The 144179-nt window shown below is 31.5% G+C and overlaps 3 protein-coding genes and 5 pseudogenes across 5 annotated transcripts; all 8 read right to left on the reverse strand.

The window, feature by feature from the left end:
- Positions 1–3918: 3918 nt before the first annotated feature.
- Positions 3919–7381, reverse strand: LOC149510745 (putative disease resistance protein At1g61300 pseudogene; annotated as a pseudogene).
- Positions 7382–19894: 12513 nt separating this feature from the next.
- LOC111280628 (uncharacterized) lies at positions 19895–40825 on the reverse strand (annotated as a pseudogene).
- Positions 40826–42932: 2107 nt separating this feature from the next.
- Positions 42933–43404, reverse strand: LOC149510746 (uncharacterized). The gene has a single exon (XM_089756777.1). It carries the CDS (start codon positions 43344–43346, stop codon positions 43116–43118), a length of 231 nt encoding a protein of 76 aa, XP_089612903.1. The 5' UTR covers positions 43347–43404; the 3' UTR covers positions 42933–43115.
- Positions 43405–55651: 12247 nt separating this feature from the next.
- LOC149510747 (MAPK kinase substrate protein At1g80180-like) lies at positions 55652–56642 on the reverse strand (annotated as a pseudogene).
- Positions 56643–76467: 19825 nt separating this feature from the next.
- Positions 76468–77484, reverse strand: LOC149510748 (putative disease resistance protein At1g51480). Its single transcript, XM_089757079.1, has one exon. It carries the CDS (start codon positions 77482–77484, stop codon positions 76468–76470), a length of 1017 nt encoding a protein of 338 aa, XP_089613205.1.
- Positions 77485–80129: 2645 nt separating this feature from the next.
- Positions 80130–85720, reverse strand: LOC111281139 (putative disease resistance protein At1g61300 pseudogene; annotated as a pseudogene). Its single transcript, XR_016335056.1, has 2 exons — positions 82481–85720; positions 80130–80686 (listed from the first exon to the last, which is right to left on the reverse strand). The product of XR_016335056.1 is annotated as a putative disease resistance protein At1g61300 pseudogene (transcript).
- Positions 85721–104941: 19221 nt separating this feature from the next.
- On the reverse strand, positions 104942–109623 carry LOC149510749 (uncharacterized; annotated as a pseudogene). Its single transcript, XR_016335057.1, has 7 exons — positions 109507–109623; positions 107174–107225; positions 106725–106769; positions 105859–106129; positions 105728–105790; positions 105361–105429; positions 104942–105115 (listed from the first exon to the last, which is right to left on the reverse strand). The product of XR_016335057.1 is annotated as an uncharacterized LOC149510749 (transcript).
- Positions 109624–131863: 22240 nt separating this feature from the next.
- On the reverse strand, positions 131864–132304 carry LOC149510750 (uncharacterized). The gene has a single exon (XM_089757516.1). It carries the CDS (start codon positions 132256–132258, stop codon positions 132043–132045), a length of 216 nt encoding a protein of 71 aa, XP_089613642.1. The 5' UTR covers positions 132259–132304; the 3' UTR covers positions 131864–132042.
- Between the last annotated feature and the right edge of the window lie 11875 nt (positions 132305–144179).

A 144179-nucleotide genomic window follows, 5' to 3' on the forward strand; every position in this document is an offset into this window, starting at 1 on the left:
AGATGAAAGTTTTTTATTTGTTTCCGCCATGAACCAGGTTCAATCCCTAATAATAAAAAAAATTATCAATGATTAATAATTAAATTATTATTTATTTACTATTATGTTATTAATCATTTATTACTAAGCTACCAATAATTTACTACTAAATTATCAATAATTTATTACATATTTATAAATGATTTATCCTTAAATTATGAATTATTTATCGCTAAGTTATTGATAATTTATTATAAAGTTATAACTTATTTATTATTAATTTATGAATGATTTATTATAAAATTATCAATGATTAACTAATTTACTGCTATATTGTTACTCATTTGTAGTTAAGTTATTAATAATTTATTATTGCTTTATTGACGATTTACTACTAAATTATCAATGATTTATTATTATATTATTATATATTTACTATTATGTCATAATTGATTTACAATTTAATTTTCGATTATATACTACAAATTATTATTAATTTAGTATTAAATTATCCATGATTCATTACCAAGTTATCATTAATTTATATTACATTATCCAAATTTACTATTAATTTATCATTGATTAACAATTAAGTTATTGATGATTTACTATTAAATTATATTGATTTACTTTTAACGTAATGAGTAACTATTAAATTATCAATTATTTAATATTAAGTTATTATTCACAATATAAAAAAAGTTATTTATAATTCACTTCTATTAATTAATTACTATTAAAATAAAATTGATTTATTATTAAATTATCACTAATTTACTATTAAGTTATTATTAATTTATTATTAAGTTATCAATGGTTAACTATTAAGTTGTCACTTATTTTTCATTAAATTATTCTTGATTTACTACTCTCTTGTTATTCATTTACAATTATATTACAATTAATTTATTACTAAATTATTATGCATTTACTATTATATTATTATTGATTTATTACTAAGTTATCAATTATTGACTATTAAATTATTATTCATATATTGATTTATGCATGATTTACTATTAAGTTATTACTGGTTAATTATTAAGTTATCAATAATTACTATTAAGTTATACTGATTACTTTTAGCTTTCATTGATTAATTACTAAATTAGCAATCATATACTATTATGTTGTCATTAATTTGCATATATTCAAAAAGAAAGCAACCGCAATGAATGCTAAATGATGTAATTTATAAGATAGAGAAAGAAGTAAGAAAATGTTTAAACGTAGATGACTTGAAAAACAAAAAGTAAATGCTCTTAATTTGCTATTTGTAGTTTAGCATATAATAATAAGTTAAAATCCTAACTTTTTATACTAATGTAAGTATCAAAGAAAAGTTAAATTAATGTATAATATATATTAAGTTAATATTTTTAAAATATTCTTTAAATTTTTTAATTCATTGTAAAATAGTACATATTAAGATAAGTTTTGTTAATAATTTGATTGAATGATTTGTTATATATTTTTATACTTGTTAGCGAAGTACAATTTCTTATAAAAGATTGAAAAAATTGAAGTATTATGCCAACAATGAAAATAATAAACTTTACCTTATGTTTCCATCTTTAAGTATATAATTTTAGGTAAAATTTAATTATGCAAAAGCAATGAGAAAAAATTTACTAAATAAAATTTATAAAAAATAAATAGACAATAATTTTTAAAAAATTAAGTTTATAATAATTACTTTAACATTCTCTTTCAAAAATTTCTTTTATTAAATGAAAAGATAGTATATTTCTAATTGTTATTTCATTGTTATTACTATCATTCAAAATGCATTTTTTTTTTATATATTTTGATGTGAACCAACTTTTTCATTTGAAAAGAATAAAGATTATAAGGGGTCATAACGACCCAAATAATATATAACTGTATGTTATCTTCCTAAATAAGTTTGAACTATAATATCTACTTCAAATGAAATGTTTAAGTTGTTTCCTTCAATCTATATCACAGCAACTTGATTAGCAAGACTTGGGCATAAGAATTTCAAAATCCTTAAAAGAAGATATATCATTTAAGCTTTGCACAATTTGGGTGTATGAATTTTCTTCTAGAATTATCATTAATATTTCCATAACTTTTGCACTTAAATTTTTTTTTTCATTCTATTTTGAAATTTAATACCAATGTCATAAAAGTATAATTAAAAATAATATGAATTAATTAACTCAAACTTGAAATAATTCAAGGCTCATATTGAGTATACATAAAATTTTTACGCTTTTTGAATTTTACTATAATTAAAAATAATATAATACACATAATTATAAAAATAAACAAATTTCACTTGATTGAATTGATTTTAAACAATCAAAACCTTAGTGGTTTTTTAAAATATGAAATCACTGAACCCAAATTTTGAATTGACATAGCAATACAATCAAAATCCAACATTTTTATTTTATTTGAATTTAAGATGATTTTAAATCCGGCTTTTTAAAGAATGAAAAGTTTGCATCAATTATTATGTCAAATTTATTCAAGTGATAAGTGAATAATTAAGTATACAATAAATAGAAGCAAATAAAACTTAACTCAACCTAATTGATATTGATTCTAAAATTAAAACCCAACTTGAAATTATGAGTAGTCAAAATTCAAAATAATTGAAATACTAGATACATAATTAAATAAAAATTTATCAAAAGAATTTTCTTCATTAATGCTTTTAAATCACATTTAAGTTTAGTTAAATTATAATGTATAATAATATTTTTATATTAAATATAATAGTGATAATTAATTTGATGAATTTCAATACTTTTGAATAAATATTACCCAACATAGTAACCTTAAAAATTTTTATATAATCATGAACATTCTTTAACTTATATAATGAAAAGAAAAATGAAAGCTATACAATGTTTTTCCTAAAAAAAGAATTTTATATTGATCCTAAAAGAATTTGAAATCATTAAAATTATATATTTTTCATTGAAATATCATATAGCACTAACCTTATTGATATGAATAAGATAGAACTATGTATAATCAGTCAAATTTTTCTCTCATTTTTTTGCTTTGGAAAATCTTTTATTGGTGCTTCCATCAATTAAATGTAATTCTACATTCTACCAATTAAAAACATAAAATTTCTTTTATTTAAAAATTTTATTATACATAAATTTTGACTATATAAAAATATCACAATACATAATTTTAAAAATTACAATGAAATAAAAAATATTTAATTAATTTCTTTTTTGAATTATTTCAAGCGACTAAAAAGATTTGATTATATAAATTATCAACTCATAAAATATACAAATAATAAAATTATTAACATACATATATAGCTAGTAAATCAATTAAAATAAAAACCTGAAAGGAAAAAAAATAGAAATAAAACAAATATGCTCTAATGATTTGGGAGTCTAATAATGAAAAAAACTTCATTTAAATTAAAATTTATAAAAAACTTATTATGGTACTTTAATCAATCATTTTTAACATTGTAGGAATTAAAAATTTAATAAGGATATTTTAATCAATCACTTTTAATACTTTTTTAGCGTAATTATAAAAAATTTAATAATAAAAAAGAAAATTAATTTAAATTAAAAGTTATAAAAAATTTACTAAGAATATTTTAGTGAATCATTTTTAATCCTTTTGGAATTAAAATTTCATAATTTTAAGCAGTTTAATTTCACAAAAAATCTATTTTTAATTTTAGTTGATTTAAATTAAATTTAAATAAATTAATAAAAATTATATATTTAAAAATAAATTTGTTAATTTAAAGATTTATAAAAGTATTTAAGTCAATCATTTTTAACACTATTAAAATTTTAGACTATTAAAATCATTTATAAAAGATAATAATTTATAATTAAAAAAAGACGAGAAGAATATAAATAGTTACTGCACGTGTTTAAATCAAGAAAAAGTTGATAGCATAACATGTTAGCTGACCATAAATAAAATCACACAAATTGAGATATTTAGGTTGAAGCTAAAATTATTTACTCAGCATTAAAATGCAGCCTATATTTAAATCCATATAACCAAAAGATTCACCAATAACTTAGTCAATTTAATGAACATGATACAAATCAGAAAATCATCCACGATTTTAGAACACACCGCTACAGCTTCAAACACAACAATTATAACTGAGGCAAAAGGTAAAAGTAACATGGTTACTCTGCAATTTCAGTCATCAGACGTAAAGCAGGGAAGAAAATCGTTTAGAGCACATTCATCCTCCCATTGAAGCTCTTTCCACCATTCTTTCTCTCCCCTAATGCTGATTTTGTTTTCCTTTGCACTGTTGGAGTTGAGTGGAAGTCTTTTCAGCTTTGGGCACCGATGAACATAAATTTCTTTCAAACATGAGAAGGGAAGTGTATCCCAGTAAAGCAGGGAAGAAAATCGTTTAGAGCACATTCATCCTCCCATTGAAGCTCTTTCCACCATTCTTTCTCTCCCCTAATGCTGATTTTGTTTTCCTTTGCACTGTTGGAGTTGAGTGGAAGTCTTTTCAGCTTTGGGCACCGATGAACATAAATTTCTTTCAAACATGAGAAGGGAAGTGTATCCCAGTAAAGCAGGGAAGAAAATCGTTTAGAGCACATTCATCCTCCCATTGAAGCTCTTTCCACCATTCTTTCTCTCCCCTAATGCTGATTTTGTTTTCCTTTGCACTGTTGGAGTTGAGTGGAAGTCTTTTCAGCTTTGGGCACCGATGAACATAAATTTCTTTCAAACATGAGATGGGAAGTGTATCCCAGTAAATGCTCTTCAACTCTGGCAAATACTGTAAGAAAAGAGACTCGAGTTTTCCAAATAGGGTTAAAGTTTCTACTAGCTCAGCCACTTGACTCAGTTTTCTCTTATTGATTATTTCTTCCATATTGTTGCAGTCCACTACATTAAACTGCCTCAGGTTTGGAGCGAGAATTAGCCATGTTATGTCCTTCAATTTTGAACATTCGTATATAAATACTTCGCGAAGGCTTTGGAAGCAATGTTTGCTTGCAATCACAGAGGTTTCAATGTGGCTCTGTGCTTTTATCATTCTGCCCACCCCTCCCCACTCCATCTCCACTTCTTCCAAACTTTCAGACTTCCCAAGGTCTAGAAATTCTAGACTCTTCATATTCGCTAAAGATAAAATATTCAATCGCTTCGAGTCCTTTACCAGTAGAAGCTGAATAGCTAAAGTGCAGCTGCATAACCTTTCAGTACGCAAAAGGCTATCGAGACCCAAAGCACTTGTTGTATTGACAGTCAACACATTCAAATGGTTCAAGCACTTCAATTCTTCCACCAAACATTCACTATTATCTTCCACTTCCTGGCCCAAAGAATAACAGCGAAACATTCTCAATACTTGCAACTTTGAAAAAGTAGATATCAACTGTCTTGGAATTCTTATGGTAGACTCAGAGTATTCCAAGTTCAGGCATTTAAGCTTTTCTAAAGCCTTCAATTCAATTGGTAGCTGTCTTATCCCTGTATAGGAGAGATCGAGACATTCCAGAGACACCATTTTCGAAATTCCCACTGGCAATTCTTCTATACCTCTATTGCCTGACAAGTTTAGAACTTTTAAGCCACACATAAATTGGAAGAAGTCATTATTGATCACCTTCAACTGATTACCGTTAAGAAACAGAGTTTGGAGATCACGACAGTTAGGTGCTTCTACTAGATTTTCAATCCTGTTCTTCATCAATGACATCCTGCGTATACTTCCCCAATTCTGAACTTCTGGTAACTTAGTTAATTGATAACCTGCCTGCACAAAAAACCTCCACTTTTCTTCTTCACATTCACATGCTATCCACAAACTCATGTCACGAATCACATCATGCATCTTTATGCGAAATTCATTTATTTCTTCCAATAAACATGCATGAAGAAGAGAACCAATCATTTGGTGGCCTTGGTTTCGAGCTAGACTTGTATTCCCGTGTCCATCCAAAAACCCCTCTCCTATCCAGAAATCTATAAGCTTTTCTTTATCAATTGGGTAGTCCTCTGAGAACAAACTACAGTACAAGAGGCAAGTTCGAAACATGTCATTGGGAAGAGAATCAAAACTGAATTTTAGAAGTGGATATACCTCTTCACCCATGTCTGGAAAAACAGAGGCAGATGATCTCCGACACACTTCAATTGCATCGTTCCATTCTTCAACTTTGTTCTTACAAGCCATGGCACGAGCAATGGTGACAAGTGCGAGAGGTAGGCCTCCACATTCTTTGGCCAATTCATGAGCCAACTCACAAATACATGGATTACTATCAAGTGTTTCTTCACCAACTTTTTCTTGAAATAATTCCCAAGCTTTTTCTTCAGGCAAACACCGCACTTCAATCTTCTTTTGAGCTTCCATTTGGCCACAAACCTTGATAGAACGAGTTGTAAAAACTAGTTTGGAACCATTTTTTTGAGTTGGGAGAGGTATCCCAACCTTAGATAGATCAACTCGCTCCCATATATCATCTAACAATAAGACAAATTTCTTTTCCTTTAAAACCCTAAAGATGTTTAGAGCTTTTTCCTCTGGAGTTTTGTCCTGCCATGTTCCATCAGCTATTCCCACCCTTTTAGCAATGTCATCTTGGATCTTTCCGATCCAAAACCCTTTAGATACTACAATCCAAATAACTACATGAAATCGATTTGGGGGTTCACAGAACTTGTTGTTGATTTTGTTCAGGAGGGTTGTCTTGCCAACCCCTCCCATGCCATACAGGCCAACAATTCCCACTTGTTCAGCTTCAAGGATACTCCAAGCCTTATCGAATGTGGATTCCAAACCAACAGTATGCTCAGTAGGTCGTTCAGTTACTAGAGGCGTTGGTTCCTCCTCAGCCACCTTGTCAAAAACTCCTTTGCTCTTATGATCTACAACATCTCGAAGCATTTTGGTAATTTGCTTCCCAAACTTCAGGTTGGACTTGGGACTCATAGAAAAACAACCTCCTACACATAATTTCTTAATTTCCTGAGGACTTTGCTCAATCAACAAATGAGCTCCATTAATCAAAGTTTCTGCCCTCGAAAGCCAGCCTTGAACTTGGTCTAGCCGCTTCAGCTGTTGTTGATCTTCAGCTATTTTCACTCTTCTGATCACATCATTCCTTAGATCCGTCAATTCTGCTAATGCAATTTTTAAAGCTTCTACGTTTTCTTCCAGCTTGCATACAAACTGTGCTTGTCCGGCAACACAATCACAGCAGCGGGTAATGACAGTGTCGCATGAAGCTGAGATCGAGAAGATGTTACCCATAGTTAGGCTTTGGTTTTAAAGGGGGAGTTGAACAATTTCTGGAAAGGAGAAAAATGAACGAAATCAAAGATGCTTTTTGGAATATCAAGCCAAAGGGTGAAAAAATGAAAGAAAGATATGCAGAAGTGCACAGAAGGCAGAGAATATCTCATGGAAGTTTTTTTTTGTTTGCTAATTCTAACTTAACCAAGGGTGTTGGGAGTAGTTGCTGTGGGATTACTACTATTTGCCACTTTCTACTTGTTTACTCCATTAAAAATATTCTGTTTGCTAACCGATTTAACTGGTAATTATACCACAACCTACAGAGAAAAACACATCAGACAATTTACATGTAATGATATGATTTTTTTTTTTTTAATTTTGGTAGGATCAAATAATAATTATGTTAAATTGGTTCTTGTAACAATCATGCGTGTAGGTTTTCCGAGCAAAAGATGGCCTTGGGGCCGGGGTGGCTTTTGGCATCTACCATTCGGCAGAGGCGGTCAAGAGGAAGTTGCACATCAAAACAATGCATTATACTTAGTGACAAATTAGTCAATAATGACTTTTAAAAATTAATTTAGCGGGGTGGGTTTTCTGTTGTGTGGAATATGCACAAACTTGGTCCAATTTGGCGTGCACATCGGCGACTAAATAAACCAAATCACTTTCCTTTAAGAACATTGGTTAAAATTTTTAACTTTTTCACTGGACCTAAAGAAGAATAATTAGACATAATTGAAATATCATATGTGGAAAAATAGTCAGTCATTTCGAAGAAGAAAAATAGAAAGAATGACTTTTTAAAATCTTAAAGTTTCAAATTTAAGTTTTATTGTATTTGAATTTAGTTTATTTTATGTTAATTTATTTATTTAATAATTTTCTTATAAACGAATGAAATATGTGATTTTTGAAATTATTTGATTATAATTGAAAATTTTAATTGTAATTACATTCAATAAAAAAAGATGGTTCCTCCGAATACTAAATTTATCAACCTTGGTTATGGAAACTTTGTTTTGATAATTGAAGCATGGTAAGGGTATTTTGATCCATGTCCACATAATTAATCTCTCATAGAGAGATAAAATTGGCCCAATAATTCTTTGATTTGGGAAAAAAATTTAACAGATTCTACGTTTTTTGTACGAAGGAAAGGAATTCAGTATGAGAAGAGGTTTCGGGGTCTTTGTCCAGAATTGGATGTTGAGGCTGCCATTGAAGCATCACTGAAAACCTTCATTTTGTAGTTTCAAAACATACATTATTTGTGTAAAAGGTGCGAATTAAATTGAATTTTCCATGTTAGAAAATTCATGGAATTCAATTTCGAAGGCAGCTAAGCACCTGTACTGATTGAAATAGGGTGAGAAGAGGAGGTGTTTTGATTGGAGCTGGGAGCTGTCTATCCTTGACAAAAGCAAAAATTGGACGCATAGCATATGCTTGTTAGGCAAAGGACTTTTAAAGGGGAAAAAACAACTTATGAGAAAAGGCCATGTAGCTCCAAGATTTATAAGACTCTTGAAATTTTCTTTGCTGTTTACTATAAAGCCAAAAATTTTCAATAAGATAAAAAAAAGAAGGAATTTCATTAAATTTTTTATAATATCAATAAAATTGTTTGTATATTTTTGGAGTTACCAATATTTTACATTGCATACGCGGAATTGTTGTTTATAAGTTTAAATTGTGAATAAATTCAATATATTCAACTTAAAAAAAAAAAAAAGAAGAAGCTATTTGACATGTTCTTTCTTCTTTTCCTCCATTTTTCTTGATAATTAATTCCTAAAGCTTCATTGACATATTCACCCTTTTAGATAGCAATTGTGTGTTCCATTAAGCGGTTGGGTTGTATTCTATATAAGATTTTTATTTTTTGTCAAATGTGCGTTCTACAGATATTAAAATCAAATAGGGGTCCAGTGGAGATTTTTTTGTATGAAAATTATGCCAAACGTATCATGTATGCATTTGGTAAACAATATTAGTGCAACTGGAGTTGAGTTTCAACGCGTTATATCCCCTTTTTTTTTCGCTGCCCATGAAAAATTCTCCTCCCCACCACAACATCCTTTTCTATGATGCCCGTACTTTCTTTTCTTTTTATCTTTTTTACCCGTTAAACAATAGTGAAGGAACAAAAATGTCCCTTAGCTTTAAGTTTTGTTTTTTTATTATTTTTATTATTTGTTATTTTATACAAAAATAATAAATAAAAAATAGTTTTTAAATATATAATAATAAATTATTATTTAATATAAAAATAATTTTAATATTTTTCAATTTATTAATAAAATATTATTTGATATAAAATCATTTTAATAATTTTTAATTATTTATTAATATCACAAATATCAAATATATTTACAAATTTTATTATATGTAAATTTTAATTTAATGTCTTTAATAATTATTTTATCTTTTTATTATAATTTACCTCATTACTATCGTTGTGTTTGCATTTAAATATATATTCCATTACTAACTTTAATCTTACTGTTATAGTAATCAATTTTATTATTATAGTAACAAATCTTATCTCCACCACTATTTTTATTCTCATCGAAGCCAATCTTATCATTTATCTAAATGGACTCTAAGAATGAGCTTTTAAAATCATTAAGTTTCAAATTTAAGTCTTATTACAGGTGAATTTAATTTAATTTTGTGTTGATTTATTTAATTAATTTCTTTTTTTTAATAAATGTATGTGTGTAATATGTGATATATGAAATTATTTCATTGCGATAAATTTTTAATTGTAATTACAATCAATAAAAATGATAATTCTAACAAATTCATTAACTACATGAAAATTTTGTTTTCATCAAGTTATTTATTTTTCTAAAATATAAAAGATAATAAAAACAAAACCAATGAATTTAAATAGAGTATATCTATATCGTATTTTTATCAAGTCAAACATATGTAAAACATAAAAAATTGTAGCATCAAATTTGTGTAGCGCCCAATAGAAAAAGTTTTTTTTTTTATCAAATCCATATATAATTTTTACTAAAATTTTAAATTATTTTGCTTTTATATTTTTTTCATATTATTTTTATTTCGCATTTAAAATTATCAAATCTAAATTTAAGCTTAGCAACAATATTTTGATTGGTTTGCACATGACTAAGCTCTTATAGAGAAATGCCATAAAAAAACATAATAGTCAAGCATATAAACATTTTTATTTTCTAAATCTGAGAATTAACCCAAATGATTCGCTCTCCTTAAACAAGATAAGATCATAAGGTAAAAATATTAATGATATTATATCATGATTAAATAAAACTTTAGACAAAAAGAAAAGGTTATTCTCATGAATTATGAAAGAAATAAAACCAAATCTAAATTATCTAAAGGTTCGGGAACATGAAGCAATAGTAAAAGTTTTCAAAACCAGGAAATTAAAGATGTATTAAGTACACTGGTTATGCATAATTACATACAATAAAGTATGTAGATTCATGTCAAATTGAAAGAATATATATTCAAGGTAATTCATCAAGTTACTAAAAAAAAAAATTCATATGAACTTGAAACAGAATCTTCTAAGTCAAAGAATATAAAGACCTAGTATATTTTACAATATATAGTTAAAAAAGTAAAATTATGCTTTAAGTTTTTTATTAAAATAATAAGAATCATATGACTCGTATTTCTTAATGATACTTGTTTTAAGAACAAGTTGCATATAAACCTATATAACAAGGTTTGTTATGAAATCCAATTTTAATGCTTTGTGGAAACAAATGAAATTCAAGGAATAGCATTCTTGAAAGAAATTATAAATGATTAATTGTTTTACAATTATGGTTAATAATATATATATGTGTGTGTGTGTGTGTTAACGGCTTAACTTTTTTGTTGCAAACCAATAAATTACAAAAGAAACTTAATAGAAAATAAAAATTGATATAATTTTGGACAAACACTGAAGCCAAGTATTGTTTAGAGAATTTACATAAATATAAAATGATTATCTTGATATATTTACACCATAAAAAATATTAATTACTACAAAAAAAATTTTATAGCATTGATGTTAATTCACCAAAGGAAATGAAATTCACATGTTTATAAAATGATGAATTAGACAAAAGGATGTGTATGGAATAACCTTTTTCAAGAGAAGATTATAAAAGCATGTAAATTAATTAAGTTCTTAATTAAACTTAATAAACTCCTAAAAAAATTAAAATTTGATGAGAATTTTGACTTATAATATCATGTAATGAATTATACAATTAAATATATTTATAATAAGTTCAAAAAATTATCATCATTTGACTATATAAAAGATTATATGTTTAGTATGGATCAAGCATAAGTTAAAAATATAAAATTCTTGTGAAGCTGAAGGGTACTTACGAATCTGAACCTTTGATTTTCTAACTCAAATTATGAATATTTGAGTTTCCATTACAAATTTCATCAAATCTGATCTATGACTCTTCTAGACGTGATTGTCAATGAGTGTTTTGTTAGGAAAATGGGGTCCAGCCCCATGTAAGTGGTTTTGGACCAAGTAAAGGCCATAGGCCTTGATCTTTCATTTTACACAGAGCCCTAACTATTTAATAAAAAAGAGGTGGGGTTGTTTTAAGAGAGTGTCGAAAACCAAGTAGAAAAAGAAGAAAAGCCAGAAAAAGCAGAAAGATAAAGGAGAAGGGAGAGTTAGTTGAACGAAAGTCAATTCGTGGTCCGATTGAGTTGAAACCTTGTCAGGAGGCTTATGATTAAGAGTTCTACATTTTGAACAGTGAAGATTGGGTTTGAAGCTCTCTAGGAACAAATCCATAGTGTATTTGTTGAGTCACTTATTTGGTGAGATTTTTTCAATTGTTTTCTAGTTGTTGTTTAGCTCTAGTTTTAGCTAGAAAAGAACTTTGTATACCTATTATTTGATAGTGAAGATTTTTCTGGTGGTTCGTGATTTTTTTCCTCTACACTAGAGGGTTTTCCACGTAAATCTTGGTGTACTTTATTTTTTTGCATTTTTTTATTATTGATTGTTGTCTATTGCTTCTGTATTGTTGTGATTATTGCTTCAGGAGCAACAAGTAGTATCAGAGTGAGGGTTATTTTGAGACATCGATACAGAAGCAACCCAGGATATAAGTAAATTCTGTTTAAGATCATAAAGGGTGATACAAGTTCCATGATAAAATTGACAATATTGAATTATTCAATTTGAAAGCCTATGATGAAGGATCATTTATACTATAAAGATTTGTATGAGCCAGTGTTGGGTGATTCGGCTAAACCAATAGATATGAAAGATGAAAGCTAAAATAAGCTAGGTAGAAAAACGCTAGCTATAATTAAAAAATGGGTTGATATCAACGTGTTCCATCATATAGCGCAGGAGTCAGATGCTCACATTGTTTGAGAAAAATTAGCAGCATTGTATTAGAGAAAAACATGTATGAATAAAGTTATGCTTGTTAAAAAGCTTGTAACTTTACAGTACAGGGATGGACGATCTGTTACAGAGCACTTGAGTGATTTTCAAGATATATTTAATCGGATGACTACTATGAAGCTTAAGATGGATGATGAAATGAAGACGTTATCTTTTTTTGGGTTCATTGCTAGACAACTGGAATACTCTAGTTGTGACTGTTCTTAATTCAGCTCCTGATTATAAGGTGACATTGGAGATGATAAAAGACAGTATGCTTAATGAAAAAGCAAGGTGAAAAGATGTAAACCTTAGGAATCAAGCTTTGATCACAGAGAATAGGGGTAGAAACATCGACAGAGGTCAGGATTCAAAAGGTTTTGGTAAGTCTAAACATAGATCCAAGTCTAGAGGCATAGTGAAGTGTTTCTGTTGTGGTAAGATAGGTTATATAAAACGAAACTGTAAAATCTTAAAGCAAGAGCGAAAAGATGAGAAAGACAAGAGTTCAGATAATGGCAATGCTGCAACAGTGAATTTAAATAGTTATTCAGTTACTTTGATTTGCACACATGGTGATTGTAATCATGTTAGCGATCCCAGCATTGAGTGGATAGTTAACATAAGAGCGACATATCATTGTGTTCTTAAGAGAAAGTTATTTATAACTTACAAAGCAGGAGATTTTGGTTGTACCAAGATGGGAAACAAAAGTGTGTCGTAGACTGTTGGGATTGGTGATATTATTATATAAACTAGTACAGGCTGCATGTTGACTTTGAAGGATGTCAGACACATTTCAGATATGAAAATAAACTTACTTACTATTAATGTCCTTGATAAGGAAGGATATGAAAGTCGACAAAAGAATGAACAGTGAAAGCTTCTCAAAAGATCTATGATAGTTTCAAGGGAAAAACTATGTTGTACAATGTATAAGACATTGATGCAATTAAACGGTAACTACGTAAATGCCATTAAAAATGATGTTTCAGCAAACTTATGGCACAAGAGGCTAACACACATGAGTGAAAAAGGGTTACAGGTTTTGGCAAGGCAGTCTCTTATTCCCTTGACCAAAGGTATGTTTCTCGATTCATGAGATTATTGTTTGTTTGGTAAGCATCATAGAGTTTTTTTTCGTAAAAATTCTTAGAGAAAAGAAAATAGATTGGAATTAATTTATTCTGACGTATGTGGTTCTATTGAGGTTGAGTCATTAGGTGGTAGTAGATATTTTATTACTTTTATTGATGATGCTTCACGTAAGACTTGTTTGTATATATTGAAATACAAAAGTCAGGTACTGTAATATTTTTAAAAATTTTATGCCATGGTTGAAAGGATGACAAGGTTACCCTTGAAGTGTATTCAAACTGATAATGGTGGAGAATACACTTCTAAAGGCTTTAAAGAGTATTGTTCAAAGCATGAGATCAGGCATGAGGTGATAGAACTTGAAACACCGCAGCATAATGGTATAGTTGAAAGAATGAATTGCACTATTATGGAAAAAGTTAGATGTATGTTGCGGATGGCAAAATTACCAAAGCCATTCTAAGGTGAAGTAGTTAACATAAATTGTTACTTACTTAACAGGTCACCATCAGTTCCTTTGGGCTTTGACATTCCAGAAAGAGTGTGGACAGAAAAAGATACTTCATACTCCCACTTGAAAGTTTTTGGGTGTAAAGCATTCATGCATGTGCCGAAAAAGCAGAGATCAAAGCTTGACAGTAAAGCTATACAGTGTGTATTTGTAAGATATGATGATGAAGAATTTGGTTACAGGGTATGGGATCCAGTAAAGAAAAAGACAATCAGAAGCAGAGATGTGGTCTTTCATGAAAAAAAAACTATAGCAGACCTTGAGAAAAATGAGAAGACTACACGAGTTACTATTGAGTGTAATGTTTCAACACTGACAGAGATTTCACAGGAAAGAGCCACAAATGGTGAAAATGAATAAGAAACAGAACTTGGGGATATGAATGAGCCAACCACAGTTAGTGATGAGCCAAATGCAATTAGTTTTGAGCAGGGGGAGCAATCCTCTCTACTTGAGAGTGTTGAGCAGGGGGAGCTACTTTCGACATCAAGTGATGTAGAGTCTCAGTTTAAGAGATCTACTAGAGAGCGTAGGTCATTTACTAGGTATCCAAGTTCAAATTTTATTTTAGTTACCAGTGAAAGAGAGCCAAAAAGCTTTCAAGATGTGCAGGCTACTTCGGATAGAGAGCACTAGTTAAAAGCAATGAAAGAAGAGATGGAGTCATTATGAAAGAATGGTACTTATGATTTTGTTAAACTTTCAAAAGGGAAGAGGCCATTAAAGAATAAATGGGTGTTCAAGTTGAAAAAAAATGGTGACAAACTAGTGAGGTACAAAGCTCGATTGATAGTCAAAGGTTTTGCTCAGAAACCAGGCATCGATTTTGATGAGATCTTTGCTCTAGTTATAAAGATGAGTTCTATTCAGTGGTACTAGGATTAGCAGCTAGTTTTAATCTTGAGCTTGAGCAACTTGATGTTAAAACTGCATTTTTGCATGGTGATTTACAGAAAGACATTTATATGAATCAACTTGAGGGTTTTGAAGTGAAAAAAAAATAGCACTTAGTTTGCAAATTGAAGAAAAGCTTGTATGGCTTGAAACAAGCTTCGCGACAGTGGTATAAAAAATTTGATTCTTTTATGGTGAGTCATAGCTATAAAAGAATAGCAGTGGATTCTTGTGTGTATATTAAACAATTCTTTAATGGTAACTTCATTATTCTATAATTATATGTTGATGATATGTTGATTGTAGGACAAGATGCTAGTATGGTTTGCAGGTTGAAAGAACAATTGTCTAAGTTCTTTGATATGAAAGATTTAAGTCCAGCAAAACAGATTTTTGGTATGGACATTATCCGGGATAAGAGAGCTGAAAAACTATGGTTATCACAGGAAAAGTATGTTGAACGAGTGCTTGGTAGATTCAACATGCAACAGGCTAAATCAGTTAACAGTCCATTTATCAACCATTTTCATCTAAGTAAGAAATTTTGTCCTATGTCTAAGGAAGAGCAACTAACTATGTCTAGTATTCTTTATTTTTTTACAGTCGGTTCTTTAATGCTTATCGTTTGTACAAGGCCTGACATTGCTCATGCAGTTAGTGTAGTGAGCAGATTTTTTTCTAATCCGGAGAAGATTCACTGGGAAACAGTGAAATGGATTTTTAGATATTTGAGGGATACCTAAAAAATGTGCTTGACTTATGGAGTTTCACAACTACTTCTAGAAGGGTTTACTAATACTAACATGACAGGCAATCTTGATGGTAGAAAATCTACTTCAGGGTATTTATTCACTTTTACAGAAGGAGCTGTGTCTTGGCAATCTAAGTTACAGAAGTGTGTTGCTTTGTCAACTACAGAGGTTAAGTATATTGCAGCAACTGAAGCATGTAAAGAAATGCTTTGGATGAAATGTTTTCTTTTTGAATTGGGGTTGAATCAAAAAGAGTATGTGATATTTTATGATAGCCAGAGTGCTTTAGATTTGAGTAAGAATGCCATGTACCATGCTAGAACAAAGCACATTGATGTTAGATATCATTGGTTAGTTAAGTGATTGAAGAACATCAGATGCTATTGAAAAAAATCCATACTGATAAGAATGTAATAGATATGTTGACTAAGATACTTCCCAAGGAAAAGCTTGAGCTCTGCAGTAACTTAACCAGAATGAGTTCCCCGGCCAAGGTAAGTTTTAAATGAAACTACTATGATGATGTCTCTCCTCCTAATGGGGCTAGAGGGGAGATTGTTAGGAAAATAGGGTCCAGCCCCATATAAGTGATTTTGGACCAAGTAAAGGCCATGGGCTTTGATATTTCATTTTACACAGAGCCTTAGCTATTTACTAAAAAAGAGGTGGGGTTGTTTTAAGGAAGTGTCAAAAACCAAGTAGAAAAAAAAGAAAAGCCAGAAAAAGCAGAGAGAAAAAGGAGAAGGGAGTGTTAGTTGAACAAAAGTCAATTTGTGGTCTGATTGAGTTGGAACCTTGTTAGTAGGTTTATGATTTAGAGTTCTATATTCTGAACAATGAAAATTGGGTTTGAAACTCTTTAAGAACAAATCCAGGGTGTATTTGTTGAGTAACTTATTTGGTGAGATTTTTTCAATTGTTTTCTAGTTGTTGTTTAGCTCTAGTTTTAGCTAGAGAAGAACTTTGTATACCTATTATTTGATAATGAAGATTTTTCTAGTGGTCTGTAGTTTTTTTCCTCTACATTGAAGGGTTTTCCACGTAAATCTTTGTGAGCTTTATTTTTCTTGCATTTTTTTATTATTGATTGTTGTATATTGCTTCTATATTGTTGTGATTATTGCTTCAAGAGCAACACGTTTTACTTTTTAAAGTTGTGGTGCCTCTATTTAGAGAAACATTTTATTTTTCAAAGTTATGGTGCCTCTATTTAGAAGAGTATTTATTTTTCTCAAAGTCGTTGAACCTTTGTTTAGAGGAACTTTGTTTAATTAAAAAAAAAACAAGAAAAGTGTCAAGTTGAGTCTTGATTGGGTGTCTACGTCTTTGTACAATTCCTATTTCATAGAAAATGCCCAAAGAGGGGTAGCTATAGACACCTTAATTTGTTTAAGGTTCTACTTAGGTTAATTTTGTTAATAAAAAAAAATGAAAAAAAAAAAAACAAGTAGTTGAGTTTGTGTGAAATTGTTGGAATTGGTTTGTAAAGTTGGAGTTGGGTTTAAGGTTGAATTCAAAGAAAATTGGGATTTCTTTCTGGATTGGAGTCATCAGAGTAAGAACTCTATAAATACATGTCTACATAAATTATACAAACACACACAAAAAAAAAATTAGGGATAAAGGCAGAAATCAAAGAAAGCAGTCAAGAAAATTTTTTGAAGATATTTTGGGGTTTAAAGAATTTTTTTTTGAAAAAAAAATTTTAAAATTCTCAGATTTTGACGATTTTTTTTCTATTCTTATCTCAAGCTATGCCGCTTTTTAAGCTATTTCGGCTTTTCTTCCTGCAGTCAAGCCTAGCTTTCTAGCCGCTGAATCAAACCATTTTCCTATTTGGTATTTTTTAATAATTTTTTAATAATTTATTTTATTTTTTTCATAGTATTTTTTTCATGATTAAATTTAGGAAAAATAAAAAATGTAAAACTTAATAAAATAAAATTTGAGAATAAATAATAATTATCCAATGATGGAATTTATAGAAATTTCAAATGATAAATTTCTATAAAATTTTTAGATGAGAAATTTTATCTAAATTTGTGCCAAATAGTGAAATAATTTAGATAAAGTTTGAATGACAATAATTAACATTTATTTTCAATCCAAAAAAAATAAAAAATAAAAAATTTTGGTTGAAAATATTTGACAATTATCTAAGGATGAGATTTTTAGAAATTTCAAATGATAAATTTTCTAAGAAATCTCTAGGTGAGAAATTTCTTTAAATTTGTCCCAAATTATGGAAGAATTTAAATGAAATTTCAAGAAAAATAATTGTCATATTATTTTCTCTCCAAAATAAAAGGGAAAAAGAAATAAAAAGAATTTCTAAATAAACCCAAATGGTAGAAATTTTAAAAATTTTAAAAAAAAAATTTCTAATTTGACCCAAATAGTGAAATAATTGGATGTATTTTCAACAAAAAAATAAATAATTAAATATTTTTTCGATAATAGAGCCTATTTAAGAAATCAAACGGGATTCTTGAATACTCTTGAGGTAACGAAATATTTTTAAAAATTCTACCAAATTGATGAAAGAATCTTAAGAATTATTTCTAATATTTTAACATAAAAATTTGAAATCATTAGACTCAAAATCCTATGATAAATATAAAATAAAATGTTACCATCTTTTGGATGGGCATGTGAGGGTGCTATAACTTTCTCCATATATAACTGAACTTCCAAACCCTTTTTTAGTTTATAGATCTGAACTTATTCTTTTAGGGATTTTTAGTCAAACTTAGGAGTTCTTTAAAATGATAGATTTCTTAGGTGGCCAATCACACATAGTAAAAAAAGATTTGTAGTGACTCCTTTTATTAACTCTAGCTATAGATTTTTAGATCTATATGTTATGACACTTATAATATCATATAATGAATTATACAATTAAATATATTTATAATAAGTTTAAAAAATTATCATCATTTGACTATATAAAAATTATATGTTTAGTATGGATCAAGAATAAGTTAAAAATATAAAATTCTTGTTTAATAATTTTTTATTATGAAAAATAAAATATTGTAAAAGTAATTCTAAAAAAAAAAGTTTATATAAAAATGACAAGTGAAAATTTTCAATTTTACTTTATTAGAAAAATTCTAAAAAAAATTATAATTATACAATGATACAACATTATCTGATAAAAAAATATTGATTGCACAATCAAATATGCAACAGCAAATGAATGTGTGATGTATATTAAGACATATATAAAATGAAACATTACTTTTGTGATAAATAAAAGTTAGTAGATATACGAAACAAAATAAATTGTGTTCAGATATATTATACACAACTAGTAATTGTACTCGTAAAAAAATACATTAAACAATCACATGTAATCACAACATTATGTTTTCTTTAAAAAAAAAAATTATAGGATCAAATAATAATCAAGCCAAAGTTGGTTTTTTGTCACAATCATACACGAAATTTTGTGGGCAAAAGATTCCTTCGGGGCTGGGGACCTTTCGGCATTTTATGTTGGCCCTAGGCAGTAAAGAGGAAGGTGCTCAATAAAGCAATGCATTAACTTTCACGGACACATTTTGGGCATTAATTGGTCAATATTTAATTTTGTGGGGTCGGCTTTTCTGTTGTGTGGAAGAAGCACAAGCTTGATCCAATTTGGCCTGCACTTCTACAGCTAGTTAAACCAAGTCACTTCTTACAACAACATTGTTTAAATCTTATTTTTTAAGAACACTAATTAGACGTCAATCGCTATATTTTATGTAAAAAAATGTTCATTTTCTAGCCGATCAAATCTTATCTTAGTACTAAAGAATGAGCTTTTAAAATCTTCAAGTCTCAAATTTTAGGCTTGTTGAATGTGAATTATTTATTTAATTAATATTTATTAATTTTTTTCATAAATAATTGTATGTAACATGTGATGCATAAAATTATTCGATTATAATAATAATTTTAATTATAATTATAACCAATAAAAAAATAATTTTTATAACTATTAAATTCATCGATCACATAAAAATTTTATTTTGATCGAGCTATTTATTTATTTATTTTTAAATAAGTCCTCCTGTACCACTGGAGGAATGCTAGAGCTAGCTAGAGGCTTGTGGTATTGATTCTATTAAAAGCTTACATCTGTGACAAACTATTAAGCACCATGATGGGATAGCAATCAAATTAACTAAATCATCTACTGGAGCTTCTTTATCCCGGAGAAGAAGGGAGAAGTGCAAAAAGAGCATCACCATATCCAACGGGATCTGTCATGTAAGCATAACATGTAAGAATAGATGACGAGGAGAGACTAAAATGCACTGAAAAGTGACAACACGTTCGACTGGTTAAAGAATGATCAGAATTAGAAACAAAACCCAGATTCATTGATCATATAAACATAAGCACGCATGAAAAGTAAGTAGCAAGACACGTAGGGTGAAATCAACCCCTCATTTCCATCAGTCAACATACAAAAGTAAACACATGGTAATTCCCATCCAGTCAAGATTTAAACCTCGGTTGGAATTTCACCACCTAGTTGTTCAATGTAGCAAAGCACCTGGCCCTTCTTCACTATTTGCCCCTGTTGCAGAAAAAAACTCAGAATTTCTCAATAGAACCTCTAACATATGGAAACGAAAGCAACACTTTAGAGTACAAGCGAACCAATGATGGCTTCCAAATCAATGGTTTCATTTATGTTTTGTCTCTTGAAGACAACACGTTGGAAAATAAAAGGAAGAAAAACAGCAAAACCATTTTGAATGCTATGGCCAAATGAGAAAAAACATTATCTCTTTCTGCTAATGTGATCAAAGCAATCTATTGTTTGGGCCCCTAAAATAAACAAATACTCTTACCAAAATCCATTGAAGTATTACCTCTTTACACGATGGTGGAGCACGCTTCCCTTTATGGTTCGTGATCTCCTGAAGAAACCTACCTGCACAATTTATCATCTTACTTCTATGAGTTCAAAGCAAGTGAAGAATTTAAATTTCATATTCTCACCTTCGGAGACTGAAGTATCACCAAGGCTTCATCTGCAGCTTTATCAAGTAAGGATTGGATTCTCCCTGAAGAAGATAGGGGTTTGGTGACAGCTAAAGAAGGTGAAGAAAAGCCCCGTTTGAGTCAGGTGGTTCAACAGTTCTATTGGTGCTGACGCTGACAGGAGGAGGATTTGGGATCGCAGGTGGATGTTCACTTTTTCCCGCCAAGTCCCTCACTATGTATAGCCGAAATCCACCAAGCTAACAAATGGAGACAGAACAGAAAGCCACTCAAAACCACAATATCTGTAATTGTTTTGGATGCGAAACAGAAACAATTCAAGTAGAAAAGCCATTAACATTATCAAGCTATTTGCGGCACAAGAAATTAAAACCTGCTTACTTTTAGTTCAAACTCTGCAATTGAAGTTGTATTTCATATATCTCTGACCAGAGATTCCACCTGCAGTTAGAAATTCTAAACTGCAAACTTCTAAAATATAAGCTAAAGGTAAGATTTTTCATTCATTTTTGAAAGAAGTCCCTAAGCAGGCAATATTCACATATTTATTCCCAATTTCTAACGTTTGAGTACATTAAAAAAAAAAAAAGAGAAATCAATTACTTCATTTTCTCCAAATCCCACATATTGTTTCTTCACAGCGGCTTAAAACAGAGTTGAAACTTGAAACAGCTAAGCATAGTTCACTAATTACCCAGTAAACTTAAACGGTCTACTAGATAAAATATTTTTAATTTAAAGGTGAAAAAAAGAATGGCAATAATGATGTGGCATAACATACATGCTTGCATTAATGATTTACAAAAAAACAATTATGAACTCACCCCAGAAGAATTTGGAATAAGCTGGCTGGTCAAACCAGACATTTTAGTCTCTTCAGAATCATCTGCTAAATTTGTAGTAGCTGCAAGTCAGCAACCAAAATGATGCAGACATTACAACAAATCATGTAGTTTAGAAAACTTAAAAACCAAAAAACAGAGATGATGGCAAAACTTCAAAATATTCAAATTTACACACTTTAATCAGTGAGGTACTTCATTTCTATTTTGACAGTGGTTAATCTGAGATAAGACGGTCAAAAAAGTGACAAATGACCAGAAACAATCGGGTACAAGATTTTTTTTCCCAATGAGTAGCATGTACATCAACCTTAAATGCAATAGGATTGAGCAGTTGAGACACAAATATCTGGATATTTCACGAACAAGATATTTCATGAAATTATTACAGATCCAAACAAGCTTCAATAGTTACAGCAGTTCTTTTCTTTTCCTCCTTACCTCACCCTGTATTTTTTTTTTCGTTCTTTTTTCTCTGAAAGCCTTACAGCATACTGACAGATTTGAGATTTTTGTAACCTGTATAATGAAGTGAGAATGACTTTAAATTGCAGAAACATTATAGACTATCCCTATTTCGACAAATTTGAGTGGACAGTAGAACCAGAAAGAGAGATGAATTGAATATTATCAACTTGCACCATAGGCACTGTCATTGAATCACATTACTCACCTCCAAAATAAATAAACTAAAAACTACTTCTCTATTCATTTGTTATACACGTGCACAACTACTGTGCATAAATAGACGTATACAGGAGTTATGTGCCAAAAACTTACCAAAGACTTTAAGGAAAGATTAGTCTGTAAAGCAATTCAAGGGTAAAATTTTACTAAATCTGAAACAAGCAGAAGAACATAGAATATATGTCTTCATGAGACTGCTACAATGTGAAATGTATTTCTTCAAGAATCAGAACTATTATTGAGAGCACAAAAGTTCATTGTGTCAACTCTTTATATGGACACACCTTACAGCACAATTTTATTTTTTAATACACTAATTTAATAAAAATACTTCATTTATATATAATTAAAATGTTATTTATATTTAAAAATGATATTTTTATAAAAATTATACCAAATTAAAATTATTAAATTAATTTCGGTCAAGTCAAGTTAAATGCACACTGAATGCATATAGTTAGGATCGAAGTTGAGTATAAAAAAAAATCTGATGTCAAGTTAGAGAAAAATTAGATAGAATTATTAAAGAGTCAGGTTGATCAAAGGATGAATTTTAACTCATCCCAACTATATCCGTTATCATATTTAAATGGAGGTGTTTATGTGACACCTCAATTTGGCTTTCTTTTATTTTTCATTTTTGCCCTTTCATTTTTTTTTTAGATTTTATTTATTTCTAGATAAATTTTATCAAGAAAGGGTCACTAGTTATATGAATGACAAAATAATCAGTATCTAACAAATTCTAACTCGACTTCATCCAATGGGGGAGATTTTTTCTTTTCAAAATTGGGATCAAGTTGGGCTAGGATGGTTTTCTATTTTTTAAATTAGGATCAAATCAGAGGCAAGTTCAAGGTGCTTCATGACGATCTCTTCAAGATATATAAAAAATACATATTCTATTATTTATTTAATTTTATATTTGTATATGTATTATATTAATATAATTATTATTTAATAACTTAATTAAATAAAAATACTACGTTTCTATATAATCTAAATACAATTTATATTAAAAATAATATTTTAATAGAGATTGTACTAAATTAAACTTATTGAATTTATCTCTGATTAAATTAAATCAGATGTGATTATACATATATGTGCTTAGTTGAGATTTGATATAAAAATAGTAACTCGATGTCGGGTCTAAATTGGATTCAGATTGAATAATTAAAAAGTTGGGTCAGAGCCAATGCTAGAAAATCTGCCTTAACCCGACTTCTTGTCATCCTAAGTGAATGTATCCACATTACATCTCAATTTAGTTCTCTTTTCCTTTTTTTTTTTTCTTAGGCCATTTTCTTTTATTTTGTTTTTTAAATTGTCTATTTTATTTTTTTTCTTAATTATGTTTGAAAAGATAAATTTAAAAAAATGAATTTTGATTTTATTTGTTACATAAGATGTCAAAATAAAATGCACATATTATGCATAAATTAATTGATAAATTTTTGCTAATCATTACATTTATTAAAAATATTATAAATGAAACTATACTCATTGATTTATTAAATTTATCTTGAACATTGTTTATTACAAATAAAAAAAAATTGAACCAACGATAAAGTGCAAGACTATTTCTAGTTCATGTTAAAGAAACAAAAGTTCATTTATTTACCCTGAGATCATGCCCTATTGCTATGGACCATTATTGCAAGCATTAAACAAGAAAATTAGTGAGAAAGATTCAAACAGAATAAAAATTTCATACACTTAGTATATATTGTCGCCCTGAAGTTTGGTTTGCCTGATCCCTCATTATAAATCTTTTCGTAGTTTTTCACTCCCTTATCATAATTTTTGGTTCTTTTTAACTATTTAAGTGGAAGTTTTACCACAGTGAAAATAAAATTAAATTAGCCTAACAAAAATAAGAGAAGTTGAGAAAGCTATATTTCCTCATAACAGCTTCCAAAGTGTATTTGCCACAAAAATTAATAGATTGTATCAATATATATTAACTTAATATAAACTATTGACTTCTGAAATATGTGAAGGAAGCCATTAAATTTCAACAATTTCAGAATCTAACTATTAAAAAATCATAGAAAAAAATTATTTCCCTTACCTTTTCTTCTTCTTTGTTCTTTTGTTTTAATTCCCTTCAAAATCGATCGGTGAGATAGCTTACCTCCATCATCCAGCTCGGGTGAGTGGAGTTCAATTTGGTGACAGTCAAATGACTTTTCCCTTTCTCGTCTCTCCTTCCTCTTTCATTTTCCAATTCTTTCTCTAAAGGAAAGGCCATGGCTTGACCTCCCTTCCAACTTTCTCTTTTTTTTTTCCTTTGTTTTCCCCCTTCAGCTCCCTCCAGAAAATCTCTTTTAGCTTTATCTTCATTGTTTCTCGTCTCATCCAAGAGCTTTTCAAGCTTCTCTCTTCCTTTGGGGCTTTCTAAATACACCACAAAATTTTTTTTATACACCCTCAAAATTTTCTTTCAAAAATACCCATATAACAAGTACAAATTTTAACCTTTAATAAATAATAAAAATAACCTCAATGACTTATACATCCCAAAATCAACTTTGTACATCTTGGAAATCCATTCCGAGAATTATATTACTTTCTCAAAAATGGATTTTTGAGAATCTTGTATTCTTATAAATCCATTTCCAAAAATGCATAATTTTTTGTTTAAATATATATTTAATTATAAACTCTTGATAACATTTAATTTTAATTTAAATAAAATAAATACATTTAATCTTAAAATAAATAATATTAAAATAAATCAATCTCTTTATCAATGTCTGACATGAAAAATCAGATGTGTTGGAATCTCTAAACGTCTCTAATGATTTCTCTGAGGCATGACTCAATTCTAGCAATAAAGACCTCTAATCTTTAGGCCACTGACAATGTCTTCAGCACATTGACAAATCCAGCAATAAAAACTGGTGGTTGAAAGAGTAGAGTTCTTTACTGCCATATTTATCGGTCTGCTGATGACATGGTCAATGTTCTATAGGGTGTTCAATCTCGAACTAGCATGCATGCACACACATGAGTCATTGATGTGCCCATTCTTATGTGATCATATGTATTAATAGAAGAGACATGTTAGTTCTTAAGCATGCATAGGCATAAAAGTGTTGTTGTCTTGAGACCAAAAAACCAAGAACACCCTTTGGCCCATGCAAAATCAGAAAACTAGAAAATGGTTTTCTTGATTTTCTAGAGTATCAAGAGAAAGAACAAGTTTATGCCATGTATGTTGAGTATATCGATTTTAGTTTCAATCATACATAAGTAAATGGGTTTTGTCATAACGTCTAGATCCGAGGATCTATCGCTAGACATTGACTTATAGGGAGTCGCCACCAATCTTTTTTATCTAGGTGCGATTGGCCACCTAGAGAATCTGTCATTTTAGGGAACACCTAAGTTTAAGGGTCCCTAAAAGAATAGGTTTGGCTCTGCTAACCAGAACAGAGTTCGGGAGTTCGGTTACGTGTGAGGAAGGTTATAGCACCCTCACAACGCCCATCAAAAGATGGTACCAGCTTAAATTTGTGTCATCTAATTAGCCTTAAAATTTTACCAAGTAATTAATTATTGGAAATTGTTCTCAATAAACTCTAATACTTTTAGCAGAAAATTGAGAAAATTCCCTCACCTCAAGAGTATGCAAGAAAACTACTGTTTCACTTGCAGAGGCTCCGTCGTCGGATTATTTAAAAAAAATCAAAATTAAAATCAAAATAAAAAGGAAGGAAAGAATAATCGTTTTTGTGTAGGAAAAATTGATACTTTCAACTTTTCCCCAAAAATGTTTTTTGTTTGAAAACTTTGATTTTCAAGGAAAATTGATACTTTCAACTTTTCCTCAAAAATCCTTTTTTTGAAAATTTATTTTTAAGGAAAATTGATACTTTCAACTTTTCCCCAAAAATATTTTTTTAAAATTTATTTTTTTTAAGGAAAATTGATAATTTCAACTTTTCCTCAAAAATATATTTTTTTATTTTTATTTAAAGAAAATAGAACAAAATAAAAGTGAAAATAAATAAAGATAAAAAAAAAAAAAGTAAAACAAAAATAAAAATAAGATAAAGATAAAAAATATTAAATAAATCTAATCTAATAAATAAATAAATAAATAAAACAAATAAATAAAAAAATTCCAAAAAAAAAAAACCTGGAGCGACTCGGCTATCGGCTTGGCTCGGCTCAAGGAAGAGAAACAGCTCGGGGGATGGCTTGGGAAGCTTGGCTCGGCTCGGCTTGGTTCGGAGGGGGCAGGCACGCGCGGGTCAGGAAGCGGGTCGACGCTCCGGTCGGGTCTCGGCAAAACGCGCGGATCCACTGGGTCGCTTAAGGCCAAAACGACGTCGTTTTGGGAGGGTATAAAAGGCAGTTCCCTTCATTTTTTGATAGAAACCTTCTCCCTTCTCTCTCTCTTCTTCCCTTTTTCTCTCCCTTTTCTCTAAAAGCTGAAGAACTCCGATTGAATGTTCATCGGATTCTGGAAAATGTCACCGAAATCTGGAAAATTTCATCAAAAATTCACCGGAAGTTGGCCGAAAGATCACCGGTTTCTGGGATTCTTTGTCGAAAACTGGGCTGATCACCGGAAACTTCAAGGTTGGTAGGAATTTTCGTCGAAAAATTCAAACTTCGTCGAAAAATTCATCGAAATCTGGAATTTTCAGAAATTCCCAGAAAAAAAATTGCCAAAAAACTTTAAAAAATTTCTCCTAATTTCCCGAACACTCCTAAACCTTTTCTTAGCTCTCTATACGCCCCTATTCTCTCAATCAGTAGCTTTTGCTTACTGTTTTCTGTCTGTCCAGCATCTGTTCTAAGAGGTCCCTTTTATAGGGGTTGATCAGGAGTTCTTGATCAATCCCAATTCCTCCTTGGACGGGGATTCAATCTTTGAATCCAATCTGGACTCTCTTGATTGAATTCCCCTTCACAGTGGGATTCTTCAACTTTCAATCACAGCCATCAAAAAAGGAAAAAAATAATAATAATAATAATCGGATAATAAAAAAAAATGAGATAAATGAATAAAATAAAATTGACAGATAATTAAAAATAAAATAAAATAAAATAAGATAAATCCAAAAATATTACAAAATAATAATAATATAATAATAAATATATAACTATATAAATAAAATACATATAAATATTAACAAACAAAAAAAATAAATAAATAAACATATATATTAATACATAATAATAATAATAATAAATAATAAAATACATAAAATACAAAAAAATAATAATAATAAAAATAATACCATATAGAAATTGAATTGGGTTTACCCATTTGGGCCAGGCCCAATTGATCCGGGCTTGGACCAAATTGGGTGTCTACAGCTGCCCCTCTTTGCACATTTTCTGTGAAACAGAAATTGTGCAAAAACGTAGACACCCAATCAAGACTCAACTCAACATTGTCATTTTTTGTTTTTTTTGTTTTTTTTTTGTGTTTTTTGTGTTTTTTTTTTTGCTTTTTGTTTTTTGTTTTTTTTTACCAAAGCTCCTCTAAACAGAGGCTCAACAACTTTGAGAAACATAAATTGCTCCTTTAAACAGAGGCACCACGACTTTTGAAAATAAATTGCTCCTCTAAACAGAGGCACCACGACTTTGAAAAGTAAATTGCTCCTCTAAACAGAGGCACCACGACTTTGGAAAGTAAATTGCTCCTCTAAACAGAGGCAACGGAACTTTGGAAAATAAATTGCTCCTTGACAATCATGTCCAAAGGAGTTGAAAGTTGTGTTTGTAGGAATTTTCGGAGATTATGCCCAAAGGTCTTATAAATCAACCCTGATACCAGAAGACATCCTATTTCAAGGATTAGGGACTTACCTGACAAGCTTTTTCTTTTTCAATTCTGCAAAATAACTTCATATCTGTCTTCTCCATGTGGGATGTTGGAACACCCTTGCTTCTTGAATTTATACACTATACTTTCCTGAAAGTAGTGTATGCTATGCAAATGCATATGAATTTCAATGCATGTTGTGCAAATGTTGGCCAATTAATTCCTGTTCAAAGTATGGTACTCAAGTTTCTCAAGCTTTTTCTTAGGCATCAAGCCTTTTGATTCTTCAGAGATCCAATTACACTGCTCTTCTAAGATCAAGCCTGTGTAGCTCTCAATTGTCTTTTCCACTTACATTTTTCCTTGTTCAGTTTCTCAATACTTTGGAATAAGCTTCATCAATCGATCATCACTTGACCATCATCCAATGAATTTCTCAGCACTGATAAATTTCAAAACAAGTTTCATCCACCATCACTGGGTCATTACTCATAGGTATCTCAACATTATCCATTCCAAAATGAACTTTGTCCACTGATTGTTTTCATCATTCAATCATAACTTGCAAGTCATATCGACTAATTCATCTTTGTACTCATCACTTAGTTATACCACCTTTCAAGATTTGCCCCATCACATTCTCCATTTGGTCACATCATATATCCTTTTAAATCATCTCTTCTATAATTTCTTCATTTTGTCACCATCATCATCTTAGATTTCTTTTCAAATGAATGCAAGACTCTTTTAAACACATATTCATTCATTCATTATCATTTCAATTTTTGACAAATACAATGCAATCAAGCATTTTCTCAATTCATTCTAGGGGTGAAACAATAAGAAAACGCAAGGTGAATTATGGTAAAGATAATCAATGAAGATTTGTTTTGGTACAAAGCAAATGGGAAAGGAAATAAATTGGATACATGTCTTTGGGATGGATGGTATGTCCAAATGATGAATATTCAAACAATTCTCAACATTAATCTAAGATTTTTTTTCAAAAACTCATTCCATTTACAATTGAAGTCATATGGAGTTTGGCGAACTTTGCCCCAGTCTTTGAGGGATCTTCAGATGTCTTTGATCTTCCATTCATGTGAGCCATTTGACTTGGATCTTTCTCTACCAAAATCACCCTTTCAGGTTTTCAATTTGAATCTTTTTTCTCATTTTCTCATTTCTTTCTTCTTTCTTTCTTTTTTTTTTCATCATTTTTTTTCTTTTTTTTTCATTTTTCATCCATTGTTGATATCTTTCATACATCCAACTCTAGAGCAATGTAGCATGATTCCATTGCTTTATCATGAGCATACCTTCGCTCAACATATGATCATTCAAGTTGAGTATTCGCACTTGATCTAAATGGACTTTTCAAGGTTGTAATGTAGGCCAAGGTGAAGGGTCATAAAAAAATGGACATAATAGGCTCAAAACATGTATTAAAAAGGTTTAAAACCAAAGGATCATTTCATACAACTTGGCATTTTGCCCCCACATCATTTCACTATTTTTTTTTACACACAAAGGATTCTCAATACTTTGCCCCAAGTCATGTGTGGCATTTATTTTTTTTTATTTTTTATTTTTGAGACCTTGTGTGATTTTTTTCAAAAATTGCCCCCCAGTGTAAAGGGTGATCCTTGGTTGGGGCTCCTCCAAAAAAGAAATCATAATAGGCTTAAAGGGGTAGCAAAGAAAAATGGCCATTTTTCATCTCAATTGTGAACACTTTTTCTGAACATCATCCATTGAACAAAGCTCATGATCCTGTATAAAAGATTACATATCTTCAAAACATATCTCTTTCACTTCTGGTAATGGCTTGCCTTCTTTTTTTTTCTTTTTTTTTTTGCTCAAATTATCTCCTCATATTAATGTGGATGAGTTCTCAAAATTAAATCTCAGAATTATTGTTATCATTGTCTAAATATTCATCATCTGAAATTTAAGAATGGGAGTATAAAGTCATGAAAGGTAACAGAACATGGAGTAATGGTCAAGTGAAAAAGAAAAATGTAATAAAATGCATTAACTTGCCTTTATTAAGATGATAACAAGTGAAGTCATATTGCAAAAAGAAATCCAACAATCACTCGAAAAGAAATCCTAACATGACAAAAGAAATCTTCAACCAACCTTATCTCCATTCTTTAAAATTGTTCCCCTATGCGATCAGGTGAAGAATCTCTATTGACATCTTGCCCCTCAATTCATTGTGACTCTTCAGACCGTTTCTGTTCTTGACTTTCACTCAGAATGCTAACATTAGGTGTTGTTGCTTTCCCTTGATCAAAACTTACCATTCCATCATTGATCAACCGTTGCACCTTATGCTTTAAAACAGTGTAATTTTCAGTAGAATGGCTAGTAATTCCATAGTGGTAGTCGCAGTGGGCTGTAGGATCATACCACTTTGGGAGGGTGGTTTAAGCGGCTCCACATGGCTGGGGGCAATCAAATGGCTATTAAAGAGTTCTCGATATAACTCTGTATAAGTCATAGGGATTGGATCAAATACAGGTTTTTCTCAAGTAGTTCGTTGTTCTCATGAACCACTTGTTAGGTAAATAGGACGAATTTGGGTTCTTGCAGGAGCTTGAATGTTAAGGCTATATGTAAGATCTTGGGGGTTAAAAATTGATTGGTGTGTGGATGAATAAAGTGGTTGTGAAGCTAGCTGGTATGGGTAAGATGAGGCATTATTCATAGTAGGATAATATGAAGAGTAACCTTGGGATGGATAGGGTTGATAACCCCTGAATTGTTGTCTATCAAAGCTCACAGCTTGAGCTTGAGCTTCTTTCTTTTCTGATGTCTTCTTGGTTTCTCTTCCTTTTAACTTACTATTTTTTATGGCACTTTCAATAATTTCTCCAGAGATCACCATATCAGCAAAATTCTTTGTTGCATTCCCTATCATCTTTTTATAATAGGGAGGTTTCAAAGTGTTAACAAACAGCACTGTGGTCTTTTTCTCTGTTAGTGGAGGTTGTACCTGTGAAGCTATATCTCTCCATCTCTGGGCGTATTCTTTAAAAGACTCGTTTGCTTTTTTCTTCAGATTCTGTAAAGACAAATGATCAGGGGCCAAATCGATAATGTGTCGATATTGACTGATGAAGTCATGAGCCATATCACTCCAAGAGTGAATGTGGGTCCTATCCAACTGAACATACCACCTGGCAGCAGAGCCAGTAAGGCTTTCTTGGAAAACATGCATCAAAAGTTTTTCATCATGAGCATGAGCTGCCATCTTCCTACAATACATGGTGATGTGGGTTTTGAGGCATTTTGTACCATCATATTTTTTAAATTTTGGTACCTTGAACTTATGAGGAATGACCACATCAGGGACTAAACAAAGCCTAGTAGCATCAACTGACCCATAAAAACTAAATCCTTCCACAGCCCGTAGCCTCTGCTCTAGCATGGTAATCTTGGAGCTTTTCTAAACTTCCGCTCTTATCTTTTTTTTCTCCTTCTCTTTTAAATCATCTAGATCAGGAATTGGTTCTGCTGCCTTTTCAGTGAAGATAGGATTTATATAGCTATTATACTACCCCGGATTGAAAGCTGATGGCATTCCAGGATATGTTGGATATGCGAGGTATTGTGGCGGGACCTCTTGAGCAGAATGGGCTTGAGGTGGGCCAAAACCTGGAGGGTATAAAGGGTCAGCCACTTCTTGTGATGGGGAAATTTGCTGGCTTGTATCTTCTTCAACTCTTTTTCCTTTATTCATGTTATTAAGAGCCTCCAGGATCTTGCTTAGCTCACTTTCAATCTTCTCTTGTGCTTTTTCTATTTTTTCAAATCTATGGGAACTTTCCTCTTCCATTTGCCTTGCTCTGGATCTTGTGTTGTATGGATGAGCAGGGTTTTCGCTAGATGGAGCTATCCTAGAACCTTGAGTACCATACTTATGATTAGAAATGTTATGCTATGCTTTATGTATGATGCTTTGATGCACGAATGAAATGCACATTTTCCTAAATGAAATATAGTATGAAATGGATGCAAATGATTATGTTAAAACATGATCATGAAAATAATACAGATGCATACAATTAGACAAACAACATAGTTAGTTCCATGGATGAAATAAAAGTGATGCTGATGCATAATGTTACATATGATAATGAAAATGATACACAAAGTTAAACAATCAAAATGATTAGATAAACACCCTTTTGTGTCTTAATTTCAGGGTATATCTATCATTGGGTAGAAAGGGCTCTATCCTAGGTTTAGGCACTCTTAAGGTTCACTATATGCGGTTTTAGGGTCAAAGTCTAAAGGTCCTCAAATTTTTCCTTACATCCTTGTCCATCACAAACTAGTAAGGCACCCTAATCCTCACCCATTACAGGCTACAAGCGGAAAAGGTTCAATTTGAGTGGGAGTATTTTGCTAGCCACTGCGGAGGTATTAGATCTCACGAAAGCAATAGGTACTTTACTCCCTCTTAGAGGGACAGAGCTCCGGTGTAGAGCTCATGTTATGCACATGCATATGAATGACATAATTAACAAGGCAAATAAACATGAATGAATAATAACACATATATACAAACAGGTTCAACTTTATTAGGCTTTTGGATAACACAAATTATTTTCTGGCCTGACTCTCAAAGTCCCCAGTGGAGTCGCCAAGCTGTCATAACGTCTAGATCCGGGGATCTATCGCTAGACATTGACTTATAGGGAGTCGCCACCAATCTTTTTTATCTAGGTGCGATTGGCCACCTAAAGAATCTGTCCTTTTAGGGAACACCTAAGTTTAAGGGTCCCTAAAAGAATAGGTTCGGGTCTGCTAACCAGAACAGAGTTCGAGAGTTTGGTTACGTGTGAGGAAGGTTATAGCACCCTCACAACGCCCATCAAAAGATGGTACCAGCTTAAATTTGTGTCATCCAATTAGCCTTAAAATTTTACCAAGTAATTAATTATTGGAAATTATTCTCAATTAACTCTAATACTTTTAGCAAAAAATTGAGAAAATTCTCTCACCTCAAGAGTATGCAAGAAAACTACTGTTTCACTTACAGAGGCTCCGTCGTCGAATTATTTAAAAAAAATCAAAATTAAAATCAAAATACAAAGGAAGGAAAGAATAATCGTTTTTGTGTAGGGAAAATTGATACTTTTAACTTTTCCCCAAAAATGTTTTTTGTTTGGAAACTTTGATTTTCAAGGAAAATTGATACTTTCAACTTTTCCCTAAAAATATTTTTTCGAAAATTTTGATTTTCAAGGAAAATTGATACTTTCAACTTTTCTCCAAAAATATTATTTTAAAATTTATTTTTTTAAAGGAAAATTGATACTTTCAACTTTTCCTCAAAAATATATATTTTTTATTTTTATTTAAAGAAAATAGAACAAAATAAAAGTGAAAATAAATAAAGATAAAAAAATAAAGAAAAGTAAAACAAAAATAAAAATAAGATAAAGATAAAAAAATATTAAATAAATCTAATCTAATAAATAAATAAATAAAACAAATAAATAAAAAAAATTCCAAAAAAAAAAACCTAGAGCGGCTCGGCTATCGGCTCGGCTCAAGGAAGAGAAACGGCTCGGAGGACGGCTTGGGAAGCTCGGCTCAGCTTGGCTTGGCTCGGAAGGGGAAGGCACGCGCGGGTCAGGAAGCGGGTCGACGCTCGGGTCGGGTCGGGTCTCGACAAAACGCGCGGATCCTCTGGGTCACTTAAGGCCAAAACAACGTCGTTTTGGGAGGATATAAAAGGCAGTTCCCTTCATTTTTCGGCAGAAACCTTCTCCCCTCTCTCTCTCTTCTTCCCTTTTTCTCTCCCTTCTCTCTAAAAGCTGAAGAACTCCGGTTGAATGTTCGTCGGATTTTGAAAAATATCACCGGAATCTAGAAAATTTCATCGAAAATTCACCGGAAGTTGGTCGGAACATCACCGGTTTCTGAGATTCTTCGTCTGAAACTGGGCTGGTCGCCGGAAACTTCAAGGTTGGTCAAAATTTTCGCCGAAAAATTCAAACTTCGTTGGAAAATTCACTGGAATCTGGAATTTCAAGAAATTCCCATAAAAAAAATCGTCAAAAAACTTCAAAAAATTTCTCCTAATTTTTTGAACACTCCTAAACCTTTTCTTAGCTCTCTATACGCCCCTATTCTCTCAATCAGTAGCTTTTGCTTACTGTTTTCTGTCTGTCCAGCATCTATTCCAGGAGGTCCCTTTTATAGGGGTTGATCAAGAGTTCCTGATCAATCCCAATTCCTCCTTGGACGGAGATTCAATCTTTGAATCCAATCTGGACTCTCTTGATTGAATTCCCCTTCACAGTGGGATTCTTCAACTTTCAATCACAGCCATCAAAAAAGGAAAAAATAATAATAATAATAATAATAATCGGATAATAAAAAAAATGAGATAAATGAATAAAATAAAATTGACAGATAATTAAAAAAAAAAATAAAATAAGATAAATCCAAAAATATTACAAAATAATAATAATATAATAATAAATATATAACTATATAAATAAAATACATATAAATATTAACAATAAATAAATAAATAAATAAAGATATATATATTAATACATAATAATAATAATAAAAAATAATAAAATACATAAAATACAAAAAAAATAATAATAAAAATAATACCAGATAGAAATTGAATTGGGTTTACCCATTTGGGCCAAGCCCAATTGATCCGGGCCTGGACCAAATTGGGTGTCTACAGGTTTATAAGATAATGATTTAAGATTTTCAGTGATTAAAGTGAATTCGTGCTTCTAAGAAATAGATATCCAAGAATATTTAAAGATTCTCGAATATTCATTTTGAGAATGCCAAGAACACCCTTTGGCCCATGCAAAACCAAAAAACTAGAAAATGGTTTTCTTGATTTTCTAGAGTATCAAGAGAAAAAACAAGTTTATGCCATGTATGTTGAGAATATCGATTTTAGTTTCAATCATACACAAGTAAATGGGTTTATAAGATAATGATTTAAGGTTTTCAGTGATTAAAGTGAATTCGAGCTTCTAAGAAATAGATATCCAAGAATACTTAAAGATTCTCAAATATTCATTTTTGAGAATACTCAAAACTTCTTGAAAATGGATATCTAAAAAGCTTTCAATGTTTTTATAAATGAATACCTGAAAACCTTTGAGGCTTCTCAAAAATAGATATCCAAGAATCCTTAAAGCTTCTCAGATGTCCATTTTTGAAATGCTTCAAAGTTTCTCGAACATTTATTTTCGAGAAACTCGATTTCAAAAAATAAAGAGAGAAGAAAAAAGAAAAGGTAGTAATGGAAAATAGAAAGTGAGAGGTGAAGTGTATTTAGTTAAATAGAAAATTGAGTTTTGAATTTGGGTATATTTAGAAGTGGGGTGTATAGAGTAATAAATAGGCTGTAAATAGAATTCCCCTCTTCCTTTTACCTTATTATAAATATTATAAAGTCTTTTTTAACCCTACAATTATTTTAAATGTCAAATTTGAGTTGGCTTTAAGGGACAATTTTTATTTATTGTTGTTTCTCATCTCATCCAGAAGCTTTTCAAGCTTCTCTCTTTCTTTTACTTCTTTATAAATATTATAAAGACATTTTTAACACTAAAGTCATTTTAAATGTCACATATAATTTGGCTCTAAATTAGAATAATAGGGACAAATTTTTTTTTATAGATAAAAAATTTCTAGGTAAATTATATAAATTGGAATTTCTAGTATCTTATGCTCATATAAATTACAATGCCTTTAGTATACTAATTTTTGGCACTTATTTGATGTAGGTATAAGTTTTATATCTAAATTGAATTTAATAAATAATTTTCCAGCAAAAATGAAGGGAAATGAATGTAGACATCAAATTTATTTGGATTTTAATTGAGTCTTGGTTTAAAATTTGTCGGGTATATTAGGTTCTCAAGGCGAGGCCTGAATTCAATTCAACTAGGCTTCAAGCTCGATTTTAATTCAACTAGGCCTAAAGTTTGATTTTAATTGGGTCTTAAGCCCATTTCATTCTTTAGGCCCAGCCTATTTTTTATTTTATTTTATTTTTAGTTTATTTTATTTTTTTGTTAAATTAAACAAAATACCAAAAAAAAGAAACAACTAGAAGAATACAAGAAAAGGAAAAAAGCAAAGGAGGCAGGGGGTGCTTGGTCCCGTGCATAGCACCACTAGCACCATCAACCCTTGCTAGGCCTTATGCCACCCGTTTAGGCATAGGGCTAAGATTGGACAAAATAAAAAAAAAAAAAAAAGAGAGTAAAGAGGAGGCTGGTGCTTGGGGTGCCATATACGACACACCTATTTGCGAAGCCCTGTGCCACTTACCTAGGCATAAGGCATAGCTGGAGCTCCATAAATAGAGCTCTGTGGTTGACCCTTGAAAAAATGAAGAGAAGATCCTACAAAAAAAAAGCATTTTGCCAAAAACAAAAATCAAACAAAAACTTAGTCCCTTGGGAATAGGAACCTAATGTCAAGAGTCCCTACAAAAAGAGAAAACAAAATTAGTCTCAAAAAACAAAAAACAAACAAGTCAGAATACCGTAAAAAAGAGTTTGATCGAAACTTTGAAGGTCGATTCAGGTTGTTTGGGACCTTTTTTGGTGAAAAAGAGGTTGGATCTATGCTTATGAAGGCGAGGGAAATTTTTTGAAAGCTTTTTGGATTTTTGAACAACCGGTCAACGACCATCTATGACGGTTGACACGATAAACGATGAATGACAAATTTGGATAGAGAGAGGGGGTTTAAGAGAGAGAGAGGTAGAGAGAGAAAGAAAAGAGAAAACTGAGCTAAAAATATTTGAGGTTTTCATTTAAAGTTGAAGGCCAAAATGACGTCGTTTCAATTAAAAGACCAAAATGATATCATTTTAAGCCTAGGATCCACACGTCAACCCGTTGACTCGATCCTGGGTCCATGCACCCGACTCGACAACTCGTCTTCCAATTGACTTTTTTTGGTTTAGCTGAACTGACCTAGAATGAAGCAGACTGACATTGAATCATCGAAACAACCAGATCGAGCTGTCGAATCGATCAGACTCGTATTGACCCAACTATTAACCACTCTGGTTCAAGCAAAAAATATTTTTTTGAATTTTTTATATATTATTCTAATAACATTTATTCATATTAAAATATTTATATTTGTTAGAATAATTTTTTATTGTGATAAATAATTCATTAGTAAAAAAAAATGATGAAATATTTATTTAAAATTTTTATAATTTTGTTAATTTTAAAATAAAATTTAAAAAATAAAAATAAACTTTATAATAATAATAATATAAAGTAATAAAAAATGTAAGAAAAGGAAATTTTTATCTAATAATGAGATTCAAAGGTATTCCGAGTAGTGATACCTATGAAATCTCTAGGTGAGAAGATTTTTTTTAAATACTACCAATATATTGAAATATTTATAAAAATTTTTCAATATAATAAAAATTTTCTTTTTTTTTATAAAATAGTAAATAAAAATTAACTAATAAATTAAGAATAAAGTGTTAAAAAATGAGAAAAAAGAAAATTTTATTGATGATAGGATTCTAAAAGTATTCTGAGTAAAGATGCTTTAAGAAATCCCTAGGTGAGAAGATTTTTTTTAAATATTACCAATGTATTGGAATATTTATAAAAAATCTTCAATATAATAAAAATTCCTCTTTTCTTCAAAAACTTAAATGATAATTAAAAAAATAATAATAATCAATAAAATTTTCAAAAAGTAAAATAAAATGTATGCATTAACATGTTAGCATTTACATTACATGCATGGCATAATTTTTTTATGAAAAGTAAATCTATGCCTTTGAGGATGAGATTCTAAAGTATTCCAAGAAACGGTGCTCAAGAAATCTTTAAATAAGAAAGAGTTCTTTCAATGTTACCAACAAACTAAAATATTTTAAGAATTATTTCAATAAAAAAGTTATAACTTATTTTTCCCAAATAAAATTTGAATAATAAATTTTTAATAATAAAAAAAGAGAAAACTCAAATTCCAATAAATGAAAAATCAAGGTGTTAGCTTTTTAGGTGAAATTATATTTTTAAACCCTGAAAATAAGACTATTTTTATCAAAATCAATGGATAACGCGTAGTTAATTGGTACCATTTTTAAACAGGTGCTGAGGGTTGCTAATCCTTCCCCACACGTTACTAACTTCCGGACCTAAACTATTTCGTAGACCCTAAAATTATCTTTTTAATAAATTTTAATTAAATTTAAATTTTCATTAAATATATATGTTTTAATAGGTGACCAATTGCATCTAACTAAAAAAAATTGATGGCAACTCTATTTTCTATTTGTTATTTTTGTCTCCAAATTCATCAAGCGACCTTAAAACCGTTACGAAAATGAACAAAAAAAAGTGAGAAGACAACAAAAAAAAAAATGTTGGGTTTTCTTTTTTATATTTGACATAAGGAAAAATAAACAAAAAATAAAAATAAAATTGTAAATAAAATGATTATTGCGTTTTTTTTTTCACTTACTTTTTGAAAGATTGAATTTAGAAAGACATAAAATCTATAAATGAATCCAATCATTTTTGTTTCCTTTAATCTAAGAAAAAAATTAAAATTTTTTTCCTTTCTTTTTTTCATCCCACCAAACACAACGTAGAGTCATGACAAATTGAGAGTACACATAAATGTTATTTTTATAAACTATGAGTAATTCAATTCCCATCACCCTAATTTGAATGTCCAATTATATAAAATATTTATCACAATTTGTACTTCAATTTGATTGAAAGGCTGAATACTAGCTCTCCACTTAAATTTGATGCGTACACAATTTTCATAATTGACTTTTGGGTCCTTCGGCTTGTCCATCTATCATGGTAACAATTCTTGTGAATAGCAATAATGGATCTTAAAAGTAATAAAGCAAAAAAAAACTTGCCAATTAAACTTTGATTCAATGGCACGAATATTTTAAAATTTGAGATTTTAAATTGAATTTTATTATATGAATTTGTTTTAGTTTTATATTAAATTTATTTAATTATATTTTAATTTAGTCGATAATTTTTTATATATATGAATATAATATTTATTATGATTGTGATTTTTTTTATAATTGTAATTTTATAAAAAATATAGTCAATTACTAGTAATTATAATAGTTAATTATTATTAACTAGATATATCCAAATTCAATGACAACTCTAGAAATCCTCATATTGCATTTCTTTTCAAAAAATTTTAACTTTTTCATTTTCACTTAATAACAATTTTTTTTAAAAGTGTCCGCACGTTTTATCTAGAAAGAGCACGATATTTATCTATTATTCAAAAGGATTTAAATTCTTTTTTAAATAAAAACGTTTACCACAAATAAATTTCACATCAATAGATTAGATTCTTTCACATTAAAGAACTATATACAGTTTTACATATCAAATTATATAATTATTTTTGAATATGATAATTAATAGATTTTAATTTAACTCATAACATTTGTAATTTTTTTTAGGTTATGATTTTTTTATTAAAGAATTATATAAAATATTCTTTTTTTGTCCTTTTTTAGAGTAATCATGTTGGAATATTAGTTGGTGGGGAGGAATAACAAAATTAGAAACACTTAAATAGCTCAGTGTATGCATGGCCCTCTCGTTTATTAATTTGTTTATGATGATGCAATTGACAAGAAGATGAATCAATTATAAATTGATGAGGAACACTGGTAGCTATAGATTTGCAGCTTAGGCAATTAATTTACTAATTGTATTCCCCCATGTTTAGTGTGAGAGCATGGGGACAGGGGAGAAGAAGCTGAAAGGAAATGGATGTGGAATACGTGCGGGCAATAGTGGAAGAAGGCGGGATCTATATTGAACAACTGTTCTTCCATTACCCAGTTGGGTTCATGATTGAGATATGCAACTGTGATAACCTACCTACCAGTGATCCCACTGGCAGGTGAGATGGCTCGATCATGCTCCCGAGTGAATCTGCAACTGCTGCAGCGTCAGTAGATACAGCAAGTGGTTCAGCAGTAAGAGCAGCTGTAGGAGCAGAGCTGAGTCATTTGATTTAGGTGCATGTTAATAAAAATCATGAAATAAAAGGCACGCTATCTGCTTTTTTTTTTTTTTCATGTTCTTGTCTAACTATTGTATGGACAAGTCCTTATTTTTCTTCACTTGGTTTAGTAGTTTGTTCAATATTATTTATTTTGTAATTAATAAAGACATGGCCTAGATGTGATCCCAAGGGAAGTGATCATTTTATGAGCTTATTTTAATTAATTAAAAATGGACTATTCTCTAAAGTTTTTCTAGTACTTAAAATTATATAAGGCCCCCTTCTCTTGTTGTGAATGATTTGGGGTTTCAAAATCTACTAATTTAATGCACAAGTTGGAACTAGTTTTGATTGATATACAGTCTGAAATGCCATTCACATGAAAGAGTTTGTTGGAAATCATGTTATGAGCACATAGTCTTATCCTAATTTATTTATCATAGAACGAAAAATAAAAATTTCATAAAAAATCAGAATTTGGATAGGATTTTTCTATCTATCCTTTCATAAATTTCAAATAATACTAGGATATATAGCTATCATTCACACCTCATTTACGTAGTTAGATTTGTTTCAATTTTAGGGTTATGGTCTATCACTAGGTTACCTTTACAACAGGTCATGTTATAATGTCAATCTAATTTCCAAATTGGACAAATTCATCTCGTATTAATTAGATTCAAGTTTCTATCCGGAATTACAATTTCATCTACAATCTATCATACAAATGTAATGCTGAAAAATCAAATGAATAACCGATAAAGAATCGAAAATTATGATTGCACCTGTCCAATGGAAGTTCATTTTGGAGGCAGAGGAGAGTTAAGAAAACAAAAAAAAAAAAAATAAAAGATTGCAGAGAGTTGAGTAGTTTTATATATGTTTATGTATCTTAGAGATATTTAAGCGTAGTTGATAGGATTCTGAAGCCCACAAAATCTAAATCCCACAATCTTGAGTCCTGGATTGGGACGGAAGTTGGCAAAAAAGTTCCCTCCAAAGCTGAAACCTGCGATTTCTTCCTCTTTGAAGACATTGCCATGCTCTTAAAATTGATCATTGATTTGGCATTCATTTTGGCTTTGGATTTACGTTTCATCCCTTCTGTATCTCTCATTTCATACTATTACTATTTCTCAACAACAAAGATGCTTTAGTTAAACATAATCTCTATTGGTGATCATAATTTCATCTTTTTTAATATTATAAAATAATTATTTTACCTTTAAATAAATTGGCCATTCCTTCATAGGTCTTAGAAAGGGTTTCTTGTCTTGCCTCTGCCTGTTTGTGGCTATTTGGAGGCAACCAGATGAACGAAAGAGAGTTCTTGGTTGAGTTGATTCTTCGATTTTTTGTTCATGAATAAGCGATCCAAAGAAAATTTGAAATTAAAATGAGAGAAACTGCTTGTCTCAACCCAAAATTCTCAACCTACACAAGGCCATATTCATTCGTCTTGTTTGGATGCTAGGACTTCTGTCTCCCCTTACCGAAATGCGATCTTGTATTTTACTTTTTTCGATTGGCGGCTGATTTCTATGCTTTTTATTGGAATTTTCTTGTCTTCTTGCAACACTGTGTTTCATCATTTATGAATTTGAAAATGAAATTTCTCTCTTGGTGATGTATGGAAAATAGATGGAAAATGGGTCCCGTGTGTTTTCTATATGCAGGAAGCAGATAATTGCTAAAAATACAATTAAAATGTTAACAATAAAAGTTAAAAATATATTAAAAGAATTTTTAAATAGATTATATTTTATCATCTGTCTAATATTATAAAATGATCATTTTATCATTTTTAATATTATAGAATGATCATTTTACCCTTTAATGAAAATAAAATAACTTAAAATGTTAATAATAAAAATTTAAAAATATATTAAAAGAATTTTCAAAGAAGATATATTTTGACACATTAATCAAAACAAAATAATTTAAAATATAATTAACAAAGAAATTAAAAATATATTAAAAGAATTCCCAAAAAGTTACATTTAGACTTCTTTGCAACATTATAAAATGACTATTTACCTTTTTTAACATTCTAGAATAACTATTTTATTTTTTAATGAAAATAAAATAACTTAAAATATAAATAATTAAAAAAATAAAAATTATAAAATTCGAAAAAAAATAGATCTATAAATTTTTTGTATATTAAAAATTTATATATGAATTCAACAATTTAAAAGAACACCAATCGATGCATTCAATAAAAAAAATTTCTTATCCTTTTAGAAAATGCAGGGGTTAATACTAGTAACTGAAATTAAGGACCCGTTTGATTCCATCACACCGAAGCAATGGAATGCAATGGGATTTTGACCTCAATGCACCGTGGTTCGTGAGATGCATTTAGATAGCGATGATGCAGTTGGGAGCTTCTGCACTGCTTTTTAGATTTTTATTTAAAGGAAAGGATCCGGTGATTTACTAATCTCTACGGCAGTCAAATGCTTTAATGTATTCGGTTTAATGTAAAATTAAAAAAGAAAAGGATTTTCAATTATAAAATAACTGCTTTTAAAGTAGGGATATTCTTCTTATTGCAAGATTATCAGATGTGGAAAACAGAGATGGAGATTACAGGGGAAAAACAGACAAGCATTCATCATGAAAATATAGTACAAATTATACCAAAAAAAAAGCTTGTATTAATTTAATTATATAATATATTAAGAATTGTTCTTTTACATATTTTCAACCTTCCATGTCATCTGTATACATTCATCCATAATTGATAAAATACAAGCTAAAAAACAGATTAATGAGGCAATTGGAAGAAGCTTGCACAGAATACCAGAGCAAGCTCTTAAAGATAAAAGAAAGGGCAATCGATCAGAGTCCTCTAGCCAACATTTTCTCGTAATTCTCAATGGACTCCAGCCTCTGGAGCAAAAGTTGCTGCCTGAATTTCTTGATGAATGCCTCAGCACTTTCGTTTATGTCGACGAATGGCTTTTTCCCTGTGACATTGGACCTCATGGCTCTATGATCTTTGAAGTTATGGACATTTGGTTCTGGAATTTTGGAGTTGTGGTATGAATGAGGCATGGAGATGTTCTTCATTGTAATTGCAAGATAGCTTTCTCTAATTCTTTCTTCCTTGCACAACTCTCTTTGTTGATAAGATGATGGTATGGTTTCCCATATTTATAGCTAAGAAGTCAAATAAAAAATGGGTTATTTTAATAGGCTGTGATTCCATTTCACATTTTTTATGTAGGAGCACGCCTTGCTAGAATTTTCAAGTAAAAGATATCAACAAGTTCAAGTTATAGATGGAAAACATCGTGGGAGGATATGCTATGGTGCTTCTTTTTTTTTTTTTTGTAAATTTTATAACTTGTGCAAAGATCTTCCTAAATCCTAATAGTCATGCTTAGTAAAATGATGTATTTTCAACAATTTAGACTTAATCTAATGATTCTTAAAAAGATTGAGTTCCACAATTTGAATCTTGATATATACTAAAAAGAGTTATATGCACTTTTCAATTAATTTGATTAAAAACTTTTGATTTTAAACACCATTTTTTATTTTTATTATTATTATTATTATTATAATTTATTTAATTTTTTTTCTTTCTTTTCTTTCCCGTTTTCTATTTTTCCTTCTCTTTTTTCTTTTCTTCTTTCTTTCCTCCTTTCTTTTTCCTCTTTCTTCTTCCTTTTCCGATTCAAATCTAGTGCATTAAATGCACAATCCCTAAAGTCTAAAATCACGACCGCTAGCTGCCAGCGGCCGACTGACAAGCCGTCAATCACGAACAGCAGGCGTGAATTCTCAGTTGAAAAAATGGGATTCGAATCTCAAAAGATCAGGGATTTGAATCCCAAAAAGCTCTATAAATAAATCTTGTTATTTGCAAACGAAAAGGGGGAGGAACCGAAAAAAAAAAAGACAAAAATTTTTTAAAAAAAAGGGCAAAAAAAGTTTCTGTTTTAAAAAAATTTTAGCAAAAACACAAAAAAAAAAATACACAGTCCTCCCATAGGGAGGAACCCAATGCCAAGCTTCCTGCAAGAAAAAAAAAAGGAGGGTCAGAATACAAAAAAAAAAATTTCTCACCGAAACTTTGAAAGCAGATCTAAGGAAGTGGGGACTCTTTTTTGTGAAAAAGAAGTCAGATCTATGCTCAAGAGGACGAGAAGAGTTCGTGAGAGTTTTTTTGAAATTTTTTAGCACCGTTGACAGTGGCCGGAGTTCGTCACTGGCGAGGACCATGGCGGCCATCACGACGAATGGCCACCAACCCTAGGTCACCTGAAAAAAAAAAAGAGGAAGAAGGGTTTTTTTATTTCGAAGGAAGGAAACAATGAGTGAAAAAAATTTTTTTTGAACCTTTTATATAAACGCTGAAAACCAAAATGATACTATGTCAATAAAGCCCAAAACGACATCGTTTTAAGCATCTAGGATCCGTGCTCAACCCGCGACCCGACCCGAGGTCCGCGCACCTGACCCGCGACCCGCTTCCTTTATCAACCTCTACTGGTCTGACTAAACCGAAATTGAACCGCCTAGATCGAACCGAACCGGTACTGAACCACTGAGCCACCTAGACCGTGCCCATACCGGATTGAGCCGCGCGTTGATTGGTCCAATTTACGTTAAAAAAAATTTATTTTTAATTTTTTTAATTTTTTATATATTATTTTATTAATATTTATGCATATTAAAATATTTACATTTGTTAGATTAAATGATGAAATTGTGGTTAAATATTTTTTTATATAATTATGTTAATTTTTAAAATAAAGTTTAAAAACAATAACATAAAAATAAATTTAATAATAATACTAAAGTAATAAAAAATGAAAGAAAAGGAAATTTTTATCCAATGATGAGATTTAAAGGTATTCCGAGTAGTGATGCCTACAAAATCTCTAGGTGAGAAGTTTTTTTTTTAAATACTGTCATAACGATTTTGGGACCGTTAGACGTAAAAGATGATGTTTTAAAATCGAAAAAAATAAAAAGGCGGAGTCGCCACCAATCTTTGTTAGGGTGTGATTGGTCACCCAAAAGTTTATCCTTTTAATAAAACTATAAAAATTGGTTTAAAGTTTATCAAAAAGATAAATTTTGATCTACGAAAAATCAGGTTGGGTCCGAGAGTCGGTTACGTGTGGGGAAGGATTAGCACTCCCACAACGCCCATAAATTGGTACCATTTAATTGATGTTGGATAAAAAGGATTTTAATTTGAAATTTAACACTAATTCCCTTCATTTAAAAAAAATATTTTTGCTACAATTTTTATTTAGGAATATTGAGAAAATCTTTAAGTTAAAGAATTATCTTGAAATTCTCCAACATCTACGCAGAATTTGAAATAACTTTTTCGCTTAAGATTTGATACAACAATCCTTAAAATGAAATAACACTCTTTATAGAAAATTGTTGGTGACTCTCCAACATCTAGGCAGAGTACCAAGAATTATTTTTTTCAAAATGTTATTTTTATTTTATTTTGTAATATCATAATTTTTTTTAATAGTAGTACAAATAAAAATTAAAGACAGAACAATACAAATAAATACTAATAATAACATGCTAATGTGTGTATGTCAATGAATGTTATGTAAAATGTAATGTAATTTAAAAGTTGGATTCTTAAGTATAATGAGATCACCCTAACTCTCCAACATCTAAGCAGAGCTTAGGTGCGATTATTTATATTTAAGATCCCAATTTACTATTATACATTTTATTTATTAATCTTATTATTAATGTAAATTAAGAAATCTTGTGGAAAGACTTAACAAAGTAAAATTTCCTAAATACCCCATCATCTAGGCAGCATTCAGGAACAAATTGCTTCAAATGGAATTTTCACATGTGTTCTTAGGATTTTTAGGAGATTTTCAGTAAGGGCTTGAGTAGAGGTTTTAAAGGTTTGGTTTTAAGGTTTAAAGGGTTTTAAGGCTTGAATTTTAGGATATGAAAGATTTAAGGTTTTGATTTTAGAGTTTGGAGATTTTAAGGTTTGGGTTTTGATTTAAGGGTTTGGATTTTAGAGATTTTAGATTTTGGGGTTTGCATTTAAGAGTTTAAGATTTGGGATTTCGGATTTTTGGGGGTTTTGGATTTTAGGGGTTTCGAATTTTAGGCGGTTTGGATTTAAGGGATTTTGGATTTTTAGGGGTGTCGGATTTTAGGATTTTGGATTTTTAAGGGTTTCGGATTTTATAATTTTGAATTTTTGGATTTTGGATTTTAGGAGATTTTGAATTTTAGGGAGTTTTAGAACCTAGGATTTTGAAAATTAAGAATTAGTGTTTAAATGTTTAAGTAAAACGCGAACATCTTTAAAAATCTCCATCATCTAGGCAGACTTTTGGAGCAAGTTCGATTTTAATGATTTTTGAAAATTAATTTAAAAGTTTATTGTATTTCTTTTTATGAAAATTTATTAATAATAATTCTCCAACATCTAGGCAGAATTATTTTTTTAGAAAAAATATTTTTTATTCCTTCCAACATCGAGGCAGGGAAAATAATAATAATAATAAAATATATTTTTTAGCATTTTTAATATATATTTTTAATTATTACTTGTTTTCAATTTTATTATTATTAAAACAATTAAACATTTATTCTAACAAATTTAGAAATTTATCATGCATAAATATAAAAATATACTTAAAATAACAAAAATAATAATATAAAAAAAATTAGAAAATTCAAACATGTCTAGTCAACGCTGGTCTGGACCTGTTTTACCAGTTTTACGGTTCAATCAGCGGTTCAAGTGATCCAACGGTTCAGACCGGTTCACTGGACTGGTTCAAGGTTGGCTGAAGCGGGTTGGCGGGTCAGTTCGCATGGATCTTTGGTCGGATTCGGGTCCATCCGCGGATCCTCCTTAGTTAAAACGGCGTTGTTTTGGATTTTTCCCTAAACGACGTTGTTTTGAGTTTTGCTTTCCTATATATAGCTAAAAAAAATTTTTTGGTTCATTATTTTCTGTTTCAAAAAGAGAGAGAGAGAGAGCTTTGGGGGGAGAGCTCCGACCGTCTCACCGTCCGGCCGCCGGAGCACCGTGCCGGCAGCCGCCTGGTCCACCGTCGTCGATGACCAAAAATTTCAAAAAGTGACCAGGAAGCTATTTTCAACGCGATCTTTCTAGATCAGAAGTTCGTTTTACCAGAAACAACCTCGATCAGCGTAGATCGGGGTTGAAGCTTTCGGTTTCTTTTCTTTCATTTTTTTTTTTAGAAACTGACTTTTTGTTTTTTGGTTTTTGCAGGGCTTGCTCGGCACTAATGGTTCCTCGCCGTAGGCGAGGACTGTGTTGTTTTTTTCTTTGTTTGTTTTCTTTGGTTTGGGTATTTGTTTGGTTTTCTGATGGTTAGGAGGTTTCGTGAGAGGTTTTGTGAGAGGTTTGGGTTTTTTTGAGTATGGGAGGCTAGGATTTTGGATATTCAAAAGCTTGTTCAAAGTAGGGGGGGCTGTATGTCTGAAAAAGCTTTTGAAAGGGGGTTTCCCGAGAGCAGTTGAAGGGGATTCGAGTTGTTGATTTTAAAGAGCTTCTATTAGGGGGATTTGGGTGGCTATAGGGTGGCTATAGGTGAGCTGAACAGGGTGCTAGTCAGGTGGCTGGTCAGGAGGCTAATAGGGGGCTGGTCGGGGGCGACAACAGTGTCAGCCATCCTACTTTTTGTTTTTTTCTCTTTTTGTTTTGTTTTTCTTTTTATATGTTTTTTTATATAATTAATAATTATATATTTTTTTAAAATTAATATTATTATTATTATTATTATTATTATTAAAATTAAAATAGTAGACCCGGACAAAATCGGTGTCTACAGCTACCCCTCTTTGTACATTACTGAGAATCAGGAATAGGACAAAGACAAAGACAATGATTTTGTCCGAATCATTTTTTTTTTTTTTTTAAAACACAAAACGATTAGGATGACACCGCAAGTCGAAAAATAATAAATCAATCGAGATAACATCACGAATTGAATTTATGCTCGAAGGTCTTACAATTCATGCCCGGAGGTCTTACAGAATCGACTGGGATAACACCGCAAGTCGAAAGATAAGAAATCGATTGGGATAACACCGCGAATCGAAACTATGCCCGGAGGTCTTTAAAAATCATACCTGAAGGTCTTACAGAATCATGTCCGAAGGTCTTACAAAATCGACTGGGATAACATCGCAAGTCAAAAGATAAAGAATCAATCGGGATAATACCGCGAATCAAAATTATGCCCGAAGGTCTTACAGAATCGATTGGAATAACACCACAAGTCAAAAGATAAAGAATCGATCAGGATAACACCGTAAATCAAAATTATGCCCAGAGATCTTAGAAATCATGCCTAGAGGTCTTACAAAATCATGCTCAGAGGTCTTACAGAATTGCTCAGAGATCCTAGAAATCATGCCCAGAGGTCTTATAGAATTGACTGGGATAATACCGTAAGTCAGAAATAAAGAATCGATTGGGACAACACCGCGAATCGAAATTATACCCGAAGGTCTTAGAAATCATGCTTGGATGTCTTACAGAATTGCTCGGAGGTCTTAAAAATCATGTCCAGAGGTCTTACAGAATTGACTGGGATAACACCGTAAGTCAAAAATAAAGAATCGATCGGGACAACACCGTGAATCGAAATTATGCCCAGAGGTCTTAGAAATCATGCCCGGAGGTCTTATAGAATTACTCGGAGGTCTTAAAAATCATGCCCAGAGGTCTTACAGAATTGGCTGGGATAACACCATAAGCCAAAAATAAAGAATCGATCGGGACAACACCGCGAAACAAAATTATGCCTAGAGGTCTTAAAAATCATGCTCGGAGGTCTTATAGAATCATGTCCGGAGGTTTTAGAATCGACTGGGATAACATCGTAAGTCAAAAGATAAAGAATCGATTCGGATAACACCACAAATCGAATTTATGGCCAGAGGTCTTCGAAATCATGCCCGAAAGTCTTACAGAATCATGCCTGGAGGTCTTACAGAATCGACTGGGATAACACCATAAGTCAAAAGATAAAGAATCAATCGGGATAACACCACGAATCAAATTTATGCTCGAAGGTCTTAGAAATAATGCCCGGAGGTCTTAGAGATTATGCCCAGAGGTCTTAAAAATCTCAAAATCTTTGAATGCTCCTCATAATCAGAGGCAATGAAACTTTAAAATTTGGAAATCTTTTAATCTTGAAAGTCATGCATAGAGGCTTTTAGAAATTATGCCCGGAGGTCTTACAAATCTCAAAATCTTTGAATGCTTCTCATAATCAGAGGCAATGAAACTTTAAAAACTTGAAAATCTTTTTAAACATGGCTTTTGCCTGATCAGAGATTTTTGATACTCTAAAAGTCTTTTTCTGAGGAAGGTTCCCTCTAAACAGAGGCTTTGAAATCTTGATTGAAAACAGTTCTTCTTAAACACAGACTTTAAAACTTTAAAAACATGCCCCTTTTTTTTTTTTGTTTTCAATACTTACAAAGTTGATAAATGCAAACATGGTACAAATGTTTGTTCTCATCAAATGATGCTAATGAAAATGTCGATGCAAATGTCAATGCCAACGTAAGAATGCAAATGCTTGATACATTTGACTTTTTCACAATGTAAATGACAATGTCCTTGTCTGTAGATGCCCCTACAAATACCTTTTCTTAAAATACAGATGGCATGATGCAAATGCAAATTCTTCTTATGGTGTGAATGCAAATGTCTTATACAAATGCCAATGCAAGTGATGTAAATACGAATGTTTTTCCTATGATGTAGATGCAAGTGATGCAAACGTAAAGACTTTTCTTGCCCCTTTTTTTTTTTGAAAAATTTTTGTTTAAATTTTCATTGTTTCATTTTCACCCAAAAAATGATCTCAATATTATGTACAAAATGCTTCAATAATCTTGAAAAATTTTAAAAGTAATCAAAAATTACCCCACATAAAGTATTTTCATAATTAATGAAAAATTTAAAATTCAAGACTTCTGAATCTCTTGAAAGTTAGTGATCACTATTTGGAAAGCTTATGGATGGGAGGGTAATTTACAATTCAACTCCTTTTACTAGTAGGCATATCTCGTGGAAAAGCTCAACAAGGGTTACAAAGATTTCATCTTGGGCTCACAAAAAGAGATAATTTTTAAAACACATTTTTTTTATTGAAAACGTGATACTCCAATGTGAGTCAAAACTAGCCATTACTTTTCAAACAAGATTTGAGAAGAAGATAAGGCTGGCCATTTTTTTTTAAAGAAGGTCTTTAATGGGTACTGGTCCTTCAAGAGGCTTTGTATCGAGACCTTTTATTTCGAATAGAACCTTGGAACTATGAAATTCATTATGAGGCCTAAAAAATGACTTTAGCTCTAAACTGCCCTTTTAAGGTTTTCACCTTAGAGCTATATGTATATATATTTTTATCAATGAAGAATTCAACAAATAGATACAAATTCAAGGATATTGCTCTTCAATCCAAGTATCCACATTTAATCAAAATGGACTTTTTAGGGTGTGTAATGTAGGCCGAGGTTAAGGGTTCTGAAAGAATGGATAAATAGGCTCAAAATATGTTATTCAGGGTGATTAGGCCAAGGATCTTGATGAGCACTCTTTGACTTTCTTCTTTTGCCTTTTTTTTTTGGAAACATTTGGCTTTAATTTTATCAACTTTACTCACCCTTTTTTTTTTACCTTGAATTCTCATTTTCAAGCTACATATTTTCTCTCTTTTTTTTATTTAATTTTTTTTGAATTCTAAATGAAGCTTCAGATTCTTATCTCTAAGGTTTCTTTGTTTTGCCTTAGAAATACTTAACTTCATCTTTGGCTATTCACTTTCTTGAATCTTGAAATTTCAATTGAAATTTTGTTCACTTTTTACCCTAGACTTTCACCTCCGAAGGGCATGTTAGACGCTTTCAATATCAGATACTTTTCTTGAAGTTAATCTTGAATGTATCCCAATTTTGCCTTCTAATGTAGAAAATGATCCTTAGCTAGGGTTTACGAGAAGGATAATTTTAATTTGAAATTTAACACTAATTCCCTTCATTTAAAAAAAATATTTTTGCTACAATTTTATTTAGGAATATTGAGAAAATCTTTAAGTTAAAGAATTATCTTGAAATTCTCCAACATCTACGCAGAATTTGAAATAACTCTTTTTGCTTAAGATTTAACACAACAATCTTTAAAATGAAATAACACTCTTTATAGAAAATTGTTGGTGACTCTCTAACATCTAGGCAGAGTACCAAGAATTATTTTCTTCGGAATGTTATTTTTATTTTATTTTGTAATATCATAATTTTTTTAAAAAATAGTACAAATAAAAATTAAAGACAGAATAGTACAAATAAATACTAATAATAACATGCTAATGTGTGCATGTCAATGAATGTTATGTAAAATGAAATGTCATTTAAAAGTTGGATTCTTAAGTACAATGAGACCACCCTAACTCTCCAACATCTAGGCAGAGCTTAGGTGCGACTGTTTATATTTAAAATCCCAATTTACTATTATACATTTTATTTATTAATCTTATTATTAATGCAAATTAAGAAATCATGTGGAAAGACTTAACTAAGTAAAATTTCTTAAATACCCCATAATCTAGGCAGTATTTGGGAACAAATTACTTCAAATGAAATTTTCACACGTGTCATTAGGATTTTTAGGAGATTTTGAGTAAGGGCTTGAGTAGAGGTTTTGAAGGTTTGGTTTTAAGGTTTAAAGGGTTTTAAGGCTTGAATTTTAGGATATGGAAGGTTTAGGGTTTTGATTTTAGAGTTTGGAGATTTTAGGGTTTGGGTTTTGAGGTTTAGGGTTTTGATTTAAAGGTTTGGATTTTAAGCATTTTGGATTTTGGGGTTTGGATTTAAGAGTTTAAGATTTCGGATTTCAAATTTTGGGGGGTTTTGGATTTTAGGGGTTTCGAATTTTAGGCGGTTTGGATTTAAGGGATTTTGGATTTTTAGGGGTTTCAAATTTTAGGATTTTGGATTTTTAAGTTTCGGATTTTAGAATTTTGAATTTTAGGGAGTTTTAGAAACCTAGGATTTTGAAAATTAAGAATTAGTGTTTAAAGGTTTAAGTAAAACGCGAATATCTCTAAAAATACCCACAATCTAGGCGGACTTTTAGAGCAAGTTCGATTTTAATGATTTTTGAAAATTAATTTAAAAGTTTATTGTATTTCTTTTTATGAAAATTTATTAATAATAATTCTCCAACATTTAGGCGAAATTATTTTTTTAGAAAAAATATTTTTTATTCCCTCCAACATCTAGGCAGGAAAAATAATAATAATAATAAAATATATATTTTTTAGCATTTTTAATATATATTTTTAATTATTACTTGTTTTCAATTTTATTATTATTAAAACAATTAAACATTTATTCTAACAAATTTAAAAATTTATCATGCATAAATATAAAAATATACTTAAAATAACAAAAATAATAATATAAAAAAATTAGAAAATTTAAAAGATATATATATTTTTTTACCTAATCGGACCAGTCAACGGTCTGGTCAACGTTGGTCTGGACCGATTCTGCGGTTCAATTAGCGGTTCGGGTGATCCAGCGGTTCAGACAGGTTTACTGGACCGGTTCAAGGTTGGCTGAAGTGGGTTGGCGGGTCGGTTCTTACAGATCTCGGGTCGAATTTGGGTCCACGCGCCGATCCTTCTTAGTTAAAACGACGTCGTTTTGGGTTTTTCCCTAAACGACGTCGTTTTGAGTTTTGCTTTCCTATATATAGCTAAAAAAATTTTTTTGCTCATTATTTTCTATTTCAAAAAAAAGAGAGAGAGAGAGAGCTCTAGGAGGGAGCTCCGGCCATCTCGCCGTCCGACCGCCAGAGCACCACGTCGATCGTCGCCTGGTGCACTGTTGTCGGTGACCGAAAATTTCAAAAAGTGACCAGGAAGCTGCTTTCAACGCGATCTTTTCAGATCTGAAGTTTATTTTACCAGAAACAGCCCTGATCTGCATAGATCAGGGTTGAAGCTTTCGGTTTCTTTTTTTTTTTTTTTCAGAAACTGACTTTTTGTTTTTTAGTTTTTACAAGGCTTACTCGCGCGTTGATGGTTCCTCACCGTAGGTGAGGACTGTGTTGTTTTTTTTTTTTTGTTTGTTTTCTTTGGTTTGGGTATTTGTTTGGTTTTCTGATGGGTAGGAGGTTTCGTGAGAGGTTTGGGTTTTTCTGAGTATGGAAGGCTAGGATTTTGGATATTCAAAAGCTTGTTCAAAGGAGAGGGGCTGTTGTCCAAAAAAGCTTTCGAAAGGGGGTTCCAGAGAGCTGTTGAAGGGGATTCGAGTTGTTGATTTTAAAGAGCTTCAATTAGGGGGATTTGGGTGGCTATAAGGTGGTTGTAGGTGGGCTGAACAGGGAGCTGATCAGGGGGCTAGTCAGGAGGCTGACAGAGGGTTGGTCGGGTTGTAGGGCGACTGGTCGGGGGTGGTAGTAGCGTCAGCCACCCTACTTTTTGTTTTTTTCTCTTTTTGTTTTGTTTTTCTTTTTATATGTTGTTTTATATGTTTTTTTATAAATTAATAATTATATATTTTAAAAAAATTATTATTATTATTAAAATTAAAACTGTAGACCAGGACAAAATCGGTGTCTACAAATACTATCAGTGTATTGGAGTATTTATAAAAAAAATTTTAATACAATAAAATTTTCTTTTCTTGATAAAAAAATAAAATTAATTAATTTAAATAATAATATAAATAAGGAAAAAGAAAATTTTATCCAATAATGGGATTCTAAAAGTATTCGGAGTAGAGATGCTTTACGAAATCTCTAGGTGAGAAGATTTTTTGTAAAATATTACCAGCGTATTGGAATATTTGTAAAAAATCTTCAATATAATTAAATTCCTTTTTCTTCAAAATTTCAATTTTAAATAAGAATATTAATAAGATAATTAATAAAATTTCTAACAAAGGAGAATAAAATGTGTGTATAAACATGGTAACGTTTTTGCATTACATGCATGACATTTTTTTACGAAAAATAAATTCAAGCCACCGAAGATGAGATTCTAAGGTATTCGAGAAGCGATGCCTAAGAAATCTCTAGGTGAAAAAAAATTCTTCTAATGTTACCAACGTACTGAAATATTTTAAGAATTATTTCAATAAAAAGGTTTTAATCGAGACTAAATTTTTTTTAATAAATAAAAAAAATCAAGGAAATTATTTTTCGAACACAAAAAATTGGACTATTTTTATCAAAATCAAAGGATAACATGTTGTTAATTGGTACCGTTTTTAACGGGCGCTGTGGGAGTGCTAATCCTTCCCAATGCATAACCGACTTTCGAATTCAGACTTTTCGCAAATCGTAAAATTATCTTTTTAATTAATTTTAAAATTTTTTTTAAAAGGATATGTTTTAGTAGGTGGTCAATTGCACCTAGCCAAAAAAGATTGGTGGCGACTCCGTTATTTTTTATTTCGTTTCTAAATTCGTCGGGGCGGACACAAAACCGTTACGATATTGATAATGTGAAAATGTTAGACCACTTACATATAATTGATAATGGGTTGGTTTAGCTTAACATTTCCCATGTTAGGGCAAACAAGGTCCCTTATTCACACTCACTACCCATCTATAGAATTAGAGATATTATTATGTCTCAAGATATAGTATGGACATTATATTTTATTCACATGATATTATATAAATTAATACCGTAAAACGTTAATAAAATTTTAAATTGCTCAAAATTTTTAGTAAAATTATTGAGAATCATATATAATAATAATAATAATAATAATCTTATTCTAAAGAGAAAACTACAAGTGACTAATTCTAGCAATTAAGGGTTGGGATAACAGACTAGGGAGTATTACTGCCTACTCTAACCATCTTTTTACTATGAAGAAAGACCTAAGTTTTAATTTTCCCACACGTATTCAGGGAGTCAAATTCAAATGACAATTACGGCTTAAGCAATGACCCAGCGGGTTGAGGCCCCAAGGTGCCCTTTCGAGGCACCATTGTTGGAGATCTAAGGACAAAATATGAACTTGCATTTCTATAGATTTACATATAATAATTGTTAGATATCATACCTGTTTTACCAAAAGAAATAGTATAAAATTGAAAGGTAGATGCGTAGTTAAAATATTATAATATTCTAATCATCCTAATTAATTTGCCTTAACTTTCCATCCTAACTCTTCCTAGCCATGATACTCGACCGAGTCCCAGCTGTCATACTTTTGTTTGTGAAATGGTACCACCATGTTTATTGAGTTTATTGAGTTGGATTTAAACTTAAACTTAAACCCCCTATGTTCACCGAAATTCCTACCTCCGGTCACAGGAAAATACGAGGAAAAGAACAGACAAAAACCTATCTTGATCTACGCTTACCAGGCTTTTTTCCTATGAATATGATTCTTGGTTTGTTTCCCGAAAGCACTGCAAAAACCACAAGTTGAAACCTTTGGAAAAGGTGGCTCAATAGCAATGGATACCTTACTAGTACGGTAACCTCGTCTTTCACCATTAGATTGGTTTCTTTCAATGGTATTGATTGGTTCGATGTTTCTTATCGGCTTAACATCCTTAATAACTGTAAGGAAAATGGGTCCAGTTTCATGTAAGTGGTTTTGGACCAAGTAAAGGCCATGGGTCTTGATCTTTCATTTTACACAGAGCCCTAGCTACTTAATAAAAAAGAGGTGGGGTTATTTTAAGTGTATGTTGAAAACTAAGTAGAGAAAGAAGAAAAGCTCAAAAAAGTAAATAGAAAAAGGACAAGGGAGAGTTGGTTGAACGGAAGTCGATCCGTGGTCCGATTGAATTGGAACCTTGTCAGAAGGTTTATGATTAAGAGTTTTACATTCTGAACGGTGAAGATCGGGTTTGAAGCTCTCTAGGAACAAATCCATGGTGTATTTGTTGAGTCACTTATTTGGTGAGATTTCTCCAATTGTTTCTCTAGTTGTTTAGCTCTAGTTTTAGCTAGAGAAGAACATTGTATACCTATTATTTGATAGTGAAGATTTTTCTGGTGGTCCGTAGTTTTTTCCCTCTACACTGGAGGGTTTTCCACGTAAATCTTGGTATGCTTTATTTTTCTTACGTTTTTTATTATTGATTGTTGTCTATTGCTTCTGTATTATTGTGATTATTGCTTCAAGCGCAACAATAACATCAATCTTTTCTGGGTTATTGTCTTGCAGCTATCCTTGTTCTTCTTGCTGTAGTTGCTTGGTTTCTTCTTCTTGTTGTTCTTGTTCTACTTGGTTTATCTCCTCTGACAAAAACCTGTCGTCCCAAACATGCCCTGAAGATCCTTGCCTCCTAAAAGACATTGCAGATCTTTGCAAACCAGCCATGGTAGATGACAGTTGGATTTTTTTTCTCTTTTCTCTCGCTAATGAAATTAGAAGCTTTCCTTCTATAAATTCCAATTCGCTGTAAAATGTAAATAAACCTTTATATATAAAGAGAGAGAGCAGGATAAAGAAATCTTGAAGATTTAGTTAAGAAAAAGTCATACCAAGGCAACTCAGTCAATATTTCCAAGTTTTTTCATAAAAATAATTTTCTATCAAGTGTTACCATTGATCAGTAAATGGGATTTGGTTAAATTATGAATTAAAATATTTAACTAATTGCAAAAGTTCATAACATAAAGTTGTAAACACCATTTTTTATTTTTATTATTATTTAATTTTTTTTGCCGTTTTCTTTTTTTTTTCTTTCTTCTTTCTTTCCTCCTTTCTTTTTCCCTTCTTCTTCATCTTTATCCGGTTCAAATCTAGTACATTAAATGCACAATCCCTAAAGTCCAAAATCATCGTCGCTAGCTGCTAGCGGCCGACCGACAAGCTGCCAATCACGAACGGCAAACTTGAATTTTCAGTTGAAAAAATGGGATTCGAATCCTAGAAGATCTGGGATTTGAATCCCAAAAAGCTCTATAAATAGAGCTTGTTATCTGCAAACGAAATAAAAAAAAAGAACCGAAAAAAAAAGAGCAAAAAATATTTTACAAAAGAAAGAGAGCTTCTGTTGAAAATTTTTTTTTGCAGAAACACAAAAAAAAGTAAAAATAGTCCCCTGAAACAGGGAACCCAGTGCCAAAATATACCTACAAAAACACACAAAAAAAATAAACCAGAAAAACACATAAAAGAAAAAAAAATTTACGAAACTTTGAAGGTCGATCTGGGTCGTTTGTGATACTTTCAAGAGAAACCAAGCCCAGATCTGTGTTTAGAGGGATGAGGAGGATTTTTTGGATTTTTTCAACCACCGGTGACGGCGGCCTATGATCGGCGAATGGCGACGACATGGCGGGGACGACGGTCGGTCGGTCCCTTGATTTTTTTTGGCCTGAGAGGAAAAGCGGAGATTTTTTTTAAAGAGAAGAAGAAAAATGACCGAAAAAAAATTTTGGTTTTATATATACGTCATTTCACTAATGCCCAAAATGACGTCATTTCACTAATGCCCAAAACGATGTTGTTTTAACCTCTGAGGATCTACGCGTCGACCCGTGACTCAACCCGGGCTCTGTGCACCCGACCCGACGACCTGTTTCTCCTTCAAGCTCTAATCGATCCATTTGAACTGGACCAGACTGAACCGGACCGTGCTTGAACCGCTGAACCGCCAGACCGAACCTTGTCAATCGGACCCGCGTTGATCGGACTGTTGACCAATCCGATTCAAGTAAAAAAATTTTTTTTTTATTTTTTAAAGATTTTTTAAATTATTATTAATATTTATGTATGTAGAAATGTTTAAATTTATCAAAAATAAATTTTTATTAATACAAAATTGATAAAAAAACAATAATAAGAAAAAAAAATTTTATCCAATAATGAGATTTAAAGGTATTTCGAATATTGATGCCTACGAAATCTCTAAGTAAGAAGAATTTTTTTAAATATTACCAGTGTATTGAAGTATTTATAAAAATTTTTCAATATAATAAAAATTTTCTTTTTGTTAGTAATAAATAAAAATTGATTAATATAATAAAAATATAAATAATAATAATAAGTAGAAAAGAAATTTTATCTAATGATGGGATTCTAAAAATATTTCGAGTAGAGATGCTTTAAGAAATCCCTAGGTGAAAAGTTTTTTTAAAATATTACCAATGTATTGGAATATTTATAGAAAAACTTCAATACAATGAATTTTTTTTCTTCAAAATTAAAAATAAAAAAAATTAATAAAACAATTAATAAAATTTTTGAAAAAGAATAAAATGTGTGCATCAATATGTTATTATTTGCATTGCATACATGACATAATTTTTTACGAAAAGTAAATTCGAACCTCCAAAGATGAGATTCTAAGGTATTCTGAGAAGTGATGCCTAGGAAATCTCTAGGTGAGAAAAAGTTCTTCTAATGTTACCAACGAACTGGAACATTTTATGAATTATTTCAATAAAAAGGTTCTAATTTATTTTTCTCAATTAATATTTGAATATAAAAACAATAAACAAAAGAAATCAAAGAAAATTATTTTTCAAACATCGAAAATAGGACTGGTTTTTATCAAAATCAAAGGATAACACGTAGTTAATTGATATCATTTTAAACGGGCGCTCTGAGGGTTCTAATCCTTCCCCATACGTAACCGACTCCCAAACTCAGACTGTTGCGTAGACCCTAAAATTATCTTTTTAATAATTTTTAATTAATTTTAAGATTTTATTAAAAGGATATGTTTTAATAGGTGGCCAATCGCACCTAGCCAAAAAAGATTGATGCGCGACTCCATTATTTTTATTTCGCTTTCAAATTCATCGGACGAACACAAAACCATTACGACAAAAGTTAATCATGCAAAATTATAATATAATTATTTATATTTTGTTGACTTTTTTAGTATCTAGTATAATTCATATTAATAGGTGGATCTAAATTGTGATTAAGATAGTAATTAATTTTTGTAACATTGATGGTCTGACCTTAATTCACAAAAATTCATTTGAGTGCTCGATTAAAAGGCTATCATCATATTAAAAAGTTCACTTTGCAACTGGACATCCATCCATAAAATGCAGCAAAAAATATAAATATAAATAATTATGGGGAATATATTTATAGGGATAGTTAACTCTAAAAAGGATACTATTTTAATTTTAAGTTGATGTTCGGTTTACGAGATTATAAATTGAATAGAATAAAATTATATATGATAAGATTATATTAAATAATATTATCTTATTTCATATTTATTATGTATAAGGATTAAAATATAATAATTTTATTTATTGATCAAAATTATTTTTTAAAATTTATACAATTTAAATTATTGATGTAATTTTCAAAGCCTCCTTACAATTTTATCCTTTTTTTTAAATACAAACTAAATATAACATAATATAATTATCATTATATCCTATCATCATCCTATATACTAAACATTACCTTAATTGACTATAGTAAAGGATTGAAGAAGATACAAGATATGTTTATTTTATTGTTGGGAGAGAATATGAAATTCTGGATCATATAGAAGAATTTGGAAAAATCTCAACCTAAATGAAACCTAACATATTCTACCCTTCACTTATTTTTAGTTTTATGATTGAAGGCTTAAATTTAAGTTTTATTGTGTGTGAATTTGATTATTTAATTATATTTTAATTTGTTAGTTAATTATTTTGTGATTATAATTTAATTATAATATAGTAGTTGATTATTTAATCCATTATATGAATGTAATATTTTGTAACAATCTAAAAAAAATGCATGATCAAAAGGTAATATTTTTATTGAGACCATGCCATCATGGTCTTCAAGCGTGCTTAATTGATCATGACACATATATATACAAGAGATCTTTTATTTTTTAGTAGTTATATACAAGAGATCTTGTTTACAGACCATCTCATTAGGGGAAAATTATCTTGAAAGAGATATAGTCAAAAGTCATCTGCTAATGGGCACTAACTGTCGAACTAATCTATACTCAACAAGTCAACTAATTTAAGCTAAAACAGAAATTTAAACACTAACTTCTAAGTGGGTTTAGTTGAAACCCACTGAACTGAAGGTGTCCGAGCCACTGCTGGAAGGAGGTGACTTTGTCGATGCCGCCTAACTCACCGGTGGTTGTTGGCTTCATGGTGGTTGGCGATGCATTGAAGGGGATTTTTTGGTCGTTAGAGAGACAATTCCTCTCTATTTCCTTTTTTGAATTGAAATTAGTTTTTTTCTTGATGGGTTAGAGAACTACTTTATAAGAAAGAAAGCGGGAGTCCATTGTTAACAAATCTTACACTATCCCATTATGAGTATATACAAAAATAACTTAGGTCATACTTTAATTAAAATCATACTACATGATTGGATATGTCATAATATAGTATCACTATAATTAGTAATTGATTTGATATTAACCAAATTTAATTCGAATCTAAATAATTTTGGTAGTCCATCAACATGAGATTACTATAATACCAACTTGACATTGCTTGCTTCTTACGTTAATAAGTTTTGGCACATTGTTAATGCTTAATATAATTGCTTGTAGCTCCAGTAAAATATCAAGAAAGGAAAAACTTGGATTATTCAGTTCGTCGAATAAGCCAGACTTCTTATTTAATTGTTCTAAAATTTTTATGTGGTATGTTGGTTGGATATGATCAATTCATTGTACAAAATGCCACCCAAAATTTGTCTGTGAAGCACGTTATGAGTTCAACTTTCATTTATATACATGTTTTGTTTGAGGACAACAAGCAAATCAGCATGTGTTGCGCTTGAAGCAATAATCACAAAAATACAGAAGCAATAGACAACCATTAATAATCAAAGACGCAAGAAAAATAAAGCATACCAAGATTTACGTGGAAAACCCTCAAGTGTAGAGGGAAAAAACCACGGACCACTAGAAAAATCTTCACTATCAAATAATAGGTGTACAAAGTTCTTCTCTAGGTAAAACTAGAGCTAAACAACAACTAGAGAAACAATTGAAAAAATCTCACCAAATAAATGACTCAACAAATACACCTTGGATTTGTTCCTAGAGAGCTTCAAACCCAATCTTCACCGTTCAGAATGTAGAACTTTGAATCATAAATCTCTTGACAAGGTTTCAACTCAATCGGACCACGGATCGACTTTCGTTCAATAATCTCTCCCTTCTCTTTTTTTTATGCTTTTTTTGGCTTTTCTTCTTTCTCTACTTGGTTTTTGACACACACTTAAAATAACCCCACCTCTTTTTTATTAAGTAGCTAGGGCTTTGTGTAAAATGAAAGATCAAGGCCCATGGCCTTTACTTGGTCCAAAACCACTTACATGGGGCTGGACCCCATTTTCCTAACAGCATGCTCTATCAAACCCAGACTTGAAAATTAGCTAAAGAATTGGCAACTAGGTTTTGAAACATTGTAATAGATTTCTAATTAGCTTGAAAAGTAAGTAAAAGAATTGATATATCAGAATTTAAGTATCTGAGCCTGGTCGGTTAACTATGGTAGATAAAGTTTATGCATTAATTTATTGGTGATTGCCCTTTAGTCGATAAATGAATTGAGCTTGAGATGGTATTAGGTTCACAATTTGTTAAATGAAAAGGAGATTGTGGTTTGAACAAAAAAAAAAAAGATTGTGCAGCATCAGAGATAGACAATGTTGTTGGTTTATAACACATTGATTAAGGTTGTTGTCTTTATTTTTTTGGGTATCGCATTATAAAAGCTTCCTAGTAAGAGTACCTGTTGCATTTTTGAAACAAGCATGCAGATAATAATTTTATTGTTTCTCCTAACATCGAATGTAAAATTTATGATGTGTTCAAGACTTTAAGTATGTTTTAACAAGTCACACTTTAGTTTTATGGTGTGGACAATCATAACATAGCACATGTATGTTTTTTTCACTTTAATATTTGTGTGTGTATGCCTTACACAAAAAAGATAGATATCAGTCCATGAAAGTTAAAGATTAGACCTTGACTATAAGTATTTTTTTTTACTACTTTCTAAACTGTCTTAAAGATTAAATTTCAAGCCCTGCATAACCTGATGATGAATAAAGTTGCATGAGCATAGAAAATTTCCAATCATGTGGTTTATTACAGCACAAATTCAAGCTCTATGAGTTCATTAAAGGCATGATTCTCTTACCAAAAGAAGAAAAAAGATAAGCTTGCAACAAACATGCAGATTTTTCATTATCAAGGAAAAATAATCCATGATGAAGAGAAGCAATCATTTGCAATTCGAAGTTGGTCTTGATATTGTAGTTCTTTGCACTTGTAAGTCACTATGGGGAGATGTTCAGGGGCTTAGATTTGAAACAAGGAGCAAAAGCATTCCTAGTTGTCTCATCCTTTCATTCTAATTCTTTCCACCAGAATTCCCATCCATGAATGGTAATGCCATGCCTTTCAGCATTCTTTACATTGACCGAAAGCTTTTTTAGTTTTGGCCACCAAAATTGAAAGGGTTCCTAATAGATGCATTTTAGTTCTGGTAGGTAAGACAAATGAAAAACTTCAAGCTTTTCAAATGGCTTAATACTTTCCTACTTTATTTAGAAGTCCTGCACATTTGGCTGTGCTGATTATTTCTTTGATTTGGGAGCATATTGATATGCAAAGACTAGCAAGGTTTGGGGCAAGCATGAGCCATGTCAAATCCCCCAATTGCATACAGTTGTCTACACTTACTCTTTAAAGGCCATTAAACCATCTGTCTTTTAAGATCATAGAGCTGTGGAAATCAACAGATGTTAGTTTTTTTTTTTGTTCCTGTAACTATGTTTCAACTTTTCTAAACTCTTACAGTCTAAGATATCTAGCATATTGAGATGCTTCATATCTACTAAACATGAAATATTTAGAATATTTGAAGCACTTAAAAACTAGAAGCATAGGTTTTGAGTGCAACTTTTGTGTGGGAGCTTAAAAATCCTTCAAGTGCAAAGGCACTCCTTATTGTGAGACTCAACATACTCAATTGTTTCAAACACTGCAATTCCTTGACAAAGCACTCATTTATTTCCCCTTAATAAAATATTACTTTGCATAATCATATCAGATGAACCACAATTAAGCATTCTCAACACTTTTAAGAATGGAAAGATGGATATCGGTTGGTATGGAATTGTATTTAATACAAATGTATAATCCAAGTTCAAATATTTTAGCTTTTGGAAGGACTTGAGCTCATTTGGCAATTGGCTTATACTTGTCTTGGATAGATTGAGATATTGTAGGGAAACAAGTTTTGAAATTCCCTGGGCCAGTTTAGTTATACCACTATTACATGATAGGTTTAGCACTCTTAGATTAGGCATAGATTGGAAGAAGTCATTTGTGATTGTCTTTAATGTGTTTTCATTGAGAAACAAGGTTAGCAGGTTGGGACATGAAGTTGTTTCGATTAAACTCCCAAAACAATTTGCCATCAGTGATATCTTTCTTACTACTTCTTATTTTCTGCTCTTTGGTGCTTCAATCAATCAAACACCTTCCTCAAAATTATTGCACTCATTGGCTATCCACAGAGCCATATCATGAATCACATCATGCATTTTCACATAATGACCTTCTTTTTGCAATAAACATGCATACACAAGTGTCCCAATTATGTCATACCTTTGGTTTTGAGCTCCATTTCTATCATTACATTCATCTAAAAGACCCTCACAAATCCAATAATCTATTAAGTCAATTTTGTGAATAACAAATTCTTTTGGAAATAAAGTACACTATAAGAAGCAAGATCTCACTTTCTCATTAGGTAAATGATCAAAATTGAACTTTAAAAGAGGAAAAACCTTATCCCCCATACTTGAAAATTTTAAGGCACATTTTTTTAAAATCTCAATTACCTAAATCCATTCTTGTGGTGTCTTCTTACAGGTTACGGCTCGACCAATGGTGATAAGTGTTAGTGGCAAACCAACATACTTTTTGGCCATAATTTTCACTAGCATAGGAATATCTGGATGCAGGTTGAAAGTATCATTTCCAATCTTCTTCTGAAACAAATAGTAATTAAAAGATGGTGGCAAACACTCAACTTTGAAAATTTTGTGGGCTTCCATCAGACCACACACCTTTTCGAAACATGTAGTGAAGATTACCTTGGAGTTATTTTGTTGGTGTAGGATAAGAACTCCAATTTTTGTTAGATCAATTTGGTCCCATAAATCATCCAACAACAAAACAAATTTCCTAGTACTTAAGACTTTGTACATGTCTATAGCATTTTGCTCAAAACTTTTATTTCTCCTCCTATCTTCAGAATATCCTATCTTTTCCCCAATCTCTTCTTGAATCTTTTCAGGTTCTAGGTCTTTAGAAGCCATTGCCCAAATCACAAAATCAACATTGCTAGGATGGCTGAGGAGCATGTTGTTGATTTTGTTGGGCCTAAAGTAACAAACACAACAACGCAAAAGTAATATATCACAATAAACCAATAGCAATAGACAACAATCACTAATCTAACAATGCAAAAAAATAATAATAATAAAGCACACCAAGATTTACATGAAAAGCTCTCTAGTGTAGAGGGAAAAAACTTCATATTATTAAAAAAATCTCCACCATCAAATAATAGATATATAAAGTTCTCCTCTAACTAAAACTAAAGCTAATCAATAACTAAAGAGACAATTTGAGAAATCTTACCAAACAGGTGACTCAACAAATATACCCTGATTTTGTTCCTAAAAAGTTTTAAACCTGATCTCTACTGTTTAGAATATATGACTCTAAATCATAAACTTGATAACAAAATTTTAGCTCAATCAGATTACAAATCGATTTTAATTTAACTAAGTCTCCTTTCTCCCTTTTCTTTCTATTTTCCTAGATTCTTTTCTTTTTATTTGGCACCACACTCTATCATTCTACTCCAAAAACATAACCCTTTTTTTTATTGTTAAAGGCTTTATTTTAGGTTAAAAGTCAAAAGCCCATGGCCTTTAATTGGCTAAAACAATTACATGGGGTTGGACCCCATATATTCTTAACAATCTCCTCTTCTAGCCCCATTAAGAGGAAATTCAACACCATAGTAGTTTTCATTTGGAATTTACCTTTGCCAAAAAACTCATTTTGACCAAGTTACTACAAAGTTAAAGCTTTTCCTTAAGGAGTATCTTAGTCTATATATCTACTACATTCTTATTAGTATGGACTTTTTTCAATAGCATTTGTTATTCCCTAATCACTAAATGTAACCAATAATATCTAACATCAATGTGCTTCATTTTAGCATAGTACATAGCATTCTTACTCAAATTTAAAGCACTTTGGCTATCACAAAATATCATATACTCTTTCTAATTTAACCCCAATTCAAGAAGAAAATGTTTCATCCAAAGCATTTCTTTACATGCTTTTTTTATTGCAATATACTCAGCCTCTATAGTTGACAAGACAACAAACTTTTACAACTTAAATTGCCAAGACATAGCCTCCTGCAAAAGTGAACAAATACCCTAAAGTAGATTTCTTACCATTAAAATCACTTGTTATGTCAGTATCAATAAACCCTTCTCAAACTAGTTGTGAAACTCCATAACTCAAGCACATTTTTGAAATGTTCTTCAAATATTTAAAAATCCATTTCACTACTTCCCAATACACCTTTCCTTGATTAGAAAAAAGTTTGCTTATCACACTAATTGCATAAGTAATGTCAAACCATGTGCAAACCATAAGATACATCAAAGAACCAACTACAGAAGAATAAGAAATACTAGATATAGTTGCTCTTTCTTAGTCACTGAAAAAGATTTTTTACTCAAATAAAAATTGTTGGCAAGTGGACTACTAAATGATTTAGTGTATTGCATGTTCAATCTACTAAACACCTGTTCAATAGACTTTTCCTGTGACAACCATAGCTTTTTAGCTCTTTTATCTGGATAATATCCATATCGAGAATCTATTTTGCTAAACCTAAATCTTTTATATCAAAAGACTTAGATAATTATTCTTTCAATATGCAAACCATACCAGCAACTTGTGTCACAATCAATATATCATCAATATATAATAAGAGAATAATGAAGTTACCATAAAATTTTTTTTTCATATACGCACAAGGATTTGCTACCTTTCTTTTATAGCTATGGCTCATTATAAAAGAATCAAACTTTTTATGCCACTGTCGTGGAGCTTGTTTCAAGTCATACAAACTTTTCTTTAGTTTGCAAACTAAGTGTTATTTCAATTTTACTTCAGAGCCCTTAGGCTGATCCATATAAATGTCCTTTTGTAAGTTACCATGCAAGAATGTAATCTTAACTTCAAGTTGCTTAAGCTCAAGATTCAAACTAATTGTTAATCTTAGTACCACTTGAATGGAACTCATCTTAACAACTAGAGAGAATATCTCATCAAAATTGATGCTAAATTTTTTCTAAAAACCTTTCACCAACAATCGAGCTTTCTACCTCACTAGTTTTTCACCATCTTTTTTCAACTTGAACACACATTTTTTCTTCAATGGCTTCCTCTTTTTTTAAAGTTTAACAAGATAATGTGTATTATTTTTTCACAATGACTTCATCTCTTCTTTCATTTATTTTTAACTAATGCTCTCTATCCGAAAGAGTTTGTATATCTTGAAAGCTATTTTATGCCTTTTTCACTAATAATTAAAATAAAATTTGAACTTAGATACTTGGTGGATGGCCTATGCTTTCTGGTAGATCTCCTAGGCTAAGATTCTATACTACATGATTTTGAAGGTAGTACCCCTTGCTCAACACTCTCTAGTGGAAAGGACTGCTCACCCTATTTAACATTTTTAGGTAGATAGCATTATTTTCCCTACTCAAAACTGATTGTATCTGACTTATCACTGACTATGGTTAGCTCATTCATATCTTCAAGTTCTATCTTTTGCTCATTTTTATCATTTGTGGCTCTTTTCGATTAAATTTCTATCAATGTTGAAATATCACACTTAACAGTAACCATCTAGTTTTTTCATTTTTCTCAAGGTCTATTATGGTTTTTTTTTCATGGAAGACCACATCTTTGCTTTTAATTGACTTTTTTTCACTAGATCCCATATCTTGTAGCTAAATTTTTTATCACCATATCCTACAAACACATACTATGTGGCTTTACGATTAAGCTTTAACCTCACTCTTTTCGGTATATACATGAATACTTTACTCCAAAAAAACTTTTAAGTGAGAGTATGAAGCATCTTTCCTTGTCCACACTCTTCTAGAATATGAAAGCTAAAAGGAATTGATGGTGATCTATTAAACAAATAGCATGTTGTGTTGACTACTTCATCCCATAATGGCTTTGGTAATTTTGCCATCTTCAACATAAATTTGACTTTTTTCATAATGATGCAATTTATCCTTTCAGTTACACCATTACGCTACTGTGTTCCAGGTTCTATCATCTTATGTCTGATCTCATACTTTGAACAGTATTTTTCAAAATCTTTAGATGTGTATTTTATACCATTATTAGTCCGAATAAACTTCAAGGGTAACCCTATCATTCTTTCTATCATGGCATGAAATTTATGAAAATATTGCAATACCTAGCTTTCGTTTTTCAATATATACACCCAAGTTTAAGGTGAAACATCATCAATAAAATTAATAAAATACCTGTTATCACCCAATCACTTAACTTCAATTGGACCACATATTATGGAATGAATCAATTCCAATCTATTTTCTTTTCTTTGAGAACTTTTACAAAAAGAAATTCTATGTTACTTGCCAAACAAACAATGATCACATAAATTGAGAGACATACCATTGGTTAAGGTAATGAAAGATTACCTTGTTAAAACCTATAATCCCTTCTCACTTATACATGCTAGCCTCTTGTGCCATAAGTTTGCTGAAACATCATCCTCAATGGCATTTATTTGATTACCGTTCAATTGCATCCATATCTTGTACATTGTGCAACATGGTTTTTCTTTTACAATTACCATAGATCTTTTGAGAAGCTTCCACTGCCCATTCTTTTATCAACTCCCATATATTTCTTTATAAAGGATATTAATCATAAGTAAGTTCATTCTTATATCAAGAATGTGTCTAGTATCCCTCAAAGTCAACATGCAACCTTGTTGATTTGTACAAAAATATCATCAATTCTAATAATGTATGACACATTCTCATAATCTATCACCAAAGGCTTCTGCTTTGTAAGTTATAAACAACTTCTTTTTAAGAACACAATGATATGCCGCTTCTATATCAACTATCCACTTAATGTTAGGATCAACAACATGATTAGAATTACCATGTGTATAAATCAAAGTAACTAAATCACTATTTGAATTCACTGCTACAACATTGCCATTATCTAAACTCTTGCCTTTTTCATCTTTCCACTCTTGCTTCAAAATTTTGCAGTATCACTTTATATGGCATGGTTTACTATAATGGAAGCACTTCATTTTATCTCTGGACTTGGATCTATATTTAGACTTACTATGGGCTTTTAAGTTTTGACCTCTATTGATGTTTCTACCCCTATTCTCTATGACAAGAGCTTGATTCTCAAGATCTAAATCTTTTCACCTTACTTTTTCATTAAGCATACTGTCATTTATCATCTTTAATATCACCTTATAATCAAGAGCTGAATTAAGAATAATCATAACTAGAGTATTTTAATTATGGCAATAAACCCAAAAGAAAGAATGCCTTCATTTCATCATTCATCGTAAGCTTTATAATAGTCATTTAATTAAATATATCTTGAAAATCACTCAAGTGCTTTGTAATCAATCATCAATCCCTATACTATAAAGTTGTAAGCTTTTTAATAAGCATAACTTTATTCATGCCTATTTTCCTTTCATACAATACTGCTAATTTTTTTCAAATAGTGTAGGCATCTATCTCTTGCGCTAAATGATGGAACATGCTAATATCAACCCATTTTTTTATTGTAGCCAACATCTTTCTACCTAACTTTTTTCAACTTTCATGTTTCGTATCTACTGGTTTAATCGAATCATCCAATATCGGCTCATACAAATCTTTGTAGTATAACTGATCCTCTATCATTGGCTTTCAAATTGAATAATTTGATGTTGTCAATTTTATCATGAAACATACATCACCCTCTATGATCTCAAACAGAATTTACTTTAGTCTTGGGTTACTTTTGTGTCAATGTCTCAAAATAACTTTCACTTAGATACCACTTGTTAGGCCTAACAAATACAACAACACAAAAGCAATATATCGCAATAAACTCATAGCAATAGACAACAATCAATAATCCAACAATGTAAGAAAAGTAAAGCACACGAAGATTTACATGAAAAGCTCTCCAATGTAGAGAAACAAATTATGAACCACAAAAAAATCTCTATTATCAAATAATGGATATAGAAAGTTCTTTTCTTGCTAAAACTAATGCTAATCAATAACTAGAGAGATAATTAAAAAAAATCTCACCAAATAGGTGACTTAACAAATACACTGTAGACTTGTTCCTAAAGAGTTTTAAATCTGATCTTCACCGTTCAGAATGTAAAACTTTGAATCATAAATCTGTTGACAAAATTTCAGCTTAATTGGATCACGAATTGACTTCTGCTTAACCAACTCTCCCCTATCCATTTTCTCTCTATTTTTCTTGTTTCTTTTCTTTCTATTCGGTGCCACATTATGTCATTCCATGCCAAAAACACAACCCCCCTTATTTTACTGTCTAATGCTTTATTTTGGGTTAAAATTCAAAAGCCCATGGCCTTCAATTGGCTAAAACAATTACATGGGGCTGGACCCTACATATTCTTAACAAATTTGAGTCATGAGAGTAGTTTTGCTAATGCGTCCCATTCCATATAAACTAATGATTCTTGTTTGATGTTCATTGAGGCAGTTCCAAATAATAGTAAACACGGACTCCATGTTACATCCTGAAACCAAGACGTAACACTGCCATGTTACCTTAAAGTAAACCCCAAAGTAATACGAAGTTTTATTTCTTAATCATTATAAAATTCTTCAATAAACTAATATAGTCTGTCAAGTAAAATTCATATATTTAATCTAACTAATGATGCATCTTTATATATCCAAATACAAATCATATACAAATACAAAACTATTTCACAAGATCTCATTGGCCAACATTGTCTCTGACGACTAAGCAATCTTTCCCATTTGATCTTCTAGCTTTCACAAGACTAAGAAAACTTATCACTTAGTCATTTGTAAATAAAAAGTAAAAAGCGAATGAGCAAACTATAGCTCAACAAGTATCGACTGATACACCTTACTGGATCAAGCATCGTTTCCATACATATCATATAGAGTATTCAAAATAATCATCAAATCATAATGTCGAAACATTTCAAAGATCATTACTTTGTCAAATATTTCATAAATTCATAAATCAATGTCAAAATATGTCACTTCATAAATCATTGCAAAATATGCTATCATTCAAATATCGTAATCAAACCAAATCATGGATCAATTATTAAAAATCATTGTAAATCATCATCATCATAAATCATCATTAACATTCATTTAACGTTAGCTACAGTCATTGTTATAACCTGTGACATTGGTCGTATTGACAATTTCATCCTCATGATCATTGCTAACTATTATAACCTACTAGCTAGAGCTTTATGCTAACTACTATAACCCATTAGCAGGGCCGTATGATCATGTCTTTGCTAACTACTATAACCCGTTAGCTAAGGTCGTAGAACTAGTTCTGTGTCAATGATCCCACTTTCTATGGATGTAAAAACGTCGCTATCATAAAATCGTTCTTTAAACATAAATAATTTTCTTAGTTCATTCATAAGCATGATCCAACATTTATATAGTAAAAACATAAAATAATCATATGCTTGATCCTATTTTCATATATCAAAAATAATAAAATAAAACATTTACTCATTTAGAAACATATATATATATATACATAGGTTCGAAAACAAGCAAAGTGTGTGAGATTTTACTTACCTGATTTCGATTTCAACACTTAGTTTTTCTCCCTAAATAATTAATGGCCTATTTAAGATAGTTTCAATATAACAATAATTAATCAACCTATTTGAGACCACTTATACCGAAACAATTAAGTTAAATAAGAATTAACTCAAGAAACTAATTCTAGCAGCCTACACTACTTTCACTAAAATGACCATATCTTAAGATATGCAACTTAGAATTAAAATCTTTTTAATGCGTTAGAAACTAGACTCAATAAGCTTTCTAACCATATATGGTCCATCTCGTGATTCCTTGTGGATTAATTCTAACAATTTTTTCTATCCACATCATATGCTGCTGCTAGATAACCTGCATTCCTTCTCATAAAAATTACGTATTTATTCGTAAGAAACTCCAAATTCAATTCCGTTTGTTTCATTGGAAAGTAGACTCAATAGTATTTTCAAATATATTTGGCTTAATCTGTAAATCCTTGTATAAAAATTAAGACAACTTTTGCAATTAAACCCTGATGCTACTACCTTACTGCCTTCATATCCTTAAGCTAAAATTAGGTAACTCTTCATAGAAAACTCATATTTGACTTCCATTTTTTCATTAGAAAATAGATTCAACATGCTTTCCAACGATATATAATAATCATAGCAATAATTTATCCATTAATACAGAATCCTATTTTAATTCACTATTGCAGATTATATCATCTTATCTAAAAACAGAATTTCTCCTTCAATCTTTAAAAGCTCAAATCCATACTTTTAACCTTTAAACTCCATTCAATAATCATCAATAAATCTTAAGAACATAAAATAAACAAAGCCCAATAATTTACCCAAATAGATCATGAAGATTAATGAAAGATTTCATAATTTTTCTTGGTTTTGCTCTCAAAACTTCAACTCCAAATAATAGCAATCAACTTGACATTTCTTCTTAAATAAAAAGAGGGCATATACTCACCTTTAGGAGATTAACTTGATTGTAGCCTCTAATTTTGAATCAACAACTTGATTTTTCTTATTTCTAACCCTAGAAGATGAGAAAGAAGAACTCCTATTTCTTTTTTGTTTCTCGATAACTAGGTTTTCTTTCATTTAATAACTCAGCCCTTTTTTCTTTTACTAATTAATCTCTTAATGAATTGATGGGTTTTGGTATTACTCTAGCACAATTATTATTTGGGCTGGGGTATCACATTCTCCCCTCCTTATGAAAAGTTTTGTCATCAAAACTTGATTTATATTTACATCTTATTCCTCCATTTCTATAATCACATTTCTTGCTGTATGATTGTTTCATTAAACTTTGACAAAAGTAATCATTTTGCCTTAAAACTTGTTCTTGCCATTTAACCATTCAAAAAAGATATTTTCAATATGTTAAAACCTATATCATCTTAAATTTCCAAATACTCATATCCAACCATATAACTTCTACCAAGATAGTCTCTTAACATAGATTCATTATGCACACTAGACATTGAGGTGACTATATTCTTTATTTTGAATTTCTTTCACTTTACCAAGAACTTCAAATGTCCTTACAATGCAAACTTAACCTTCCTTACTTTATAATCCTAATTACGAGTAAAATGATTAACCACTCGAAGCTATAAATCATATCTCCAAATTCTAGTATAATCCTTTTGCTTACTTTAAATCATTCTTTAATCAACCAAAATTTATCAACCATTTGTTCCATAAATTCAAAAAAAAGTAAAAGTTTTTCTTCTTTGTCCTTATCCCATTAAGTTTAAGACTTAGATCTACTTTCATACAAAACCTCAAAATGAATCTTTGGATATTTGTCTTATAACTATTGCTACATTAAAAAAATTTTTTTTTCTCTTGAAGTCACAAGATAAGCACTATTTAAATGAATGTCTATCAATGATAAAGCTCCAAAACTAGAAAGAACACAAAATATTCTTATCCAAAATCCGTTAGTCCTTATTTATTAAAGATTCCTCACTTTCCTCACTAACAATAGCATAAAAAACTTAGAACTTAAAAAAAATCAAGATTCCACTGTGCACTATGATATTTTGTTCCAATAAAATTCAGACAAAATAAATTTCAGAACATTGTTTCATATCAAGAAAAAAAATATGTCCACAAATTTTCATGTAATTCGCTTTATGCTAGGTATTCAATCCATAACAACCTTGAATAACAATATCAACAAATCCTTTAGTCACCAAAAAGATATCATATAGTACTTATAATTTTTTTTCTTTTTTTTTTCTCCACCGACAATATAAAATTTTCTATCAATTAACTGTTATAAAGCATATGAAATTGATGCAATAAATCATATCCATAAATTTACATTATGTAAATTTAAACATAAATCTTTGGTTACCCAAGTTGTCTCCAATTTTGAATATTGTTCGTTCAATTTAATAGACTAATTATCATATAACAATTGATTTTTCATAATTCCCACAAACATCATAATGTCTCAAATTTTCTTTTTACCAAATATATTACTATCATCTCCAAGTCAAAGTCAAAACCTACGCATCATAATTCATAAGTAAAATTCTCGTATAAAATTTAAATAATAAAAACTCCAAATACTTGAATTTGTGCTGAAAGTATAGTTATGAAAAATAACCAAATGCATCACATTATTTCAGAAGTTCCTTTTTTTTTTTAATTTTAAACTTCTCTAAAATTGAATACATGTTCAGTATCACCAACTGCATAAAATCATCACTTGTAAGATTTCAACAAATCTTTTGCCCTTTAAGATTTCAAACAATCATGCTTAGCCAAAACATATATATATTTAGTAAATCGATTACTCCTTCAAAACCAACTTCCTTACTAAATCATCTTAATAACCACAATTTCAATTTTTATTCACAAATTTAATTTCTTGCTAGGTACACAACCTTGTACCCAATAGGCAATGTTCTCCATAAATATAAAATTTGAAGGAATCCTATAGTACACTTCAATTAGAAACTATAACCACAAATTAATCACTTTAGTCATTAAAAAAAATCAGTACACCCCAAATAAGAATTTAATGATCAAACTTCAAATTAACTATACAAATGTCCAACTTGCATAATCAAACCTTAAATACTTTCTCAATAAGAATGTATAATCAAATCAAATAAATATCCTTCTTTACGTTTATTAAACTATTTACCACAATTATCACATTTTAGACTAAATCCATCAAGACAAATTCTCAAACATTATAACGCATAAATAATTATTTCAAAATTTTGACATATCATTTCATTCCAACTCCAATATTCTATACTTTTAATTCTAACAATGTGCACTGTTATTCCAATCTTAATCCATGACTAATGATTCACTTAACACTTATCAAATAATTTCAAAACCTCATTAAGTCGAAGATCTTTTTCTCTAACCCATAGGATCTCCAATGATCAAATCATTCTCTTAAATAATCGATTAGCTCATAGTATATGTCTCATAATAAGTCATATCAAAAATCTCTTCAACTTATAAAATCGCACTATATCAATGTAATTACACTTTCTCTTGACTACAAGATCCAAAAGCAATATGTAATATCAACCAAAATAATTACTCCATGAATTCATTGAATTATTGATTCCTTAATATTTATTGAAACTTTAACTACTCAAAACTTCATCGAATCATTTACTTATACTCACATTATAGTCTATGAATCCAACTTATGTCCTTGAAAAATGATCACATTATCCAGAGGTCATCATTTAAATTCTTAAAAATCTCCACATAGGATATGGATCATAACCACACTCATAAAATCTCTTTCAACCCAAAAATCATAAGTTATATTCTTGGAAAATCACTGTTAATCTAATTATCATAATCTAACTTCTTAGAAATCTTCAAAGATCATAATTGTAATTCTAAAAATATTTTCAAAATCATACTATAAGCTTTTTAACATCCCACATAGTTTAAAATCAAAACCTAAACTCCATGAAAATCTCAAAGAATCATAACTTAAGCTTTTAAAGAAAATCTCATCAAAGTCTAACTCTTAAAAATTTTCCAAAGATCATAACTTAAGTTCGATACTACTTTATGTCACGCCCAGAGACCAAGATGCAACACGACCATATTACCTTAAAGTAAACCCCAAAGTAATACGAAACCTTCTTTCTTAATCATTATAAAATTCTTTAATAAATTGATATAGTCTGCCAAGTAAAATCTATATATTTAATCTAACTAATGATACATCTCTATATATCCAAATACAAACCATATAAAAATACAAAATCGTTTTATAAGATCTCATTGGCTTACATTGTCTCTGACGACTAAGTAATCTTTTTCATTTGATCTTCTAGCTTTCACAAGACTAAGAAAACTTATCACTTACTCATCTGTAAAGAAAAAGTAAAAGGAAAATGAGCAAACCATAACTCAGCAAGTATAGGCTCACACACCTTACCGAATCAAGCATCATTTTCATACATATCATATAGAGTATTCAAAATAATCATCAAATCATAATGTCAAAATATTTCAAAGATCATTACTTTGTCAAATATTTCATAAATTCATAAATCAATGTCAAAATATATCACTTCATAATCATTGCAAAATATGTTATTATTCAAATATTGTAATCAATCCAAATCATGGATCAATCATTAAAAATTATTGTAAATCATCATCATCATAAATCATCATTATCATTTTTTTATCATTAGCTATGGTCACTGCTATAACCCGTAACATTGACCGTATCGACAATTTCATCCTCATGATCATTGCTAACTATTATAATATGCTAGCTAGGGCCTTATGCTAACTACTATAACTTGTTAGTAGGGCCATATGATCATTTCCATGCTAACTATTATAACTCGTTAGCCAGAGCCGTAGAACTAGTTTTGTGTCAATGATCCCACTTTCCAGAGATGTAAAAATGTAGCTATCATAAAATCATTCTTTAAACATAAATCATTTTTTCAGTTCATTCATAAGCATGATCCATCATTTATATAGTAAAAACACAAAATAATTATATGCTTGATCCTATTTTCATATATCAAAATAATAAAATAAAACATTTACTCATTTAGAAACATACATATATATATATATATACATAGGTTTGAAAACAAGCAAAGTGTGTAAGATTCTACTTACCTCTATCTGATTCCATCACCTAGTTTTTCTCTCCAAATAATTAATGGCCTATTCAAGATAATTTCAACATAACAGTAATTAATCAACCCATTTGAGACCACTTATACCGAAACACAAATATGTTTCAAACATGAGAAGGGAAGTGTGTCCCAGTAAATGCTCTTCAACTCTGGCAAAACATGCAAATAAAGAGACTCGAGTTTTCCAAATAGGCTTAAAGTTTCCATTAGCTGAGCCACTTGACTCAGTTTCCTCTCATTGATTATTTCCTCCATATTGTTGCAGTACATCACAGTAAGAGACCTCAGGTTTGGAGCTAGAATTAGCCATGTTATGTCCTTCAATTTTGTCAATTTATAATATCCGTTTATTCTTACATAGCGAAGGCTTTTGAGGCAATGTTTGCTAGCAATCACAGAGGTTTGAATGTGGCTCTGCTCTTTTATCATTCTGCCTTCTCCTCCCCACTCCATCTCCACCTCTTGTAAACTTTCGCGCCCCAGAAAGCGTAGACTGTCTAGACTCTTCATATTCGCTAAAGATAAAATATTCAATCGCTTTAAGCCCTTGGATAAGTAAAGTTCAATTCGTACAGTGTAGCTGCATAACCTTTCAGTACTCAAAAGTCTATCGAGAACCAAAGCACTCGTTATAGTGACAGTCAACAATTTCAAATGGTTCAAGCACTTCAATTCTTCCACCAAGCATTCACAATTATCTTCCCCTTCCTGGCCCAAAGAATAACCACAGCCTAACATTCTCAATACTTGCAGCTTTGAAAAAGCAGATATCAACTGTCTTGGAATTCTTATGGCAGGACTAAAGCATTCCAAGTTCAAGCATTTAAGCTTTTCTAAAGCCTTCAATTCAATTGGTAGCTCTCTTATCCCTGTATAGGAGAGATCGAGACATTCCAGAGACACCAATTTCGAAATTCCCACTGGAAATTCTTTTATATATCTATTGTCTGACAAGTTTAGAACTTTTAAGCCACACGTAAATTGGAAGAAGTCATTATTGATCACCTGCAACTGATTATCGTTAAGAAACAGAGTTTGGAGATCAGGACAGTTAGGTGCTTCTACTAGATTTTCAATCCTGTTCTTCAACAATGACATCCTGCGTATACTTCCCCAATTCTGAACTTCTGGTAACTTAGTTAATTGATAACCTGCCTCCACAAAAAACCTCCACTTTTCTTCTTCACACTTACATGTGAAAATAATAAACTTTACCTTATGTTTCCATCTTTAAGTATATAATTTTAGGTAAAATTTAATTATGCAAAAGCAATGAGAAAAAATTTACTAAATAAAATTTATAAAAAATAAATAGACAATAATTTTAAAAAATATTAAGTTTATAATAATTACTTTCACATTCTCTTTCAAAAATTTCTTTTATTAAATGAAAAGATAGTATATTTCTAATTGTTATTTCATTGTTATCACTATCATTCAAAATGCATTTTTCTTTTTATATTTTGATGTCAACCAACTTTTTCATTTGAAAAGAATAAAGATTATAAGGGGTCATAACAACCCAAATAATATATAACTGTATGTTATCTTCCTAAATAAGTTTGAACTATAATATCTATTTCAAATGAAATGTTTAAGTTGTTTCCTTCAATCTATATCACAGCAACTTGATTAGCAAGACTTGGGCATAAGAATTTCAAAATCCTTAAAAGAAGATATATCATTTAATCTTTGCACAATTTGGGTATATGAATTTTCTTCTAGAATTATCATTAATATTTCCATAACTTTTGCACTTAAATTTTTTTTTTCATTCTATTTTGAAATTTAATACCAATGTCATAAAAGTATAATTAAAAATAATATGAATTAATTAACTCAAACTTGAAATAATTCAAGACTCATATTGAGTATACATAAAATTTTTACGCTTTTTGAATTTTACTATAATTAAAAATAATATAATACACATAATTATAAAAATAAACAAATTTCACTTGATTCAATTGATTTTAAACAATCAAAACCTTAGTGGTTATTTAAAATATGAAATCACTGAACCCAAATTTTGAATTGACATAGCAATACAATCAAAATCCAACAATTTTTATTTTATTTGAATTTAAGATGATTTTAAATCCGGCTTTTTAAAGAACGAAAAGTTTGCATCAATTATTATGTCAAATTTATTCAAGTGATAAGTGAATAATTAAGTATACAATAAATAGAAGCAAATAAAACTTAACTCAACCTAATTAATATTGATTCTAAAATTAAAACCCAACTTGAAATTATGAGTAGTCAAAATTCAAAATAATTGAAATACTAGATACATAATTAAATAAAAATTTATCGAAAGAATTTTCTTCATTAATGCTTTTAAATCACATTTAAGTTTAGTTAAATTATAATGTATAATAATATTTTTATATTAAATATAATAGTGATAATTAATTTGATGAATTTCAATACTTTTGAATAAATATTACCCAACATAGTAACCTTAAAAAATTTTATATAATCATGAACATTCTTTAACTTATATAATGAAAAGAAAAATGAAAGCTATACAATGTTTTTCCTAAAAAAAGAATTTTATATTGATCCTAAAAAAATTTGAAATCATTAAAATTATATATTTTTCATTGAAATATCATAGAGCACTAACCTTATTGATATGAATAAGATAGAACTATGTATAATCAGTCAAATTTTTCTCTCATTTTTTTGCTTTGGAAAATCTTTTATTGGTGCTTCCATCAATTAAATGTAATTCTACATTCTACCAATTAAAAACATAAAATTTATTTTATTTAAAAATTTTATTATACATAAATTTTGATTATATAAAAATATCACAATACATAATTTTAAAAATTACAATGAAATAAAAAAGATTTAATTAATTTCTTTTTTGAATTATTTCAAGCGACTAAAAAGATTAATTATATAAATTATCAACTCATAAAATATACAAATAATAAAATTATTAACATACATATATAGCTAGTAAATCAATTAAAATAAAAACCTGAAAGGAAAAAAAATAGAAATAAAACAAATATGCTTTAATGATTTGGGAGTCTAATAATGAAAAAAACTTCATTTAAATTAAAATTTATAAAAAACTTATTATGGTACTTTAATCAATCATTTTTAACATTGTAGGAATTAAAAATTTAATAAGGATATTTTAATCAATCACTTTTAATACTTTTTTAGCGTAATTATAAAAAATTTAATAATAAAAAAGAAAATTAATTTAAATTAAAAGTTATAAAAAATTTACTAAGAATATTTTAGTGAATCATTTTTAATCCTTTTGGAATTAAAATTTCATAATTTTAAGCAGTTTAATTTCACAAAAAAATCTATTTTTAATTTTAGTTGATTTAAATTAAATTTAAATAAATTAATAAAAATTATATATTTAAAAATAAATTTGTTAATTTAAAGATTTATAAAAGTATTTAAGTCAATCATTTTTAACACTATTAAAATTCTAGACTATTAAAATCATTTATAAAAGATAATAATTTATAATTAAAGAAAGACGAGAAGAATATAAATAGTTACTGCACGTGTTTAAATCAAGAAAAAGTTGGTAGCATAACATGTTAGCTGACCATAAATAAAATCAAACAAATTGAGATATTTAGGTTGAAGCTAAAATTATTTACTCAGCATTAAAATGCAGCCTATATTTAAATCCATATAACCAAAAGATTCACCATTAACTTAGTCAATTTAATGAACATCATACAAATGAGAAAATCATCCACGATTTTAGAACACACCGCTACAGCTTCAAACACAACAATTATAACTGAGGCAAAAGGTAAAAGTAACATGGTTACTCTGCAATTTCAGTCATCAGACGTAAAGCAGGGAAGAAAATCGTTTAGAGCACATTCATCCTCCCATTGAAGCTCTTTCCACCATTCTTTCTCTCCCCTAATGCTGATTTTGTTTTCCTTTGCACTGTTGGAGTTGAGTGGAAGTCTTTTCAGCTTTGGGCACCGATGAACATAAATTTCTTTCAAACATGAGAAGGGAAGTGTATCCCAGTAAAGCAGGGAAGAAAATCGTTTAGAGCACATTCATCCTCCCATTGAAGCTCTTTCCACCATTCTTTCTCTCCCCTAATGCTGATTTTGTTTTCCTTTGCACTGTTGGAGTTGAGTGGAAGTCTTTTCAGCTTTGGGCACCGATGAACATAAATTTCTTTCAAACATGAGATGGGAAGTGTATCCCAGTAAATGCTCTTCAACTCTGGCAAATACTGTAAGAAAAGAGACTCGAGTTTTCCAAATAGGGTTAAAGTTGTTGGGAATATTGACTCAAATCCCATAAGAGATTTGTTTGAGATTTGTTATAGATTTGTTTGGGATTTGTCAGATATTGCTTGATGGACAAGAAGACTTGCAAAAGAAGAATTTCAAGAGAAAGAGGATTCTTAATAGGTAAGTTTGACTTGCAAGAGAAGAATTCTAAAAGGAAAAGTATTCTTAATAGGCAAGTTTGACTTAGAGAAGAATTCTAAGAGGAGAGAGATTCTTAATGAGCAAGTTTGTATGGTTATAAATAGGTGAAGTCTCTACAAGGTTAGGTATGAGAAAAAGATGTAAGAGAGTTGTAGGGTTTTGTGGGATAGACACCCCATAGGAGTATTGGGGCTCTACGTCTTATGGGTGTGTATGTTTGTTTGTGAGTGGACTAGAGGAGATTGAGAGGGTCCACATAGGTATGATGTATGAGAACATATGGGTATGTGTTTGGTTGTATTGAAAAGGTGCACAAGAGTTTGAGTTTGTGTTTGTTTGGGTAGAGAATACTTCATAGGACTAGAGGAGATTGAGAGTGTGTTATGAGTATTGATTGTTGAGTGGGGTTGATGATATGATGTATGTTTGTAATTCTCTACAACTAGTGGATCTTGTTTCTCATCCGTGGATGTAGGTCAGTTGGACCGAACCACGTTAAATTGTTGTCTCTTGTGTGTTTGATTTATTGCTTGATTTTGCTTCCGCTGGTGTGATTGGATTTGAGGCTTTTAGCCCAACAAATGGTATCAGAGCTGTGGTGATCCCCAACAAATGGTATCAGAACTGTGGTGTTCCCCAACAAGTGGTATCAGAGCTGAAGGTTTGAAATATGAGAAGAGTTGAAGATTCAAGATGTGGAAAGAGCCGAAGGTTCGAGATGTGAAAGAGCTGAAAGTTCGAGATGTGGGAAGAGCTAAAGGTTTGGGAAGTGCATGATTTGAGACATGGAAAGAAGCAAGTTCAGAAGAGCTCGATTCAAGAGAAGAGTTCAAGTTCGAGTTTTGAAGTTTGATGATTGATTTGTATGAAGCGAGAAGACACAAGAGAAGAGAAGATGATTGTGAGACTTCCATTGCAGGTGGAGCCAAGCATGTCTAGCATGAAGACAGATGATTGATGGAATTTGAGTCAAGGTGAAGATTGTTGGGAATATTGACTCAAATCCCATAAGAGATTTGTTTGAGATTTGTTATAGATTTGTTTGGGATTTGTCAGATATTGCTTGATGGACAAGAAGACTTGCAAAAGAAGAATTTCAAGAGAAAGAGGATTCTTAATAGGTAAGTTTGACTTGCAAGAGAAGAATTCTAAAAGGAAAAGTATTCTTAATAGGCAAGTTTGACTTAGAGAAGAATTCTAAGAGGAGAGAGATTCTTAATGAGCAAGTTTGTATGGTTATAAATAGGTGAAGTCTCTACAAGGTTAGGTATGAGAAAAAGATGTAAGAGAGTTGTAGGGTTTTGTGGGATAGACACCCCATAGGAGTATTGGGGCTCTACGTCTTATGGGTGTGTATGTTTGTTTGTGAGTGGACTAGAGGAGATTGAGAGGGTCCACATAGGTATGATGTATGAGAACATATGGGTATGTGTTTGGTTGTATTGAAAAGGTGCACAAGAGTTTGAGTTTGTGTTTGTTTGGGTAGAGAATACTTCATAGGACTAGAGGAGATTGAGAGTGTGTTATGAGTATTGATTGTTGAGTGGGGTTGATGATATGATGTATGTTTGTAATTCTCTACAACTAGTGGATCTTGTTTCTCATCCGTGGATGTAGGTCAGTTGGACCGAACCACGTTAAATTGTTGTCTCTTGTGTGTTTGATTTATTGCTTGATTTTGCTTCCGCTGGTGTGATTGGATTTGAGGCTTTTAGCCCAACAAAAGTTTCTACTAGCTCAGCCACTTGACTCAGTTTTCTCTTATTGATTATTTCTTCCATATTGTTGCAGTCCACTACATTAAACTGCCTCAGGTTTGGAGCGAGAATTAGCCATGTTATGTCCTTCAATTTTGAACATTCGTATATAAATACTTCGCGAAGGCTTTGGAAGCAATGTTTGCTTGCAATCACAGAGGTTTCAATGTGGCTCTGTGCTTTTATCATTCTGCCCACCCCTCCCCACTCCATCTCCACTTCTTCCAAACTTTCAGACTTCCCAAGGTCTAGAAATTCTAGACTCTTCATATTCGCTAAAGATAAAATATTCAATCGCTTCGAGTCCTTTACCAGTAGAAGCTGAATAGCTAAAGTGCAGCTGCATAACCTTTCAGTACGCAAAAGGCTATCGAGACCCAAAGCACTTGTTGTATTGACAGTCAACACATTCAAATGGTTCAAGCACTTCAATTCTTCCACCAAACATTCACTATTATCTTCCACTTCCTGGCCCAAAGAAGAACAGCGAAACATTCTCAATACTTGCAACTTTGAAAAAGTAGATATCAACTGTCTTGGAATTCTTATGGTAGACTCAGAGTATTCCAAGTTCAGGCATTTAAGCTTTTCTAAAGCCTTCAATTCAATTGGTAGCTGTCTTATCCCTGTATAGGAGAGATCGAGACATTCCAGAGACACCAATTTCGAAATTCCCACTGGCAATTCTTCTAGACCTCTATTGCCTGACAAGTTTAGAACTTTTAAGCCACACATAAATTGGAAGAAGTCATTATTGATCACCTTCAACTGATTACCGTTAAGAAACAGAGTTTGGAGATCACGACAGTTAGGTGCTTCTACTAGATTTTCAATCCTGTTCTTCATCAATGACATCCTGCGTATACTTCCCCAATTCTGAACTTCTGGTAACTTAGTTAATTGATAACCTGCCTGCACAAAAAACCTCCACTTTTCTTCTTCACATTCACATGCTATCCACAAACTCATGTCACGAATCACATCATGCATCTTTGTGCGAAATTCATTTATTTCTTCCAATAAACATGCATGAAGAAGAGAACCAATCATTTGGTGGCCTTGGTTTCGAGCTAGACTTGTATTCCCATGTCCATCCAAAAACCCCTCTCCTATCCAGAAATCTATAAGCTTTTCTTTATCAATTGGGTAGTCCTCTGAGAACAAACTACAGTACAAGAGGCAAGTTCGAAACATGTCATTGGGAAGAGAATCAAAACTGAATTTTAGAAGTGGATATACCTCTTCACCCATGTCTGGAAAAACAGAGGCAGATGATCTCCGACACACTTCAATTGCATCTTTCCATTCTTCAACTTTGTTCTTACAAGCCATGGCACGAGCAATGGTGACAAGTGCGAGAGGTAGGCCTCCACATTCTTTGGGCAATTCATGAGCCAACTCACGAATACATGGATTACTATCAAGTGTTTCTTCACCAACTTTTTCTTGAAATAATTCCCAAGCTTTTTCTTCAGGCAAACACCGCACTTCAATCTTCTTTTGAGCTTCCATTTGGCCACAAACCTTGATAGAACGAGTTGTAAAAACTAGTTTGGAACCATTTTTTTGAGTTGGGAGAGGTATCCCAACCTTAGATAGATCAACTCGCTCGCATATATCATCTAACAATATGATAAATTTCTTTTCCTTTAAAACCCTGAAGATGTTTAGAGCTTTTTCCGCTGGAGTTTTGTCCTGCCATGTTCCATCAGCTATTCCCACCCTTTTAGCAATGTCATCTTGGACCTTTCCGATGTAAAACCCTTTAGATACTACAATCCAAATAACTACATCAAATCGATTTGGGGGTTCACAGAACTTGTTGTTGATTTTGTTCAGGAGGGTTGTCTTGCCAACCCCTCCCATGCCATACAGGCCAACAATTCCCACTTGTTCAGCTTCAAGGATGCTCCAAGCCTTATCGAATGTGGATTCCAAACCAACAGTATGCTCAGTAGGTCGTTCAGTTACTAGAGGCGTTGGTTCCTCCTCAGCCACCTTGTCAAAAACTCCCTTGCTCTTATGATCTACAACATCTCGGAGCATTTTGGTAATTTGCTTCCCAAACTTCAGGTTGGACTTGGGACTCATAGAAAAACAACCTCCTACACATAATTTCTTAATTTCCTGAGGACTTTGCTCAATCAACAAATGAGCTCCATTAATCAAAGTTTCTGCCCTCGCAAGCCAGCCTTGAACTTGGTCTAGCCGCTTCAGCTGTTGTTGATCTTCAGCTATTTTCACTCTTCTGATCACATCATTCCTTAGATCCGTCAATTCTGCTAGTGCAATTTTTAAAGCTTCTACGTTTTCTTCGAGCTTGCATACAAACTGTGCTTGTCCGGCAACACAATCACAGCAGCGGGTAATTACAGTGTCGCATGAAGCTGAGATCGAGAAGATGTTACCCATAGTTAGGCTTTGGTTTTAAAGGGGGAGTTGAACAATTTCTGGAAAGGAGAAAAATGAACGAAATCAAAGATGCTTTTTGGAATATCAAGCCAAAGGGTGAAAAAATGAAAGAAAGATATGCAAAAGTGCACAGAAGGCAGAGAATATCTCATGGAAGTTTTTTTTTGTTTGCTAATTCTAACTTAACCAAGGGTGTTGGGAGTAGTTGCTGTGGGATTACTACTATTTGCCACTTTCTACTTGTTTGCTCCATTAAAAATATTCTGTTTGCTAACCGATTTAACTGGTAATTATACCACAACCTACAGAGAAAAACACATCAGACAATTTACATGTAATGATATGATTTTTTTTTTTTTAATTTTTGGTAGGATCAAATACTAATTATGTTAAATTGGTTCTTGTAACAATCATGCATGTATTTTTTCCGAGCGAAAGATGGCCTTGGGGCCGGGGTGGCTTTTGGCATCTACCTTTCGGCAGGGGCAGTCAAGAGGAAGTTGCACATCAAAACAATGCATTATACTTAGTGACAAATTAGTCAATAATGACTTTAAAAAATTAATTTAGTGGGGTGGGTTTTCTGTTGTGTGGAATATGCACAAACTTGGTCCAATTTGGCGTGCACATCGACGACTAAATAAACCAAATCACTTTCCTTTAAGAACATTGGTTAAAATTTTTACCTTTTTCACTGGACCTAAAGAAGAATAATTAGACATAATTGAAATATCATATGTGGAAAAATAGTCAGTCATTTCGAAGAAGAAAAATAGAAAGAATGAGTTTTTAAAATCTTAAAGTTTCAAATCTAAGTTTTATTGTATTTGAATTTAGTTTATTTTATGTTAATTTATTTATTTAATAATTTTCTTATAAACGTATGAAATATGTGATTTTTGAAATTATTTGATTATAATTGAAAATTTTAATTGTAATTACATTCAATAAAAAAAGATGGTTCCTCCGAATACTAAATTTATCAACCTTGGTTATGGAAACTTTGTTTTGATAATTGAAGCATAGTAAGGGTATTTTGATCCATGTGCACATAATTAATCTCTCATAGAGAGATAAAATTGGCCCAATAATCCTTTGATTTGGGAAAAAAATTTAACAGATTCTACGTTTTTTGTATGAAGGAAAGGAATTCAATATGAGAACAGGTTTGGAGGTCTTTGTCATGAATTGGATGTTGAGGCTGCTATTGAAGCATCACTGAAAACCTTCATTTTGTAGTTTCAAAACATACATTATTTGTGTAAAAGGTGCGAATTAAATTGAATTTTCCATGTTAGAAAATTCACAGAATTCAATTTTGAAGGCAGCTAAGCACGTTAGGCAAAGGGCTTTTAAAGGGGAAAAAGCAACTTCTGAGAAAAGGCCATGTAGCTACGAGATATATAAGACTCTTGAGATATATATAAAACATTTTTGACATGTTCTTTCTTTTTTTCCTACATTTTTCTTGATAATTAATTCCTAAAGCTTCATTGACATATTCACCCTTTTAGATAGCAATAGTGTGTTCTATTAAGCGGTTGGGGTGTATTCTATGTGTAATTTTTATTTTTTTTATCTAAATATGGATTTTACATATATTAAAACGGTGTACAATCCATTAAAATAATAATAAATTTCATATTTATAAGTAATAAATGTTATGTAATTTTTTATTAAGATTAGAATAATTATAAAATTATATAAATAAAAATATTATAGATAAAATGTTCTCTATGTTTTGATTAACTCTATATAATTTAAAATTATAATTAATTAATTATCAATATAGTCGTAAAGCAGAGGATAAAGAAAACCTTCATTTTGGAAAATTTGTCAACGTCGAGCTTTAACTTTGCAATTGCCCTCTTCCTTGTAAAGGATTCTTAAACAAAAGGTTGTTTACTCCATTAAAAATATTCCTTTGGCCGACCAATTTAACTGGTAATTAGACCACAACCTACAGAGAGAAACACATTAGACAATTTACACGTAATGATAAGATTATGATATTTATTTTTTTTAGGATCAAATAATAACTATATTAAATTAGTTTCTTGTAACAATCATGCATGTATTTTCGGAGCAAAAGATGCCTTTGGGGCCGGGGTGGCTTTTGGCATCTACCTTTTTGCAGAGGCAGTCGAGAGGAAGTTGCACATCATGCATTATACTTTCACCGACAAATTGGTCAATAATGACTAAAAAAACTTAATTTTGTGGGATAGGTTTGCTGTTGCGTGGAAGAAGCCTTATACTTTCATTAACCAGTGTTTGGCATCAACTAATAAATAATTAGCTAAAACAATTAATAACGTGGGGTCGGCTTTTCTGTTGTCGTCCAATTTGAGGTGCACATCCACGACTAATTAAACTAAATCACTTTCCTATAAGGACATTGGTTAAAACTTTTTCTTTTTTGAATGAACCTAAGGAAAACTAATTAGACGTAAATTACAATATCTTATACGGAAAAATAGTCAGTCATTTTTAAGAAGATAAATAGTAAGAATAAGTGTCATAACGTTTAGATCCGGAGATCTATCGCTAGACATTGATTTAAAGAGTCGTCACTAATCTTTTTTATCTAGGTGCGATTGGTCACCTAAAGAATTTATCCTTTTAGGGAACACCTAAGTTTAAGAGTCCCTAAAAGAATAGGTTTAGGTCTACTAACCAGAACAGGGTTCGAGAGTTCGGTTACGTGTGAGGAAGGTTATAGCACTCTCACAACGCCCATCGAAAGATGGTACCAGCTTAATTTTGTGTTATCCAATAAGCCTTAAAAATTTACCAAGTAATTAGTTGCTGAAAATTGTTCTCAATTAACTCTAATACTTTTAGCAGAAAATTGAGAAAATCCTCTCACCTCAAGAGTATGCAAGAAAACTACTGTTTTACTTGCAGAGGCTCCATCGTCGAATTATTTAACATTAAAAAAAATTCAAAAGAAAAAAAAATGATTGCTTTTGTACAAGGGAAAATTGATATTTTCAACTTTTCCCTAAAGATATTTTTTTTGGAAAACTTATTTTCTAGGAAAATTGATACTTTCAACTTTTTCTCAAAAATATTTTTTTGAAACTTTAATTTTGAGGAAAATTAATACTTTTAACTTTTCCTCGAAAAAAATCCCTTTTTTGAAAATTTATTTTTAAGAAAAATTGATACTTTTAACTTTTCCCTAAAAATATTTTTTAAAAACTTTAATTTCAAGAAAAATTGATACTTTCAACTTTTCCTCAAAAAAACCTTTTTTGAAAATTTATTTTTAAGGAAAATTGATACTTTCAACATTTCCTCAAAAATAATTTTTTAAATTTTTATTTAAAAAAATAATAAAATAATAAAATAAATAAAATAAAATAAAAATGAAGATAAATAAATAAAATAAATAAAAATAAAAATATTAACATTAAACAATTCTAATATAATAATAATATATAAATAAAATAATAAATAAAAAAAAAAAAACCTGGGAACGGCTCGGCTTGAGGAAGAAAAAATGGCTCGGAGACGAGGCTCAGGGGTGTCAGCTCGGCTAACGGCTTGAGACGCGGGTCACGCACGAGTTGAAAGCAGGTCGACGCTCGGGTCGAGTCGGATCGGATCTTGACAAAACGCGCAGATCCTCTAGGTTACTTAACGCAGAAACGATGTCGTTTTATGAGGGTATATAAGGCTGATTTCTTCATTTTTTTAAGCAGAACCCTTCTTCCTTCTCTCTCTTCCTTCCTCTTCTTTCTCTTCTTTCTAAAAACCCGAAGAACTCCGGTTCAATGGCCATCAGATTCTGAAAATTTTTGTCAGAATTTGGGTTTTTCGTCAAAAATTCGTCGAAAAATTGATCGGTTTTCTGGGAATGGTTGCTGGAAACTGGGAAGTTGGCGGGAAGCTTCAAACTTGGCTGGAATAGTCGTCGAAAAATTCAATGTTCGCTAAAAAATTCAACCGAAATCTGAAAATTTTCCAAAAATTTCCAGAAAAAAAATTCGCAAAAATTCTCCAAGAATTCCTACTGATTCCTAAAGTTGTTCTAAACGCACCAAAACCTTTTTAGCTTTTAAATCTTCTCTGTATCTGCCTTTTCTCTCAGCTAGTAACTTTTTTTTTCTATTTTTTCCTTTGATCCGAAGGTCCTTTTATAGGGATTGATCAGAAGAGTTTCTGATCAATCCCAACTCCTTTTTGGATTGGGATTCAATCATTGAATCTAATGTGGACTTTGATTGAATCCCAATTCATGGTGGGATTCCTCCAAAACCAATCCAATCTTCAGTCGAAAAAAATCAGAAAAATAAAAAAATCCAATAAAAATATTAATGAAAATAATCAGATAAACCAAAAAATTAACAGATAAATTAAAAATAAATAATAGATAAATTATAGTATATAATCAGATAAATATATATAAATATTAACAAAAAAATAGTAATAATAATAAGGATATATATTAATAAATAGTAATAATAAATAAATAAATAATAAATACATAAGATAAAAATAAAAGAAAAAATATAAAAATATAATAAAAATAAAATAAAAATATAAAATACAAAAATAAAGATAAAAAAAATGGGCTTACCCATTTGGACCAGGCCCAATTGATCCGGGCCTAGACCAAATTGGGTGTCTACGACTGCCCCTCTTTGCACATTTTCTGTGAAACAAAAATTGCGCAAAGACGTAGACACCCAATCAAGACTCAACTCGACATTTTTATTTTTTTTATGTTTTTTTTTGTGTTAAAGATTTGATCAAAACTCCTCTAAGCAGAGGCTCAACGACTTTGAAAAACATAAACAATGTTCCTCTAATCAGACGCTCAATGACTTTGAAGAGTAAATGGCTCCTCTAATCAGAGGCTCAACAACTTTAAAAAATAAACAAAGCTCTTCTAGGCAATTTTTTTTTATTTTTTTGTTTGTTTTTGTTTTTTTGTTTTTTGTTTTTAAATTTGATCAAAGCTCCTCTAATTAGAGGCTCAACGACTTTTTTTTTAAAAATAAATAGCTCCTCTAATCAGAGGCTTAACGACTTTGGAAAAATAAATGGTTCCTCTAATCAGAGGCTCAGTGACTTTGAAAAGTAAATGGCTCCTCTAATCAGAGGCTCAACAACTTTGAAAATAACTAAAGCTCCTCTAATCAGAGGCTCAATGACTTTTGGAAAGTAAATTGCTTTTCTAAATAGAGGCACCACAACTTTAAAAAGTAAATTTCTCCTCTAAACAAAGGTACCTCAACTTTTGGAAAGTAAATTACTCCTCTAAACAGAGGTAACCACGACTTTGGAAAGAAGTAACCACGACTTTGGAAAGTAAATTGCTTCTCTAAACAGAGGCAACCACAACTTTGGAAAGTAGATTGCTTCTTAACAATCATGTTCAAAGGAGTTATAGATCGTGACTGAAGGAATTTTGTAATAGGAACTCAAGAATTCACAATTTGAGTTCAACATTCAGAGGTTCAGATTCACAATAACCTTCCAACTTCGTAAGAATTTACTGAAATTTGATTCTCAAAATTTTAGTTTCGTTCAAATTTGCAAGATCTCAAGATTTGCATTTGCAACTTGCAAGACTCGTATCAAAGATCCTCATTTGAATTTTAGAGGCTCACATCCAAAAGTTTAAGGCTTTTTAAAGGTTTGCATTTGGCAAGCTTGAGGTTCGCATCCAAAAATTCAAAACTTCTCATTTGAGTTCAAAGGCTCAGCAATAAAACTTAGAGTTTCACATCTAAGTTCAAAGGTTCTTATTTAAAAAAATTTAGAGATTCATATCCAAAAAGTTGAAGCTTGGTATTTTGGAGATTCACATCCAAAAGTTCAAAACTTTTCATTCTAGTTCGAAGATTCACATTTAACAAACTTTAGGGTTTCACTCATAAAAGATTCTTATTTTGAAACTCAAAGATTCTTATTTGAGTTCTCAAAAATTCTCATCAAAACATTCACAAATTTTTTTCAAGTGACTCAAAAATTTGTATGAATGAATGTTATGATTAAATATGCAAATGCCTTCTTAATGATGCAAATGCGGTAACTTATATTCTCATGCATGTCCAAACAAAGTTTAATTCATCGAATTATGTGCATGTACTATTCAAGCAATGATACCCCCATGATACATGTAATGTAGACGTCTATGTCACAAAATTCTAAATAATTATGGTAATATGGCTCTCAAAACTCCACCATTTCGCATGTCTTCCTTGTTCAGTTTCTCAATACTTTGAAATAAGTTTCATCAATCGATCATCACTTGACCACCATTTATGGACTTTTCAGCACTAACAAATTTTAGAACAAGTTTCATCTACCATCACTGGGTCATTTCTCATAGGCGTCTCAGCATTAACCATTCCGAACTAGGTCACACTCATAGGTTTCTCAACCCTAACCATTCCAAAACAAACTTTGTCCACTGATTATTTTTATCATTCAATCATAACTTACAAGTCATGTTGACCAATTCATCCTTGTACTCATCACTTGGTCATCATTCATAAGCTTCTCAGCACCAGTTTCATCTATTGCTCTATATCATTTTCATCACTTAACCATAACTCATAGGTTATATCAACCAATACATCCCTATATTCATCACTTGATTATACCACTTTTCAAGATATACCTCATCTTCATTTTGTTGTCCAATCCATCATCATATTCTTCATTTGGTCACATCATATGTCCTTTCAAATCATCTCTTTTAGGTTTCTACCATTTCTTCATTTTGTTACCACCATCATCTTAGATTTCTTTTCAAATGAATGCAAGACTCTTTTAAACACATATTCATTCATTCATTATCATTTCAATTCTTGACAATAACAATGCAATCAAGCATTTTCTCAATTTATTTTAGGGGTGTAACAATAAGAGAACACAAGGTGAATTATGGTAAAGATAATCAATGAAGATCTATTTTGGTACAAAACAAATGGGAAAGGAAATAAATTGGATACATATCATTAGGATGAATGGTATGTCCAAACGATGAATATCCAGACAATTCTCAACATTAATCTAGGATTCTTTTTCAAAAACTCATTCCATTTACTGTTGAAGTCATTTTGAGCTTGGCGAACTTTACCCCAGTCTTTGAGGGATCTTCAGATGTCTTTGATCTTCCATCCATGTGAACTATTTGACTTGATCTTTTTCTACCCAAATCACCTTTTCAAGTTTTCAATTTGAATATTTTTTTCATTTTTTCATTTTTTTTCTTTCTTTCTTTTTTTTCTCTATTTTTTTTTTCATTTTTTCATCATCTTCTTTTCTTTTCCTCATTTTTCATCCATTGTTGATATCTTTCCACATATCAAACTTTAGAGCAATGTAGCATGATTCTATTATTTCATCATGAATATGCCTTCGCCCAACATATGATCATTCAAGTTGAGCATTCACACTTGATCCAAATAGATTTTTCAAGATTGTAATGTAGGTCAAGGTGAGGGGTCATAAAAGAAATGGATATAATAGGCTTAAAACATGTATTAAAAAGGTTCAAGACCAAAGGATCATTTGATGTAATTTAGCATTTTGCCCCTACATCATTTCACTACTTTTTTTTCTTTCCTTACACAAAGGATTCTCATTATTTTACCCCAAATCATGTGTGGCATTTATTTTATCTTTTGCTTTTCTTTCTCTTTCCATCTTTGAAACCTTTTGTGTATTTTTTAAAAAAAATTACCCCCAATGTAGAGGGTGATCCTTGGTTGGGGTTCTTCAGAAAAAAAATCATAATAGGCTCAAAGGGGTAACAATAAACAGTTTTTCGAATGGTAAAAGAAAGATGGCCATTTTTCATCTCAATTGTGAATACCTTTCTTGAACATCATCTATTGAACAAAGCTCATGAACCTGTATAAAAGATTGCACATCTTCAAAGCATATCTATTTCACCTCTGGTAACAACTTACTTTTTGACTCAAATCATTTCCTCATATTAACGTGGATGAGTTCTCAAAATTAAATCCCAGAATTATTGTTATCATTGTCTAAATATTCATCATCTGAAATTTGAAAATGGGAATGTAAATTTATGAAAGGTAACAGAGCATGGAGTAATGGTCGAGTGAAAGAGAAAATGTAATGAAATGCATTAACTTGCCTTTATTAAAATGATAACAAGTGAAGTCATATTGCAAAAAGAAATCTAACATTACTCGAAAAAAAATCCTAAAATGACGAAAAAAACTTTCAACCAGCTTTATCTCCATTCTTTAAAATTGTCTCCCTATGCGATCAGGTGAAGAATCTCTATTGACATTTTGTCCCTCAATTCATTGTGACTCTCAGACCCTTTTCGAACAATGTGTTCTTGATTGTCACTCAGAACACTAACATCAGGTGTTGTTGCTTTTCCTTGATCAAAACTTACCATTCCATCATTGATCAACCGTTGCACCTTATGCTTTAAAGCAGTGTAATTTTTAGTAGAATGGCCAGCAATTCTATAATGGTCATCGCAGTGGGCTGTAGGATGATACCACTTAGGATAAGGTGGCTTAAATGGCTCCACATGGCTGGGGGCAATCAAATAGCTATTATAGAGTTCTCGATATAACTTCGTATAAGTCATAGGGATTGGATCAAAAATAAGTTTTTCTCGAGTAATCCATTGTTCTCGTGAACCACTTATTGGGTTAGTAGGGCGAATTTGGGTTCTTGCATGGGCTTGAATGTTAAGGCTATATGTAAGATCTTGAGGGCTAAAAATTGATCGGTGTGTGGATGAATAAGGTGGTTGTGAAACTAGTTGGTATGGGTAGGATGAGGCATTATTCACAGCAAGATTGTATGAAGAGGAAACTTGAGGTGGATAGGGTTGGTAACCCTTGAATTGTTGTCTATCAAAGCTCATAGCTTGAGCTTCAATTTCTCTCTTTTCTGATACCTTCTTGGTTTCTCCTCTTTTTAACTTACCATTTTTTATGGCACTTTCAATAATTTCTCCAGATATCACTATGTTGGTGAAATTCTTTGTTGCATTCCCTATCATCTTTTCATAATAAGGAGATTTCAAAGTGCTGATAAACAACACTGTAGTTTCTTTTTCAGTCAAAGGAGGTTGTACTTAAGAAGCAATATCCCTCCACTTCTGGGCATACTCTTTAAAAGTCTCATTGGCCTTTTTCTCCAGGTTTTGTAAAGACAAATGATCAGGGGCTAAATCCATGATATGTCGATATTGACTGATAAAATCATAGGCCATGCCACTCCAGGAACGGATGTGAGTTCTATCTAACTAGATATACCACTTAACAGCAGAACCAGTGACTGTCTTGGAAAATATGCATTAGTAGCTTCTCATCATGAGCATGGGTTGCCATCTTTCGATAATACATGGTAATATGAGTTTTTGGGCATTTTGTGCCATCATATTTTTCAAATTTTGGTACTTTGAACTTATGAGGAATGACCATATCATGGACTAAGCAAAGCTCAGTAGCATCAACTGAACCATAGAAACCAAATCCTTCCACAGCCCGTAGCTTTTGTTCTAGCATACTAATCTTAGAGCTTTTCTGAGTTTTCACTCTTATCTTTTCTTTCTCCTTCTCTTTCAAATCATCTAGATCAGGAATTGGTTCTACTGTCTTTTCGGTAAAGACAGGATTTACACCCTGGGTTGGAAGTTGATGGCATTCCAGGATATGTTGGATATACGAAGTGTTGTGGTGGAACTTTTTGTGCAGACTGGGCTTGAAGTGAGCCAAAACCTGGAGGATACAAAGGGTCAGCCACTTCTTGCAATGGAAGAACTTGTTGGCTTGTATTTTCTTCAACTTATTTTTCCTTATTCAGCTTATTGAGAGCATCCAGAATCTTACTTAACTCACTTTCAATCTTTTCCTGTGCTTTTTCTATCTTTTCAAATCTGTGAGAATTTTTCTGTTCCATTTGTCTTGCTCTAGATCTTGTGTTGTATCGATGGATAAGGTTCTCGTTAGATGGAGCTATCCTTGAACCTTGAGTACCATATCTTAGAATTAGTAAATTTGTATGACTATTACACGGTTACTTTATTAAGTGTAATGAATGAGAATGCAATGAATGAAAAATGCATGTATGCAAAGAATATTTGCCTTAAAAACGGTATTCAACTAAAAAATTTCATTTATTCCAAAAAACTTTTATCTACATTGAGTTTATCATCCTAGAATTATAACCATTGAGTTTATCATCCATAAAACTGTTTGATCTATTTATACTGAGCCTTGGCTTCCTCAATGAAGTTCAACAGATGCTGTCCATGTTTTCCTACTAGGGTCACCACTTGTTTCAATGCCTCTGCCTCTTCCACCATCTCTCTTGCCTTACATACCCCTTTATAGATTTGGGTCGTTAGGTGCTCAATGTATTTTTATCTTCTTAAGTTCTCCCTCTTACCACACCAGACTTGGTATGATAATTCTCTATGCTCCCTAACCAATGTAGCAATGTGGTCTCCTTGATCATTCAACTTTTATCTTAGCCTATTCAAATAACTATTTAGCATGTTATTCTCTGTCTGTACTTGGGTACTTTCTTCTTCCAATTTAGCATACTCTTGCTTTAATCTGACATTTTCTTCAGTCAACTCGACAATGGTTATCTCTTTGGCCCTTTCTCTCACACATAACCTTTTATGCTTTTGGTGTAGCTTTGCTAGGTCTTTAATAGCTGTATGACGTTCTCTAGCAATCCTGTGAACTTTAACTTCATGACTTTCAGCTCTATCTTTCCACTGGTCTTTTTCTTTTTGAAGCTTTTGGATTTCTTGCTTTAACTTACCATTTTTAAACTCAAATTCTTTTGTTACAAGCTCTAATTCTGATGGTGTCTCTTCAAGTTTTTCTTCTGTTGGTGGTTGAAAGCTTTAATTAGTGAATACCATTTCTTGTCTTCGTTTTGCTCTCCAAACCAAGTACCCTGGAGTGACTTTATTAGTAAATGGTCTAGGACTCACTCTTCGGGGATTTTTTCATGCTTTAATCATCTCATTCATCCTCTGAAATGCTTTTGACTCACTGTAAAAGAAATCTAACTGATGAAGCCCATAAGTCATAGGAATGAACTATTCTCCCCCAAATTGCCTTTTCACTAGAAGTGGTGCATAATTTATTGCTCCCCATAAACCCAGAAGTGGAACAATTGTATTATCCCCACATTAATACAACATAGGCTCACGATTCATCCACGGGGCTAACCATCTCACCTTGGCATTGGTCAATTTTTGTAGGGAAGTTATCCATTCTTTTTTAGACTTTCGTTCTGACCACTCACTTTCACAGAATTCCTTGTTCGGAGCTCGATTACGGATATAAAGCTTCAAAAAAGTACCATTTCCCCATTCAAAATGGCTTTTCATCCATAAGTACAATAACTGTATGCAACCTATAAAGCACTCTCCATTTCGACAACAGTAACTCAAAGATCTGACAGTCTCTGCTAATATTACTGTTGAAAGATTACAGCTATTGATCACACTCTCGATGAAGTCAACCACCGCTATCTCAATATAACCCAAAACCTTTGGGAAGATCACCATTTCGTATATGGCTAAGGAAAATATATCTAACCCTCGTTCTTCATTGACATGTTGCAAAAGAAACTCATGAAAGAACTTCTAAAGTAGGCAAACCTGTTCTTGTTTTTTCTTTTTATAAGAATCCACAACTTCCTTGTCTATCCTTATGAGTTGAGCCAAACCTTTACAAAATCTTGACTTGTGTTTTTTGATATATATCTTGTCAGGAGCCTTGAGGTGCAAACCCAACAAAATCGAGTATTCTTCGATGGTGGGAGTCATATCAGCTTCATTAAAGATGAAACACTTGTATGCAAGATCCCAAAATTATGTTGTAGCTCTGATTGGTTGATCATCAACAATTACTACTAAAAGGTGTGCTATATGCTCGTGTCTTTGACAGAACTATTCTTGTCTTGACGGACTCATCCTCTTCTAAATATCAACCAAATCCTCTAAATTATTCTGTTTAAGGAGGATAGATGTTTCTTGAAACAAGGTAGAATCATATCCGATTGGTAGACAATCCCTCATCTTTAGTTGAATCTTTTCTGACTGGGTTCTTACTTCGTTAGGTGTTTCACAAGGTGCTAATATGGACGAAGAACAAATTAGTCATTCAGTGGGGTCCATGAAAAATTTTGTTAAATATCATCTTTCAAGCAAATGTTCTTTATGCAACTTTATGATATGCGTATGAACCAATGCAAAAGAATGAGAAAAAGGTTAGTATACCCAGAAAAAGGAATAAATAAATAACTAAGTAAATTAAAACATCACACAGAAAAAGAGGAATGAACCTTATGCTTCTGGTCAATTTTAAAAGGGAAGAGTGATGGCTCTATCTATAGGTTAGGCACTCTTAAGGTTCACTATATGTGGTTTAAAGTCAAAATCTAAAGGTTCTCAAATTGTTCCTTACATCATTGTCCATCACAGACTAGTAAGACACCCTAATCCTCACCCATTACAGGCTAAGAGCGGAAAAGGTTCAATTTAAGTGGGAGTATTTCGCTAGCCACTGCGGAGGCATTAGACCTCACAAAAGCAATAGGTACTTTACTCCCCCTAGAGGGACGGAGCTCGGGTATAGAGCTCATGTTATGCACATGCATATGAATGACATAATTAACAAAGTAAAAAACATGAATAAATAAATAAAATATATACAAAATAGGTTCAATTTTATTACGCTTTTGGATAACACAAATTTATTTGTTGGCCTAACTCTCAAATGTTCCTAGTGGAGTCGCCAAGCTGTCATAATGTCTAGATCCTGGAATCTATCTCTAGACATTGATTTAAGGAGTCGCCACCAATCTTTTTTATCTAGGTACGATTGGCCACCTAAAGAATCTGTCCTTTCAGGGAACACCTAAGTTTAAGGGTCCCTAAAAGAATAGGTTCAGGTCTACTAACTAGAATAGGATTCAAGAGTTCGGTTATGTGTGAGGAAGGTTATAGCACCCTCACAACGCCCATTGAAAGATGGTACCAGCTTAATTTTGTGTTATCCAATAAGCCTTAAAAATTTATCAAGTAATTAGTTATTAAAAATTATTCTCAATTAACTCTAATACTTTTAGCAAAAAATTGAGAAAATCCCCTCACCTCAAGAGTATGCAAGAAAACTATTGTTTCACTTGCAGAGGCTCCATTGTCAGATTATTTAACATTAAAAAAAATTCAAAAGAAATAAAAAAAGAAAAATGATTGCTTTTGTACAAGGAAAAATTGATACTTTCAACTTTTCCCTAAAGATATTTTTTTTGGAAAGCTTATTTTCTAGGAAAATTGATACTTTCAACTTTTCCCCAAAAATATTTTTTTGAAACTTTAATTTCGGGAAAAATTGATACTTTTAACTTTTCCCTAAAAATATTTTTTGAAAACTTTAATTTCGAGGAAAATTGATAATTTCAACTTTTCTTCAAAAAAACCTTTTTTGAAAATTTATTTTTAAGGAAAATTGATATTTTCAACTTTTTCCTAAAATATTTTTTGGAAACTTTTAATTTCGAGGAAAATTGATACTTTCAACTTTTCCTCAAAAATAATTTTTTTGAATTTTATTCAAAAAAAATAATAAAATAATAAAATAAAATAAAAATAAAGATAAATAAAATAAATAAATAAAAATAAAAATATTAACATTAAACAATTATGATATAATAATAATAAATGAATAAATAAAATAATAAATAAATAAACGAAAAAAAAAAAGCCTGAGAACGGCTCGGCTTGCGGCTCGGCTCGGCTCGACTTGAGGAAGAAAATATGGCCCGGAGACGCGGGTTAGGGGTGTTGGCTCGGTTCGGCTAACGGCTTGAGACGCGGGTCACGCGCGGGTTGAAAGCGGGTCGGCACTCGGGTCGGGTCGAATCTTGGCAAAATACGCGGATCCTCTGGGTTACTTAACGTAGAAACGACGTTGTTTTGAGAGGGTATATAAGGCTAATTCCTTCATTTTTTCAGCAGAACCCTTCTTCCCTCTCTCTTTCTTCCTTCCTCTTCTCTCCCTTCTCTATAAAAACTCGAAAAACTCTAGTTGAATGGCCGTCGGATTCTAAAAATTTTTGTCGGAATCTGGGTTTTTCGTCGGAAGTTCATCAAAAAACTGATCAGTTTCTGGAAGTGGTTGCTGAAAACTGGGAAGTTGGCCGAAAACTTCAAACTTGGCTGGAATAGTCGTCGAAAAATTTGACCTTCGTTGAAAAATTCAACCAAAATCTGGAAATTTTCCAAAAATTTCCAGAAAAAAATTCGTAAAAATTCTCTAAAAATTCCTACCGATTCCTAAAGCTGTTCTAAACGCACCAAAACCATTTTAGCTTTTAAATCTTCTCTGTATCTGCCTTTTCTCTCAGCCAGTAACTCTTTTTTTTTTATTTTTTCCTTTGATCCGAAGGTCCTTTTATAGGGATTGATCAGAAGAGTTTTTGATCAATCCCAACTCCTCTTTGGATTAGGATTCAATCATTGAATCCAATATGGACTCTGATTAAATCCCAATTCACAGTGGGATTCCTCCAAAACCAATCCAATCTTCAGCCGAAAAAAATCAAAAAAATAAAAAAAAATCCAATAAAAATATTAATGAAAATAATCAGATAAACCAAAAAATTAACAGATAAATTAAAAATAAATAATAGATAAATTATAGTATATAATCATATAAATATATATAAATATTAACAAAAAATAGTAATAATAATAATAAGGATATATATATATTAATAAATAGTAATAATAAATAAATAAATAATAAATACATAAGATAAAAATAAAAGAAATATATATATAAATAAAATATAAATAAAATATAAATATAAAATACAAAAATAAAGATAAAAAAAATAGGCTTACCCATTTGGGCCAGGCTCAATTGATCCGGGCCTGGATCAAATTAGGTGTCTACAATAAACTTTTTAAATTTTAACTTTTAAATTTAAGTTTTTTTTTTTTTGCATTGGAATTTAGTTTAATTTTATTTTGATTTATTTAATTAATTTTTTATTTTTTTTATAAATGTATGAAATATGTTATTTTTTAAATTATTTGATTGTAAAGAAAATTTTAAATTTTAAATTCATCAAACCTTTGTTATGAAAACTTTGTTTTGATCATTGAATTTAAGGATAGCAATGATATTTTGATTTGTGTGCATGTGATTAATCTTTCGCAGAGATATAAAATTAGTCCAATAATCATTTGATTTGGGAAAAAATTTCACATATTCTACATTTCTTGTATGAAGGAAAAGAATTCACGTGAGAAGAGGGTTCGAGATCTTTGCCACGAATTGGATGTTGAGGTTGCCATTAAAGCATCTCTTAAAATCTTCATTTTGTAGTTTCAAAACATACATTATATGTGTAAAAGGTGTTGGGCTAAAAGCCTCCAATCCAATCACACCAGCGGAAGCGAAATCAAACAATAAATCAAACACACAAGAGACAACAATTTAACGTGGTTCGATCCAACTGACTTACATCCACGGATGAGAAACAAGATCCACTAGTTGTAGAGAATTACAAACATACATCAAATCATCAACCTCACTCAACAATCAATACTCATAAGACACTCTCAATCTCCTCTAGTCCTATGAAGTATTCTCAACCCAAACAAACACAAACCCAAACCCTTGTGCACTCTTTCAACATAACCAAACACATACCCATATGCTCCCATACATCATACCTATGTGAACCCTCTCAGTCTTCTCTAGTCCACTCACAAACAAACATACACACCCATAAGACGTAGAGTCTCAATACTCCTATGGGGTGTCTATCCCATAAAAATCCTACAACTCTCTTACATCTTTTCTCATACCTAACCCTGTAGAGACTTCACCTATTTATAACCATACAAACTTGCCCATTAAGAATCCCTCTCCTCTTAGAATTCTTCTCCTGTAAGTCAAACTTGCCTATTAAGAATCCCTTTCCTTTTAGAATTCTTCTCTTGCAAGTCAAACTTACCTATTAAGAATCATCTTTCTCTTGGAATTCTTCTTTTGCAAGTCTTCTTGTCCATCAAGCAATATCTAACAAATCCCAAACAAATCTTTAACAAATCTCAAACAAATCTCTTATGGGATTTGAGTCATTATTCCCAACAAAAGGTGCAAATGAAATTAAATTGGGCATGCACATCTATGACTAAGTCACTTTTAAATCTTGTTTGATGCATAAGATTATTCATAGGATAAGATAATAATTATTTTATATTATGTTTGATTTGTATCAAAAGAAAACGATTCAATTTTTTCAAAATGGAGAAAATTATTTTTAATTCATAAGGTTAAACTTAAATATCTAATTATACCTTTAAAAATTATATCAATAATTTAAATTATACAAACTTTAAGAAAAGATAATTTTGATAAATAAATAATTATTCTATTCTAATTTTTACATACATCAAAAATAAAATAAAATAATATTATTTAATCTAATCTTATGCATAATATCATTATATCTTATTTTATCATAATCTTACGTGTCAAATATAATTTTAATTTCCTATAAAAAATATTTAAATCTTTTTTTTATTTTATATTATGTTTGATTTGTATCGAAAGAAAATGATTCAATTTTTTCAAAATGGAGATAATTATTTTTAATTCATAAGATTAAACTTAAATATCCAATTATACCTTTAAAAATTATATCAATAATTTAAATTGTACAAACTTTAAGAAAAGATAATTTTGATAAATAAATAAATTATTCTATTCTAATTTTTGCATACATCAAAAATAAAATAAAATGATATTATTTATTCTAATTTTATGCATAATATCATTATATCTTATTTTATCATAATCTTATGTATCAAATATAATTTTAATTTCCTATAAAAAAATATTTAAATCTTTTTTTTTTTAAGTCTAATAAGTTGTCAATTGCAATATTTTTTTATTGAAAAATGGTCAATCATTCTCCGACCAATCAAACCTTATCTCAATACTAAAGCTCCATTTGGAATCAAATAGTGGTCCAGCGAAGATACTTTTTGCATGAAAAATTGTGCCAAATGCATCATGCATGCATTTGTTAAACAATATCAATGCAATTGGAGTTCAATTTCAACGCGCCATAGCTCTTTTTTCTCGTTGGCCACCCCCTCTCCAATGAAAAGTTCCCCTCCCCAACGCAACATCCTTTGTTATAATGTCTTCACTTTTTTTTTTTAATCTTTTTTACCTCTCAAACAATAATGAAGGAACAAAAATGTCCCTTAGCTTTTAGGGTTGTTTTTTTTTTATTATTTGTTATTTTGAACAAAAATAATATATACAAAAAAATAATTTTTAAATATATAATAATAAATTATTATTTAATATAAAAATAATTTTAATATTTTTCAGTTTATTAATAAAAGTATTATTTGATATAAAATAATTTTAATAATTTTTAATTATTTATTAATATCACAAATATCAAATATATTTTATAAATTTTATTATATGTAATTTTAATTTAATATCTTTAATGATTATTTTATCTTTTCATTATAATCTACCTCACTACTAATGCTGCATTTTCATCAAACATATTTTACCACTGATTTTAATCTTATCGTTATAGTAATCAAACTTACTGTTAGAGTAACAAATCTCATCTTTACCATTATTTTTAATCTTACCCAAATCAATCTTATCATTCATCTAAATGGACCTTAAGAATGAGCTTTTAAAATCTTTAAGTTTCAAATTAAATCTTATTGCAGGTGAATTTAATTTAATTTTGTATTGATTTATTTAATTAATTTGTTGTTTTTATAAATGTATGTGTGTAATATATGATATATGAAATTATTTCATTACGACAAATTTTTAATTGTAAGTACAATCAATAAAAAAAATGATTCTAATAAATTCATCAACTACATGAAAATTTTGTTTTGATTAGGTTATTTATGTTTTTAAAATATAAAAGATAATGGAACAAAACCAATGAATTTACATAGAATATATCTATATCGTATTTTTATTATGTCAAATATATGTATAACATAAATAATTGTAGTATCAAATTCGTATCAGCACACAACATAAAACATTTTTTTTATCAAATCTATATATAATTTTTACCGAATTTTTAAATTATATCACCTTTATATTTTTTTCATAACATTTTTATTTCGTGTTTAAAATTATCAAATCTAAATTTAAGCTTAACAACAATGTTTTGATTGGTTTGAACATGATTAAGCTCTTGCAAAGAGATACCATCAAAAAACATAGCAGTCAAGCATATAAACATTTCTATTTTCTAAATGCGAGAATTAACCCAAATGATTCACTCTCCTTAAATAAGATCAGATCACAAGGTAAAAATATTAAAGATATTATATCATGATTAAAATAAAATTTCAGACAAAAAGAAGTTATTCTCATGAATTATGAAAGAAATAAAACCAAATCTAAATTATCTAAAGGTTTGGGAACATGAAGCAATAGTAAAAGTTTGCAAAACCAAGAAATTAAAGATGAATTAAGTGCATTGGCTATGCATAATTATGTACAATAAAGTATGTAGATTAATATCATATCGAAAGAATATATATTCAAGGTAATTCATCAAGTTACTAAAAAAAATTCATATGAACTTGAAACAAAATTCTTCTAAATTGAAGAATATAAAGACCTTGTACATTTTAAAATAAATAGTTAAAATAGTAAAGTTATGATTTAAGTTTTTTATTAAAATAATAAGAATTATATGACTTGTATTTTTTTAATGATACTTGTTTAAAGAACAAGTTGCATATAAACCTATATAATAAGGTTTGTTATGAAATCCAATTTTAACGCTTTGTGGAAACAAATGAAATTCAAGGAATAGCATTCTCGAAAGAAATTATAAATGATTAATTGTTTTACAATTATGGTTAATAATAATAATAGTAATATATGTGTGTGTGTGTGTGTTAATGGTTTAATTTTTTTGTTGCAAACTAATAAATTATAAAAGAAACTTAATAGAAAAAAAAAAGTTGATATAATTCTAGACAAACACTGAAGCCAAGTTAGAAATACATAAAATGAAACATTATTTTTGTGAAAAATAAAAGTTAGTAGATATACGAAACAAAATAAATTCTGTTGAGATATGTTATACACAATTAGTAATTGTACACTTAAAAAAATACATTAGACAATTACATGTAATCACAACATTATGTTTTCTTTCAAAAACAAAAAATTTATAGGATCAAATAATAATCAAGTCAAAGTGATTTTTGTCACAATCATACACGAAATTTTGTGGGCAAAAGATTCCTTGGGGGCTGGGGACCTTTCGGCATTTTATGTTGGCCCTAGGTAGTAAAGAGGAAGGTGCTCAATAAAGCAATGCATTACCTTTCACTGACACATTTTGGGCATCAATTGGTCAATATTTAATTTTGTGGGGTCGGCTTTTCTGTTGTGTGGAAGAAGCACAAGCTTGATCCAATTTGGCGTGCACTTCTACAGCTAGTTAAACCAAGTCACTTCTAGTTTCTTACAACAACATTGTTTAAATCTTATTTTTTAAGAACACTAATTAGACGTTAATCGCAATATTTTATATAAAAAATGTTCATTTTCTAGCCGATCAAATCTTATCTTAGTACTAAAGAATGAGCTTTTAAAATCTTCAAGTTTCAAAATTTAGGCTTGTTGAATGTGAATTATTTATTTAATTAATATTTATTAATTTTTTTCATAAATGATTGTATGTAATATGTGATGCATAAAATTATTCTATTATAATAATAATTTTTAATTATAATTATAACCAATAAAAAAATAATTTTTATAACTATTAAATTCATCGATCACATAAAAATTTTATTTTGATTGAGCTATTTATTATTATTTTTTTTAAATAAGTCCTCCTGTACCACAGGAGGAATGCTAGAGCTAGCTAGAGGCTTGTGGTATTGATTCTATTAAAAGCTTACATCTGTGACAAACTATTAAGCACCATGATGGGATAGCAATCAAATTAACTAAATCATCTACTGGAGCTTCTTTATCCCCGGAAAAGAAGGGAGAAGTGCGAAGAGAGCATCACCATATCCAAAGGGATCTGTCATGTAAGCATAACATGTAAGAATAGATGACAAGGTGAGACTAAAATGCACTGAAAAGTGACAACACATTCGACTGGTTAAAGAATGATCAGAATTAGAAACCAGATTCATTGATCATATAAACATAAGCATGCATGAAAAGTAAGTAGCAAGACACGTAGGGTGAAATCAACCCCTCATTTCCATCAGTCAACATACAAAAGAAAACACATGGTAATTCCCATCAAGTCAAGATTTATACCTCCGTTGGAATTTCACCACCTAGTTGTTCAATGTAGCAAAGCACCTGGCCCTTCTTCGCTATTTGCCCCTGTTGCAGAAACAAACTCAGAATTTCTGAATAGAACCTCTAACATATGGAAACGAAAGCAACACTTGAGAGTACAAGTGAACCAATGATGGCTTCCAAATCAATGGTTTCATTTATGTTTTGTCTCTTGAAGACAACACGTTGGAAAATAAAAGTATGAAAAACAGGAAAACCATTTTGAATGCTATGGCCAAATGAGAAAAAACATTATCTCTTTCTGCTAATGTGATCAAAGCAATCTATTGTTTGGGTCCCTAAAATAAACAAATACTCTTACCAAAATCCAATGAAGTATTACCTCTTTACACGATGGTGGAGCACGCTTCCCCTTTATGGTTCGTGATCTCCTGAAGAAACCTACCTGCACAATTTATCATCTTACTTCTATGAGTTCAAAGCAAGTGAAGAATTTAAATTTCATATTCTCACCTTCGGAGACTGAAGTATCACCAAGCCTTCATCTGCAGCTTTATCAAGTAAGGATTGGATTCTCCCTGAAGAAGATAGTGGTTTGGTGACAGCTAAAGAAGGTGAAGAAAAGCCCCGTTTGAGTCAGGTGGTTCAACAGTTCTATTGGTGCTGACGCTGACAGGAGGAGGATTTGGGATCGCAGGTGGATGTTCACTTTTTCCCGCCAAGTCCCTCACTATGTATAGCCGAAATCCACCAAGATAACAAATGGAGACAGAACAGAAAGCCACTCAAAACCACAATATCTGTAATTGTTTTGGATGCGAAACAGAAACAATTCAAGTAGAAAAGCCATTAACATTATCAAGCTATTTGCGGCACAAGAAATTAAAACCTGCTTACTTTTAGTTCAAACTCTGCAATTGAAGTTGTATTTCATATATCTCTGACCAGAGATTCCACCTGCAGTTAGAAATTGTAAACTGCAAACTTCTAAAATATAAGCTAAAGGTAAGATTTTTCATTCATTTTTGAAAGAAGTCCCTAAGCAGGCAATATTCACATATTTATTCCCAATTTCTAACGTTTGAGTACATTAAAAAAAAAAAAAAAAAGAGAAATCAATTACTTCATTTTCTCCGAATCCCACATATTGTTTCTTCACAGCGGCTTAAAACAGAGTTGAAACTTGAAACAGCTAAGCATAGTTCACTAATTACCCAGTAAACTTAAACGGTCTACTAGATAAAATATTTTTAATTTAAAGGTGAAAAAAAGAATGGCAATAATGATGTGGCATAACATACATGCTTGCATTAATGATTTACAAAAAAACAATTATGAACTCACCCCAGATGAATTTGGAATAAGCTGGCTGGTCAAACCAGACATTTTAGTCTCTTCAGAATCATCTGCTAAATTTGTAGTAGCTGCAAGTCAGCAACCAAAATGATGCAGACATTACAACAAATCATGTAGTTTAGAAAACTTAAAAAGCAAAAAACAGAGATGATGGCAAAACTTCAAAATATTCAAATTTACACACTTTAATCAGTGAGGTACTTCATTTCTATTTTGACAGTGGTTAATCTGAGATAAGACGGCCAAAAAAGTGACAAATGACCAGAAACAATCGGGTACAAGATTTTTTTTCCCAATGAGTAGCATGTACATCAACCTTAAATGCAATAGGATTGAGCAGTTGAGACACAAATATCTGGATATTTCACGAACAAGATATTTCATGAAATTATTACACATCCAAACAAGCTTCAATAGTTACAGCAGTTCTTTTCTTTTCCTCCTTACCTCACCCTGTATTTTTTTTTCGTACTTTTTTCTCTCAAAGCCTTACACCATACTGACAGATTAGAGATTTTTGTAACCTGTATAATGAAGTAAGAATGACTTTAAATTGCAGAAACATTATAGACTATCCCTATTTCGACAAATTTGAGTGGACAGTAGAACCAGAAAGAGAGAAGAATTGAATATTATCAACTTGCACCATAGGCACTGTCATTGAATCACATTACTCACCTCCAAATAAATAAACTAAAAACTACTTCTCTATTCATTTGTTATACACGTGCACAACTACTGTGCATAAATAGACGTATACAGAAGTTACGTGCCAAAAACTTACCAAAGACTTTAAGGAAAGATTAGTCTGTAAAGCAATTCAAGGGTAAAATTTTACTAAATCTGAAACAAGCAGAAGAACATAGAATATATGTCTTCATGAGACTGCTACAATGTGAAATGTATTTCTTCAAGAATCAGAACTATTATTGAGAGCACAAAAGTTCATTGTGTCAACTCTTTATATTGACACACCTTACAGCACAATTTTATTTTTTAATACACTAATTTAATAAAAATACTTCATTTATATATAATTAAAATGTTATTTATATTTAAAAATGATATTTTTATAAAAATTATACTAAATTAAAATTATCAAATTAATTTCGGTCAAGTCAAGTCAAATGCATATTGAATGCATATAGTTAGGATCGAAGTCGAGTATAAAAAAAAAAAATCCGATGTCAAGTTAGAGAAAAATTGGATAGAATTATTAAAGAGTCAAGTTGATCAAAGGATGAATTTTAACTTATCCCGACTATATCTGTTATCATATTTAAATGGAGGTGTTTATGTGACGCCTCAATTTGGCTTTCTTTTATTTTTCATTTTTGCCCTTTCATTTTTTTTTAATTTATTTCTAGATAAATTTTATCAAAAAAGGGTCACTAGTTATATGAATGACAAAATAATCAGTATCCGATAAATTCTAACCTGACTTCATCCAATGAGGGAGATTTTTTCTTTTCAAAATTGGGATCAAGTTGGGCTAGGATGGTTTTCTATTTTTTAAATTAGGATCAAATCAGAGGCAAGTTCAAGGTGCTTCATGACTATCTCTTCAAGATATATAAAAAATACATATTCTATTATTTATTTAATTTTATATTTGTATATGTATTATATTAATGTAATTATTATTTAATAACTTAATTAAATAAAAATGATACATTTATATATAATTTAAATACAATTTATATTAAAAATAATATTTTAATAAAGATTGTACTAAATTAAATTTATTGAATTTATCTCTGATTAAATTAAATCAGATTTGATTATACATATATGTGCTTAGTTGAGATTTGATATAAAAATAATAACCCAATGTCGGGTCTAAATTGGATTCAGATTGAATAATTAAAAAGTTGGTCAGAGCCAATGCTAGAAAAATCTGCCTTTACCCGACTTCTTGTCATCCTTTGTGAATGTATCCACGTTACATCTCAATTTAGTTCTCTTTTCCTTTTTTTTTTCTTAGGCCATTTTCTTTTATTTTGTTTTTTAAATTGTCTATTTTATTTTTTTCTTAATTATGTTTGAAAAGATAAATTTTAAAAAATGAATTGTGATTTTATTTGTTACATAAGATGTATTATGCATAAATTAATTGATAAATTTTTGCTAATCATTACATTTATTAAAAATATTATAAATGAAACTATACTCATTCATTTATTAAATTTATCTTGAACATTGTTTATTACAAATAAAAAAAAATTGAACCAACGATAAAGTGCAAGACTATTTCTAGTTCATGTTAAAGAAACAAAAGTTCATTTATTTACCCTGAGATCATGCCCTATTGCTATGGACCATTATTGCAAGCATTGAACAAGAAAATTAGTGAGAAAGATTCAAACAGAATAAAAATTTCATACACTTAGTTATATATTGTCGCCCTGAAGTTTGGTTTGCCTGATCCCTCATTATAAATCTTTTCGTAGTTTTTCACTCCTTTATCATAATTTTTGGTTCCTTTTAACTATTTAAGTGGAAGTTTTACCATAGTGAAAATAAAATTAAATTAGCCTAACAAAAATAAGAGAAGTTGAGAAAGCTATATTTCCTCATAACAGCTTTCAAAGTGTGTTTGCCACAAAAATTAATAGATTGTATCAATATATATTAACTTAATATAAACTATTGGCTTCTGAAATATGTGAAGGAAGCCATTAAATTTCAACAATTTCAGAATCTAACTATTAAAAAATCATAGAAAAAAATTATTTCCCTTGCCTTTTCTTCTTCTTTGTTCTTTTGTTTTAATTCCCTTCAACATCGATCGGTGAGATAGCTTACCTCCATCATCCAGCTTGGGTGAGTGGAGTTCAATTTGGTGCCAGTCAAATGACCTTTCCCTTTCTCGTCTCTTCTTCCTCTTTCATTTTCCAATTCTTTCTCTAAAGGAAAGGCCATGGCTTGACCTCCCTTCCAACTTTCTCTTTTTTTTTCCTTTGTTTTCCCCCTTCAGCTCCCTCCGGAGAATCTCTTTTAGCTTTATCTTCATTGTTTCTCGTCTCATCCAAGAGCTTTTCAAGCTTCTCTCTTCCTTTGGGGCTTTCTAAATACACCACAAAATTTTTTTTATACACCCTCAAAATTTTCTTTCAAAAATACCCATATAACAAATACAAATTTTAACCTTTAATAAATAATAAAAATAACCTCAATAACTTATACATCCCAAAATCAACTTTGTACATCTTGGAAATCCATTCCGAGAATTATATTACTTTCTCAAAAATGGATTTTTGAGAATCTTGTATTCTTATAAATCCGTTTCCAAAAATACATAATTTTTTGTTTAAATATATATTTAATTATAAACTCTTGATAACATTTAATTTTAATTTAAATAAAATAAATACATTTAATCTTAAAATAAATAATACTAAAATAAATCAATCTCTTTATCAATGTCTGACATGAAAAATCAGATGTGATAGAATCTCTAAACGTCTCTAATGATTTCTCTGAGGCATGACTCAATTCTAGCAATAAAGACCTCTAATCTTTAGGCCACTGACAATGTCATCAGCACATTGACAAATCCCGCAATAAAAACTGGTGGTTGAAAGAGTAGAGTTCTTTACTACCATATTTATCGGTCTGCTGATGACATGGTCAATGTTCTATAGGGTGTTCAATCTCGAACTAGCATGCATGCACACACATGAGTCATTGATGTGCCCATTCTTATGTGATCATATGTATGAATAGAAGAGACATGTTAGTTCTTAAGCATGCATAGGGATAAAAGTGTTGTTGTCTAGAGACCAGAAAACCAAGAACACCCTTTGGCCCATGCAAAACCAGAAAACCAAAAAATGGTTTTCTTGATTTTCTAGAGTATCAAGAGAAAGAACAAGTTTATACCATGTATGTTGAGAATATCGATTTTAGTTTCAATCATACACAAGTAGATGGATTTATAAGATAATGATTTAAGGTTTTCAGTGATTAAAGTGAATTTGAGCTTCTAAGAAATAGATATCCAAGAATACCTAAAGATTCTCGAATATTCATTTTTGAGAATACTCAAAACTTCTCGAAAATGGATATCTAAAAAGCTTTCAATGTTTTTTATAAATGAATACTTGAAAACCTTTGAGGCTTCTCAAAAATAGATATCCGAGAATCCTTAAAGCTTCTTAGATGTCCATTTTTGAAAAGCTTCAAAGTTTCTCGAACATTTATTTTCGAGAAATTCGATTTCAGAAAATAAGGAGACAAGAAAAAAGAAAATGTAGTAATGGAAAATAGAAAGTGAGAGGTGGGGTGTATTTAGTTAAATAAAAAATTGAGTTTTGAATTTAGGTATATTTAGAAGTGGGTTGTACAGAGTAATAAATAGGTTGTAAATAGAATTCCCCTCTTCCTTTTACCTTATTATAAATATTATAAAGTCTTTTTTAACCCTACAATTATTTTAAATGTCAAATTTGAGTTGGCTTTAAGGGACGATTTTTATTTATTGTTGTTTCTCATCTCATCCAGAAGCTTTTCAAACTTCTCTCTTTCTTTTACTTCTTTATAAATATTATAAAAACATTTTTAACACTAAAGTCATTTTAAATGTCACATATAATTGTAGACACCCAATTGGGTCCAGGCCCAGATCAATTGGGCCTGGCCCAAATGGGTAAAGCCCAATTGAATTTTTATCTTGTATTTTTTTTCTTTTGTATATCTGTATTTATTTATTTTTATTTAGAATAGATTTATATGTATATAGTTATATATTTATTATTATTATATTATTATTATTATTATTTATTTTTATTTTTATTTTTTTGTAATCTATTTTTGGGTTTATCTTATTTTTTAAATTATCTGTTAATTTTATCTGATTCTTTTTGATTATCTGATTTTTTTTTTCTTTTTATCCTATCTTTTCTAATTATCTAGTTTTTTTTATTTTGATTTTTATTTTGGAGGGCTAAGATTGAAGGCTGAAGAATCCCACTGTGGAGGGGAATTCAATCAGAAGAGTCCAATTGGATTCAAAGATTGAATCCCCGTCCAATGAGGAATTGGGATTGATCAGGAACTCCTGATCAATCCCTATATAAAGGACCCCTGGAATAGATGCAAACAGATAGAAAACAGTAAGCAAAGCTACTGATTTGAGAGAAAATGAGGCGTATAGGAAGCTAAGAAAAGTTTAGGAGTGCTCTGGGAGTGAGAAGAATTTTTTTTGAAATTTTTTTGGCGATTTTTTTTCTGGGAAATTTTTGGAAATTCCAGATTCCGGCGAAAATTCCGACGACATTTGAATTTTTCGACGAAAATTTCGACGAAACTTGAAGTTTCCGGCGACCTGCCCAGTTTTCGGCAAGTAAACCCAGAAACCGGTGAATTTCCGACCAACTTCCGATGAAATTTTCCAGATTCCGGTGAACTTTTCCAGAATCCGACGAAAATTCCATCGGTGTTCTTCAGCCTTTAGAGAGAAGGGAGAGAAAAAGAGGAGAAGAGAGAGAGAGGGGGGAAGGTTTCTGCCGAAAAACGAAGGGAACTGCCTTTTATACCCTCCCAAAACGACGTCGTTTTGGCTTTAAGTTAATCAGAGGATCCGCACGTTTTGCCGAACTCGATCCGACCCGAGCGTCGACCCGCTTCCTGACCCGTGCGTGTCTGCCCCCTCCGAGCCGAGCCGGGCTTCCAAACCGTTCCCCTGAGCCGTTTCCCTACCTTGAACCGAGCCGCGCCGATAACCGAGCCGCTCCAGATTTGTTTTTTTGAATTTTTTTATTTATTTGTTTTATTTATTTATTTGTTTTATTTATTAGATTAGATTTATTTAATATTTTTTTATCTTCGTCTTATTTTTATTTTTGTTTTACTTTATTTTTTTATTATTCTATTTTCTTTAAATAAAAATCAAAATTTCCAAAAAAATATTTTTAGGGAAAAGTTGAAAGTATCAATTTTCCTTAAAAATAAATTCCAAAAAAAAGATTTTTGAGGAAAAGTTGAAAGTATCAATTTTCCTTGAAAGTTAAAATTTCCAAAAAATATTTTTAAGGAAAAGTTGAAAGTATTAATTTTCCTTAAAAATAAATTTCAAAAAAAGGGTTTTTGAGGAAAAGTTGAAAGTATCAATTTTCCTTGAAAATCAAAATTTCCAAAAAAATATTTTGAGGAAAAGTTGAAAGTATCAATTTTCCTTGGAAATCAAAGTTTCAAAAAAATATATTTTTGAGGAAAAGTTGAAAGTATCAATTTTCCTTAAAAATAAATTTTCAAAAAAATAATTTTGGGGAAAAGTTGAAAGTATCAATTTTCCCTACACAAGAACAATCATTATTTCCTTCCTTTCTATTTTCATTTTGATTTTGATTTTTCTTTAAATAATCCGACGACGGAGCCTCTGCAAGTGAAACAGTAGTTCTTCTTGCATACTCTTGAGGTGAGGGAATTTTCTCAATTTTCTACTAAAAGTATTAGAGTCAATTGAGAATAATTTCCAATAATTAATCACTTGGTAAATTTTTAAGGCTCATTGGATAACAAAATTCAAGCTGGTACCATCTTTTGATGGGCGTTGTGAGGGTGCTATAACCTTCCTCACACGTAATCGAACTCCCGAACCTTGTTCTGGTTAGTAGACCTGAACCTATTTTTTTAGGGACCCTTGAATTTAGGTGTTCCCTGAAAGGATAGATTCCTTAGGTGGCCAATCACACCTAGATAAAAAAGATTGGTGGCGACTCCCTTAAGTCAATGTCTAGCGATAGATCCCCGGATCTAGACGTTATGACAGCTTGGCGACTCCACTGGGGACCTTAAGAGTCAGGCCAGCAAATAATTTGTGTTATCCAAAAGCCTAATAAAATTGAACCTTGTTGTATATATGTGTTGTTATTCATTCATGTTTATTTACCTTGTTAATTATGTCATTCATATGCATGTGCATAACATGAGCTCTACACCCGAGCTCCGTCCCTCTAGGAGGGAGTAAAGTACCTATTGCTTTCGTGAGGTCTAATGCCTCCGCAGTGGCTAGCGAAATACTCCCACTCAAATTGAACCTTTTCCGCTTGTAGCCTGTAATGGGTGAGGATTAGGGTGCCTTACTAGTCTGTGATGGACATGGATGTAAGGAGCAATTTGAGGACCTTTAGACTTTGACCTTAAAACCACATGTAGTGAACCTTAAGAGTGCCTACACCTAGGATAGAGTCCTTTCTACCCAATGATAGATATACCCTGAAATTAAGACACAAAAAGGGTGTTTATCTAATCATTTTGATTGCTTAACTTTGTGTATTATTTTTATCATATGTAACACTATGCATCAGCATCACTTTCATTTCATTCATGGAACTAACTATGTTGTTTGTCTGATTATATGCATCTGCATTACTTTCATGATCATGTTTTAACACAATCATTTACATTCATTTCATACTAGATTTCAGTCAGAAAAATGTACATTTTATTTGTGTATCAAAGCATCACACATAAGGCACAGCATAACATTTCTAATCATAAGTATGGTACTCAAGGTCCCAGAATAGCTCCATCTAGCGAAAACCCTGCCCATCGATTTAACACAAGATCCAGAGCAAGGCAAATGGAGCAGAAAAATTCCCAAAGATTTGAAAAGATAGAAAAAGCCCAGGAGAAGATTGAAAGTGAGCTAAGCAAGATTTTGGAGGCTCTTAATAACATGAATAAAGGAAAAGGAGTTGAAGGAAGTACAAGCCAGCAAGAAGTGGCTGACCCTTTGTACCCTCCAGGTTTTGGCCCACCTCAAGCCCAGTCTGCTTAAGAGGTCCCGCCACAACACTTCACATATCCAGCATATCCTGGAATGCCATCAGCTTTCAACTCGGGGCAGTATAATAGCTATATAAATCCTGTCTTCACTGAAAAGGCAGCAGAACCAATTCCTGATCTGGATTATTTAAAAGAGAAGGAGAAGGAAAAAATGAGGGTGGAAGCTGAGGAAAGTTCTAAGATTACCATGCTAGAGTAAAGGCTAAGGGCTGTGGAAGGATTTAGCTTTTATGGGTTAGTTGATGCTGCTGGGCTCTGCCTAGTTTCTGATGTGGTTATCCCCCATAAGTTCAAGGTACCAAAATTTGAAAAATATGATGGTACAAAATGCCCCAAAACCCATATCACCATGTATTGTAGGAAGATGGCAGCTCATGCACATAATGAAAAGCTATTGATGCATGTTTTCCAAGACAGTCTTACTGGTTCTGCGGCCAGATGGTATGTTCAACTGGACAGAACTCGCATTCGCTCTTGGAGCGATATGGCACATGACTTTATCAGTCAATATCGACATATCATCGATTTGGCCCCAGATCGTTTGTCTTTGCAGAATCTGGAGAAAAGGTCAAACGAATCTTTTAAAGAGTATGCCCAGAGGTGGAGGGATGTTGCTTCTCAAGTACAACCTCTTCTGACCGAGAAAGAAACTACAGTGCTATTTGTCAGCACTTTAAAACCTCCCTATTATGAAAAGATGATAGGGAATGCGACAAAAAATTTTACTGATATGGTAATCTCGGGAGAGATCATTGAGAGTGCCATCAAGAATGGCAAGCTAGAAAGAAATGAAGCATCTAGCAAAAGAATCCCGAAGAAAAAAGAAACTGAAGCTCAAGCTGTGAGCCTTAATAGACAGCAACCTAGAGGTTACTCACCTTACCCACCACCAGAATATTTGTCATATCACCCTGCTGTAAATAATACTTCCTTTCACCCATACCAACCATTTACACAACCACCATACCCCCAAACCTATCAAACCTCTAATAGACCCCAGAATACCATGTATAATTCTAACATTCAACCTACCTCAAGACCCCAAAATCACCCAACTAACCCTGTTGGTGGCTCGCGGGAGCAACGAACCACTCGTGAGAAACCTGTTTTTGACCCTATTCCGATGACCTATACGAAATTGTATAAGGAGCTCTACAACAGTCACTTGATTGCTCTAAGTAAATTGGAACCCCTCAAGCCACCTTACCCCAAGTGGTATGATCCCATTGCCCACTATGACTATCATTATGGGATTGCAGGTCACTCTACCAAAAATTGCACTACCCTGAAACACAAAGTGCAACGGTTGATCAAGGATGGGATGATTTGCTTTGACACTGGAGGGATGACTACACCGAATGTTAGTGGCAATCCTTTGCCAAATCATAATATGAATGCTATAGGTGAAGAACAGGAGCACCATGTGAGGAAAGAAGTGGCAGATATTAAGACACCCCTGGGCCAATTGTTTGATGTTTTACGAAGAGCAGACATGATACAACTGGTAAGTCCACACAGCTATCATGGAGCATATATAGCTGGTACCAATTGTAGGTATCATAATGGGGCAGTGGGCCATTCCATTGAAACCTATGAGCAGTTTCACCAAGAGGTCCAAAGACTCCTGAATTCACATTAGATGGAGGTCTATGAAGAAAAAGAAGACTTGAAAAATGCTGAGGTGTACATGACTGACAGGCCTGAAAAGCTGTTTCCCAAACCAGTAACAATTCAGTATGGGAACAAACCAAAATCAGTCATAGACAAACTCCTCCCCAGGCCAATAACTTTTAAAGTCTCAACTCCTTTCTCATATAAAGATGATAAAGCTGTACCCTAGAGATATGGCTATGACACTATAGTTCAGGGACAAAAAAAAGAGGTCTCCAAGGCCGATGCTTCCAATATTACTGGTGTAGGAGGCATTACTCGAAGTGGGAGATGCTACACTCCAGAAATGCTAGAGAAGGCTAGAAGGGAGAAGGCTAAAGAAGGAGAAAGACGAAATAATCCAGAGATAGAGCCTGAAGAAGATCAGCCAAAGCCAGTATCAGAAAAGGAGGTTTGTGAATTCCTGAAGCTGGTAAAACATAGTGAGTATTCAGTTATAGAACAGTTGAATAAAATGCCAGCTCAAATCTCATTATTATCACTGTTGCTGAACTCAGAGCCACATCGAAACGCCCTGCTGAAAGTGTTGAATTAGGCATACGTGGCACATAACGTGTCTATTGAATATGTGAACCACCTGGCTGGAAATTTAGTCATGCCAAATCACATTTCATTCAGCGACGATGAGATTTCTTCGGAGAGAAAAAGAAATGCCAAGGCTCTGCATATCACAGTCAAGTGCAAAAGCCATATCATAGCCAAAGTCCTTATCGATAATGGTTCTGCCATCAATGTCATGCCTATGTCAACTTTGGCAAGGTTACCTATTGATTACTCTCATATGAAGGACAGTCAGATGATTGTGAGAGCCTTTGATGGAACCAAAAAAGAAGTCCTGGGGGATATTGAGATGCCCTTACAAATTAGACCGTGCACCTTCAATATAAAATTTCAAGTGATGGATATCTCTCCATCCTACAGCTGTCTGTTAGGAAGGCCATGGATTCACATGGCAGGAGCTGTGCCCTCTACTTTGCATCAGAAGATCAAATTCAATGTGGAAGGTCAATTAGTAGTGGTAGTTGGAGAGGAAGACATGCTAGTGACCCAACCATTAAACACTCCATATGTAGAGGCTGCCGAAGAAGCATTGGAATGCTCCTATCGGTCTTTTGAATTGGTCAATACTGTAGGTGAAGGATTTTAAAGTCAGCTTTTTTCAAAGATAGTGGTGAGCTAAGTCATCAACAAAGGCTTGTATCCAAGACTTGGGCTGGGCAAAAACTTGCAGGGAATTAAAGAACCTCCAACAATGATAGACAATAGCGACAGGGTGGGCCTAGGCTATGAGATGGTAGAGTGGGAAGTCAAAAGAAGGCCATCAAGAAAAACAGCCAGACTGATGTTTATCCCACACTTGTATGAAACCTTTAGACCTGGAGGATTCATGTACCCAGATGCAAGAAAAAGTGTGGAAGACGATTTTGCCCAGTTAGCCATTAATGCTGTTGAAGATGAAGTGGGGGTAAATAAAAAAGAGTGGGTTCGTCTTTGTCCATCAGATTTTGAGCTGAACAATTGGAGTGCCATCAAAATGCCTTTGACTTTTGATTTTGATACAATGTAATTGTAACATCTCAATAGCTTTTGCCCAAGGCTATAGGGTGATCTTTTTTGTTTGGGCCATTCATCATTTATTATTTTTAATAAAAATTAGGAAGTATGCATTTTCATTCATTTTTTCTTGTGTCTTTATTTTTTTCATCTCTCCAAGCACATCTTGCCAACATATCCCCATTTCATTCAATTGCAGGTCTTTAAATGAACATGAAGATAATCATGATAACAATCAAGAGGTTAGCTTTGAGAATTCAATCAATACTGATGAACTTGATAATGAAGAGAATTCTGAAAAATATGTTATGCCTCCGGACCTAATGAGGATGATTGAACAAGAAAATAAACCAATTGAGCCTCATCAGGAGGTAGTGGACTTAGTGAATCTAGGAGATGAAGAGAATAAAAAAGAGGTCAGAATGGGTACTTCACTTACATCTGGAGATAGGCAATGATTGGCAGATCTACTTCGTGAATTTATAGATATATTCGCCTGGTCTTACCAGGATATGCCAGGACTGAGCACAGAGATAGTAGAGCACAGATTGCCCCTAAAGCCAGAATGTAAGCCAGTTCAGCAGAAACTGAGACGGATGAAGCCCGAAATGCTGTTAAAGATTAAAGAGGAAGTGAAGAAACAATTTGATGCAGGTTTTCTACAAGTGGCCAAGTATCCAGAATGGGTAGCCAATATAGTCCCAGTTCCTAAGAAAGATGGAAAAGTATGAATGTGTGTAGACTATCGGGATTTGAATAAAGCTAGCCCCAAGGATAACTTTCCCTTACCTTATATCGACACACTGGTAGATAACACATCTAAGGATTCGATTTTCTCTTTTATGGATGGTTTCTCGGGGTATAATCAGATAAAAATGGCTACAGATGATATGGAAAAGACTACTTTTGTGACCATGTGGAGAACTTTCTGCTACAAAGTCATGCCTTTTGGGTTAAAGAATGCTGGGGCAACATATCAAAGGGCTATGGTAACACTCTTTCATGACATGATGCATAAAGAGATTGAGGTGTATGTAGACGATATGATTGCAAAGTCTTGTGAAGATGAAGATCATGTTACTAGCCTCAGAAAGTTATTTGAGAGGTTAAGGAAATTTCAGCTCAAATTAAACCCAGCTAAGTGCACCTTTGGGGTAAAGTCAGGGAAGTTGCTAGGCTTTGTGGTCAGTGAAAAAGGAATTGAAGTTGATCCCGATAAGATACAGGCCATCCAGAATTTGTCACCTCCCAGCACACCAAGAGAAGTTTGAGGTTTTCTGGGGAGATTGAACTACATTTCTCGGTTTATCTCTCAGCTTACTTACAAATGTGATCCCATATTTAAGCTTCTCCGTAAGAATAATCCTGGGAAATGGAACGAAGAATGTCAAGAGGCGTTTGATAAAATTAAGCAATATTTATCGAACCCTCTAGTGTTAGTGCCACCTGTTCCAGGGAAACCTTTAATCTTATACTTAACTGTATGTGAAAGTTTAATGGGATGTGTGCTGGGACAGCAAGACGAAGCTAGCCGAAAGGAGAGAGCTATTTACTACCTGAGTAAAAAGTTCACAGAATATGAATCCAAGTATTCTTCATTGGAGAAAATGTGTTGTGCATTAGCGTGGACTGCCAAAGACTCAGACAGTATATGCTTTATCACACTACGTGGCTCATAGCAAAACTGAATCCAATTAAGTATATCTTCGAGAAACCTTCTTTATCTGGGAGAATCGCTAGATGGCAAGTAATGCTCTCGGAATATGATATTATATACGTGAGCCAAAAAGCAATAAAAAGAAGCGCTATAGCAGAATTTCTTGCAGATCGCGCCACTAAAGAGTATGAGCCGATGAAGCTAGAATTTCCTGATGAAGACTTAATGACTATTTCTCAACTGGAAGAAGGGGAGCATGTAGAAAAATGTTGGAGAATGTACTTTGATGGAGCTGCTAATGTCTTGGGGCATGGAATTAGGGCAATTCTGATTTCTTCAGAAGAACAATATTGTCCTATAACAGCGAGGTTAAACTTCAATTGTACAAATAACATCGCTGAATATGAGGCATGTGTCATGGGATTGCAAGCTGCTATAGAAAGAAGAGTGAAAGCACTGAAAGTGTTTGAAGACTCAGCTCTAGTCATATATCAGTTGAAAGGAGAATGGGAGATGAGAGATTCAAAACTCGTTCCATATCATAAGTATATTCTAGAGCTGATGAAACAATTTGAAGATATTCAGTTTGATCACTTACCTCGGGAAAAGAATGTGATTGCCGATGCATTGGCTACTCTGGCTGCAATGATTCGAATTAATGATAATACCGATATTCAGCCCATCAAGTTAGATGTTAAGGATATACCAGCATATTGTTCTAATCTAGAGGGGTAAGAAGATGGAAAACCCTGGTATTATGACATCTTACAGTATGTCAAGGATCAGCAGTATCCAGTTCAAGCAACAGAAAGTGATAAAAGGGTCATCCGAAGATTGGCTATAAGCTTTTTCCTGGATGGGGATGTCTTGTACAAAAGAAGCAAAGATCAAGTATTATTGAGGTGTGTAGATGAGACCGAAGCGAAGAAAATCATTAAAGAGGTGCATGATCGAATATGTGAGGCACATACTAGTGGACATATGATGGCAAGACAGATCATGAGAGCGGGATATTACTAGTTGACGATGGAGAATGATTACATTGACTATGCTCGTAAATGCCATAAATGCCAGATATATGCTGATAAGATCCTTGCTCCACCATCTGCTTTACATGTTATGGCACCACCATGGCCATTTTCAATGTGGGGCATGGATGTCATTGGTCCAATCACCCTAAAGGCTTCTAACCGGCACAAATTCATTTTTGTGATGATAGATTACTTTACAAAATAGGTAAAAGCAGCATCATATGCAAATGTGACACGCTTCGTGGTTTACAAGTTCATAAAGAAAGAGATCATCTGTAGATATGGACTTCCGAAAAGAATTATTTCAGACAATGCCAAGAATCTAAATAGTAAGATGATGCAAGAAATATGTGCTCAATACAAGATCAAGCATCATAACTCGATACCCTACCGTCCGAAAATGAATGGGGCAGTTGAGGCAGCCAATAAGAACATAAAGAGGATTCTGGAAAAGATGACCAAGACTTATAAAGATTGGCATGAGAAGTTACCGTTTGCCTTGCTTGCATATCAAACGTCAGTTCGCACCTCTACTGGGGCAACTCCATTTTCTTTGGTTTATGGGATGGAAGCTGTACTATCAGTGGAAGTAGAGATCCCCTCTTTAAGAGTCTTAAAAGAAGTTGAGTTGAAAGAAGCTGAATGGATTCGAGAACGTTATGAGCAGTTAAATTTCATAGAAGAGAAGAGATTGACTGCGTTGTGCCATGGTCAGCTATATCAAAGAAGAATGATGAGGGCTCATGATAAAAAGATTCGACCCCATTGCTTTCGAGAAGGAGAGTTGGTTTTGAAAAGAATTCTCCCAATCCAGCACGATAGTAGAGGAAAATAGACTCCGAATTGGGAAGGGCCGTATGTGGTGAAACGAACTTTTTTGGGTGGAGCGCTGATACTGACTGAGATGGATGGAAATGATTTACCCCATCCTGTAAATTCTGATGCTGTGAAGAAATACTATGCTTGAAAAAAATAAGAAATAAAAAAAAAAAATGAAAAAAAATGAAAAAATGGAAAAAATGAAAAATGAAAAAAATGATGAAAAAAATGAAAAAATGGAAAAAATGAAAAAATGAAAAAATGAATGAAAAAGGAGGACTCAAGGCGAAAACTCTAAAAGGGCAGTTTGAGTCATAGGGGGTTGTCTAAGTTGAAAACCTGAAAAGGCAGCTTAGATAAGGAGAATACAGCATTGAATTTTAAAGTCCGCTGATATGGAGGCTAGCAAATTCGGAAGAGTTCCAAGTTGTTAAATACATCAGAGGGTTGAGTCTTCAGAAAAAACTTTGAGATGTTTTATCATGATTATCTGATTGTTCATTTTGGGCTTTGTCCCCATACCTATCCTTGTAATTCTTTCTTGACCAAAGTTTGCCAACATTTTGCTAATAAGAGACATTCTATTCCATTCTTTGTGTCTTTTTCTTATGACTGTTTCTCAACATTCAGATTCTTTTCTTCTTAATACCCCACCATTGAAGAAATGTGCAAATGCATTCTTACTTTTTGAGTTTGAAATAATGATAGATGAATGAATAACAACATGAAAGATTTTTACATTACATTGAATAAATCAAGAGTGAAAAAGGCAGAATCAAGATGTTCAGCTCCTGATTAGGACATTGAATCTAGGAAGAGATTTCTTACAAGAAGAATGTGAATGGAAGAGACAATTATGAGCTACACTGGTTCGATCTCAGAAGAGTAGTGTAATCGGATCTCTGAAGAACCAAAGGGCTTGATGCCTAAGGAAAAGAGCTTGAGAAACTTGAGTACCATACATTGAATAGGAATTAATTGGTCAACATTTGCATAACATGCATTGAAATTCATGCACATTGCATAGCATACACTACTTTCAGAAAAGTATAGTGTATAAATTCAAAAGCAGGGGTTTTCTAACATCCCACATGGAGAAGAAAGATATGAAGATATTTTGCAAAATTGAAAAAGAAAAAGCTTGTCAGGTAAGTTCCTAATCCTTGAAATAGGATGTCTTCTGGTATCAGGGTTGATTTATAAGACTTTTGGGCATAATCTCCTGAAATTCCTTCAAACACAACTTTCAACTCCTTTGGACATGATTGTCAAGGAGCAATTTACTTTTCAAAAGTCATGGTGCCTCTGTTTAGAGGAGCAATTTACTTTTCAAAAGTCGTGGTGCCTCTGTTTAGAGGAGCAATTTAATTTTTCAAAGTCGTGGTGCCTCTGTTTAGAGGAGCAATTTAATTTTTCAAAGTCATGGTGCCCTGTTTAGAGGAGCAATTTACTTTTTTAAAGTCGTGGTGCCTCTGTTTAGAGGAGCAATTTACTTTTCAAAGTCGTTGAGCCTCTGTTTAGAGGAGCTTTGAAAAAAAAAATGAAAAAAACAAAAAAAAACAAAAAAAACACAAAAAAAAAATAAAAATACAAAAAACAAAAAATGACAATGTTGAGTTGAGTCTGGATTGGGTGTCTACGTCTTTGCGCAATTTCTGTTTCACAGAAAATGTGCAAAGAGGGGCAGCTGTAGACACCCAATTGGGTCCAGGCCCAGATCAATTGGGCCTGGCCCAAATGGGTAAGGCCCAATTGAATTTTTATCTTGTATTTTTTTTTCTTTTGTATATCTGTATTTATTTATTTTTATTTAGAATAGATTTATATGTATATAGTTATATATTTATTATTATATTATTATTATTATTTTATTATTATTATTTTTTTTTGTAATATATTTTTGGGTTTATCTTATTTTTTAAATTATCTGTTAATTTTATCTGATTCTTTTTTATTATCTGATTATTTTTTTTCCTTTTATCCTATCTTTTCTAATTATCTAGTTTTTTTTATTTTGATTTTTATTTTGGAGGGCTAAGATTGAAGGCTAAAGAATCCCACTGTGGAGGGGAATTCAATCAGAAGAGTCCAATTGGATTCAAAGATTGAATCCCTGTCCAAGGAGGAATTGGGATTGATCAGGAACTCCTGATCGATCCCTATATAAAGGACCCCTGGAACAGATGCAAACAGACAGAAAACAGTAAGCAAAGCTACTGATTTGAGAGAAAAAGAGGCGTATAGGAAGCTAAGAAAAGTTTAGGAGTGCTCTGGGAGTGAGAAGAATTTTTTTTGAAATTTTTTTGGCGATTTTTTTTTTGGGGAATTTCTGGAAATTCCAGATTCCGGCAAAAATTTTGACGACGTTTGAATTTTTCGACGAAAATTCCAGCGAAACTTGAAGTTTTCGGTGCCCTGCCCAGTTTTCGGCAAGTAAACCCAGAAACTGGTGAATTTCCGGCCAACTTTCGATGAAATTTTCCAGATTTCGGTAAACTTTTCCAAAATCTGAAGAAAATTCCACCGGTGTTCTTCAGCCTTTAGAGAGAAGGGAGAGGAAAAGAGGAGAAGAGAGAGAGAGGGGGGAAGGTTTCTGCCGAAAAACGAAGGGAACTGCCTTTTATACCCTCCCAAAACGACGTCGTTTTGGCTTTAAGTTAATCAGAGGATCTGCGCGTTTTGCCGAACCCGACCCGACCCGAGCGTCGACCCGCTTCCTGACCCGCGCGTGTCTGCCCCCTCCGAGCCGAGCTTCCAAGCCGCTCCCCCGAGCCGTTTCCCTGCCTTGAGCGGAGCCGAGCTGCGCCGATAGCCGAGCCGCTTCAGGTTTTTTTTTTTTTGAATTTTTTTATTTATTTGTTTTATTTGTTTTATTTATTAGATTAGATTTATTTAATATTTTTTTATCTTCGTCTTATTTTTATTTTTGTTTTACTTTATTTTTTTATTATTCTATTTTCTTTAAATAAAAATCAAAATTTCCAAAAAAATATTTTTAGGAAAAAGTTGAAAGTATCAATTTTCCTTAAAAATAAATTCCAAAAAAAAAGATTTTTGAGGAAAAGTTGAAAGTATCAATTTTCCTTGAAAGTCAAAATTTTCAAAAAATATTTTTAAGGAAAAGTTGAAAGTATTAATTTTCCTTGAAAATCAAAATTTCCAAAAAAATATTTTGAGGAAAAGTTGAAAGTATCAATTTTCCTTAAAAGTAAATTTTCAAAAAAAGGATTTTTGAGGAAATGTTGAAAGTATCAATTTTCCTTAAAAATAAATTTTCAAAAAAAGGATTTTTGAGGAAAAGTTGAAAGTATCAATTTTCCTTAGAAATCAAAGTTTCAAATAAAAATATTTTTGAGGAAAAGTTGAAAGTAGCAATTTTCCTTAAAAATAAATTTTCAAAAAAATAATTTTGGGGAAAAGTTGAAAGTATCAATTTTCCCTACACAAGAACAATCATTATTTCCTTCCTTTCTATTTTCATTTTGATTTTGATTTTTCTTTAAATAATCTGATGACGGAGCCTCTGCAAGTGAAACAGTAGTTCTTCTTGCATACTCTTGAGGTGAGGGAATTTTCTCAATTTTCTACTAAAAGTATTAGAGTCAATTGAGAATAATTTCCAATAATTAATCACTTGGTAAATTTTTAAGGCTCATTGGATAACACAAATTCAAGCTGGTACCATCTTTTGATGGGCGTTGTGAGGGTGCTATAACCTTCCTCACACGTAACCGAACTCCCGGACCTTGTTCTGGTTAGTAGACCTGAACCTATTTTTTTAAGGACCCTTGAATTTAGGTGTTCCCTGAAAGGACAGATTCCTTAGGTGGCCAATCACACCTAGATAAAAAAGATTGGTGGCGACTCCCTTAAGTCAATGTCTAGCGATAGATCCCCGGATCTAGACGTTATGACAATAATTTGGCTCTAAATTAGAATAGTGGGGACAATTTTTTTTTATAGATAAAAAATTTCTAGGTAAATTATATAAATTGGAATTTCTAGTATCTTATGCTCATATAAATTACAATGCCTGTAGTATACTAATTTTTGGCACTTATTTGATATGTGTATAATTTTTATATCTAAATTGAATTTAATAAATAATTTTCCAGCAAAATGAAGGGAAATGAATGTAGACATCAAATTTATCTAGATTTTAATTGAGTCTTGGTTTAAAATTTGTCGGGTATACTAGGTTCTCAGGGCGAGGCTTGAATTCAATTCAACTAGGCCTAAAGTTTTATTTTAATTGGGTCTTAAGCCCATTTCATTCTTTAAGCCCAGCCTATTTTTTATTTTATTTTATTTTTAGTTTATTTTATTTTTTTGTTAAATTAAACAAAATACCAAAAAAAAGAAACAACTAGAAGAATACAAGAAAAGAAAAAAAACAAAAGAGGCAGGGGGTGCTTGGTGCCATGCATAGCACCACTAGCACCATCAACCCTTGCTAGGCCCTGTGCCACTCGTTTAGGCATAGGGCCAAGACTGGACAAAATAAAAAAAAAAAAAGGGAGTAAAGAGGAGGCTGGTGCTTGGAGTGCCATATATGACACACCTATTTACAAAGCCCTGTGCCACTTACTAGGCATAGGGCATAGCTGGATCTCCATAAATAGAGCTCTGTGGTTGACCTCTGAAAAAAAGAAGAGAAGATCCTACCTAAAAAGAAAAAGCATTTTGCCAAAAAAAACAAACAAAAAATCAAACAAAAACTTAGTCCCTTGGGAATAGGGAACCCAATGTCAAGAGTCCCTACAAAAAGAGAAAACAAAATCAATCTCAAAAAACAAAAAACAAACAAGTCAGAATACCGTAGAAAAGAGTTTGGCCGAAACTTTGAAGGTCGATTTAGGTTGTTTGGGACCTTTTTTGGTGAAAAGGAAGTTGGATTTGTGCTTAGGAAGGCGAGGGAAATTTTTTGAAAGCTTTTTGGATTTTTCAACAACTGGTCAACGACCATCTATGACGGTTGACACGGCAAACGATGAATGACAAATTTGGATAGAGAGAGGGGATTTGAGAAAGAGAGAGGTAGAGAGAGAAAGAAAAGAGAAAACTGAGCTAAAAATATTTGAGGTTTTCATTTAAAGTTAAAAGCCAAAATGACGTCATTTCAATTAAAAGACCAAAATGATATCATTTTAAGCCTAGGATCCACACGTCAACCCGTTGACCCGACCCGAGGTCTATGCACCCGACTCGACAACCCGTCTTCCAATTGACTTTTTTTGGTCTAGCTGAACTGACCTAGAATGAAGCAGATCGGCATTGAATTATCGAACCAACCAGATCGAGCCGTCGAATCGATCAGACCCGCATTGACCCAACTGTTGACCATTCTGATTCAAGCATAAAAAACTTTTTTGAATTTTTTTTGAATTTTTTTATATATTATTCTAATAACATTTATGCATATTAAAATATTTATATTTGTTAGAATAATTTTTTGTTGTGATGAATAATTCATCAGTAAAAAAAATAAATGATGAAATATTTAGTTAAAATTTTTATAATTTTGTTAATTTTAAAATAAATTTAAAAAAAAAACTTTATAATAATAATAATATAAAGTAATAAAAAATGTAAGAAAAGGAAGTTTTTATCTGATAATGAGATTCAAAGGTATTTCAAGTAGTGATACTTATGAAATCTCTAGATGAGAAGATTTTTTTTAAATACTACCAATATATTGAAATATTTATAAAAATTTTTCAATACAATAAAAATTTTCTTTTTTTGTTATAAAATAGTAAATAAAAATTAACTAATAAATTAAGAATAAAGTGTTAAAAAATGAGAAAAAAGAAAATTTTATTGATGATAGGATTCTAAAAGTATTTTAAGAATTATTTCAATAAAAAAGTTATAACTTATTTTTCCCAAATAAAAATTGAATAATAAATTTTTAATAAAAAAAAAAAGAGAAAACTCAAATTCCAATAAATGAAAAATCAAAGTGTTAGCTTTTTAGGTGAAATTATTTTTTTAAACCCTGAAAATAAGACTATTTTTATCAAAATCAATGGATAACACGTAGTTAATTGGTATCATTTTTAAACAAGTGCTGGGGGTTGCTAATCCTTCTCCACACGTTACTGACTCCCGAACCTAAACTATTTCGTAGACTCTAAAATTATCTTTTTAATAAATTTTAATTAAATTTAAAATTTCATTAAATAGATATGTTTTAATAGGTGACCAATCACACCTAACTAAAAAAAATTGATGGCAACTCTATTTTTTATTTTTTATTTTCGTTTCCAAATTCGTCAAGCGACCTTAAAACCATTATGAAAATGAACAAAAAAAAGTGAGAAGACAACAGAAAAAAATTGTTGGGTTTTCTTTTTTCTATTTGACATGAGGAAGGAAAAATAAACAAAAAATAAAAATAAAATTGTAAATAAAATGATTATTGCGTTTTTTTTTTCACTTACTTTTTGAAAGATTGAATTTAGAAAGACATAAAATCTATAAATGAATCCAATCATTTTTTTCCTTTAATCTAAGAAAAAAATTAAAAAAATTTTTTCCTTTCTTTTTTTCATCCCACCAAACACAACGTAGAGTCATGACAAATTGAGAGTCACATAAATGTTATTTTTATAAACTATGAGTAATTCAATTCCCATCACCCTAATTTGAATGTCCAATTATATAAAATATTTATCACAATTTGTACTTCAATTTGATTGAAAGGCTGAATACTAGCTCTCCACTTAAATTTGATGCGTACACAATTTTCATGTTTGACTTTTGGGTCCTTCGGCTTGTCCATCTATCATGGTAACAATTCTCGTGAATGGCAATAATGGTTCTTAAAAGTAATAAAGAAAAAAAAAACTTGGCAATTAAACTTTGATTCAATGGCACGAATATTTTAAAATTTTAAGATTTTAAATCGAATTTTATTATATGAATTTGTTTTAGTTTTGTATTAAATTTATTTAATTATATTTTAATTTAGTCGATAATTTTTTATATATATGAATATAATATTTATTATAATTGTGATTTTTTTTATAATTGTAATTTTATAAAAAATATAGTCAATCACTAGTAATTATAATAGTTAATTATTATTAACTAGATATATCCAAATTCAATGACAACTCTAGAAATCCTCCTATTGCATTTCTTTTCAAAAAATTTTAACTTTTTCATTTTCACTTAATAACAATTTTTTTTAAAAGTGTCTGCAAGTTTTATCTAGAAAGAGCACGATATTTATCTATTATTAAAAAGGATTTAAATTCTTTTTTAAATAAAAACGTTCACCACAAATAAATTTCACATCAATAGATCAAGTTCTTTCACATAAAAGAATTATATACAGTTTTACATATCAAATTATATAATTATTTTTGAATATGATAATTAATAGATTTGAATTTAACTCATAACATTTGTAATTTTTTTTAGGTTATGATTTTTTTATTAAAGAATTATATAAAATATTCTTTTTTTGTCCTTTTTTTTCAGAGTAATCATGTTGGAATATTAGTTGGTGGGGAGGAATAACATAATTAGAAACACTTAAATAGCTCAGTGTATGCATGGCCCTCTCGTTTATTAATTTGTTTATGATGATGCAATTGACAAGAAGATGAATCAATTATAAATTGATGAGGAACACTGGTAGCTATAGATTTGCAGCTTAGGCAATTAATTTACTAATTGTATTCCCATGTTTAGTGTGAGAGCATGGGAACAGTGGAGAAGAAGCTGAAAGGAAATGGATGTGGAATACGTGCGGGCAATAGTGGAAGAAGGCGGGATCTATGTTGAACAACTGTTCTTCCATGACCCAGATGGGTTCATGATTGAGATATGCAACTGTGATAACCTACCTACCAGTGATCCCACTGGCAGGTGAGATGGCTCGATCATGCTCCCGAGTGAATCTGCAACTGCTGCAGCGTCAGTAGATACAGCAAGTGGTTCGGCAGTAAGAGCAGCTGCAGGAGCAGAGCTGAGTCATTTGATTTAGGTGCATGTTAATAAAAATCATGAAATAAAAGACACCTATCTGCTTTTTTTTTTTTTTTCACGTTCTTGTCTAACTATTGTATGGACAAGTCCTTGTTTTTCTTCACTTGGTTTAGTAGTTTGTTCAATATTATTTATTTTGTAATTAATAAAGACAAGGCCTAGATGTGATCCCAAGGGAAGTGATCATTTTATGAGCTTATTTTAATTAATTAAAAATGGACTATTCTCTAAAGTTTTTCTAGTACTTAAAATTATGTAAGGCCCCCTTCTCTTGTTGTGAATGATTTGGGGTTTCAAAATCTACTAATTTAATGCACAAGTTGGAACTAGTTTTGATTGATATATCATGTGAAAGGCCATTCACATGAAAGAGTTTGTTGGAAATCATTTTATGAGCACATAGTCTTATCCTAATTTATTTATAATAGAATGAAAAATAAAAATTTCATAAAAAATCAGAATTTGAATAGGATTTTGCTATCTATCCTTTCATAAATTTCAAATAATACTAGGATATATAGCTATCATTCACACCTTATTTACGTATTTAGATTTGTTTCAATTTTAGGGTTATGGTCTATCACTAGGTTACCTTTACAACAGGTCATGTTATAATGTCAATCTAATTTCCAAATTGGACAAATTCATCTCGTATTAATTAGATTCAAGTTTCTATCCGGAATTACAATTTCATCTACAATCTATCATACAAATGTAATGCTGAAAAATCAAATGAATAACCGATAAAGAATCGAAAATTATGATTGCACCTGTCCAATGGAAGTTCATTTTGGAGGCAGAGGAGAGTTAAGAAAACAAAAAAAAATAAAAATAAAAGATTGCAGAGAGTTGAGTAGTTTTATATATGTTTATGTATCTTAGAGATATTTAAGCGTAGTTGATAGGATTCTGAAGCCCACAAAATCTAAATCCCAACCAATCTTGAGTCCTGGATTGGGACGGAAGTTGGCAAAAAGGTTCCCTCCAAAGCTGAAACCTGCGATTTCTTCCTCTTTTAAGACATTGCCATGCTCTTAAAATTGATCATTGATTTGGCATTCATTTTGGCTTTGGATTTACGTTTCATCCCTTCTGTATCTCTCATTTCATACTATTACTATTTCTTAACAACAAAGATGCTTTAGTTAAACATAATCTCTATTGGTGATCATAATTTCATCTTTTTTAATATTATAAAATAATTATTTTACCTTCATAGGTCTTAGAATTGGTAAAGGGTTTCTTGTCTTGCCTTTTGCCTGTTTGTGGCTATTTGGAGGCAACCAGACGAACGAAAGAGAGTTCTTGGTTGAGTTGATTCTTCGATTTTTTGTTCATGAATAAGCGATCCAAAGAAAATTTGAAATTAAAATGAGAGAAACCGCTTGTCTCAACCCAAAATTCTCAACCTACACAAGGCCATATTCATTCGTCTTGTTTGGATGCTAGGACTTCTGTCTCCCCCTTACCGAAATGCGATCTTGTATTTTACTTTTTTCGATTGGCGGCTGATTTCTATGCTTTTTATTGGAATTTTCTTGTCCTCTTGCAACACTGTGTTTCATCATTTATGAATTTGAAAATGAAATTTCTCACTTGGTGATGTATGGAAAATAGATGGAAAATGGTCCCGTGTGTTTTCTATATTCAGGAAGCAGATAATTGCTAAAAATACAATTAAAATGTTAACAATAAAAGTTAAAAATATATTAAAAGAATTTTTAAATAGATTATATTTTATCATCTGTCTAATATTATAAAATGATCATTTTATCATTTTTAATATTATAGAATGATCATTTTACCCTTTAATGAAAATAAAATAACTTAAAATGTTAATAATAAATTTAAAAATATATTAAAAGAATTTTCAAAGAAGATATATTTTGACACATTAATCAAAACAAAATAATTTAAAATATAATTAACAAAGAAATTAAAAATATATTAAAAGAATTCCCAAAAAGTTATATTTAGACATCTTTCCAACTTTATAAAATGACTATTTACCTTTTTTAACATTCTAGAATAACTATTTTATTTTTTAATGAAAATAAAATAACTTAAAATATAAATAATTAAAAAAAATAAAAATTATAAAATTCGAAAAAAAATAGATCTATAAATTTTTTGTATATTAAAAATTTATATATGAATTCAACAATTTAAAAGAACACCAAACGATGCATTCAATAAAAAAAAATTCTTATCCTTTTAGACAATGCAGGGGTTAATACTAGTAACTGAAATTAAGGACCCGTTTGATTCCATCACATCGAAGCAATGGAATGCAATGGGATTTTGACCTCCAATGCACCGTGGTTCGTGAGATGCGTTTAGATAGCGATGATGCAGTTGGGAGCTTCTGCACTGCTTTTTAGATTTTTATTTAAAGGAAAGGATCCGGTGATTTACTAATCTCTACGGCAGTCAAATGCTTTAATGTATTCGGTTTAATGTAAAATTAAAAAAGAAAAGGATTTTCAATTATAAAATAACTGCTTTTAAAGTAGGGATATTCTTCTTATTGCAAGATTATCAGATGTGGAAAACAGAGATGGAGATTACAGGGGAAAAACAGACAAGCATTCATCATGAAAATATAGTACAAATTATACAAAAAAAAAAAAGCTTGTATTAATTTAATTATATAATATATGAAGAATTGTTCTTTTACATATTTCAACCTTCCATATCATCTGTATACATTCATCCATAATTGATAAAATACAAGCTAAAAAACAGATTAATGAGGCAATTGGAAGAAGCTAGCACAGAATACCAGTGCAAGCTCTTAAAGATAAAAGAAAGGGCAATCGATCAGAGTCCTCTAGCCAACATTTTCTCGTAATTCTCAATGGATTCCAGCCTCTGGAGCAACAGTTGGTGCCTGAATTTCTGGATGAATGCCTCAGCACTTTCGTTTAAGTCGACGAATGGCTTTTTCCCTGTGACATTGGACCTCATGGCTCTATGATCTTTGAAGTTATGGACATTTGGTTCTGGAATTTTGGAGTTGTGGTATGAATGAGGCATGGAGCTTTTCTTCTTTGTAATTGCAAGATAGCTTTCTCTAATTCTTTCTTCCTTGCACAACTCTCTTTGTTGATAAGATGATGGTATGGTTTCCCATATTTATAGCTAAGAAGTCAAATAAAAAATGGGTTATTTTAATAGGCTGTGATTCCATTTCACATTTTTTATGTAGGAACACGCCTTGCTAGAATTTTCAAGTAAAAGATATCAACAAGTTCAAGTTATAGATGGAAAACATCGTGGGAGGATATGCTATGGTGCTTCTTTTTTTTTTTTTTTGTAAATTTTATAACTTGTGCAAAGATCTTCCTAAATCCTAATAGTCATGCTTAGTAAAATGATGTATTTTCAACAATTTAGACTTAATGTAATGATTCTTAAAAAGATTGAGTTCCACAATTTGAATCTTGATATATACTAAAAAGAGTTATATGCACTTTTCAATTAATTTGATTAAAAACTTTTGATTTTAAACACCATTTTTTATTTTTATTTTTATTTTATTATTATTATTATTATATATTTATTTAATTTTTTTCTTTCTTTTCTTTCCCGTTTTCTATTTTTCCTTCTATTTTTTCTTTTCTTCTTTCTTTCCTCCTTTCTTTTTCCTCTTTCTTCTTCTTTTTTCGATTCAAATCTAGTGCATTAAATGCACAATCCCTAAAGTCTAAAATCACGGTTGCTAGCTGCCAGCGGCCGATCGACAAGCCGTCAATCACAAACAGCAGGCGTGAATTCTCAGTTGAAAAAATGGGATTCGAATCTCAAAAGATCTGGGATTTGAATCCCAAAAAGCTCTATAAATAGAGCTTGTTATTTGCAAACGAAAAGGGGGGAGAACCGAAAAAAAAAAAAGGCAAAATTTTTTTTAAAAAAAAAGGGCAAAATAAGTTTCTGTTTAAAAAAAATTTTAGCAGAAACACAAAAATAAAATACATAGTCCTCCCGTAGGGAGGAACCCAATGCCAAGCTTCCTGCAAGAAAAAAAAAAAGAGGGTCAAAATACAAAAAAAAAATTTCTCACCGAAACTTTGAAAGCAGATCTAAGGAAATGGGGACTCTTTTTTGTGAAAAAAAAGTCAGATCTGTGCTCAAGAGGTCGAGAAGAGTTCGTGAGAGTTTTTTTTGAAAATTTTCAGCACCGTTGACGGTGGCAGGAGTTCGTCACTAGCGAGGACCATGGCGGCCGTCACGACGGACGGCCACCGACCCTAGGTCGCCTGAAAAAAAAACAGAGGAAGAAGGGTTTTTTTTTTCGAAGGAAGGAAACAATAAGCGAAAAAAATTTTTTTTTGAACCTTTTATATAAACGTTGAAAACCAAAACGACACTATTTCAATAAAGCCCAAAACGACATTGTTTTAAGCATCTAGGATCCGTGCTCAACCCGCGACCCGACCCAAGGTCCGCGCACCTGACCCGCGACCCGTTTCCTTCATCAACCTCGACCGGTCTGACTAAACCGAAATCGAACCACCTAGACCGAACTGAACCGATACTGAACCACTGAGCCACCTAGACCGTGCCCATACCGGATTGAGCCGCACGTTGATCGGTCCGGTTCAGGTAAAAAAAATTTTTTTTTTAATTTTTCTTATTTTTTATATATTATTTTATTAATATTTATGCATATTAAAATATTTAAATTTGTTAGATTAAATGATGAAATTGTGGTTAAATATTTTTTTATATAATTATGTTAATTTTTAAAATAAAGTTTAAAAACAATAATATAAAAATAAATTTAATAATAATACTAAAGTAATTAAAAATGAAAGAAAAGGAAATTTTTATCCAATGATGAGATTTAAAGGTATTCCGAGTAGTGATGCTTACGAAATCACTAGGTGAGAAGTTTTTTTTTAAATACTATCATAACGATTTTGAGACCGCTAGACGTAAAATATGATGTTTTAAAATCGAAAAAAATAAAAGGGGGGAGTCACCACCAATCTTTGTTAGGGTGTGATTGGTCACCCAAAAGTTTATCCTTTTAATAAAACTATAAAAACTGGTTTAAAGTTTATCAAAAAGATAAATTTCGATCTACGAAAAATCAAATTGGGTCCGAGAGTCGGTTACATGTGGGGAAGGATTAGCACTCCCACAACGCCCATAAATTGGTACCATTTAATTGATGTTGGATAAAAATGATTTTAATTTGAAATTTAACACTAATTCCCTTCATTTAAAAAAAATATTTTTGCTACAATTTTTATTTAGGAATATTGAGAAAATCTTTAAGTTAAAGAATTATCTTGAAATTCTCCAACATCTAGGCAGAATTTGAAATAACTCTTTTCGCTTAAGATTTAACACAACAATCCTTAAAATGAAATAACACTCTTTATAGAAAATTGTTGGTGACTCTCTAACATCTAGGCAGAGTACCAAGAATTATTTTTTTTCGGAATGTTATTTTTATTTTATTTTGTAATATCATAATTTTTTTTAAAAGTAGTACAAATAAAAATTAAAGATAGAACAATACAAATAAATACTAATAATAACATGCTAATGTGTGTATGTCAATGAATGTTATGTAAAATGTAATGTAATTTAAAAGTTGGATTCTTAAGTATAATGAGACCACCCTAACTCTCCAACATCTAAGCAGAGCTTAGGTGCGATTGTTTATATTTAAGATCCCAATTTACTATTATACTTTTTATTTATTAATCTTATTATTAATGCAAATTAAGAAATCATGTGGAAAGACTTAACGAAGTAAAATTTCCTAAATACCCTATCATCTAGGCAGCATTCGAGAACAAATTGCTTCAAATGGAATTTTCACATGTGTCCTTAGGATTTTTAGGAGATTTTGAGTAAGGGCTTGAGTAGAGGTTTTGAAGGTTTGGTTTTAAGGGTTTTAAGGCTTGAATTTTAGGATATGAAAGTTTTAGGGTTTTGATTTTAGAGTTTGGAGATTTTAGGGTTTGGGTTTTGAGGTTTAGGGTTTTGATTTAAGGGTTTGGATTTTAGGGATTTTAGATTTTGGGGTTTGGATTTAAGAGTTTAAGATTTGGGATTTCGGATTTTGGGGGTTTTGGATTTTAGGGGTTTCGAATTTTAGGCGGTTTGGATTTAAGGGATTTTGGATTTTTAGGGGTTTTGGATTTTAGGATTTTGGATTTTTAAGGGTTTCGGATTTTAGAATTTTGAATTTTTGGATTTTGGATTTTAGGAGATTTTGAATTTTAGGGACTTTTAGAAACCTAGGATTTTGAAAATTAAGAATTAATGTTTAAATGTTTAAGTAAAACGCAAACATTTTTAAAAATCTCCATCATCTAGGCGGACTTTCGGAGCAAGTTCGATTTTAATGATTTTTGAAAATTAATTTAAAAGTTTATTGTATTTCTTTTTATGAAAATTTATTAATAATAATTCACCAACATCTAAGCAAAATTATTTTTTTAGAAAAAATATTTTTTATTCCCTCCAACATCTAGGCAGGGAAAATAATAATAATAATAAAATATATATTTTTTAGCATTTTTAATATATATTTTTAATTATTACTTGTTTTCAATTTTATTATTATTAAAACAATTAAACATTTATTCTAACAAATTTAGAAATTTATCATGCATAAATATAAAAATATACTTAAAATAACAAAAATAATAATATAAAAAAATTTAGAAAATTCAAAAAAAAAATTTTTTTTACCTGACCTGTCTGGTCAACGCTGGTCTGGACCGATCTGACCGGTTTTGCGGTTCAATCAACGGTTCGGGTGATCCAGCGGTTCAGACAGGTTCACTGGACAGGTTAAAGATTGGCTGAAGCGGGTTGGCGGGTCAGTTCGCATGGATCTCTGGTCGGATTCGGGTCCACGCGCGGATCCTTCTTAGTTAAAACGACATCATTTTGGGTTTTTCCCTAAACGACGTCGTTTTGAGTTTTGCTTTCCTATATATAGCTAAAAAAATTTTTTTGGTTCATTATTTTCTGTTTCAGAAAAAAAAAGAGAGAGAGAGAGAGTGAGCTCTGAGGGGAGAGCTCCGACCGTCTCATCGTCCGGCCGCAGAAGCACTGTGCCGGCAGCCGCCTGGTCCACCATCGTCGATGACCAAAAATTTCAAAAAGTGACCAGAAAGCTGCTTTCAACGCGATCTTTCCAGATCCGAAGTTTGTTTTACCAGAAACAGCCCCGATCAGCGTAGATCGGGGTTGAAGCTTTCGGTTTCTTTTCTTTCTTTTCTTTTTTTTTAGAAACTGACTTTTTGTTTTTTGGTTTTTGCAGGGCTTGCTCGGTGCTAATGGTTCCTCGCCGTAGGTGAGGATTGTGTTGTTTTTTTTTTGTTTGTTTTCTTTGGTTTGGGTATTTGTTTGGTTTTTTGATGGTTAGGAGGTTTCGTGAGAGGTTTTGTGAGAGGTTTGGGTTTTTTTGAGTATGGGAGGCTAGGATTTTGGATATTCAAAAGCTTGTTCAAAGTAGGGGGGCTGTGTGTCTGAAAAAGCTTTCGAAAGGGGGTTTCCTAATAGCAGTTGAAGGGGATTCGAGTTGTTGATTTTAAAGAGCTTCTATTAGGGGGATTTGGGTGGCTATAGGGTGGCTGTAGGTGAGCTGAACAGGGAGCTGGTCAGGTGGCTGGTCAGGAGGCTAACAGGGGGCTGGTCAGGGGCAGCAACAGCGTCAGCCACCCTGCTTTTTTTTTTCTCTTTTTGTTTTGTTTTTCTTTTTATATGTTTTTTTATATAATTAATAATTATATTTTTTTAAAAATTATTATTATTATTATTATTAAAATTAAAACAGTAGACCCGGACAAAACTGGTGTCTACAGCTACCCCTCTTTGTACATTACTGAGAATCAGGAATAGGACAAAGACAAAGACAATGATTTTGTCCGAATCATTTTTTTTGTTTTTTTTTAAAACACAAAACGACTGGGATAACACCGTAAGTCAAAAAATAATGAATCAATCGAGATAACATCATGAATTGAATTTATGCTCGAAGGTTTTACAATTCATGCCCGGAGGTCTTACAGAATCGACTGGATAACACCGCAAGTCAAAAGATAAGAAATCGATTGGGATAACACCGCAAATCGAAACTATGCCCGGAGGTCTTTAAAAATCATACCCGAAGGTCTTACAGAATCATGTCCAAAGGTCTTACAGAATCGACTGGGATAACATTGCAAGTCAAAAGATAAAGAATCAATTACGATAATACCATGAATCAAAATTATGCCCGAAGGTCTTACAGAATCGATTGGAATAACACCACAAGTCAAAAGATAAAGAATCGATCGAGATAACACCGTAAATCAAAATTATGCCCGGAGATCTTAGAAATCATGCCCGGAGGTCTTACAGAATTGCCCGAAGGTCCTAAAAATCATGCTTGGAGGTCTTATAGAATTGACTAGGATAACACTGTAAGTCAGAAATAAAGAATCGATTGGGACAACACCGTGAATCGAAATTATACCCGAAGGTCTTAGAAATCATGCTTGGAGGTCTTACAGAATTGCTCAGAGGTCTTAAAAATCATGCCCAGAGGTCTTACAGAATTGACTGGGATAACATCGTAAGTCAGAAATAAAGAATCGATCGGGACAACACCGCGAATCGAAATTATGCCCGGAGGTCTTACAGAATTGCTCGGAGGTCTTAAAAATCATGCCCAGAGGTCTTACAGAATTAACTGGGATAACACCGTAAGTTAGAAATAAAGAATCGATCGAGACAACACCGCGAATCAAAATTATGCCCGGAGGTCTTAGAAATCATGCCCGGAGGTCTTATAGAATCATGCCCGGAGGTCTTATAGAATCATGCCCAGAGGTCTTATAGAATCATGCCCGAAGGTTTTAGAATCGACTAGGATAACATCGCAAGTCAAAAGATAAAAGAATCAATCCGAATAACACCACAAATCGAATTTATGCCCAGAAGTCTTCGAAATCATGCCCGGAGGTCTTATAGAATCATGCCCGGAGGTCTTACAGAATCAACTAGGATAACACCACAAGTCAAAAGATAAAGAATCAATCGGGATAACACCACGAATCGAATTTATGCTCGGAGGTCTTAGAAATAATGCCCGGAGGTCTTAGAGATTATGCCCGAAGGTCTTAAAAATCTCAAAATCTTTGAATGCTCCTCATAATCAGAGGCAATGAAACTTTAAAATTTGGAAATCTTTTAATCTTGAAAGTCATGCATAGAGGCTTTCAGAAATTATGCCCGGAGGTCTTACAAATCTCAAAATCTTTGAATGCTTCTCATAATCAGAGGCAATGAAACTTTAAAAACTTGAAAATCTTTTTAAACATGGCTTTTGCTTGATCAGAGATTTTTGATACTCTAAAAGTCTTTTTCTGAGGAAGGTTCCCTCTAAATAGAGGTTTTGAAATCTTGATTGAAAATGGTTCTTCTTAAACAGAGACTTTAAAACTTTAAAAACATGCCTTTTTTTTTTGTTTTCAATACTTACAAAGTTGATAAATGCAAACATGATACAAATGTCTATTCGCATCAAATGATGCCAATGAAAATGTCGATGCAAATGTCAATGCCAACGTAAGAATGCAAATGCTTGATACATTTGACTTTTTCACAATGTAAATGACAATGTCCTTGTCATGTAGATGCCCTTACAAATACCTTTTCTTAAAATACAGATGCCATGATGCAAATGCAAATTCTTCTTATGGTGTGAATGCAAATGTCTTATACAAATGCCAATGCAAGTGATGTAAATATGAATGTTTTTCCTATGATGTAGATGCAAGTGATGCAAACGCAAAGACTTTTCTTGCCCCCTTTTTTTTTTTTGAAAAATTTTTGTTTAAATTTTCATTGTTTCATTTTCACCCAAAAAATGATCTCAGTATTATGTACAAAATGCTTCAATAATCTTGAAAATTTTTAAAAGTAATCAAAAATTGCCCCACATAAAGTATTTTCATAATTAATGAATAATTTAGAATTCAAGACTTCTGAATCTCTTGAAAGTTAGTGATCACTATTTGGAAAGCTTATGGATGGGAGGGTAATTGACAATTCAACTCCTTTTACTAGTAGGCATATCCCATGGAAAAGTTCGACAAGGGTTGCAAAGATTTCATCTTGAGCTCATAAAAAGAGATAATTTTTAAAACACCTTTTTTTTATTTAAAATGTGATACTCCAATGTGAGTCAAAACTAGCCATTACTTTTCAAACAAGATTTGAGAAGAAGATAAGGCTGGCCATTTTTTTTTTAAAGAAGGTCTTTAATGGGTACTGGTCCTTCAAGAGGCTTTGTATCGAGACCTTTTATTTCGAATAGAACCTTGGAACTATGAAATTCATTATGAGGCCTCAAAAATGACTTTAGCTCTAAACTGCCCTTTTGAGGTTTTCACTTTAGAGCTATATATATATTTTTATCAATGAAGAATTCAACAAGTATATACAAATTCAAGGATATTGCTCTTCAATCCAAGTATCCACATTTGATCAAAATGGACTTTTCAGGGTGTGTAATGTAGGCCGAGGTTAAGGGTTCTGAAAGAATGGATAAATAGGCTCAAAATATGTTATTCAGGGTGATTAGGCCAAGGATCCTGATGAGCACTCTCTGACTTTCTTCTTTTACCTTTTTTTTTGGAAACATTTGGCTTTAATTTCATCAACTTTACTCACCCCTTTTTTTTTTGCCTTGAATTCTCATTTTTAAGGTACATATTTTCTCTCTTTTTTTCTTTTTTTTATTTAATTTTTTTCGAATTCTAAATGAAGCTTCAGATTCTTATCTCTAAGGTTTCTTTGTTTTGCCTTAGAAATACTTAACTTCCTTTTTGGCTATTCACTTTCTTGAATCTTGAAATTTCAATTGAAGTCTTGTTCACTTTTTACCTCAGACTTTCACCTCCGAAGGGCATGTTAGACGCTTGCAATATCGGATACTTTTCTTGAAGTTAATCTTGAATGTATCCCAATTTTGCCTTCTAATGTAGAAAATGATCCTTGGCTAGGGTTTATTTTGGAATAAAAAATTTAATAGGCTTAAATAAGTAGCAAATGGATAATTTTTATGTACGAGAAGGATAGAGAAAGATGGCCATTCATCATTTCAAACATGATCACTTGGCTAGAAGAGCAAATCATTGAATATGTCCCTTTTTTTTGCTTGTTTTTTTTTTGTTTTTTTTATGCCTCATCTTTTTTACTCAAGGTTCCAACGACGACCAAGTCCATAGGATCGATCGCATAGTTCAAAAGGCTCTTTGGGCTCTAAATTTTTTGGCATTTTCTTAGTGAAAGGAAGAGAAAAGGTATAAAGGTATGAAATAAATTATCTTAGGTAGAAAGAGATTCTTTTTTTTTCTCAATGTGCCTTAAAATATGGAACAAAGGTTATTTAAGAAAAAGGCTCAAGTGTTTTTGTATCTATGGTCATAGCAAAATTTTGACACACATTGAATTATCAATTGAAAAATTTAAAAGAATATCTGATTTTTGAAATTCAAAACAAACTTTCAAAATTAATCTCTTTTGTTCTTTACCCAGGAAAAGATTATCGGCCCTTTAAAGTCTGAACTCAAACTCACATTCCCTGAAAGGTTATGGTTGATGAGTCCAATCATTTAAGTGATTAGGGATATGAAAGTATTTGAAAAGGTGTAAAGGTATTTGATTAGCTTTTTCCTAATAGTCATCACCATTTCCTTTAAGAATCCTTTCATCTTTATTGCAAAATAAAACTTCTTTTTCTTTTTTTTTTTTTTTTGAAAGTTACTTATGTGGGACTTTTATCGAAACAAATGCATAAAGAGAAAATTTCATGAAAAAAAAATCCAAAGTATTCAATTCTTCCAAAATAAGTTAAATAACTCCTAGAGACACAATGCACATGTCCTACATACATAGTAAAAAAAAATCATCCTATCATGATTTTCAAAACTTGACACCTCCTTCTCTATCTCAACTTCTCACATCTGACAATTGAATGGAGTCAACAACTTCCATTGTTTTATTGCCTTTGGAGTCAGAATACCATTCTTGATAAGATCTTTAACCTTTTTCTTTTAATTGCCTGCATTTTTCAGTTGAGTGGCCAATTGCCCCCATATGGTAATCACACTTATCATTGGGATTGTAACTCCTTGCTGATAGATTTGGTGTTGTTTTCAGAGGCACAGGAGTAAGATATCGACCTTCTATTAGCAAAGGTAAAAGGTAAGAAATAGGGATGGGTAAATTTTTTTGATCATTTTTTAGTCTCTTTCGATTCTTTGTTGATCGGGTGGTGGTTTCAAATGTAGGAACAAGATCATGAATAACCACTTGAGGATGAGAGTTTGTTGGAAAGCTCAAATGTTGGCTTGGTTGGCAAATATATGGATTTTAAGAGATATGGCTTATGACAGGGTGATGGAGTTGATAAGCAAGATAAGGATTGTATGTGATAAAGCTATTAGGTAGATGCCCCTCCAATGTGATTGCTTGCACCTTTTTTTTATTCTGTTCTGATGTACTTTCTTTTTCAACATCTATCGTATCTTTTAACTTAATCTTGCCACTCTTAATTACATTTTCCATAATTTCACTAGAAATCACCATGTCCGAAAAAATTTTAGAGAGATTCCTAATCATTTTTTCATAATAGGGAGTGTCCAAAGAATTGAAAAACAGAACAATAATTTTTTTCTCTGACAAAGGTGGTTGTACTTAAGCTGCTATGTCATTCCATCTATATGCATATTCTTTGAATGTTTCAGTTGATCTTTTCTTCATGTTCTGTAAGGACAACCTATTTGGCACCATATCTTCAACATGCTTGTATTGTGCTAGAAAAGCCCTAGCTAATTCATTCCAAGAGTAAATCTTACCTTGGTCTAACTGAGCATACCATCTTGCTGCAGGTCCAGTGAGACTATCTTGAAAGTAATGGATCAACAATTTATTATCATGAGTGTAGCCTGTCATCTTTCGACAGTACATGGAAATGTGTATTAAAGGGCATTTCATTCCATCGTACTTCTCAAAACTTGGGGCCTTGAATTTTGATGGAATAACAAGATTAGGTACTAGACTAAGTTCATTGGTGTCAACATTCTTGTAGACATCATGGCTTTCAATTGCTTTCAATCTCCCTTTCAACATATCATACTTATCTTTCATCACTATATCTTTTGATGGATCTGGCACCCCTTTTAATTTCTTCAATTCTTTATGATCATCCACATTAGGCACAGTAGTGAAGTCGTGAGGAGTATGCCCAGGATTGACATTTGTCTGAACTGATGGTAACTTGGCAAAATGGCCAATATAAGGTTGATGAGTTGTTGGAAGTGCTTATGACACATGAGGATCTTGAACATATGTGAACCTAGATGGATACAATGTGTCTCGACAGCTGTTTCCTCCCTTGTCCTGTGCGTTTCAACAACTTCTTTTTCTTTTGTCAATTCCACTATCATCTATTTTAATTTTGCCAATTGTCTATTCATGTTTTGTTACATTCCCGTAACTGTTTCATCGATCTCTCCTTGGGCCTTTTCTACTCTGTCCATTCGACTGGCACCTTTATTTTTCATGATTATGGTACTGGCTCGAGTGCTATAAATATGTAGACTCAACTGACCTCGTTTCCTAGAATAGCTATCCTTTAACCTTTTATTAATTACCAGAAGTCAGAAATGCATGGCATGAATTCTATTATATATATAAAAAAATATTGCTTCGGAGGTTTGACAAAAGTATATTTATAATTATCATTCCTTATCCTTAGCTGGCATGAAAAGCAATGAATTCAAGCAAATGATGCATGATATGCAAGTCAAATTTTGTTACTTTGGTGAGGGGAAACTTGAATTCCATCCTATATTCAAAATGGGTCATCTAGATATATCCCTTCTGTCTCAAAAGTTTGGTGAAAACATACTTGCAACCATCATTCTTTCTTACACTCTTTTAGGCACGCCAATAAAATAAATAGATGCATCAATTCATAGAAAATCTAGGTTAAAAAAATGTTTTCATTCATTTCCAAAAGCATCAAGTTTACACATCATGAATCATTCTAGGACTAGGGCCAAAAAGTGCCAAACATGCTCCCACTTCCCTTTGTCTTTCGTAAAAAAATAGTTGACTATGATTACTAGGGAGGATAACTCTTTGCTTAAAAAGCTTTTTATTCATCATTCTGACCAACTTTACTGTTACCTGCAGCACTGCCTACCATTTTGACATGGATCAAAGAAGGGTTTTCGTGAATAACTGGCTCTATTTTGGCATCAAAACTCAGATATCTAGCTTTCATCAATCCTTGCACCCTATGTTTCAAAGCTGTGCAATCTTCCAGAGAATGGCCCACAACACCAAAATGGTATTCACATTGGGCATTAGGGTTATACCATTTAGGGAAAGGTGGTTTACGAAGTTCAGCAGGGATAAGGGTAATGAGGTAGTTCCCTAAGAGCAGCGAGTATAACTCTGTGTAAGACATGGGTATTGGATCAATAGGAGCTTTTCCTTTGGTGCTACCAGAGTTTTTCTGTCCTATGGTTGGTTTTCTTTGTTGAAAAGATGCTGGTATAGTTGGTCTCGAGGTGAATTGAGAAACTCTGGGTCAAAGATCGGGTTCAAAAGGTAGTGACAGGATAGCATGCTGAACAGACGATTGTGAAATATAAGATGGTGGATATGGGTTCAGGTGTGAAATTCTTGGTAGTTGCATGAAAATTGGGGGTTTAATCCTAGGTGCTTGGAAAGGAGGTTGAAAATAGTCATAAGGAGGATTGAGGTATGGGTTAGAACTTGAGATAATTGGTAATGGTTGTTTGAAGCCAGGTGACTCCTTATTGGAAATCAAACTCTTGAGCTCAATCATTTGCATGGCTAGTTCAACCATTCCTATCTTAAGCTCACCCAAACTTCGATCACTGTTCAAATCACCCAATGCTTTA

This window comes from Durio zibethinus, chromosome 28 (genome assembly GCF_047325235.1).
Source record: "Durio zibethinus cultivar Kanyao isolate XHJ-2024 chromosome 28, ASM4732523v1, whole genome shotgun sequence".
Taxonomy (NCBI): domain Eukaryota; kingdom Viridiplantae; phylum Streptophyta; class Magnoliopsida; order Malvales; family Malvaceae; genus Durio; species Durio zibethinus.

Bases quoted from the DNA above. Each gene is read 5' to 3' on its own strand.
- LOC149510746 (XM_089756777.1), bottom strand. From the start codon at position 43,346: ATGAAGAACATCTCCATGCCTCATTCATACCACAACTCCAAAATTCCA.
- LOC149510748 (XM_089757079.1), bottom strand. From the start codon at position 77,484: ATGTCATTGTTGAAGAACAGGATTGAAAATCTAGTAGAAGCACCTAAC.
- LOC149510750 (XM_089757516.1), bottom strand. From the start codon at position 132,258: ATGCCTCATTCATACCACAACTCCAAAATTCCAGAACCAAATGTCCAT.